Below are 144179 nucleotides of genomic sequence, written 5' to 3'. Positions count from 1 at the left end.
TGACATGCTGTGAGAACACGTGGACGACATTACATCTTTTGTGGTTAGGGTACAGTTAATTGAAAGTTCTACAAATAGTCAATTAAAGAAGTCGTAATTTCACCTGACTGGCTATAATGTGTTTAAAATTGTCTGAAAAAATGAACATTTATTTTTTTATGATAAATGTCACCGTGCCTCATGGGCTATGTCATGAATACTATTACCCAATCACATAACAAGCTGTGTACCTTGATTGGTATTTATTGACTCCGTCCCTTGTCATCACTTCTCTTCGCTCCATCTTGAATTGACAATTTTTTCAATTCATTTTTATGTCCATGTTCAGTAACAGTCGGACCTTTAATGATATTGGGGGTTGTTTTTAAGAAATGTGGGCTTAGTATTTCCCTTCATAATTTTGAAAGGGGACTTCTAACTCGATTTATGAATTTTTTGTCTATCATACTGTTTTAGAGCTGAATATTTCGCTAATGACATAGTGACCTTGATGATGCTGAAATGGTCCATAGTAACTGAAAAAACTATATATATGGTTAGCTACAAATGCTCAGAATTGCACAGCACATGCGATTAACTCGGTAACTGAAAACGATACAGTGACAGCGCGATACGGTAGCCAGTCGACTATATATTGTGAGCCGTGCTCTCGTTATGGGTGAGTGGTCAACACACTAGCGAAGCTTGCAACGCCGGCTCACTGCGCTGTCGCCGTAGGAGGTCAATGAGAACAATAGTCAGTGGTATTTCCACGAAAAAAATAACGCTTTCATCAAAAAATAACGTTTCCAACGATACTCGTAACGTGGTCACGTAAATAATCACATGTTCTGTTGATGCTAACAAAGTTTCACATAAAAATCACGTAACATTTTTTTGGCAATAACATGGGAAACAAAAATCATTAACAATCATTAGCTGACACTAACACGTGAAATGAAATGAATAACAATGCAAAATAAATAATAACATCAGCCACTAAATCTAATATCATTTAAAAAAGACAAACGCTATGCAAAGATAGAGGATAACGCAGCAGCAAAAATATAACGTGTGCTAGAAAATAATAACATGCTTTTAGTTAAAGATAACTAAAATTTTGATAATAACAGTAAAACAGATATAACCAACAAAAATATTTGAAAAATCACGAATATGGTTAAAATAAGAGACAGTTTAAGAACGAAAATTAACAGAAGGGCTACAGGGTGCTATCCGGCCTTAGAAACAAACCATTAGTCTGTTTCGTGGACAATGCAAAAATGATTTTAGAATTTTTACCTTCACAGTAATGTATAGGAGAGTTACAATTTATCTATCTTAACTAGTATTCAATTGGACAATGATTACTATAAATCCGGCAAATACAATAATTACAAATTTACACAATCAGTAACCTTCATTGAACACCGATTGTCGACATAGTATGAATGCCAATATTTACTAACAAGTTATAAACAACGAGACAATGTATAGTTTTAAGTATGCCTTTTGCTGTGGATCACAGATTCATTGCATAATGACGTCATATCAAATTGACATATGGGTCCATAGATTCAAAACCTTGATCTTCATTTCAATTTCAATACATGTACTTGACTTTTTTGGACTATGTTAATTTTGATGATCTATTAGGATCAAAATATGATACCTCTGCAAACTTTGCATTTTATAACTGCTTATCCCAAAATAACAGTCCATAAGACATGCATTAGATAAGGATGTTATTACAAGTATTACTATAAGTTATGCATATTTAAATATTAAAATTTAGTTTATATATTAACCAAGTTGAAATGTATGAATTATGGTTGATACCTTTACCTTAGAAAAACATAATTAGGTTGCAATTATTGAATGACCTACATATCATTCAGTAATAATACAAAGATTTATATTTTCTTCATACAATTTCGTTGAGTTCTGGTGATTTTTTAAGAAAGTATCAATCATTAAAATTCATGAATAAAAATATATCGCTGTCACTTGACATTTGCACACTTAACTATACTTATATTATACATAACGCCACCGTATTAAATAAAATTAACGATTTTCAAATTCAAATTTTTTCTATTGAATTTCAATTTCAATCAACATTCAGGCCAATTCACGTGGACCTTACGGTACCATTTGACATTAAGTTTACAAATGTAAAATAAAATTTTTTTATAACAAATAGATGGTAATGTGATTCATATTATAATAATAAATTCCAGTAATTGCTCTAAACTTTTTAAATTTCTGACCTTTTCTTAATGTGCAAAATGAATAAATTTACCAGTATTTTGTAATTCTTTAACGTTGTTAACGCTTAATCAATTTAACTAATTTAAAAAAACACTTAAGGGATTCTTGTAATTAATATTTCTTATATAATTTTGGCGTAAATCAACATAAAATGGACATTGTAATTTGATATTCAATCTTCAAGTTCATTTAAATCACAACATGTACACAATCTATTCTCTCGTGGGATATTTTGTGTTTTCTACCCTTTTCAATATTCAGATTGTGTGTGTGCCGAAATTCTTATTTTGGTTAAACATTTTTATATACAGTGTCAATAGGCTTTCTTAAATAAAATTGTAAACAAAAATTATCATATAAATGTTTATACAGTATACCTCGTGATGTATTGTATTACTTATATTGTTGATGTAAACCTCTTGTCTATATACCTCATTAATTCTATTTTCAATAATATTAAATGTATAACAGTCAACGTATCTATCATTCCAGAGGTATGCTAATCCCAATTTTTGCTAGTTCATTTTTAATGTTAATTGATTGACCATACATCATCATTAGTTTCAATTCTAGTATCTAAACATTCTTTTAAAATACAGTTGGAAGTACCTTTTAGTTTTATCCAATACTTCAAAATTTTAATTTTTCTGGTATATACAAAGGCAACCTTCCTAGTTCTAAAATAGAAAAATCATTACAAGTTGTGTTTTATTTACTCCAAGAACATTTTTGCAAAAGTTAGTGTGCACCTTTTCTACCTCAGGAGCTTTATGATGTCCCCAAATTTCACTTGCATATCCCAGTATACTATTAATATATGTATCAAAAATAGAACACTGAGTCGAAATATTAAATGCATGATTTTTCAACTTACTACATATGGAAAAATAAGCTTTTCTTCCTTGATTTGCAACATGAATTTGCGTTTTCTTAAATTTACCATTGTAATTAAATAACATACCAAGATAATTGAATTCGTCGACTACATCAATGTTAACATTATTGTAAGTCCAATATTCATTTTCCCTCTGTCTACCCCCGTTTCTGAAAATCATTATTTTTGTCTTATCAATATTAAGAGTCAACTTACAATCGTTATTATATTTATATAACGTATCAATCATTTCTTGCAGAGATTTGGGCGACTCCGCGAGTAGAACTGTATCATCTGCATACATAATCAAAAACAAGTTAATCAAACCAATTTCTACTGATGGACATTTCTCTCTTATAAAAACACATTTCACAATCATTGACATGACATATCAAAAATCGGTGACAATATTTCGCCTTGGAATAGACCGATCGTGTTTCTGTAATATTCAGACAGAAATCCATCGATTCCCTGATTTGGTAAAAGTGATTTTTAGTCCATCAAAATACTTTAGTCCTAAAATCAATTAGATCACAAATGCTTTCTTATTAATCTAATAAAGCACAATATAATCTTTTTTTACTTACTTTTAAGGTTTTGTTTATCAATGTTTTTGCAAAACAAACAATGCATCAATTAGTGTAGAACATCCAGGCTTAAAACCCAAATTGGGCATCTGTTTTATTACATTAATACTTCTGATCCCATTTCATCAGTCTTTTGTTAAGTATCGATGGTGAATAATTTTACCCATAACAACTAACTAATGTCAGCCCCCCTAAAATTATTTGGGTCATTTGATATCACCTTTTTTTTGTAAATATTAGGTACTACAACAACCCCTTTTGTCCATGACTCTGGAAAAAACCCAGACTTGATATATATTTAAATGAAAACATTAGTAATACACAGAAGTAAGTTTTTTCATTCGAACAGTCTTATAAAAACCTCATTCAAAATGTTATCTCGCTACAGCTTTTGCCTCCTTTTTTCAATTTTGTATGCAGCATAACACCTTCATCGGTGCTTAACTGCATGTCTAATTCTTCAAAAAATAGGCTTCTCCGTTACTCGAAATGCAGGCATTGTCAAACTCCTTATTATTCATGTTTTTTGAAGTGGGTATAAAAATCATCAATCTTTAAATCCCGACCTGCGATACTATTAGCTTTTTGTTTTTCGAGAAATATTTAAAGAATTGTTTACGATTATTTTTTTTCGAATCAATCTAACATATCCCCTTCATGTCCCCTCTTGTATTGTCTTTTCAATTTATTTTCAGTATCATTTTTGTATTCTGTTTTTTTGTCAATTAAGTATAGATGAATCCTATTAACTTTCTGACTTAACTATATTAAAAACTTTTGTCAATGCCTTTTTTTATATGTCAGCATACTTTTTCTTACATTCATTTGTAAACCATGGTTTATCATCACACCTTTTGAGCTCTAATTGGCTCAGACATATTACACTTGGAATACGCTTTAACGAACTTCACAAAGAGGGGTAAAACACAAGCATCAATAATTTGACAAAAACTCATCAATTACACCATTTACATCTATTTGGGAACTAACTATTTTCTGTTTACTTATATTCATCAAATTACTTGAATTGTCACTCAGTTTTTACGAATGGTGTTTAATAATTTTCATTTTTTCCATTTAACAGACTCACACTCAGCTCTTTCTTTACTTCTAGATCGTGTATTTGTAGGACAAAGCTTCATGTTTTTATAATTCAAACGTATTCTAAAAGTGATTGTGCATGATCTGAAATCGTTAAAAAAAATTTCCAGACTTAAAACATGCTAATATTCATCATAAAGTTTTCCAATAGATGTCAAACTAAATAATCAATAGTACTCTTTCTTCCCGATTTTTACTGTAGGAAAAGTGAAACTTCCATCTCTGTCACCTTCGTGACGGCCATCTGACAATACGTAAACCACTAGCTTTACACAACGATAAAAGTCTTCTACCCAAATGAGTTCACATATTCATAACCATATTACTTCTTATCTCTAAGTTTTACATCCCTTGTTGTAGTTAAAAACTTTCTAATTAAGTAGTTATCTAGTAGAACTCATTATTTTGGCTGTGTCAATTCTCAATAGAAATCATCTCTAAACACACCTGTTCTCCGAATTAAGATCTCCAAACACGTATACCAAACCTTCATTATTAAAAATTTGACAAGTGTTTCCTTCTAAACTCTGAAACAAGTCAGTATTATTAGATTGTATACGAATACACTATTTTCAGGGGGCAAGTAACAAAAAATGAAGTGAATTGTACAATTTTGTTTGGTGTAAATTATCAGAACTACTTATTGAATCGTTAAGTGTTACTGTACAACTCTAATGGTTATTATCAAAATTATGTTTTGTAAAAAATAACTATAGCCCCCATCCCCTTCCGCTTTTCCTAGGAAATGCGAAACTAGAGTAACCAGGACATTCTATTACATCTTCTTTTCTGAAATCCAACATTCACTAATTGCACACAATATCGTTATTTTTTAAATGGTTGCCTAAAAAGTCACTGTGTCCTTTCAACTTTTTGCAAAGACCTTTCCCGATATTCCACGAAACCGCGGATATAGGAATCCGTACAGTCACTCTCCGCGCCTCCCTATCTCAGGTTAAAAATGGAGCGTTCCCATGACTTGTTGTCTCCTTTAGGAATAATGTGGGGGTGATGTTTCGCTGGAATAGACTATTGGCTTCGAAAAAGACCCATTACCCAGCCTCGAAAGATGACTAATCGTGCTCTAAGTAGGTCGATCCACGGCACTGCCAGTTTGGAGTAGATGCCGTCCGTTCTCTCTTACCAAAGTTCATTTTATGTAGTGTGTGTTTTCAGGACTGTTTAGTATATACCTTTTTTCTGAAAAAGGTTTCTTCTTCGGGAGAACTAGTCATCTTGTCATACCTTTCGACGTGGGGTTTTCAGTGTTCCATGCAGAAATCCTGAAGGAGTTTGGCCGTCGATATAAAGGTCTATCTCTGACCAGTTTGACGTGGTTGGCCAGCCGATTTATGATGCTTCATAAATCGGATAGAGCCTTTTCCCGCTCCTCACCTCGACAGCTCGATCTGGGAACCTGTTCATTAATTCCGTATCTTTTTCCCTTCAAAAGGTAACCCCAAACTTACTTCTTGACCTCCTCCTTGTCCCTCAAAAAATGCAGTGAATCTTCACAACAATAGGGCGGAATTTGCCCGGTCTGTTGAATCTATGAACGATTTTGCAAACTCTAAATGGTTATTTATGCCCAAACTCTCGCCTAAAAAAGTCCCTGACCATAGTCCATCCCCACTCATTCCTCTTTTTGTTATCCAGTAGGCCTGTTAAGACCGAGTTTGTACTTCATTGCCCCTGCATTGTTGGTCCTCCATCGTCCTGTTGTAAATCAACAGTATCATTCCGTAGTTCTTCATTTCATCCTCCATAACTGAAGTGTAGTTGGTTTGCTCACTCAATGCAATCTCTGTATGTTTATTCAATTCTAATACTGGCTTTTAGTAATATTTTTTGCGTTTATGCATCTGTTTTTTTTCTTTCACTTTGTCATAGAATTCACTTATTGCCTCGGCACTTTTTTTCCAATTCTAAGTTCTTTTCTTTTATACAGCTTTTACGTCACATTCTAATTGTTTTCAACCTTCCCTGTCAACTTGCCGATGGCTGATTCTAATGCGTCCTATCTTGATAACTTTATTCTCTATTCTAACCAGTTTTTCCATCTATTTGTCCGACTTTCTTAATCAATTGTTGAAGCGAGCTTACAATAGATTCGCTACTTCCATCTAAAACCATACGCGTATTTTCTAGCACCTCCGATTTCCGACGTAGAGTTAGTACTGCCATTATATATCAGTGTATAGGAGTTCAGGTAACGTCAGTCGTCCGTGACGAATCGCCCGATCATATAAACTTCAGTAGACCGTGACGAATCGCCGATCGTAATAGTCTCCTTACAATATCGAATGAAATTCACCTATAAGTCTAAAGATATAGTAAACAGTTTTTGGATTGTAACATGCCAATATACACACATCTCAAAAAAACACTTTTTCAAGTTGACAAAATTCATCAAGGTCACTCCAAAATAATACCAAACAGATTCCGATAACCGAATTCACTGGAAATATTGATACTCATCTCGTTACTATCATCGATAATCTCCATCTCTGTCAGAGCAATCTCAAACGTGTCAGTTATCTGGGCGCCGCCATGACCGCATACCCCTCCCCCCGTCATGAAATAACTATCCAACCAGCGTGAACCATGACGACCTTTCTGTTCCTGTCAATTTTATCAGTACCTGGTCATCACGTGTGCAGCCACGCGTAAACTGTAATATAGTGTGTTTTATTTAAGTGACTGCGGACCAAATCGAGTTACCAATAGAATTTAACAACTTTTCATTTCAAAATACAAGTCAACGTATTATGAGATTTTTTTATATAAAGACTAAATGATAAATATTTCAAATGAAAAAAAAGTTTCACGTTCTAATATACGACTTTTCAGGACACGCACGTCTTTGTTTATCTCGCAAACATTGTGATGCTCAAAAATCATCAAAAAGCAGTGTTTTTGTCAACCCCGTTGTAGAAATCGGCGATTTCTCCTGAATGTGTTCCCTTGAGGGGTGTTCACTAGGTAAGACCTATCTCCTAGATTACACTGAACAGTTTCCTGTACTCGACCAAACATTGTCTTTGTCAGTTTTGATTCTCACAGAATCTCCAGGTTGAAGTTCTGTTAATGGTGAAGCTCCATGACCTTTGTCGTAATACATTCGGGCGTATTCCTTGTAGGTTGAATCTTTACGACGTATTTCATCGCTGTCAGGCCATTCTGGCATTAGAGATTTCGGTAATATTGGAACACAGGTACGGATTTTCCTTCCAAGGGTAAGAGTTCTGCAGGACTCACTCCTGTAGCTTCAATTGGTGTTGACCGATATGCCATTAGGGCCTTAAACACGTCATCCTGTTTGAGAATGCGTTTTGCGGTTTTCACTGCACTCTCAGCCGCGCCATTTGATTGCGGATAATGTGGACTAGAGAATGTCTGTTTGAATTGGTATTCCTCCGCAAATAATCGGAATTCTTCGGACGTAAATTGCGATCCGTTGTCAGACATTACCTCTTCCGGGATGCCCCAGCGCGAAAACATGTTCTTTAGCTTCCCAATTACCTGTGCACTTGTGGTTGTTTCAAGGTAGGCTAGCTCTATAAAGCGAGAATAATAGTCAGTAACAACCAAATACTGCTTCCCTTGCGACGTACACAAGTCAGCACCCACCCTTTGCCACGGCGCCGGAGAGGCAAAGGTGTACATTTCATTGGTTCTCGGTGCTGTGTTGGCTTATTGACTTGACAGAACTTACAAGTCACAATCTTGCTCTGAATATCCCTGGCTATCTTGGGCCACCATACTGTTGATTGGGCTTTAGCACGAGTTTTAGTCAGTCCCAAATGACCATCATGCAGACTATTGAGAATTTCCTCACGAATATTCTCTGGTATAACAATCCTATCTCTGTAGAGTAATAGACCACGTGACTCCGATAGTTCATTACGCGCCGCAAAGTAATCACGAATTTCACTACGTACATCATTGATGTGTGTTGGCCATCCATATCGAGTATGGTTGATTACTTCCTGTAGAGTTCCATCGTTGAAAGTTGCCTTGGTGATCTGTTGTATTCGTTTTGTCAGCAATTGGACGTGTCGTATCAACTGAATCTACATAAATCTCTATCTCGTCCTGAAAATCATCATGTACCTCGTCGATTGGGCATCTTGACAGGGTGTCTGGGACGACTAGATGCTTACCCGGCACGTGTTTCTGCCTTCAGATTATACCCTCTAAGGCGCATCAGCATACGTTGGCACCTAATAGGTACCTTGTCCAAGTCCTGGGTGTTTATTAATGGCACCAGTGGCTTGTGATCTGTCAGGAGACGAAATGAGTCCAGGCCTATTAAGTATCGCGAAAACTTTTCGCATGCCCACAATGCAGCAAGGCATTCTTTTTCAATCTGTGCGTATTTGATTTCTGTTTCACTTAACTTCCTAGAACAAAAAGCAATCGGTTTGAGGTTGTCGCCTTCTTGCTGATACAACGCTCCTCCTAAGCCGTAGCTACTGGCATCAGCACTTACCACAATGGGACAATTCTCGTTATAGAATGTTAGTACCGGTGTACGAGTCAGTAAAGATTTCACACGCTCGAAAGCCTCCTGTTGTGGTGATTCCCACATCCATGCCTTATCAGACTTGAGAAGATCTGTCATAGGGCTGATGACTGATGCGAGATCTGGCACAAACCTACCCAGGTAATTAATCATGCCAACTACTCGGCGCAACTCTGCTATGTTACAGGGTGCAGGCATTTCACTTATAGCACGGACTCTATCCTCTGTAGGACTGATACCTTCAGCACTAATTCTGTGGCCAAAGTATTCCACCTCTCCTTTCCGAAACTCACATTTGTCACGGTTCAGTTTCAACCCAGACTCATGGATTCTCCGAATAACTGCCTCGAGGCGCTTATCGTGTTCCTCGCGATTGGTTCCGTAGATCAACACGTCATCAATAATGGCTTCGGTGCCTTCTAGTCCGGTTATCAACTCAGTCATTTTGCGTTGGAAGATCTCGGGCGCACTCGTGATACCAAAGGGTACACGCTTGAAGCAGTAACGACCCATCGGAGTAATGAATGTTGTCAACTTACAACTATCTGGGTGTAGTGGAATTTGGTAAAATCCACTTGAAGCGTCCAACTTGGAAAATACTTTTGCTCCGGCTAACTTTGGTGCAACGTCATCAAGGTTAGGTAACATGTAGTGTTCACGCTTAACAGCCTCGTTAAGTCTTTTCAAATCAACACAGATGCGCACGTTTCCATTCTTCTTCAGTACTGGCACCATGGGTGCACACCAGTCTGTGGGTTGATGAATTTTCTCAATAATACCTTCATTTTCAAGACGGTCTAATTCCGTAGCTACCTTCGACATCAAAGGAAACGCGACACGTAGCGAAGTAGTAAGACAATACGGAGTAGCATTATCGCGAAGCGTGATCTTCACTGGTTCACACTTCAACAGACCAAAACTCCCAAATACACTTGTTTCCACACTGTCCACTTTCTGTATCAATCCTAGAGTATGTGCTGCACTACGACCTAACAAATTGCTCTTTCCCTCTATGACATGAACCGGAAATGCATATTGTTTGCCTTTGTGTGTGTGGTTTCTCCTACGAAATGTCCTAAGCAGGTAAGTTTACTATCAGTACCGGGTCCATAGAGTGTAGATTTAGGTGGTTCTAACTTAGGAGGGTTTTTCAATGAACAGTATACTTCATCACTCATGACTGAAGTGTCTGCTCCAGAATCAATCTTGAAATTGACTATCTTGCCACAAAGCTTCAGATTTATCCTCCATGCAGCTTCATTATCATTACAGGTGACTGATCCAAGGAATAATGAGCTATCGGAAGTAGCATCATAGACTTCCTGTACTGAACTGCTACGAGTACTGGTACAGCAGACTGCAAAATGGTTGTATCCATGGCAACGGTGACATTGTTTACCTTTCGCGTAACAGCGGTCTCTCTGGTGTCGTTGATTACATTTATTGCAATTATACGAATTGTCATTTCTACCTGGCTTCGAGTGTTTATAATTACTGTCACCACGATTGCCCCTGCCGCGACCTCTACCGCGACCTTGACCTTTACCGCGACCTTGACTTTGACCGGCATTATTCTGGCTGTGACGAACACTCTCGACATGTTTTACAGATGCACTCTGATCTTTCATTTGCTGTTTGACTTGTTCTGACTGCCTAGCTCTCTCAATAGCTTGTTCAAGCGTTAAATCTGATATTAACTGAAGTTTCTCTGACAGTTCTTTGTCTGTTATGCCAATAACAACACGATCTCTGATGTGTTCATTTTTATCAGTAAAATTACAATGTTCTGCTATTTCATATAACCCTCTGACGAAAGTTTCAACTGACTCACCCGGGTTCTGTATTCTCTGGTGAAACTTTGCACGTTCATGGATAATGTTTCTCTTGGGCACGAAATATTCATTAAATTTTTCATGTACCTTGTCATATTTCGCTCTATCACCCTCTACATCAAACTGCAATGACTTGAATATGTGCTCCGCTTCCTTTCCCATTGAGTAAATGAGGGCACTTATCTGAACTTCGTCGGTGTCTTTGTTTAGCTTCGACGCGATTCTGTAGCGCGCGAAACGCTCCTTCCAATCCTCCCATTCTGACGGATTGTTGAAATTCAACGGCTCTGGCGGCTTAAATCGTGACATCGTTGAAAGTTCATATAACGCGGTCTCCTCACCGTCGTTAATCAGTAGGTGCGAACACTTCTGACACCATGTTTCAAGTCACTGGAGTGTACAACTCGGAGAGCTCTTCTCAATACAGTATGTTTATTTGGCAGCCATTGCTACACCCGTAATCGTGACGTAATACACATCAGTACGCAATATAGAATTATACTACTGGCTAATATAAGGGAGCTAACTCCAACAACCTTGTGACTAATCACTATACGTAACAAGTTTACCTGTGGCTACAGTGGTTGTTTTATTAAAAACATTATAAAAGAGTTTAGAGTCCTTAAAACTTTGGAGTACAGGTACTATGTTTGGAGGTAAAAATGGACGAACAACTGATGGAGTATTAAGGGGCAATGGATTTGGCAAACATTTCCGAACTGCTGATATTAATCCTTGAACTTGGAGGAAGTTTGTACGGAGTGAATATAGTTGTGAAAGCTCTTCTAATGTATAGAAGGAAAATATATCAGAATTCTTTACAAGATCTGCGACAGAATGAATTCCTGATTTATACCAAGTTTTGTAAAAAATGGGCTTACCTGCTATAGTTATATCCTTATTATGCCAAATGCATTTAGTTAAAAATGAATTTTTCTGCAACTCTAGCATTTCCTTAGCATTATTAAATTTATACCAGGTATTCAAAACATCTTTCCAAAAACTGTTCTTGCATAAATTACTACACTGCAATATATATTCACACCACCAATATTTAGTAATATATCAATATCAATATTTTTTTTCAAAAATCAATTTCCATTTCCCTTCCTTCTTGTACAGTCTTCTAATCCATCCTAATTTTAAAGAATTTATGAAAGCATGTAAATTAATCATTTTTAACCCCCCGTTACAATAATCTTGGACAACAATATTTCTTTTTACTTTGTCAGTTTTACTATCCCATAGAAATTCAAATAGAAGTGTGTTTATTTCCTTTATCACGTGCACCTTTTCACTTGGATTTGGAAGAGATATAAACAAATGGTTAAATTGAGATAACATTAATGATTTGATAATGTGAACCTTACCAAAAGGTGTTAGTTTCCTTTTCTTCCATATATTAATTAAACTTTTTAATTTCACAATTTTCTTATCAAAATTCATCTTAGGCATGTTATCTAGATTTACATCAAAGTCAATCCCAAGTAATGTGAATTTAGTGTTTCCCCAATTGAGATGGAACTCTGGGAGCATAGTCTCGTTACTGTACTTCATACTTCCTATCCATATTATTTCAGTTTTATCTACATTAATTTTTAATAAGTTATGATGATTTAAAAAAACATGAAGAAATAATGTGCTAGGTGACCGAGCATTGGTAGGATGGGTTTTACTTAATACTATTTATGTAAGTCAACTCTTAAATCAGAGCTAGACAGGGGCTCCCAAAATGTAGATTAGTTGTGAAAGTAAAACCTTATCTTCTTTATCATTAGTCATATCTTGAAATTACAATTTAGAATTTTAGTCTAAAATTCAAAATTTGATGCTGATTTTTACAGATGATTTTACCATGAGTAGCCAGAGTAGTGGTGATCAACCTTCAGCAGACGACGCTGAAAATTTAGCCCGCCCCACCGCTGTCAGCTTGTCATCACAACCCAATGTCCAGCACCGCTCACTGGCCAGCCTTGCACAAGGATCAACAGCCTTCCAGCTACAGCCAGATCTCAAGGTTTGTAGTTTTGGAAAAGGTTTCAGATGCATGTCCTTAATAACCCTTCATTATTTCAACATGCTTAGCAAAAGTTGCCTAAGTGATTTTTTTCTCTTTAGCAAATAAGAAGCTCATTTAGCAAATTGTGCATTGACAGCATTCCATAATGAAAAACATTAAATTACTAAGAAGCATCAAATAATGTATTTCAATTGAAAAGTATGAAATAGACATATAATAGATACAAAATTGATCATCATTAAAATCTATACTTAAAATGTTTTGTGTGTTAGAACTGAAAAAACTTTGCATCTTAAATTAGGATATCATTTTGTTTTGCGAATTAGGAAATTTAGCAGATCGATAGGGGGAAAATGCGAATGGGTAGCGTGAGCCCAGAAATACTTGGTCAAAGAAGACCAAAATATTGCTCTTACAGCTCATTTTCAAACTTTTAAAATACCTGAAACTTTGATTTTGCTGTTTAAAAGTTCCACTTATTGTTTGATGTCACGGATCCTCATTATGTAAAAGATCAGTATCAGTAGAGATTGGAGTTGATATTGGTCTAAGATTGTACTGTTGAGACTCTTGAATGCTAGCTTTTCAGATACAATACTGACTTGTTAAGTCTCTTCAAGTTAAGTTATTTTAGTCCTAAAATGCTCAAAAGCCCCAAGGTTTAGATATGTCCCAGCATTTTTTATGGTAATTCTTGGTAAATAATAAACACTTGAATTTTGGCTTCCAAAATCACATAGTAATCTAAGAGCTGACAATAAAGTCTTATTCTTAGAGTTACCTCCCTTTAGTTACGTGAGATATCCAGTAATTTACTCTTTTAGGTAACTGACAACGGCTTATAATTGTGAAATTATCTGTAAAATGTAATTCACTTTCACTGAATTAGATATCCATTAATTATGTACATTGTATTGTAGTTATCTAAGTCGACCTTGCCACGACGAATGCTGACGGGAGGCCCCAGTGCCTCGCCTCCAGCTCACCCCTCACAGCTCCCTACCATCTTACCTACAGGTGAAAGTCATGGTCACAACTTATTTTCATGGGTCAAATGTCAAATTATGACATGGTTATGCGCAGTTTTAAAGTGAACATTTAATTATGCATTCAGTGTAGCATTGGTAAATTATAAATGGAAGTTTCCCATCTAAAAAAGCCAAAGGAATGAATTATTGGCAATATTTTCGCAGTGTAACTGTAATATTGTGGCGAAATCACATACATTTTAGCCAATAATTTTACATCAATACTTGTAGTTATATGCTGCTTGTATTGGCTGGAAGTAAATTACGTAACAACAAAATAGGTAAACTTACGTCCATATTAGCCATCTTATTAATTATTAATCTACTTTTCAGGTATACAAATTGGCATTTCCATGGATTCTAGTAAGTCCTTGACAACTACAGCCTCTGTTGTGGCAGTGCCACCCCCAGCCATCGTGAGTGTCGGCATGGCAACACCAAGCATTGTACAGATCAATGCCACTTCCTCCTCATCACTTCTAAGTCAGACCCTCCCACTTACTGGCAACATCAGGGGGGCTTCTCAACACCAAACTCCGACCTTTCAGACACATCTGCCTAGAGGTAAATATAGTCATTATCATATATGTCAGTCTGTATGTGTGGTAATGTTTAAATATAAAACAGGTTCTCTGATAGCTATAGTCCATCTCCTTAGAATCAGACAGAGTACAGGCAATGTTAGGATATCAACCTATTCTGTCTTTGCATATTATAGAGTTATCTGCCCTTGTGGGTAGGTGTTGAATATGACATCATTAATTTTAGCGAAACCCACGTTATTATCAATGATAACTGAAAGTTAATGTCTTGATTTCTTTGTTGAAACTTATAGGCTAGCTTTGGACTTAAGGTAATTTCAAATTGATGCTTTTCCATGCAGAATAAAATAAATGTATATTATGTGTTGAGAAAGAAAGTTTTGTGTATATGTATGTCATATAATTATGTGTAGAGTTCATTTGTTCTGTCAATAAATCTTTAAGAGAGAATCAAATAAGGCCTCAAGAAAGTTTAGATGAAGAGATTCATATAATAATTGTGATTTACAGGAGCGGCAACAGCAGCCTCTGTGTTAGCTTCTCCTAAATCTGTGATGACGGCCATGCCAGTACTGCGGCACAGCGCGGCCACAATCCACATCCCTGGTACCATGCCACATGGCGGCCATAACCTAACAGCGCCACGGAGTCAATTAATAACATCTAATATCCGACCAAATACACCCCCGCAAACTCACTCCCCGGCTCCGACGGTCAGTCTAGCTGGCATCACTTCATCAGAAGCACATAGGTTAGTATTCAATATACTGTGAAATCACCATATTTTATATGTTTTGTGTGGGATGGGGTTACTATTCATGGTTTTTATGTTTTGACCGAAATCAATTAATTATAGGGCTAGATCAATATATCGATATACCGTATCGTATCGGTTTTCAGCAGTGTATCCATTATCGATATGCACGCATGCTGTATATCACTGTATTGTTTATACAACTCAACCTACCGTTTCAATTAACACAGGCGATAAACTGAATCAAATGTTTGTTAGATTTTTAGCCCACCATCATCAGATGGTGGGCTATTCAAATCGCCTTTCATCCGTGGTCTGTCCGTCCTTCTCAAATTTCATATGTATTTTCCCCTAGGGTCCTAGTTATGCATATTGCATTTTGGGACCGATCAGTCAACAAGATGGCCAACAGGCCGCCATCGTGGATTTTGATGATTAAGGTTTGTTACCGCTATTTCTCAGAAAGTACTGAAGGGATCCTCCTCAAATTTCACATTTAGGTTTCCCTAGGCCCCTGGTTATGTATATTGCATTTTGGTACCGATCAATGAACAAGATGACTGACAGGACGCATACGCCATCTTGGATTTTAACAACTGAAGTATGTTACTGCTATTTCTCAGAAAGTACTTAAGGGATCTGTGTCAAATTGCATGTGCAGGTTCTCAAAATCACGAAAAATCAAATTGTTCAGAAGGTAATGATACATGTAGTATTACCGGTAAGTTAATAACTTTTGCAACTCTACAAATCCATCAATCTCCTTTTACTTTCCCATTTTAAAAATAAAAAGCTGTTTCGAAAAGGTAGTGCGCCTTTAATCATGATTTGTTATAAAGGTGTTCGTTATAAACATGTTTTAATACTGTATGTATGGTGATTTATGCATTGTTGTGTATACATATTTCTTAAACCAAGTGCCAACAGAATTGTAAAATTTAATATCTATGAAAAATAAGCCCATTAAAAGGAAATAATATCTTAGTAATGTTTGGGTCATTTTGGAGCATAGCATTAACATTAAAACTAAACTTCGCTTACATCTTGGTAATTTTGGTTTGAATTTGAAATCCTAAATTAGAGATGAGCTCAGAGAATGATTCACATAAGAATTCGCAGTTGAAAACATGATGCAAAGTTTAATGTATAAATATAACTATGATTTGTTAGGAAGCGTTGAGGGTGGAAATCTCAAAGTTAGAATTGACTTAAATAATCTGTTTATGACTTAGGCAGCCGAAGTTTGAATGTTGGATATCTAAATTAACTGGAATAAATTGTATTGGAAAAGTATATTTCTCTAATTAAAGAGTTTTCTGTTGAAAACATGAAACTGGAATCATGTTTTATATGGAAATTTCTAATCTTGAAAACAAAAATTAAAGATTACAATCATCTTATGTTAATTATCATTATTTTGTTTTCACTAGAACTTCTCTCTTGGTTTTACTCAGCTTGATGTTATTTCTTGATTTGATTTTGTAGAGTTGGCATATCTGTGCAATCGTCAGGGGCAACAAGCTCTGCATCCAGTATACACATAAAGCTTCAGTCACCGGGTACCACTACAGAGCCTATCACCAAACAGGTCTTGTCTCAATCAGCCAAGCAGATCCATGTTGCGCAGAACCTCAGCACCGTCCCTAAAGTTCTTGTGTCTCAGGCGGCTGTTACTCCCATCATTCAGCATTCTCTCAAGGCCGCGGCACCCAAACAAACTAAAGGTAGACAACTCTATTTGACACATACATTCTGTTTAACATTACTTGTCTTCTTGTGTGGAAACTTTTTCACAATTTTCTTGGTCTTGGTTGCTATGGGGTTAAAACAAGAAAAATATTTTGGTATACTGATGTAACCAATGGTCTGTCTGCTAACCACAAATATTTATTCACACAATAGAGCTTATGCATAAACTCCCTGAGACTTTATGATTCAAGCAGAAGTTTTAGAAGTTGTTCTTTTATTTAGCTCTTTTTCGAACAACAAAATCACTCAAGCATATTAAGAATAGAGTGTTTTGCTTATCATACCTGGTAATTGAATAACATGTTTATGAGTCTTAGGGAGATCATTACTTCAAGTGGTTTTAACATTTTCTCAGGAAAAATATGTGGTCAAACAGATAATGTCCATGTGTAGTTGTTTAGATAATCTTTAATAGTAGAAGTATAATTACAGGTCATGATAAAGGAAATGGGCTAGATAATGCAGTTTCCTGTCACTTCTGTGGATGAAATGTTTCCATGCAGAAATTTGTCAAACTTTGAATTTTCCAGCTGCAGTACCAGCGGTTGTGTCGCCTCTCTCCTCAACAGGAATCTCCCCATTATCCATCCCCTCGGTTACCCCGGTAACGGCACCAACAGCGGCCACATCAATCCCTATAGGTAAACATACACTCGATAAAAAATACCTTTAAAGCTCATTTACTTGAAATTGTCTTTACTCTGTTTAATTTGCAATGTATTTTAGGTAACACTTATCTTTATACTATGTAAACTGAATACTGTGATTTACCACAGTTTCACCGTCATCAAGTTTATCTCTGTTACATGTAAATTTTACATTTGAAAGTGTATCACATTTGTTGCAGTCTACTTATTCTATTTCTATAGAACTTCAATGAGTAGTAGTTTGGTGACAAAATATAAAGATATTTAAAGTTTAAGATACCTTATTTACCTAAGTTATCTTGAACTTGCATAAAGTTTGTATTTTGATGGACTGAAATGTTACTTTATATTCAAGTTTACTCACCTTAAATACTCGGTATCACCATGGTTCCGCCGACTTTGAGTCATCCAACTTCTGAGTTATAAAGTATGACTGTGTAAGAATAACCTTCCAATCTATCATATGTTTCTTGCACTAACAGCCAAAGTTCCCCCGGTACGACAGCCGACAGCTCCAGTAAGTCTGGCCGGAATCACGCGCATGTCAATACCACAGGAGACGAGCAGTTCCACGCCGAGTCAGCAGCATACCAAACAAACCCTCAACCTTACACAGGGACAGCCTCATACATCACAACCCCAGCCCCACCCCCAGGGACCGAGTCATCCGCCACAGACACAGCCTCCTGCCCAGGGGCAGACCACTAGTTTCGTCCCTCAGGCTCACCGGCCGGCCAGTATTGCATTAAGTCACCTGCCCAACCCTGTGGTATCACATACAGATATCAGACCAGAAAGGTAAAACCAGAGTTTATGTTTATTGATTAATTGATTACAGTATTAAACTGTATCAAAGATGCTTCACTGCTGACAACTTCACTGCTGACAAATGGTTTTTTTTTTCTCAATTAAAAAACAGGAGCAGACAAATAAGTATTTTTCTACAGTTCCAAAAATTTCTTACTTTACATTATTACCACCATTGAAAAGTTTGAGCTTTTAATTTCATTTCAAGCTAAAAATATTTATTGACTCCCAAAAAAATCTTGTGTCACTATGTCCTATATGGAATGAAGTACTGATTGTGCATGCAACAGAAGCAAACTAAATTATTTTATATATTTTTTTGTGTTAATTAGACATATATACACACGATTAAACACCAATTTTTGTTCAAATGATGAGTCTCGCTTATACTCTGTCGGCAGAGGAGCATCTATAACTTTAGCCTCACCGCTTTCAAGTACAGGCATTATTCAGCGAGCCAAAGTTTATCAAGAAGTATTTTATATGATATTTCTTTCTGGACTTACTTTTAGGAAAATGTACTTCTCTCTTATAATTTTGTTGCATTCAAATTTTCCTGCACCTACAGATTACAATATTGATTTTGTTTGCACCAGACATCGTGAAATATGCCGGGCCGGCGGACATGTCCGGCAAAATTTGACTTGGACCGCCTATTTTAAAATCTATTCCGAACCAACCGTCCCACAATTATTGAGTTCGGGAATTCGGTAGAAATGGCGTCTCTGAAGTATTATGCAAGTGCCAAATATAGTAAAAACGTAAACTGCATAAAATAATCATGAAAACAGCTTCCTGGATTTTAATAGCAGGAAGTTATGTTGACTTCAAAAATTCACATTAATGTTCGGTCCAGCAAAGTCTTGTTCAGTCGGCTTAATCACCGTCTATGTCAGTCCAATTCTCCGGCCATTTTTTTCAACTTTCACGATGTCTGTTGCACATCCACATGGACAATGCCAATAACAGCCAGGAGCAAAAAAACACAATAGGTTGATACTGAAACAAATTTAAATGATGTACAATTTACCGCCTGACAGTTATAAATATTAGTCTGAAAGACAAATAATTACAGAATGTACACTAATTTTATTTCAGGCCAGCGGGGATCACCCAGCTACCCCAGTATCCCATGACGTTACTGTCTGAGTATCATCAGATCATGTACCATCAGCTAGCCTCACAAATACGACCTAACGCGACGGGATTGTGTAAGTACATACTGAACAATGTTGCAAGAAAATTAATGGAAATCTTGGTATTTCTGTCAGGGTTTGAGTTAGATTTCACAAAAATGAAGTTTTAAAAAAGATATTTGGCCCACCACTTTGCTAGCATGGTCCCATGGTTAAGAAGAATTACGTTGCTGTTTGAATACAATTTTACTCCTGATTTATAACTTAAAGATGCTTTAATGAAATGATAATTTACTTAAAAACTTTGATAGCGTATTCATGTTAAGGAAATTTTAACTACTGTTAATACTTGATTTCGAGCATTGCTAGTTCAATTTAGAACATTCTAAAGACATACAATATGTCATTAGATCTATCCTATATAGGGTAATTTAATCTATCTCTATATATTTGGGTTAAAATTTCTGCTTAGTTTAAAGTACTGATATTTGATGTACTGATATTTGGTTTACGACTTTTCTTTAGTTTATAAGTACTGATATTTGATGTACTGATATTTGGTTTACGACTTTCCCGACTTCAGTTTATAAGTACTGATATTTGATGTACTGATATTTGGTTTACGACTTTCCCGACTTTAGTTTATAAGTACTGATATTTGATGTACTGATATTTGGTTTACGACTTTCCCGACTTTAGTTTATAAGTACTGATATTTGATGTACTGATATTTGGTTTACGACTTTCCCGACTTTAGTTTATAAGTACTGATATTTGATGTACTGATATTTGGTTTACGACTTTCCCGACTTCAGTTTATAAGTACTTATATTTGATGTTGTACAGTACCGACTGCTGCTCCACATGGATTGTCTGTGTCGTCAGCCCAAACGATGAAGTTTAGCCCGATGACGGTGATGGGTGACTCCCTCCGCCTACAGGCACTACCTGTACACACACCGTTCTCTAGTGCTGCCATGTCAACAGTATCCGACAGTATGTAGCATCTCAAAACATATACAGTAAAATATGCTTATAACGAACACGCTTACAACAAATTCATGATTATAATGTAGTAATTTTGTCCCATGTAAGATATCTGCAATATGTATGTTTACAACAAAGGGATCTTGTTGATCCCCAGAGGTTCCTTATAACAGTGTTTGACAGTATACTGTTCGTTTTATGGTTTTCATTTCTTTCCTATGCTATTTTCTTCATTGAATTTCAAAATTTCATGAAATTTATCTCCACAAGTATCTAGTTTTATACCTACAAAATGTTTTCTCCATGAATTTATTTTGAAACAAGAACTACAAAAGTTAGTAGCTACGAATGGGAGTTAGTTAACATTATGTATAAATTTTCAATTGGACAGCAGACATATTTTAAAATATTCCTTTAACTAAACCACCATCACCTTCTTGTGCCTGATGAGTTCTGGTAATCAGAAGTCAATAAATCAATAGCATTTATATACTGACTACATTTTTAAATTTCAGGTGTTGCTAGATCATCGACGCCTAGCGACTCCATAAGCGGGATATCTTCTGCCATATCTACAGCTTCCATTCCTGTCCCAGCGATTGCCATGGCAACGTCCTCGGCCATTTCTATAGCCCCGACCTTGTACTCTGTGACCCAAGGAGCCCCACATCCTGGTTCCTTGACCCCACAGCACTCTTCTGTTTCCTCCCAGGGAGCGACAACCCCTGTCAGTCAGCCCAACGCGTCACCACGTCCCAGCATTCTCAGAAAGCGCACTAATGAAGGGTATGTATATGTTTCCTTGCTTACATTGTTTATTTAAGGAATAGATTTTGATTTTGTTGAGGTTATGAGGGTATAATGATAATAGAGCACATGCCGGGTTAGATAACCGGGTTATTTACACGGGCTCCATTATCATTATACCCTCATAACCTCAACAAAATCAAAATCTATTCCTTATATTTACAGTTTTTCACGTAAATGAATATTATTTATTCTCGCAACAGTTGCATATTTTTTATTAAAATACCCATATTATTTTCTCTCCCGTCATCATCAACTAATTCGATTGAACAGCTGATTGGAATCGAGTCATTCATGTGTTCCCACCAAAAGTGGGGTCATGACCCCAAATTGCTTCGCCAGCGACTATTCCCGTAACAATAGAATCGCCGCACGTGTTGTACTATAATTATACACTGATAATGATAATACTAGAAAGCATGGTTATTGAGTCCATGTCAGTGCAAACTGTAAATATAACGTGATGTGATGCCTGTTGATGTACAATCAGGGTTTTTGCCAGCCCTTTGTAGGGTCAGGTAAAAGGACCCATTCCCAATTGAAAAATAGCACTGTATTTTCCCAAATTCAGTCAACATTTCCTAATTGTAGTAAAATTAAGTTAAAATCCTCAAATGATGTGAAAAGCTACTGACAATAATATTAATTTCTTGTAAAAGTTGACAGCATTTCGCAAAGATCGTATATTTTTTTTCCAGAAATTTTCAGTTGAAAAATTTATTTAAGTTATACTTTTAATGTTTTCCAAATTTAGAAAAACACCGATGATATTTTCCTAATTTTTACTAAGGATCTTTTTCCCAAAATAGCTGGCAAAAACTCTGTACAAAGAGAACTTTGAAAAATGAACTGTCTTACACCTCCCCGTGTAAGGATAGAGTTTTCTTTTACATACAGGATATCCCTGTGAAGTATGGGAATATATTTATTTAATTTGACCCCACAGAAATGCTCCGGTGAAGAAGCCTGTTTGTGGCCTCAACACAATGCCTGATACACATAGTCCGCGGCCTGATTCGAGGACAGACTCTGCTCCACAGTCTAACACAAGTTCTCCCAAGACTCCTGCCACGCCTGCTGGGTAAGTAAATGCATTAGAGTTAATCCAAATTAATTAACTTGGAGTTCCCATGAATGAATTAAAAGATTTGACTTCCATAAAACCACAAAATGTAATTTATTGAAACTATGCAGAACATTCAGTCTAAAAGTCAGGTTAGATTGTTGTTTCTTCCACTTGAGAAAAAGCTCAAATTGACTAAAAATTTCATTTAGAATAAAAAAAAGTCTGCAGTATTCTTTCAGAAAAAGCATGGAAGATATAGGACAGATTCCAATACTCTTTGTGCCGATATTTCCTGACTGTTTGGTTATGTATACATTGATTTGACAATTGACCATATTTTTTCCCGTCTTTGTGAACAGTGAGAGTCAGTCTTCGAACAGATCTACGGCGCTGTCCAGTGAAGCGACAACCCCTACACACAATTCTATGGGAGATCTCAAAATCAAACAAGAACCAGCCGATACAGTAGAAAATGGTAAATACCTATCAATGAAACAGTAAAAATTGAAACAGTCAAGTTTAATAGTTCTTTGCAATTTTACATCCATATAATTTATGTCTTTGGGATGGAAATGAACACACTACCTTAATTTTTATTTTGAAACTTTTTATAATAAAAAAATATTGCTCTTAACTTGCCTCAAAAAGTATATGAAATCAATGATATTATTGATTTATTTCATTGTAGATGTTATCTGCTAATTGTTGCAGCTACATAGATTGTTGTATTGAATACTATTGAAATAAGATTGTAAGTGTTGCTTTTGTCATACTAAAATGTAATTTATTGAAACTATGCAGAACATTCAGTCTAAAAGTCGAGGTTAGATTGTAGTTTCTTCCACTTGAGAAAAAGCTCAAATTGACTAAAATTTCATTTAGAATAAAATAAAGTCTGCAGTATTCTTTCAGAAAAAGCATGGAAGATATAGGACAGATTCCAATACTCTTTGTGCCGATATTTCCTGACTGTTTGGTTATGTATACATTGATTTGACAATTGACCATATTTTTTCTGTCTTTGTGAACAGTGAGAGTCAGTCTTCGACAGATACGGCGCTGTCCAGTGAAGCGACAACCCCTACACACAATTCTATGGGAGATCTCAAAATCAAACAAGAACCAGCCGATACAGTAGAAAATGGTAAATACCTATCAATGAAACAGTAAAAATTGAAACATTCGTCAAGTTTAATAGTTCTGTGCAATTTTACATCCATATAATTTATGTCTTTGGGATGGAAATGAACACACTACCTTAATTTTTATTTTGAAACTTTTTATAATAAAAAAATATTGCTCTTAACTTGCCTCAAAAAGTATATGAAATCAATGATATTATTGATTTATTTCATTGTAGATGTTATCTGCTAACTGTAGCAGCTACATAGATTTCTGTATTGAATACTATTGATATAAGATTTTAAGTGTTGTAAAAGTCAGTCATAGTGAGAAAAACTATGATTTTAAATGTTTTGGTTGAAGTGTTGAAATGCTGTTATATTAACTGACCAACTCTGTTTTCTGTTAAGGTTTCCCAGCAGCTGGTGTTTTAGCAGCATCCTTATCAGCCTCTCTACCTAACTCTGTGGAAGCTTCTCCTAGGAAGAAACCAAGGAAACAGTTACTGTATGTATATACACAATAGACTAACCTACTGTAAAGCAATTATCTTTCATGTACGATTTATTTTCGCAATCATAAGTATTTATGTGAATGTTAATCTCCCTGAATTAATATCTTCCACATTGCTTGTGCAATCAAATTCAAAAGTATTTCCGCTCAATTTCAAATCTGCAAAATTTAATTTGAATTGACATTATGCCATCTGTTTGTCAATAAAATATTTGGAAATTAAAATTGTTATTTGAGGACACATGCACAGTGGCCAAGTGGTTAAGATATCCCCACAAATTACCACAAGTCTTCCACCTCTGTGCTATGAGTCTGGATCCCATGTGGGGCAGTTGCCAGGTACTGACCGCTGGTTGGTGGTTCTTCTCCGGGTACTCTGGCTTTCCTCCACCATCTAAACTTGGCACGTCTTACATGACCCTTATTGTTAATAGGACGTTAATCATGATAAATCCAATCTTAACTGTTATTACCTATCATTTCAGGCATGCCAACGAAGAACTCCGTGATAACTCCTCGACAGATGAAGATGTAGAGAAAGTAGAAGAAATCAAAGAGGAAGTGTCAGACCCAGTGAAGAAAGAAATGAAAGATGGTGAGATTTATATTAAATAATTTAATTTTATAAGATATAAATATTTCAAAGTCATTCTTGTAGGATATTAGCAAGTGGGACTTATAAACCTATTGTCTTTTTCAGAATATGTCAATAGTTAACATTATTTTGTCTTACAAATCTATTATCTGTTTCAGAATATGTTTATATTGAATCTGATTTTGGCTCATAAACCTATTGTCTGTTTCAGAATATGTGGATATTGGCATATTGAACCTGATTTGGACTTACAAACCTATTGTCTGTTTTAGATTATGTTGATGATGAATATGATTTTGACTTATAAAGCTATTGTCTGTTTCAGAATATGTTGATGATGAATGTGATTTTGAATTATAAATCTATTGTCTGTTTCAGAATATGTTGATGATGAAGGTGTGCGGTGGACCATTGAGAAAACTAAGCCATCACTGTCTCTACTTAACTTTTATAACATTTCCTGGAAACCTAAAAATAATCATTTTAATAGATACACAGATGTTAAACCCAAAGGTGAGTACTATTTGATTATTTAAGTCTATTGTATAAAAAAAAGCAAATATTATAAAAAAAAGCAAATATTATATTCAAAATTTGATAAATTTCAAATATGTTTGCACATTGATTCATATCAATCATGTATAGAAAATGTAGTAAGCTCAATCATATTTAAACACAAAATCTCTCATGCAAATCGTACCTTAGTTATAATTACATTACAGTTCAGTACATTTACTTTCTGTAGATATCCAAACAATAAATTGTGAAAAATTTCAAATCTATGAAATTAACTATACAGAAATTATATAAAAAAAAAATTGCATAGAAGACAAGTAATATCATGGAAATCCTTCCATATTGATGTACTGTATTTCTTATAGGTCAGGTAGATAGTTTTAATAGCTTAGCTTTGCTAAAGTTACGATACAATGAAATTGAGTCTAATTTTGCTTACTGATGTTGTAAAGATGAGCGACGCCCCACAGTAAATGAACTGTCCAATCAGAGAGGAGTGATGCAGAAAGCCAGCGGCTGGAAACTGTTCCATGTAGCAGCACAGTTAGACGATCTGGTAAGCAGGACAGTCTTCTCATCACATGACCTATAGAGAATCATTTTCAGAATCAAGTTTTAGTTAAATTACAAATATAAAGAGAACAGGCTTAAAAAATACTGTGAAATTCAGTACAATGCGTACCATGGTAGAGGAAAATGTTCAAAGCAAATCTAAACAACATAGTGAGAAATTTCAATGTATCACATTCAACCCAGTAAGCACCCCTAATCCCTATAAGCGCCCCTCCTCCTTATTGAGGCCTCATTTTCACTGACTTCAAATTAAATGCAGACTGAAAATAGGAAAAAAAATGTTTTCTTTATTTTATTTCTTTTGCAAATTTGGTTTAATAAAGTGCCCCTTAATTTTTTTTTAAGCACCTGTTGTTTTAGATATTGTATAAATCCAGTACAATCCAGTCTCCATACAGTTGGCATGTATCAAAATGTTGCAGGAAACGAAGAAAAAAAAAATTTAAGATTTGTAATTAAATCTAAAATGGTATGATAAGATCTTAAAGGAGACAAGATCTTAAAGGAGAAAATTAAGACTATTTTGTAACTTGTTTTTCAGACGGAACTCGAGAGGACACTGAACAGTAAAGTGTTGACTCTACAGTCGTCTCTCGCCCCGCAGCCTACGTCTAGACACAGTCTAATGGAGGATGACCTCGGCCTTCTTCACGAACTTACACAGGTAATTCTGTCTGTCGGTCGTAATAACTATTCAAAAATTATTTTTATTGGGAAAACTTATTACTGGTTGCGTAAATACCGCTGTTTTCTTGATATTAAAGATGCATTAATTATCACTGAGGGTAGGATTTCTAAAACTGCTTCTTAACATTTTCACTTTGAAGAACATCCCTGAATTCTATTTTGATGAAATTCTAGTCATTATTGTAATCCTATACATTTAAAATGACTGAAGGTGTTGAAATTAAGACTTGAATTTCTTAATGGAACGTTAGCACTGAATATGGGAGATAAAGCAATATCTCCAAAATTTTATTTCTCTAAGAAAATATAGTTCAAATTTTTGTCTGATGCATCTTGGAGTAAATTTAAGAAGAGGCCCAAATGACCTGAATATACTCCCTTTAAAAAATGGTTTTGGTATGTTCATACTGAATATGGAAGATAGAGCAATATTTCAAATTATATTTCTCAAAGAAAATATTGTTCAATTTTTGCTCTGATGCATCTTGGAGTAAAGGGTTTGCATTTGATGCAGTTTGTGAGTCATTTCAAATTAACACGCTGAAAACATCAATATGGGGGTTTCTAGATCCCAAAATGATGTGGGTAAAGTACATTTTACCATTGATTAGTCCCACCTTCCGTTGATTATGTCACAAAACTCACGTCAAATGACGACGTCATAATCACCGAATGGTTGGACTTATCGGCGGTAAATTGTACTTCACCTATGTTACTTTGGGATCTCAAAACCCCCATATTTTCAAAGGGAGTCTATTCAAAAAAGGTCTTTTGGGCCTCTTCTTGATAAAATGAAAAAAGTTAAGAAATGGGAATTTCTTGCTCTATATGTTTTAATTCTATATTATCCTTCTTTTGTCATAGGGTAACATCCAGCGTTCTCGACTAATATCGGACCAGCTGGAGGAAGCAAAGTCTAACATGTTCAAAGTACTGGATCACAAAACCAAAATTACAGAGATTATTAACAAACATATGAGCAAGAGACCAATTAAGAAGAAAGAGAGAACGTAGCAGGATGATTCTGAAGTTTTAACGGTGATTTATTGTGTTCAATTAGAGGAAGCATAGGGCAATCACGATCAAATGGACTCTTGCAACAAGAGATCCTCGTTTGAGTGATTCGAAACTTAAAAGGACAATGTAGAAAGTCTACAGATATTAGAAGAAAATTCAAATTCAGGAAAGCATGACTGCATGGTAGGACAGGAAACATTGGGGCCTGTATGGAAAAGGAAAGCATTGCAGCATGGAAGGAAATGACATATCGGGGGCTGCATGGAAAAGGAAAGCATCACAGTATGGAAGGACAGGAATCATAGGGGGCCATGTGGGAAGGTGCTATGTTCAGATATATTCAAGACAGTCCAAACATTTAGTCTTAAATTTCAGAGATAATGGTGTAAAAGGAAACATTATGGGGCTGTCTGAAAGCTACTATATTGAGTCCAGGGTAATTTGAATTCATTGGTGTATCAGGAAACTTTGGGGGCTGTCTGGAAAGCTACTTTATCAAATCCCAAGCAATTTGAAATCTGAATTCTTAGAGCTAATGGTTAAACAGGTAACATAAGGGGATGTGTGGAAAGTGAAATAGATATTAGAAATGAATAGTGGTATATGAGCATAAAAGAGGAAAATTAAGTAAGTTTGATTGCATACTTTTCTACTTTTATTGCCATTCTGAAAAATTGAGGAGGGATGTCAGGAAATGTGTGAAACACACATGAGTATCAATGGATGGATCTTTGATGTAATTTAAAGATATATAAGATAGAAAAGAAAGTTTGAATGAATTAAATATAAAGAATTTAATTTGTAAATTTTCTTATTTTGGTGCCAAAAAATTTGGTCAGATAATTTTTTTGAAAAAGATAGCATATATAATTGATGATGAATTTGCGCATTTGGTGTATACAATTGTATATAGATTGTGAAACACAGTGGAAAATAAGTACAAGTTATATTATAATGCAAAATTCCTGGCTCAAAAGGATCTCTTATAAGATAACTGCTAAATATTTGCAGTATTTAAATTAAGGAAATAATTTTGATATTAACTTTATACAAATATAATGACTTTTTCTTTAAGTGTAAAGATTTTTAAGGTGCTCATAGAAACGACTGATGAAATCATGAAATGGATTGGTCGAGTGCTAAGTTAGATATGGGGACATGGAAAAGGTGGTTGTTTTTATGGCAATATTTTTTACAATTTCACAGTTATCGCTATGGTCGTGAAATTTTGATCCATGAATGAAATATTTAAAAGAATTGGTTAGATTATATAATTTAAAAGAAATATAAAATTCAATGGTTTGTTTATAAATTCTACAAAGTTACAGACTTTTTGTCTTCATCTTAACATCACACCTGTGCTACTAAATGCGTTGATTCTTTAACAAAGGTTGGAAGAGTCTAAGTTGAGATGAGAGGTGTGAAAGGTTGTGAGGAAGCTTTCCAAGAATTCAGTCTAGATTGTAAAATTAAAGAGAATGACTTATTCACTTTAGTGAAGGTTACAGCAATCAAGATGTTGGATAAAGGAAAGCTTTCTCGGATATAGAGTATGTGTTGATGAATTTATATGTATCAAATATATGAGAATGAGTCCTCATTAATAATAAATGTAGAAATACAAAAACATTTTTGTGTACAAGTGTTCTTTTTTAATGCTGCGAATCACTGTTGGAATTCCTTAATATCTGAAAATGATGATAATCAAAAAAGATGTTTGCATATATTTGTCATGTGAATGTCTATCAGATTTAAAAGTATTACAGATTCTGTTCAAGTAAAGTCATGGGCTGTTAAACAGTTGACACAGTTGATATTCTACACCATCAAATATAATCGCAAATATTTGTCGGTTAAATATCTATTTATTTACATGGACACAGCAAAGAGCCTTTGAACAAATAATTGCAAGAAATTGAAATACACATGTGTGACTTTCGTTGGTCTTGACCTCTGTCTGATTACTGACCATGACCTCTGTCTGATTACTGACCATGACCTCTGTCTGATTACTGACCATGACCTCTGTCTGATTACTGACCATGACCTCTGTCTGATTACTGACCATGACCTCTGTCTGATTACTGACCATGACCTCTGTCTGATTACTGACCATGACCTCTGTCTGATTACTGACCTTGACCTCTGTCTGATTACTGACCATGACCTCTGTCTGATTACTGACCTTGACCTCTGTCTGATTACTGACCATGACCTCTGTCTGATTACTGACCTTATGACCTCTGTCTGCTTACTGACCATGACCTCTGTCTGATAACTGACCATGACCTCTGTCTGATTACTGAACTTGACCTCTGATTACTGACCTTGACCTCTGTCTGATTACTGACCATAACTTCTGTCTGATTACTGACCTTGACCTCTGTCTGATTACTGACCTTGACCTCTGTCTGATTACTGACCATGACCTCTGTCTGATTACTGACCTTGACCTCTGTCTGATTACTGACCTTGACCTCTGATTACTGACCTTGACCTCTGTCTGATTACTGACCTTGACCTCTGCCTGATTATCCTAAATCAACCTTTTATCATTATGTATGTGTGGTTTCATGAAAATTATGTAGAAGAGGTGAGGATGCTTTACTCTTGACAGTACTTTATAAACAGCAACAGTGACCTTGACCTTGACCTGAAAGTATGGTAAAGTTTGGTCGTATATTATGAAGCACTTTTTCTTTTTAAAAATAGTAACATTGACCTTCATTGACATGACCTTTTCGAAAATATTATAATTCTCAGTCTGATAGTAGATTGTTAGACATACATACGAAGTCATGTGGGGTAAACTTTTATTCAAATTGCCACTCGTCCGTCCGTCTGTCCTTCCGTTCGTTAATAATTCTTGTAACCGTGGAGAGGGAAATTTTTCACGAACAGGGGCACAGGGACCTGGCACAAAAATTCTTAACCAACGGTATATATGTGTATAATGCTGGTTTAAAAATTCGTGCCAGGTTCCTGTGGACAGGGACTACAATTTTTTTCGATAATGTTTTTTAAAGAAAAAAATGATGTCCAAATTATTTCCACAAATGGCACTTAACCTCAAGCAAAAACCAGAGAACTGTGCATTATACAGTATTTTATGTTGTTGAAAAATCCGGAAATTTTATAGTAGGGTTCCAGTACGTATCCAAACGATTCCAGGTTTAGATCGAGAATCGGCGCAAAATATGATCTACATAATTTGACGGATATACAATTTCCAACATAGCACCAAACAAGAACAACATTACCAAAGGACACAAACTAAAATTATATATAAAAAAAGAACACGCTCGAGTATCCGGAAATATTCATTCCTTCACCGTACCGTGGATATATGGAACAGCCTGCCATCGGGGGTCACAACATCACAAACAGTCAGATCATTTGAACATAGACTTGACCGCCATTAGATGCACGAACCTCTTGTATATAACCACAAGGAATCCATCAAAGTCTCTGATACAGACCCGTAATTTGGATCGAACTCTTACAGAATTATCATGTTAATAATTTAAAACAAATACTGTATACAATGATCAGTGTTAACACATAATTAATTTATCACATCCAATGTATGGTTTCTGTCCAACAATGCAGCTATCTACAGAGAACTTGAGAAATAACCATGAACTCCTAACCAGAAAGTCGGGCCAAAAGAAAACAAGTCTAAATGCGTTCATTGGCCTTCCAATTATAAGCGAGGCTGCTTGAAATGGAAACCACCGATATAGTGTGTATGTACTATGTGTGTATGTACTATGGCTTGTACTATGGCTTGTAACTTTTACCATTGAGCTGACAGCAGAGGAAATCTTTTTAATTTCCTAAAGTCAGAATAAAATCCGTGTATCGGTGTATAATACGAGCATTATACTAGACACCTAAAACGTCTAAAATGTTGTCTGGTCAAAATATATATCAACTGTAACTAATTCTCGGATCCCTGTTGTGTTTAGCGTATCAGATAGTCTGAACTTTCACTGTCACTGCTCTTTGATTTTGAAATATTTTTACGTTCAACTTCCGATCAAAATACATATATACTTGTTTGTGGATTGTTGCACTAATAGATGTACAAAAACATGTGTTGTTTCCTTGTTCGGTAGGTGTCAGGCAAGGTGGGAATTTATCGCCATTCATGTGTTCTATTTTCCGTTATGATATCAAAGGCAATAATCCAATCATCAAAAATACGATGTATTCACCTGTAAGAATTAAAAGCTTGGTAAGCCAGCAATCCACGAAGAATTGATATATATAAAAGGTCAGGGAATCCTCCGTGATGCCAGATTGGCAATTCAATTAAAAGTATTTTTAAAAATCTTAACAATTAAGTCTTCTTTTTAAAACGGTAATTGTCTTAACATAACGTAAAGAAGTTTCCATATGATATGTACCAAAGGTAACGTCTTAAGTTATTTTTTACCACACTTTGAACTTAATCATCAATTTTGTACGAAATCGTTTCATGTTCATTGTCTACATATGTGTCTTTAAATTTCGTGAATGATTATATAAGTGTTAGGTATTATAACAGTTGCTATCAATTTCTAGTATTCAGTTTATGTTTTAGATTTAATACTTCACCATGCCCGTGCGAAAAAATATCCCGTTTATTTCTAATATGCGCGACTTTGAGTAGTAAACCCTTTCTATTTTGGGATAAATTAATTTCTTCTTCCATTTCAATTTTATGGTAAATTGTGAAGATAAAACTCATGGAGTTACTAAAGACCGATCTCGTTGCGCGCGATGGGCAGATAACCGCGCGTCATTCTTTGTGCAGGGAGATAACTCTGTGTAACAATAGAATGACGTAACGTCCATTGTCCTATGTTTCCTTCCCAACAGAAGCGGCAAGCTGAATCCGAAGCGACAAGCAGCAGAAAAAAATCACGACTAAAACGTACATATTATTTACAATACACATCAACAATGGAGAATGTTAACAACAATCAGGTGAGTCTGTTATTAAGTAGTTACAGTGAAAATAATGGTCTTTATAAACTTTAATTGATGGTTCATTAAGAGAGTGGAAAACACAGGTCTGAGAACGTTGTACTAATGAACAGTCATGATAATCTGCGTTCGTTGAAGTCATGTCCGCCTAAATCATTTGGATAGATCAATTCCAATTTCCTGGTTACGGCACTAATAATCTAATTGGGCCATGTTTCAGCAACATGAATTATTTTTAAGGATTCAACTTAAAATTCTTTATAGAAAAGTGTAACAGGGCGATTACTAGTAGTGTGCCGCCAGCCGGGCTCGAACTCGCGACCCCGGCCTTACTGGTCCACCGACTTTAGCTAAAGGCTAGCGAAAAGCAACATATGCATTACAAAAGTCAAATAATAACTCTAAAGAACTTGAACTTCCTGAATTTGTGTAATGCTTATCTTTGGAGAATCAAAATGAAGGAGTTCCTTAAAGTTAAAGATGCTCCACTGCTGACAAATGGTATTTTTCACTATCAAAAACAGGAGCAGACGATTTAGTATTTTTCTTCAGTTTCAAAAGTTACTTACTTTACACCATCACCACCATTGAAAAGTTTGAGCTTCTTATTTTACTTCATGGTAAAATATGAGAAATGATTAATTGCATCCCGAAAAAAAAATCCGTGGCACTATATGAAGTAATTATTGCGCATGCACCAAAGGCGAAATAAATAATTATATGTAATTTTTTGTCTTAATTAGGCATATATATACACGATTTAACACCAGTTATTGTTCAAATGATGAATATCATTTATGCTCTGTCGGCGGTGACGCATCTTTAAGGAATATTGATGAATTTCGGCTCATAGCCTGATTAGTGTGCCGTCAGTAGGGATCGAACCGCGACCCCAAGCTTAATGGTTCACAGTACTACTGACTGGGCTATAGCTGGGGAATGCTCCATAGTGCTAAGCTATTACAGTTTCCAGTACATGTAGTTTCTGGGTTTTCTTTGTTGAATTTAAACAATAAATTATCATCGTTTTTTAACACATATTAATGTTCGTTTTTCCAGACCTTTGATGGAACAGAAGATGAAGATGGATGGCCAAATGACGTTTTTGGTTTCCTAAGAGGCGAAAGGTCAAGTGGGTTGAACCTGTGGGTGACCTTTCTGGATGACAAGGTAAGATTGGTTGACTAAAATGTCAGCATCTATTGCTGGAAATCCTTATTCGTCCGTATGACATTGTCAATACACAGCTCTTAATGAGTTGTGTTGTAGTTTATATAATGGAGCAACATTTGATCGCAATGGTGAAAGTTAAAACAAAGAAAAGAAAGCCTTTGCGTACCAATGCTCTGAATGATAAGAGTAATTCTACTTTTTTTTTTAAAGAAGGATTCATTGTTTTAAGGTGAAGCTCAAAATTTTGATGCACCTTTGAATACGGTATTTGAATACGGTATTTTTTTTTAAACATTTCAAGAACTTATCGCAATGTTTCATGATCGCCACATCAGTAAGCTGTATCTAAAGTGTTCAACGACCAAAAGTATATGTATAAGTCAGTTAAAATATGTAACATGACTTGAAGCTAAGTATTTATGGTAATGTTTTAAGAATGGCAGTTATTATATTTATTTTCTTCGTTCAGGTCGGACTAAATGACGGTACAAAACCTGAGCACACCCCAGTGGTTGAAGAGGAAGTGGTATTTTATGACGAGGACTATAGCCCGTATGTTAGATTATTTACTGATGAAAACTGGGAAATCTATGATGGAATGCCAGAAGCCTGGAAAATCTAGATGAAGCAAGATATGTCCAGGTGTGTTTTTTATTCATATTTTAAAATTACACACTACTAATTCTAGCCGTTTTAATCAAATTATAGAATTTTAAACTGGTTAGTAAACTTGTAATTCCGCTCCTCAATGATGCTATATCGTAGAGCATCGTAGAGGAGAAGAACTAATTGGAATGTCCGACCATGGTAAAGTAATTTTAGAAAAAAAAAATCTCTTGTAATTCAAAGTTTAAACATTCGATATTTAACAAATGTGCGCAATTGGTTGGTCATGAAAGGTCTTTTTTGTTTCAGTTTCAGTACAGGAGACTCCCGAGAAGTCCGAAATGATCATAGCACCAGTGTAGACGAAAACAAGACATGGAGAACTCCGAGTTCGCTTCAGTGAAAATCGCCAAACTACGACTCAGCCTCGTTTTTTTTATTAGACATCTACAAAGACTTTATGAAAAGCAAAACAAAAAAAATATATTTCGGTTATAGATTCAGATGCAAAGAGTTTGGTAGCTACTTGAAAAGGTTGATCGGAATTGCGCTATTGATTATTCATAATACCAATATATTTATATAATGATTCTACGGTTTAGCATGCGAGTATTTGAAATTCTTTTCATTAAAAACCTCTGTTGAAATAAACATATTTTGATGGAATTTTGTTATATCTTATTGGTCCAAAATGGTGGGGCATAATTCTGCATCGAGTAGCCGACTTACACTTAAATGATGTCGAAGAATTAAAATGATGTCGACATAAACAGAAGAATATGTACCTGCCCCACATAATATCCAAGATAATTATATCAAAAGTCGGTAACTCGGCGATTAATCGTGTTTATGCTCTGGTTTGACACCGACCTTGTCAGTTAATGATGTCGACGAACAAGACTAAAAGATGTCGATCATCTGGTCTTGAAAGTGGAAATCAAAGGCCAGCCTTACATAAACACTGTGTATTATGCACCAAAGCACATACAGCCAGATCAACGTATGATTTTGGTTAATTCACAGGTTTTAATTTATTTGGATTTCGAAATTAAAAATTGTGATCCTGCACATCCCGGCCATGCAGGCTTTAGCCTGCGTGTACGTAGCTGATATGTCCAGAGCTGAGGAAGTTTAGAGTGCAAAAGGACTCTGCTTTGTACAAACGCATTTCCATCCTCTTTGGCCATAATCATTTATCAATATATATAAACCGTGGGTTGAAAATTCGTTTTGAAGCTGTGTGTGTGTTTTTGTGGATTGCATTCGTATCCAAGTCCATGTGGTATATTTACCGTACTATACTATATTTTAACAAGGATTTTTTCCATGTTTTATTTTCTTGCGAATCACGAAAAATACCAGTTTCAGAAGTTTTAAAAAGCCATAAACGGTCAACAGTACAGGCTACACAAGTAACTATTGGGAAACCAGCTTTACTTGTTAGCTTGCCCTGTCCATATATATACATAATAAATTTTACATCCCTCGATACACTTTATAAAAAGGCTCACAATCGAATTTTTGTTACGGTCTTAATGGCCAGATTCAACCTTTGGGCTAAAACTCCTCCCGGGACGCGGTTTTAGCTCAAACCTTAGGATATGTCTGCATCTATTTTTTTTGTAGTAAAAACGTAGTAAAAAAGTCACGTGCTTATACCTCATTCATTCCATTGGTCGGAATATAACAATTGTATTATGGGTAACTAGTGATCATGTGATTGTGTGTTTACTTTCCAAATATGGTGATAAGATTGCTTGCCATTTCATCGGAAAAATTGATCTATTTGAAAATATTTGAACTCCAAAAATGTTATTAATATTGCCATGCATATCATTTTTGACGTTATTAATATATGTACTGTTTTACTATAAATAATGAACCGAAATAAGTTAATAAAACTGCTATTTCCTTCGTTAATGTAAATAAATGATATAAATGATAAATAATTGACCAATTCAATAGGTTCTAACCGCCTATCTTCTTAGAGAACAGCGAAGAAATCGGCGTACTCCCGGACTAAATGTCGATAGAAGTTCTAAATTTAATATCTGTCTATATTAATATATTATGCTGCTTGAGGTTTCAGGAACAGATTACATATAAACAACAGAGAAAAATGAGGATTTTCGTCAAGAGGCCAAATTAGATATATAACAAAAATACCAGGTCATAAGATATCATCTCTATATTGGAAGTAAAACACCCCCTCATGTGATCACTAAGTTACCTCATAAGTAACAAAATTCCAATATTTATTTCGGCCAATGGCCATGAATGGAGGTATAAGCACGTGACTTGTTTTACTACGTATACGTTTGACTACAAAGAACGCGGCGTTGTTTGTACCATTATTGGGGAAAATTCCCCCGCCGATCGTGGTTTCATATCCACCATTTTGAAATTGAAATTTGCAAAAGAAAATATAACTGTCCTTAAACCCTCTTATAGGATTCAATAATTTGGGTTTTGAAGGTTGCATTTTACTGGTAAACACTAAAAAAAATCAATCAATCCGATCCGGAAACTTTGAATCAGAATACATATGAATGTTTTAAAGATGATTCCAAGCCGCCGATTAGAACATCAAATGATCCACACATCATTTGATTCAATAATTGCGATTTAATCTTGTGTATTATATTGTAACTATATATATGTAATATATATTGTATGTGACACCAGAGAAGTATCCGGAATTATTGTCCGTATCTGTTTGGAATATTCTACTTATAACATTTCCGGTTGATAAACTCGTGGATTCAAGCAAAGATGTCTTTTCGTTATTTCTCTCATGCCAAGCCTTATCCATTACCTATATGTTTAATTAACAACAAAAATAGCTAAAAAATTAATTTACTGTGGCAATTCAGTACTCATCATTCCATATAGGACATAGTGCAGGGATTTTTTTTCGGGATGTAATTAAAGATGCTCACCACCGCCGACAGAGAGCATAAAATGATATTCATCATTTGAACAATAAATTGGTGTTTAATCGTGTATATAAATATGTCTAATTAAAACAGAAACATAATATAAAATAATTTGTTTTGCCTTTGGTGCATGCGCAATCAGTATTTCTTCCATATAGGATATAGTGCCACGGATTTTTTTTTCGGGATGCAAATAATTATTTTTCCATATGTTTAACTTGATAGTAAAATTAGTAGATCGACCTTTTCAATGGTGATATGGTATAAAGAAAGTATTTTTTGTAACCGAAGAAAAATACAAAATCGTCTGCTCCTGTTTATTGATAGTGAAAAAACACCATTTAGTCAGCGGTGGAGCATACTTTTATTATTTTTAATATTTTTATCTTAAAGTAAAATTAGAAGCTCAAACTTTTCAATGGTGGTTAATGGTGTAAAGTGAGTAACTTTTTGTAAACTGAAGAAAATTCTAAATCGTTCTGCTTTTTGTTTTGGATAGTGAAAAAAATACCATTTGTCTGCGGTGGGAGGCATCTTTAAATGGGTAACACAAAAAAAATTACATCAAAAGCTTTTTGTGTGAAATCATGAAAGTTAACACATTCTCATAATCAAGTCAATTTTACTAATAAAAGGCTGATGTGACAGGACCAGAATCTAAAGGGTTTGGAAGAAGGGAGACAAACCTTGAGCGCCTGTCAAACGAGACATTCTTAGGAACGGGGGCATGGTGAGATCAGGGACGTCCTCCTCCAAGACAGTCTTAGAAGGGAAACCCACTTTCCAGTGTAAACAGTGTTGTGCTCCATTGTGTTATGAACCTTGTTTGAATTATATCACACTAACGCAGAGTTTGTGTTAGCTTACAGAAGGCTTATAGTAGACTTTGATTGTGAAACATTGATAAATTGAAGATTACATGTTGTGCCAGATGTCAAAGTTCATGTATATACTTGACAATTACTTGAAACATCATCTAATAAATTTGTTATGAAATTATAATTGATGTTGACCAGGAAATGATGCATGGAAAGTGAATTATAATCTTAACTTTTCCACTTTGTGGAAAATCCTTCAACACGGATTATCTCCCTTGATTGAAATGACAAACCATGTACATTTGCTACGATATGAAGGTTTTTTGTTTTGTTTTTGTTTTATTTTTTTTTTCAATTAAAAAAATAAATGCAAATTAAATATATTAATCAAATATGTGTATTAATTTAATTTGAAACATGTTTGTTTTGCTGAAAATTTGCAAAAAAATAATATCAATACAAAATATTCATGATTGTAATTTTATTGTTGCTGTTTTTGTACTTTCTGTAAAGTGAGAAAAACTCATGTTGTGGAGAAGAAGTTTGTTTGAATTAGAATTTGTTTACAAATGGTGAGAGTTGAGAAATGAAGCAGAAGGGCAATAAGGATTTAATATGTCTAACAGTTACCTGAATTCCGATGATGCATAGTTATAAATAATGTTTTGCTTTTAAACAAACAAATAGATATGTCTCAGCCCTGTGACTCATAGCACATAGGTCAAGAACTCATTGATTTTAAACAAACTTTGTATCCCTTCATAAGCGCAGCACAAAGATGGGCTGCGGATCAACGTTGATTTTGTTAATTCAGGTTTTTATTTATTTGATTTCGAAATTAAAAATTGTGATCCTGCACATCCCGGCCATGCAGCTGTAGCCTGCGTGTACGTAGCTGTTTGTCCGAGCTGAGGAAGTTAGAGTGCAAAAGGACACTGCTTTGTACAACGAATTTCCATCCTCTTGGCCATAATCATTTATCAATATATATAACCGTGGGTTGAAAATTCGTTTTGAAGCTGTGTGTGTGTTTTGTGGATTAGCATTCGTACCAAGTCCATGTGGTATATACCGTACTATACTATATTACAAGGATTTTTTCATTGTTTTATTTTCTTGCGAATCACGAAAAATACCAGTTACGGAAGTTTTAAAAGCCATAAAGGTCACAGTACAGGTACACAATACATATTGGGAAACCAGCTTTACTTGTTAGCTTGCCCTGTCCATATATATACATAAATATTTACATCCCTCGATACACTTATATAAAGGCTCAACGAATTTTTGTTACGGTCTTAATGGCCAGATTCAACCTTTGGGCTAAAACTCCTCCCGGGACGCGGTTTTAGCTCAAACCTTGGGATATGTCTGCATCTATTTTTTTGTAGTAAAAACGTAGTAAAAAAGTCACGTGCTTATACCTCATTCATTCCATTGGTCGGAATATACAATTGTATTATGGGTAACTAGTGATCACGTGATTGTGTGTTTACTTCCAAATATGGTGATAGTTTGCTTGCCATTTCATCGGAAAAATTGATCTATTTGAAAATATTTGAACTCCAAAATGTTATTAATATTGCATGCATATCATTTTGACTTGAATATATGTACTGTTTTACTATAAATAATGAACCGAAATAAGTTATAAAACTGCTATTTCCTCGTTTTGTAAATAAATGATAAATGATATAATTGACCAATTCAATAGGTCTAACCGTCTAATCTAGAATCAGCGAAGATCGGCTACTCCCGGCTAAATTCGTAGAATTCTAAATTTATATTGATATATATTATTATCTGCTTGAGGTTTCAGAACAGATACATATAACACAGAGAAAATGAGATTTTCGTCATGAGGCCAAATTAAATATACTAAATACCAGGTCAGAGATATCACTCTATTTGGAAGTAAACACATACTCATGTAATCACTAGTTACCCATAATACAATTCCATATTTATTTCGGCCAATGGCATGAATGAGGTATAAGCACGTGACTTGTTTTACTACGTATACGTTTGACTACAAAGAACGCGTGTTTTGTACCATTATTGGGAAAATCCCCCGCGGATCGTGGTTTCATTTCCACCATTTGAAATTGAAATTTGAAAAGAAAATATAACTGTCTTAACCCTTAAGGATTCAATAATTTGGGCTTTGAAGTTGCATTTTACTGTTAAATACTAAAAAAAATCAATCAAGAATCCGGAACTTTGATCAAATACATATGAATGTTTTAAAGATGTTCCACCGCCGATAGAACATAAATGATACACATCATTTGAACAATAATTGGTGTTTAATCTTGTGTATATATGTTTAATTAACACAAAAAAAATAAAATAATTAATTACTGTGCAATCAGTACTTCATTCCATATAGGACATAGTGCCACGGATTTTTTTTTCGGGATGTAATTAAAGATGCTCCACCGCCGACAGAGCATAAATGATATTCATCATTTGAACAATAATTGGTGTTTAATCGTGTATATATATGTCTAATTAAAACAGAAAATAATGTAAAATAATTTATTTTGCCTTTGGTGCATGCGCAATCAGTATTTCATTCCATAAAGGATATAGTGCCACGGATTTTTTTCGGGATGCAAATAATTATTTTTCATATGTTTAACTTGAAGTAAAATTAGAAGATCGACCTTTTCAATGGTGATATGGTGTAAAGAAAGTATTTTTTTGTAACCGAAGAAAAATACTAAATCGTCTGCTCCTGTTTTAGATAGTGAAAAAACACCATTTGTCAGCGGTGGAGCATCTTTTATTATTTTTTTAATATTTTTATCTTCAAGTAAAATTAGAAGCTCAAACTTTTAAATGGTGGTAATGGTGTAAAGTGAGTAACTTTTGTAACTGAAGAAAAATTCTAAATCGTCTGCTTTTGTTTTGGATAGTGAAAAAAATACCATTTGTCTGCGGTGGAGCATCTTTAAATGGGAACACAAAAAAAATTACATCAAAAGCTTTTTGTGTGAAATCATGAAAGTTAACATTCTCATAATCAAGTAATTTTACAATTAAAAGGCTGATGTGACAGGACCAGAATCTAAAGGTTTGGAAGAAGGGAGACAACCTTGAGCGCCTGTCAACGAGACATTTCTTAGGACACCTATCATTCAACGGGAGCATGGTGAGATCAGGGACGTCCTCCTCCAAGACGTCTTAGAAGGGAAACCACTTTCCAGTGTAAACAGTGGTGTGCTCCATTGTGTTATGAACCTTGTTTGAATTATATCACACTAACGCAGAGTTTGTGTTAGCTTACAGAAGGCTTATAGTAGACTTTGATTGTGAAACATTGATAAATTGAAGATTACATGTTGTGCCAGATGTCAAAGTTCATGTATATACTTGACAATTACTTGAAACATCATATAATAAATTTGTTATGAAATTATAATTGATGTTGACCAGGAAATGATGCATGGAAAGTGAATTATAATCTTAACTTTTCCACTTTGTGGAAAATCCTTCAACGCGGATTATCTCCCTTGATTGAAATGACAAACCATGTACATTTGCTACGATATGAAGGTTTTTTGTTTTGTTTTTGTTTTATTTTTTTCAATTCAAAAAATAAATGCAAATTAAATATATTAATCAAATATGTGTATTAATTTAATTTGAAACATGTTTGTTTTGCTGAAAATTTGCAAAAAATTCAATATCAATACAAAATATTCATGATTGTAATTTTATTGTTGCTGTTTTTGTACTTTCTGTAAAGTGAGAAAAACCCATGTTGTGGAGAAGAAGTTTGTTAGAATTAGAATTGTTTACAAATGGATGAGAGTTGAGAATGAGCAGAAGGCAATAAGGATATATATGTCTAACAGTCACCTGAATTCCGACATGCACAGTTATAAATAATGTTTTGCTTTTAAACAAACAAATAGATATGTCTCAGCCCTGTGACTTAGCACATAGGTCAAGATCATTGATTTAAACAAACTTTGTATCCCTTCATCCTAGCAATATCATGTCGATGTATGAGGTTCTTGGTTATTAAGAAGATTGTAAATTGTTGACACTGGATGATGCCAGCCAAAAGACAATTGCAATAGGTCACTTGAGACTTCACTCCCACACGAGGAGTTTAACTCATATATACTTTTAAGTTTTTCCCATAAATCATTACATATAATCCACATCCACATCTATAGACAGTGGCGACGCTAACAGGAAATTAATGAATTAGCAAAATGGCGTGCGAGTGTCGAAGGGTCGATATTTTGGTGTTTGGGGGTCCGGGGGTCTCCCCCGGAAAATTATTACGATTTAGAATGGCTGAGGTAATTTTTACGATGTATTTTGATGATTCTGCGAGCGCCGAATGCGCGAGATTAGGGTGTTTTAGGGGTCCGGAGGTCTCCCACGGGAAAAAATATTACGATTTAGAATGGCCAAGATGAGTTTTACGATGTATTTTGAGGATTTTAAAGCGACTTAAAGTTACCTGCATTTAGAAATTATAATTGTGAATGTCGTCATATCATTATGCAACCCTGATCGATCTGAACATACCGGCTTCACACCATCGGCACATTGTTGTTTAACTTAAAAATAATGAATTGATTTAATTGTCTTGCTTAGACATATAAAAAATCAATATTTTAAGAAACATTTTTGAAATAGTAGAATCCCTTGATGGACATTTTTAGTCTAGTTCATGTGTATTGAATTTTTATTATTAAAGGTTTGAACATTACGTGCTTGAACGTTTTAGGAAATGCGCTGCAAAGCGGCAAAAATTTCTAAAATGAAGTACGAAAAATGTGCAGGAGAACCCTTTTCTTCCTACGCCCCTGCTGTTGCACATTAAAGTTTAATGAACTTGTTACGCACTACTGACTGATGTCAATAAAAGATGGATCTTTTCTCTATTTCTGTAATTATTTACCTTTTTCTTTCCTCTTCGAAATGTTTTATAACATGGAAAAACTAAAAATGAAGTCTTTTTTCTTTAAATAGCAGTAATAAAAAAACACAGCCACGTGTCAGCTATGTTTTTTTCCTGATTGGTCATCTGAGTTCGGATACAGAGTGAAACAAAGACATACACTGTCTGTATATAAGCACCATATATTGGCCTATCAGGCCCATGAAATCAGTCAGTGATGATATCAATTTAACCTTATAATCTATGAAGAGTATTTGATTCCATTACATTTGTTACATTTCCTATGAAAATTGAGCAAATAACCCAGGGCCATGAAATTCGCAATATCGGTAGAGGGCCTTGAGACCTTTCAATCTATGAAGAGTATTTCTGACAAACAAAATGATACATTTTCGTACAGAACCTACCGAAGCATATAATGAGTTAGGTCCTAGGTCCCAATTTACCACGCGGGAACACAGATACCTGGCACGATTTTTTTTTATAATAACAGTATACATATATACATATTATAGATACTATAATATATATAAATGTATACTGTTGGTTCAAAAATTTCGTGCCAGGTCCCTGTGGGCGGGAAGCTGGAAGTGGCGTAGGAAGATGAAACGTAATGGGGGGGGGGGGGGGGGGTCCTCAATATTTTGTAACCGCCCCCCCCCCCCCCCGCACCTACAGGAGAAGATTAATTCAACACACAACCATACATACTTTTTTCATATATCATTAAATATTTTGGGGTATGGGGTCGACCCCGGGAAAAATATTACGATATAGAATGGCTGAATGAGTTTTACAATGTATTCTGATGATTTTTTTTGATGACATGTTTGCCCCCTCCCCCCCCCCCCCGCCGCTTCCTACGCCCCTGCATAAGCCCGTGCACGCACATCATTGTCCTTAGTATGTGAACACATGTATTAGATTCCCAAAAATCAAAGTGCGCTACGCGAAAGCTTAACCATTTGTTTGGAAAGATAGCATTGCCTAGCAATTTCAAATGGTGGAAATGAAACCACGATCCGCGGGGGATTTTCCCAACAATGATACAAAACACGCGTTCTTTGTAGCCAAACGTAGTAAAACAGGTCACGTGCTTATACCTCATTCATGTCATTGGCCGAAATAAATGGGTAACTAGTGATCACATGAGTGTGTGTTTACTTCCAAATAGAGTGATTTCTCTGACCTGGTATTTAGTATATACAATTTGGCCTTTTGACGAAGATCTTATTTTCTCTGTGTTATATGTATCTGTTCTGAAACCTAAAGCAGGTAATTATTGATATCAATGTAAATTTAGAATTCTACGAATTTAGCCGGGAGTAGCCGATCTTCGCTGATCCTAGATTAGTCGGTTAGACCTATTGAATTGGTCAATTATATCATTATATCATTTATTTACAAAACGAGGAAATGGCAGTTTTATAACTTATTTCAGTTCATTATTTATAGTAAAACATTTCATATGTTCAAGTCAAAATGATATGCATGCAATATTAATAACATTTTGGAGTTCAAATATTTTCAAATAGATCAATTTTTCCGAAGAAATGGCAAGCAAACTATCACCATATTTGGAAGTAAACACACAATCACGTGATCACTAGTTACCCATAATACAATTGTATACTCCGGCCAATGGCATGAATGAAGTATAAGCACGTGACTTTTTTTCACTACGTTTCACTACAAAGAACGCGTGTTTTTACTATAAAAAATAGATGCAGATATATTCCGAGTTTGGAGCTAAAACCGCGTCCCGGAAGGATTTTTAGCCCAAAGGTTGAATTTGGCCATTAAGACCGTAACAAAAATTCGTTGTGCCTTTATATAAGTGTATCGAGGGATGTAAATATTTATGTATATATATATGGACAGGGCAAGCTAACAAGTAAAGCTGGTTTCCCAATGTGTATTGTGTACCTGTACTGTGACCTTTATGGCTTTTAAATTACGTAACTGGTATTTTTCGTGATTTTTTTATTTATTAATTTTTCATTCATTCTTTTATATAGTATAGTACGGTATGTACTACATGGACTTGGTGCGAATGCCAACCAACAAAACACACACACAGTTTTTAAACGAATTTTCAACCCACGGTTATACCCCTATATAAATAAATGATTATGGCCAAGAGGATGGAAATTCGTTGTACAAAGCAGAGTCCTTTTGCACTCCTAACTTCTTCAGCTCGGACTAACAGCTGCGTACACGCAGGCTACAGCTGCATGGACGGGATGTGCAGGATCACAATTTTTAATTAATAGAAACCTGAATTAACAAAATCAACGTCGATCTCTGCTGTATGGTGCCTTGCTGCATATACACAGTGCTTTATGAAAGGGTGGCCTTTGATTTCCACTTCCAAGACAAGATGTCTACACCTTTTAGTTTAGATGTCGACATCAACACTCGAGCATAAACACGATTAATCGGCGAGTTACCGACTTTCTATATAATTATCTTGTGGGCATGTACATGTGTAAGTCGACATAATCTTCTGTTTATGTCGACATCTTCCTATATGATGTCGACATAATGCCTTACTTAAAAATAAGTACAGTATTGTAGTAATCATATATGTGAAATAGCTGTATACTTATTGTTTTGGACATGTATCAATTTATCACATGTTGTAATATTACATATGATTGAATAAAAATACACATGAGAAAAAAATCCGGAATGGATATATCATTTCACAGTCCGTCCTTTAACTCGGAAATTCTCTCAATCATTCATTCACTTTTTCTCTCGCTAATATCCCCTAAACCTCATTTTATTTCTTTACTCACTCACCCCTGAAATTCCAAACTTTAAATCAGAAGAATATAAATGCATTTACTAAGGTTAATGGGTTAAAACCATTTTTCCAGTGAAACAACTACATTGGACAGGGTGAATTGGAAGTCACCTTCAAAATACTGCAGATTCCTTCTCCTACAATAGCATTACTGTCACTGTAGGATTTTCCTAATATAAGGAAAATTTTACAAATATAGATGTAAGGTGTAGCATTAGTACACTAACAATCTATATTTGTATCAGGGCAAGGCTAAGGGAAGGCCACTCAGGGTTTGGGGGAGCTTTGATTTACACATCGGTACATTTCGCACCCGTGCCTGAATTAATCTATAGAACATAAGTTCAAACTTTTATTATATAATATATTATTAGATTTTGATATTAGTCTTTTAATTTCAATATTTATTTTTAGATTTATAAAATATTCCTAATATTGGACAACTTTCATACAACACTTTTGTGTTAGTTTAAATTGTGAGTATTTTTAAAATTGCAGATTACAAAACATGTTTTACTGGTACGTACATTGTGGGATTTTCATTTCACTACATTTTATTTCTTAGTTTATGTAAGTTAGGTAACTCTGACATCTCTATATTTAGACTTGTATATCCGTACACTCATGGTAATCTCCCGTTAATCCCCTTTACCTGATTACTACTAACCCCTTCTCTACAAAGAGCGCCTGCTTAATAAAACCACTTTTCGGGGTTCCAAATAGTAAACCTTAACATAATTTGACTTGAGTAACTTGGGTATAAAGACTTTTTTACTTTGTCATTCGGGTGGTCTTTTTAGACAGGTTTGAATGATTTTCAATAATCGTATCTGCTTGGTAGAATATCCATCTACTCATATCACTATTTCTAAGTTCTTTCATTTGTTTTTTTTACAAGTTATAAGATGTCAATGTCATACAGAAAATAATTGTCCTGTATCAAAAAAAAAAAACATTTTGATTCTCGAGCAAAATTATTTAAGGATTAACTTGAATAGATTTTTTATGTTATGGAGATATAACACAAAAATCTGAGTGAACTCTAAATAAACCGTGAAGCGGTTTATGATGAGAGTACACTCAGATTTTTGTGTTATATCTCCATAACATAAAAAATCTATTCAAATTAATCCTTATAATTCAATTTACTAAAGATAATCTCTTCAACATTTAAAATTCATTTTGGGACTCTTTTGTCTATGAAATTATTACGCCGTCATCTCAGCCAATCAGAAGCGACGTTACAAACGGCGACGCCATTTTTTACTTTATGGGCTGATAAAGTAAATTTTTAAGCCAATGAAAATGCTCGTAACAAGCAAAATTGAATTATAGTAATGTATTATTATCCATTTATTTACAGTACAGTAAAACCACCCAAGGGACAGAAGAAAAGAGTCTTGATGGTCAGGTAGTCTTTTTATATAAGTTGTATCGTGTTAAAATTGGTCACTCATAATCATAGAAATGTGGTCTAATTGATAAGCAGGTCAGGGGCGTAGCCAGGGTTAAAACGGCGTGGATGCAATGACATAGGTTTTTCCCTGTGTAATACTATGGGCCCAGACCATTACCAAAAGCACCACCAAAACTAAATAATGAATATAAATCCTCTCTACAGATATTTCCTTGTATGCTAAGATCGAAATTACTTCCTTTTGATTTGAAAATATACTTAATATAAAAATTCAATTGATCTCTGGATATATATACAGTATATTATACGTACCATGGTTATCACACATCTTTGTAGCAATTAGAAAATAATCCAGATATTCCAAATGGTTATTATAAATGTATTATAATATCAATGCAAAAAATGTGTGCCTTTGTCGAAGCCATGACCGAGGTCGTACATTCTTATTCTACCACGGCAGTAGATTCCTAATATTTAAATTGAATAAAAAGTTTCTTTGAACAAATGTCAATAGGATTATTTGAGATGCATGCTACTAACAAAAAAAGGATGGCCATAGAACACTACCCTGGTGAACACAACGTTTGCACAGAGGAGGTCAAATCAATGCGACTATGGCGCCACAAAACTGATATTAGTTGATGTTTCTAAAAAAAGGAAAACCGAAGTCCATATGCTATATCCGAATACGGCTGGACATCATAAATCTTTTTAAAGCTGTATGTGATGGTTTTTAGATGTATGATACTTAAATAAAATAATATTGTATTGTTGTTGTATTGCTATATCATACCGACCTCCACGTGACCACAAGATAAATGGAAAATTTTATCTTATATAGATGATTACTAACAATACATTTGGATTTCGACAATAGAATGTCACCATAGCATCGTTTAAATAATATTGATGTTACATTAATTAATCTGGTGGTGAGTATGGATACTCATGGGTCAGGGAGTTATTTAGAAATAGTATAGCTTGCGATACAAGTACGAGAAATCTTGCTCCTTGGAAATTTTGTTTATAAACGTTATCAGTATTAATTCTAAATGAACATGAAAATGATGTGGAAGCTACGCGTCTGCAGGTGGTCCGTATACAGAGGTTGTTGCTAAGACAGGGTGATTGTATGTAGTTAATTCGGTGATGCAGCACAGCCAATGGAGTAAATGTATGTAACGTTTTAATGACGATTACTTTCCTGGTATACATAGTTGCAATATGAACAGGAAATGTATACATGTATGTACGCCTACATGACTCTATCTATTACATGACTTTCTTGTTTTGTCAGTGTAGAGTGTAGGCTAACACTATTGTGACGCTGAGACGGTAAGGATTGCTAACAGCTTAGAAAGATTTGTGGTAACAATTTATAAGGGCGCAGGGTAACACACACATGAAAATATAAGAAAAAACATAATCTTTCAAATTCAATCCAATATACTGACAGCTTCAGTTCGGCTCCATTATTTCCATAAATTGGACTTTTTAACATTGCATGGTTAATGGTTTACTGAAACATCTGGCTGCGCCCTTTAAGGCCTTGCCTTCAGTCATATTACATTTCTATTTTTTCCACAGAAAGTCACTTCGGAACTCGGAACCAGTTGAAATATTGTAGAACAGTCAATTCGCCTACGCTTTGTTAAATCCCTATACCGGAATCCAGGTACAGAGTTGACTGTTGACCCCCTAATCCTGTTTAGAAATTGCCCACTGCATCTTATCCATAGCTTCATTCACCTGTTCGTCCTCTCCATGAATTGCTATTGCTTTACAATTCGGAAGGATCATACAAATGAGCACGGTAATGTAAGGCCACCAATTTACATTTTGTATCTCGAAATTTCTTATCATTATCTCGAACTTTTGGGTCATAACCTCGAAATTTTGAGTTAATATCTAAATAAATCGTGTTATTATATCAAAATGTCGGGTCATTAAATCAAAATTTCGTGTTTTTATATAATAATGAAATCATTTTTATTTCATCAAAATCTTGGATTGCTATGGTGGCTGATATGTGCCATTTCGTTATTTCGTTATTTCGCCTCACAAAAGCGGTAATCATCGTCAAAGAACGAAATAACGAAATTATTACCATAAGTTGCTATATAAAACAAATCGAATTATCGTCTCAATATTTAAAGTTATTAATTCAAAATACGATTAATTTTCTCAACATTTTAAGTTACTAAGTCGAAAATTTGAGTTATCGTAATTGTTTTCTTAAAATTTGGGAATATCTTCTCAAAATTTCGAGTTATTAAGTCAGAATTTAAATATATTTTATTCAGATTTCGCAAAGCCATCATTAAAATAAATTTGACGATTAAACTCCTTATCTTCACTGCGACAAATTCTACAAAACAGAAGAAAATGTTCTGGAGTTGACCGAGATTGCGAAACGCATGGCGGGATTACGAAGGGTAGATAACTCCACGTCATTCATAATACAGGGAGATAACTCTGCGTTACAATAGAATGACGTAGCATCCATTGTTCAATGTTACCTTCACAACTGAAGTGGCAAGCTCTAGCCGAAGCGGCAAGTAGCAGCAAACGATTCACGACAAAATCAAATACTACCGGTATCACAATACTTTAATTAATTAATTAACAACAATGGACAATACAAACAATAACCAGGTAAGTTTTTTAATTGATAATTAATTCCATTTAAAAAAAAACTAGAGTTGAATAACAGAAAGACCCAACAGGAGTTCGAACCCATTATCTCCAGACCATCGATGCTACAAGCACATAAAGCTTTACATTTATTCCCTTAAAGCTCTATTAATCAGTGCCGGATTCAGAGCGTTTTTAGGGTCCCAGGATCACAGCCCTCCTCAAAACTCTGTGATATTTCTTTAAAAATATTTTATGTTTTTCACCATTTTCCTCAATTTTTACACTCATTTAAATTAATGGAATTTTGCATACATCCACAAGATAGTTATCTGAATCCGCCATTGCTAAGTACTAGAGATAGATAAAGGAAATATATAGATCTATACTGTAAATCAACTTATTTTGATGTTGTAATTGACGTGATATCCACCCCTGGACTATCTCATATCCAGCCCTGGACTATCTCATAGTAAAACTGGAGGCAACAGAAAACACAGGCAATTTGATCCTTTGTGTATAACGGTACTCTGTGGTTGAATGTGTTACTTTGAAGTTGAGAATTGCTTTCTCTCTGTAATCATCCAAGTACATTTCTGCAGGCCTTTGATTGGTCAGTTTTTTTTCTTCTGAACTACATGTACCTCCAGTTTTACTGTGCGATAGTCCCTGGAGTACCGAGGTTGATTGAAATGTTAATCGCGAACTAATCGCAGTTGTTAGGAGTGAACACCTAATATTTGTAGTATCATTACTTGGAAATACCTGTTTATGTGTTTCTTACAAAAGAATATTTAATAATTACGCGTTCAGTTTTATCTCCTTCATGTATGCTCTTCTAGATATTTGATGGAGCAGAAGAGGAAGATGGATGGCCAAATGACGTTTTTGGTTTTTTGAGAGGTGAAAGGTCATGTGGGTTGAACCTGTGGGTGACCTTCTTGGAGGACAAGGTAAGCTTAATTTATCTAGATCATATATAGACTAATCGTCCGACATCCGTCAATATCCACGTCATTTCATGAAGTTTTTTCTTGTGTTTTACCTGGACAAGACAACCTAAAGAATAAGTTAGATAATAATAATATTATAATATTGGCGAATTTTTAATTAATATTTTTACCTTGATGCTTTCTTGTTTAAGGTCCGACTAAATGACGGAACGGAGAATCATGACAACTGTCCGGAGGAGACAAAACTTGTTAAACCGGAAGTGGAATTGTACCAAGAGGACTTCAGTCCGTATGTCAGGCTGTTTGCTGATGACGATAGCGAATGGGGGATCTACCATGGAATGCCAGAAGCCTGGAGGACTTAGATTGGGATAAAATGTGTTCAGGTGTGTTTTCATTCAAATGCATCCATTTTTAAATTTGTTTTTATTCACTCTTATAACTAAGCTAGATCGCGAAATTACTAAAACGCTAGAATTTAATTTCTTTGTTTTAGTTAAATTCATGACAATTTTGAACTGCGAAAGTTATATACCGGTAATTCCGTTTAAATTCGAAATTTATTAAAAACAATAAAAATATGTTTGTTTTTCTTTAAACATCAAAAAAAAACAAAACTGTGTATTGTTTATATATTCGATCTTTTAAAGATATGTTTGATTTGTATTTAAGATTTATCATTTTGTTTGTTTCTTTCTTTCTTTCAGTTCAGTATACACAACCCCAGAAAAGTGTAGAAAGTGTGTATAGCGCCAGCGACATTGGAAGCAAGATACCGCTTAAATGAATAACGCCGCAACAAGGCTAGAAAAATACCGTAGATTCAAGTTCATAAATCTGGAGAAAAACTATGACCAACCCAACCCTGACAATGACACCTCAGAAAATCACAACTCCTAGGCAACATGTTTCTTTATAAAGTAGAAGTCCTTTATGAAATGCGCTTCTTTCATGAAATATCTTATCTCGTCATTACAAAAAAGAGATACTCTCTTAAAATGGTTTAAATTTTGGTATGGATGAAATCAAACGCATTTATAAGTCACAATGCATTTATAATGAAAAATATTGATTAAGATTTCTGAATAAATTGTTGGATATTTAAACATGTGCGTCAGTCTGAGTTATTACTGAAAGTTGAAAGTTACATCATTGACAGTTCAATTTTACACGTATCTACGGACAAACACAATCATATACATATACAACACCATTAACGATTGAATATACTGGGGTCCAAGTTTCATTAGTTACAGTACATTGTCTGTACATTCCATTGCTTCGACTAGTATCCTAAAGATAGTTCTTAATTTCGTTTAATTTTTAGATATTTTTTGAAAGTAGGAGAGATGTGTCGTCAGCAAACATTTTTGACAAAGTAAACAACAATTTTGTATGACATATTGACGACAACGATTAAAAACAAATAAAAAATGAAAGTAAGCAATACTGTATAAAAATAAAGTAAAACGGACCAAGAAATGAACCTTGACGAACACCATAATGTAGCCGTTAAATAGCCATCCTAACGCTTAGGATAAAAAAAAAACTTTGTTAAATTGCAATATTACGATATGTTCTGATATTCCGGCATCGGTTGTTCAGGGCGGCGTCCTATGGTCATCCCTTTTCTTGTAAATAAAATAATGCACATCAGATAATACTGATGATATATTTGTCATAGAAACTACATATATAATAAAGAAATATGTAATGATACAATTCAGTCCTATGGGCTATTATACGTAAAAACATTTTTATTGTATGTTTCTAAATGAGCGAAATAAGGAGTACTAGTGTTACTAACCATTTACGTAAGCTTATGCAGAGCAAAACTACTTGTTTAATCAGCCAATTAAACAACTAGCTATTCAATGCTATTATCGAAATATCGACAAGACAAATAGCAATATTATATTTTATTACATTTCCATAACAAAGAAAACTAAACAGTTATTTTTTGCTAACATAAAAACCCAATTATGTTGGATAAACAGAATTGGCATCACATTACAACATAATTCGTTTTAATTGATAAGGCGACGGATTGATTTTTTATTCCTCGCTTTTTACTGAATCAATTCAAGCTTAAAATGTTAATGGAAAAGTAAATAGTCCTTTGATTAGCAGACATGTATTAAGGATAGTTTTTCTTATTCATTAGAAAGTATAGCAACTATGAATAGTAAACTGATTTTGCGAATTACATCGGTTCATATTCGGACATAAAATGTATCCTAGAGCCCCAAATTTGAAATATAATTAATGTCGAATAAAAATAAATTCTAATGAAAATCATATGTTCGGTTTCCTGAAAAATCTCGTCAACCTGCTAAAATCATATGTTGATCTCCACACGTTTCCGTAAGCTACTTTCTGTCACGGCGTGGATAAAGACAATCTCTCCCAGCGGTGATAGTGTTGGAACCACAATGCACCCTGGGACAGATTGGGATAAAGAAGTGAACTCTCTCCCAGAGTTCATTGCGGTCCCTGATACGTCTACTCCGAGAACATAATTTATTAATAATAATAATGTAATGATATTTTCTATTCTCGACTTTTCCACTGCATGAGTACAGTGTCCTGTAACTATGCCAATTATATATGTATGATATTCAAATATCTGTTCGTATGAGTTGAAACTCTTAATGCAATAAAATAATTTGAATTTGAAGTTAATTTCACGAGGGATCGCAATGAATCCTTGGAGAGAATGGTTTCAATTTACCTACTTTAAATTACCCTTGTAGACACATTTAGATTCTCCTAAATCAAGGTAAAGAGCAGTCCATTGGGAAATTTCAGGGATGGATGAGTTATTACTACCTTGAAGAACTTATAAGCGAATTATTTTGATTGGATTCCTTAGGAGCTGACAAACTAATAGATTCGGGCCAATACTCTCGAGGTATAATGTGCCTTGCTGTGTTTATTTCTTTCCAGTACCGTTACTAATTGCTCTTGTATAAGTTGCGTGACAGGGCATTACTGATGTTTATTGGATACGAAATATTTGAATCCATAAATTTTTTCTAGATGTGACAGGTAGCTATGACTACAATGCAAAGTATAATTGATTACATTCATTATCTGTCGAACAAAGAAATTACTACATTGTACATGTCCACATACAGCTAGCTTCCGAGAATGTATGGATTTCAGATTTTTTCTTTAAAGCGTTCCTAGACCTCAACAGTAAACATTTAATAACAAATTGACAATTATACAATCGATAATCATGTCGATCACCGCGTTGATTTAAATCATTAAATATATGAATAGTAATATTGATCTCCAATTAAGGAGTGTAACATTCACGATAAAAACATAAACGAATTGTGTTGACGTACAAGTAATTGATTGACTTATTTTAATTAAAAGCTTTAATAGAATGACATTCTTTTACCTGTATTATGTCAATCAAAATTCAAAACCATTTACCTGGGTTTACATTATTATGATTGTTCCGGAGAACTTCGACCATATACGTTTATTTTATTGGTTTATGCCGCCCGGGGAAAAGGAACGCACTTAATGTAAGGGGATGCGGGGATTCGTTAAATAGCTCAGTTGGGAAATCTAATGTTTATAGTTAAATGTAACTATGAGTTATGGATTCTCGTTGGGATGGTTCCCAGTAGTTTATTAAATACAATGCTAACGTTTATGCTGTAAATTACAAATACTGCTACAAAACTATAAAGCTTTGATTGATGGCGAGTTGATTGCTTACATACCTAACATTATCTAATATCCGGTGTTCATTGGCGTCGGGCGGCTTGTCCGGATTTGCAATCAAAGAAGACCTGTATTTACAGTGTTAATGTGTTCATGGAACCGTCGGCAAGGCGATACAGACGCTCTCGGGGAAGTCTTCTGTGCGAATTTGAAATACAATTCAAACTCGTTATCCATTATAGTCCTGTAAAAATGTGACTGATGGACTGTTTATGCAAAGTCGAAAGGAGGATGGGGCTTGGTGAATATGGAAAAAGGATACGGGTGGATCCGAAGATGAATTTTGAACTATGGACCGGAAGCTCAAACGAATTCTTGCTAGGCGATGGCCCACCTTCCTATAACTTTATGAAAGAGAACATTTAAAAGAAATCCTCTTTTTTCTACTTTTTCTTCATATCAATAATCATAAATACGCAAGCGTGATGATACGACCAAAATTATATGTTTGCAATAAAGAACACAAGACTGGGGAAAAAAAGAGAGGAGAAAAACGATAAAAAAAGGATCTTAGGCCTGGTTTTGTTCTTGTCAAACAACGCTTACAATAAGTCAAACACGATAAGACCAAAGTGGTAATTAGCTTTAATCTTCGAGATGTCCCATAATTCACATCCTATGACCAATGTCACGATTTTATTGCCTAGATTAAACCTCCATAACACCGTATACGACAAGTTACAATATGTAAAAGGCTAGTTATTGGCACTTGACTTCTAACTTGCATTAAACTTGCTGGAATCAGTGGGTCATATGTCATTTTAAATCGTCTTGTCTGTGGGAAACTAACCCTTTTCAGCTAACACAAGAAATATTTTTCCCAATTTCATCCTTAGCTATTCCGAAATATTTCTGATGTAAATCTCTGGATTTGTAAACAAATTAAGTAAAGAAAACGGATGAAATAGACCCAGTGACCTCCTAATTTATACTCCGGCCCTGGCCACAAAGTCATATATTGTAGACGCCTTACAGTGTAAACATGCCTTTTGACAGCGTATTGTGAAGTAATTGATAAACTAGAATCAAACATATGTCATGCCAATGTGAATTTTACGATTATTTTCATAACGAGGCTCTTGACGATATGCAAATATTAGAGTGTCAATATATATAGCCATGCTCGATAAAGGACATTTTCTAATTAGTTATCAAACAAGAGAGAGTATTCTTTGGTATCGATCATATCTTGTGTGAATAACTTGTCTATTTATATAAACACAGCGATGGTATCTATGAGTTCGTTTGAGGGTAATCTTTTTGTTTACATTGAACTTTTCAACGCGTATGTTAATTAATTGTAATGACCCGGATAGGTAATGACCCGGATGAGTAAATACCCGGATGAAAAAAAAACATGGATCCGAGAGATGAGAGGCTACTTCAGTTATATCAGTAGATAAAATATACTTATCTAGGCAAATCCATCACAGGGAAGTAATGTTAATCTATTTTTAATTATTTACTTGTTTTTGTTTTCGAATATGGTCAAGATGTGGTGATCTATAGTCATCAGATTCAATACACATTTGTAGGAAAGTCTCCATTATATTTCTTTGACACACGAAAACAGACAATAACTATTTTGGTTTTAGTTTTATTTTGATCAAAGTCCAATTAATAATTAATGCTATATATGGACGGTGTATCTTTGTGATAGCGATACTTTCGCTTGCTTTTAACTTAAATTCTCCATAGAAAAAACATTCAAATGTACCTACACAAGAAAATTCCTTTATTTCGGATCCCTCTTAATCTCATACAATACTTTCTTATGGAGAAGATAAGGAATGTTGATGAAACTGGACTCTATAAATGGGAGGAGCTTAACTGAAAATAATGAATGTATGTTTCAGCCAAGGGACCAAACACAAAGTCTTCACGACAGGTGTAGATCTCTACGACAGATCTCTACTCAAAAAGCCAATATGTGATTTATCGTTCTTCTATATGCTGAAATAAAAAAAAATCCAAATATATAGTGGATCCGTGCTTGGCATACACTTTATTTTTGCGGATCAAATTTTCGCGATTGTAGCAATGTCCCAAGAATCCGCGAAAATGTCACCTCGAAAATTGACAGTTATGAGGTAGTTTAAGATTAAAGAATAAGATGGATAAATCCGGTACCTAGTTAGGAACAGACGTATCGAGTAGACAACAAAGAGTTAAGCAGAGACGAACTTCACTTTGGCTTGTTTGCGTAACTTTAAGTTGATGAGCAAACGCTTTGTTAGAAACATGATGTTCTCTACACCATATTTGAATAACAAAATAAACATAGGCCTAGACTTCTCCAAATCGATACCCGATCAAACAAAGATTTTCGTCACGCAACATTTCCTAGACGTGTTTCTATTTTGTGTAGATATAGAGATACAGCGAGACGGTGTTTCATTATTCTATGTGCATTTATCATCAAATATGTACGTAAACCGTCTACTACATATCTTAATGTTTCCTGGAATAAAAATTGCAAATTAGATTTAAAGCCTAAAGCTATCAAATAAATCGATACATTAAAAAATGCAATTAATAGAATGTTAATATTTTATTAAAAAAATGTGCAGTAATTGCAAAAAGTTTCATTTAATAGGAGTTCAACCATTCTAGCATTCTAGATATCATATTCTCTCATACCTACGTGTGTTATACTGGTTTCCACTATATGCACTCGTGTCCTATGAGACTTTCACGTTGGTCTAGTGGAAGTAAAACAAGCAGATCTTTAAAAAAGTTGTATGAATATTTGTTCATGGACATGAACATTTGTTCTTAGGCAACGCGTGTAGTATACTTGACTAGGGCGACATCCCCGATACTCCCAGGGGTTACTATCACTGTCGTAATATCAACCTCTGGAATAATATGTCATAGCAAAACTGAATGCTGCTCAAAAGAAAAAAAAATAAATGACCACTCAGATTGACGCTCAAATACAAAGCCATACAATGTACCGCTTTTCGAATTGTTTGGTGTACATCAAAGGACCTAACCACAGGCGTTTGGCTCTATAGATATTTCTCTCTATACATGTATATAAGTAATTTTTTTCTCTCTATATATATGTAATGTATAATACATATGTAGAGAGAGAAAAATACCTTTAGTGCCAAACGCCTAAGACCTAACTACCCGCTACTCCGTAATCGTACACAAAGCCTTCAGTTTTGCTATGATATTTCCAGGGTGGATATTATAAGACTCTTTCATATGTGGATATGAAGGATAGGGATATTCTACCCGAGGGTCACAAAATATTGAAAACCCAAGGCTTGCCGAGGGTTTTGCAACATTTTGTGATCCTGAGGGTAGAATATCCCTATCCTTCATATCCACTTATGAAAGAGTATTTTTCTTTCATACGTCGACGTTTTATTGCAATTTTACAACTAGAATTCCCCGCCATTTTGAAATAAATTCGGAGAAATCCACGACAGGAAGTCAATTTTCCATACATGAAAAATTACGTGATATTTTCAACACAAATTCCGTTGTTTGCATCTTTTATAGTAAAACCAGTCATATTTGTGAAAAAAATGTTAAAACTTTACCGAGGAAATATAAATTTTGTTGACGCCATGACGTCACGAGGCTTTATTGCATGGGTAGCCATGCAATACAGTCTAAGGCGGTATGAGTGTATTGCCCTAGACCAGCCAGTATTACACGTGTAGGTATGATAGACAAACCAGTATTACACCCATATGTATGTATGGGAAAAAATATCCGTACTGATGTGTAACAGACAAAAAAGTTGGATATACAGGTATCGACCATTATCTGAAGTATCTAACATTGTTAATTAATAGCGTGACACTATCTAGATATATTTTTTCTTCGGTCCTTTTCATCTATGTGGATAGAAATGATTTGTCTGTGTTAGCGATCTATTCCCAGAAATTACATGGGTCTATTCAAATTTGTATGAGCACTCGAGTACTCGGAGTGCATGCTTACATTTATCACAGGCTAGATCTTATCTTTACCAAATGTTCCGACAACTGTCAATGATGTGAGGGTGGGGATATATAGCATGAGTGGTTCACCGGCGTTTGGTTCTATAGATATTTCTCTCTATATATGTAATTCTGACACAGTATTACATGTTTAGAGAAATTTCTCTCTATATGTAAAGCCAAACGCCTGTGAGTGGTTATGTAGTAAACCAGCGTAGTTCTGTCCTGGAATAGCTGAGAACGATCACAGAATGGAGAAGGGAATTAAAACATATTATATTCCGACATGATCAAATATTAATGAAGTGACATCTGCAGATCAAAACATATTTAGTTAAGTCACCAGAATACCTATACTGGTTTAGATATCGCTACATATGTTATTCGATCAGGACTGACTGCGTTACAATTTCATAACAGAGAGTAACACATTTTACTTCGTATTATGAGTTTTGAAAATAATCAATAACTTAACTTTCAAATATTAAAGATATTTGCTAAACACAATTCATCTGAAACTCATGGATACACATCACACTCATATCTCTTCAAGTATTTCTGGGCGTCCATGGTAAGCAGTTTAACATTTAAGAAAGAAAGAATTTGCGTCTCAACATGTCCACATGACCAAAAGAAATAGACTGATATATAGTTATAAAAATGAAAACTCTTCGGCCGAAATGTGCAGTTCATTCACATAAAATGTAAAAAATCTTTGACAGTTTCACATGGTTTGGTCTGTATTTTGTATTCTCTTATACCTATGGGTATGTTAATATTACTGACTGGTCCAATGCAATACGGCCTTGTGCCGTCACGGCGTCAACAAAATTACTTCGGTAAGGTTTTTAACATTTTTTTTAGAAACTTGGCTACTTTTACTATTATATATATATATATACATTTAGCATCCTCGATACTCCAGGGCTTCCGATCATGATCGGATCTCGTAAGTGATCGGAAGCCCTGGAGTATCGAGGATGTACATTTAGATGCAAACAACGGAATTTGCATTGAAAATATACGTAACGCAATACTCATGAGTCGCGTTTTTTCCGAACTTATTTCAAAATGGTTGCATATGATAGTTGTGCAATTGCAATAAAACGTCAAGGTACGAGAGAAAAAAACCAACTCGTTCGTATATAACGATAGTACTATTCTACTCTCGTTATAACAAAATGCTGTAAGCCCTCAGCAAGCTTCGGTATAGGTACACATTGTGACCCTCAGGTAGAATATTCCTATCCTTCATATCCACAAATGATGGAGTCTTATAATATTACCTGGTGCTAAATAGATATTTGTGCAAATATATTTGATAAATAACAATAAATATAAACATTACCATGATACACAATTCATTCATAAAGCATTGTTTTCTTTATATGAACGTATGCATTGTCATGTAAATTTAAAAGTGTGTTATTGTCCATTATATATATGTGTCATGAACAGTACCATATTGTAAACTACATTAATAAAAGAGTTTGTATTTATCTCTGCCTCATCAAAGACCATGGATTTGTTCTGTTTGTATAATGAGAAAACACAGCAAAAACTCCATATTCTTGGAGTAAATGATGTCATTTATTATTATGATAAATGACGGAAATATAATCAATAATCTTTACTTATCATAAAGACTTGTTTGTTATCAGATATAAAATGGAGAAATGAAAATGCTTATCCAAAGATCAATTAACGCCGATAAAAAACCCTGGTCACAACGATATATGTTTTTTTAAAAATTCATTATCAACTCATTATAAGGAGTTATACGCGATTGTTTTATATACAATCTTCATATTCCCGAATTATACATAATGTATATCTAATAAGACCCGACCCGAGATTTCAAACAGATATCTTCCTTTCCAATCTACCATCTATGTTCTTTCAATGGCCCCCTCGACAGTGATAGGCTCCGCGTTGTTGATTTGCGCACCAACAGCTGTGGGAATACACAATATTGCTTCTGCTAGCTGAACTCGAAATATACCAACACCATTCAGGCTGGACTTGACATTCAGCATATGAACAAACCAGGGAGAGGGTTATCCCAGGACAAGTCTACGTCGATCGAGGATGATGAGTTTAGGCGTATTCCGGTTTTTTTGTGCAGTATGACTGGAGAAATCTAAAGTATCGTTGATCTGCATTGTGATTCTCCATGGTGACCTCGTCCAATCTCTTAACATGTTGTTGTAGAGGACATATTTTAGTATTTATTGCGAATGTCTTTAACGAAACTGGGAAAACCTTCCTCGATTGCTTTAATATTCGTCATCAAACAAATGCATTGTTCACCTGTAAGGCAACTGATGTTTGGAGAACGTAATCTTACGATGGTGTGATTTTGCATTTTCATCAATGAAAATCTGCTGTTACTTGTTACGAACGTTCGGAAATGTTTAACCCTATTGTTCCTGTCATCTGTCGCTTAATTTCCCATATTTTGCAAGGAAAGAGGCGTTGATTTATACAGATTTTCATGGAAGGTGTTGCAGAAATTCCCATATATTTATGACGTGAAATGTAGATTTAAACAAAAGTCCATGATAAGAATTTTCTTTTAATGAGAGCCGTCGAAAATTAACACAGATTTTACATGTCAGGTGTCGCTGAATTTTTTTTATAGTTTTCAAGGCGAGAGGCGTGGACCACATATCTTAAAATATAAATCAGAAGGCGGTTGCTATTCAGGAATATACAGTTCACTACTTTACTTGGTATAGATTCAACTTGTCAAGGTTATGCCCCTGGTTGCAGCTACATTTCGTCCAGCTTCAATGCTCCAGTTACTAGTGTAACTAAAACTTAGAGTCACTTCAGCGGAACATATGACGTATGTACTAATTGCGGTTATATCAATTCTACTAATTGCAGTCATTCATGGTTCATTAGCTTCAGTAAACATAGAACAGAGGACATTTCCGCTTGGTGCTGGATAAACTACCAGAACACGAATCAACAGTGTGTAATTTTGATTTAATATGCTCCACGAAGTAGATGAATTGATAACTGAACACTCTTGAATAAAAGTTGATCAATGGTCGCCCGAGATATCGAGGGCGTCATGGGTTCACTTCACGTGGAAAAAACATTACTATCGACAGATGCGTGATCCAAACGTAACGCTACTACAGACATCGGCTTAAGCACACGACACAGATCTATCGAAGTTAAATCGAGCACGCCTGTTACTTACACTGTAGCCAGCAGAGGCTGACGACTATATCGGGTACTGTTTATACAGAAAACACAATATAGTGTTAAGTGATTTAAGCACAATACACGTTATGAATGTTCAGATCATATGGACAGCGTTATTGGCGCTTACTGTAGGATTCTAGAAAAAAAATTGTACGGTTGTCAAATTGATTGACAGGGTTTAGATGATTTCAATTCATGAAGTCAGAGCTGCTGTTGATTATGTTAGGCTGCTCAGTAAAGCTCTAAGTGCACGTAAGCTTACATACGACGAACATCGTGCCTGAAGAAGGTCTAAAACAACATTCTGTCACTGTCGATTGAGGAGAAAGTATTGTGGAATAGAGTAAGAACTTATTCCAGAGAAAAACACACGAAAAAGGTGTAAACACTTTTCATAGTGAGTGACAACCTTTTTATAATTAAGTAAGCTGACAATATGCATTAATTTGGAAATACGAGATTATATGTCCCTGCAGTGTTTTGATGGAGTTATTCTGACGCTCTTTTCCGGAACTGATCCGACTCCAATTTTAAAAGAGGACGTTTTAGTTGAGATGGACGTGATTGATATAAGAACTACTTTTGGCAAGACAGGAGAAAAGAGGACGTATTAACAATATCCATGGAGAGATGTTTCCGGAATGTAAAATGTGGATCTCTATTTTGTTAATTCACTTCTGCTGTTGCCTGTGTCATGACTGTTCCGCAGTTCTCTACGATAATGCCACAATTGGTAAGCACAATTTATTTATCAATTAAAAAACAGGGATAATAGCTTATTATACTGGAGTAACTGTCAGTGTTATCACAGGGATATGAGAATTAGTTACAGTTTATATAATAATGAACCCACCAGAGTGGTGTCCATAGACCAATTTTAGACGTTTTAGAGGTACAATGTAGAGTATGGTTTTACCCTAAAATGTCTAATATAAAAACAGTCTATGGGCACTCTGGTGAGTCCATAATCATATAAACTGTAACTAAATCTCAGATCACTGTGGTGTTACCGTGAATTAGAGTCATTGTCAGATTCAAGCCATCTAATATGTGTTTTTTTGATAGGACACAAGGCAACAAAATAATACTATTGATGTTTTAACATACCCTATTTAAGGAAATTTCTATGAGAAATCATGCTAATTGTTTTCCTTACCCGTGTTTTCAGAAATGTCTTCTTATTGGTTTCTAAGGAACGCATTCTAAACTTTCGTATCATTAAATTACACAAATGCCAGTCAAAAACCGCGCATGCTCACAGATGACCTAAATTATGTATTTTTGGAACCTATTTTTCATAGTTTATGTCGCGGAATAGATACAGGTTGTTAGTATTTGCATATCCGTCATCAAATATGTAGCTTCCCAATTGCCAAGTGGTTACAGAAAAGCTATCAACAGGATGATATAAGCCATTGGCAGTCTTCAGTCAGCAAAAGCTATCTTTTTATGATGACACGAATAGCTATATCTATGTTCAAGAAGCTTTGTGTCGATCACGGTGTAAGACTTGTTGTGATTTTACATTTGTTTACTTTCCAGCTTTACTGAGTTATCTAATGCTACTTCATCCTGCCAATTCTATTAAACAAATTCCCGTGTATATTGATATTTAGTGGAACCAAAGCCAGAACTCTAGTACAAGTGTTACAGTGATTATACTTTATGTACGTTGCCTTGAATACTGAAAGGGTGTCCTACTTCGTTCATTGTTTAAAACCGCCATTTTGGTATAATTTCCTGATATTTGCTTTACTTTACATTGTCTTTCTTATTTTCCCATAATTTTGCAATGTTTTTCATTGCATATCATATAATTTTACTTTGTTATTTTTTCTATTTTTATTATTGCCTCTCATTGGTTCCCCTTCGTTTTATATTGCTGAGTTTTATTGGCTCCTTGTTAGTTTCATATCGTCGCATGTCCTTGGTTGATCTTCGTTTCACATTACTGTCTTATTTTATTTGTTCTTGTCTTGTTGTATTTCGGCTTGTTCACATTTCTGTCTTTCCTTATTTGTTTCATATTGTCGCATTCTTGGTTGATGTTCGTTTAATCTCGCTGGCTATCGTTTGTTCACCTCTACATCCTTAGTTTATTTGGTTCCATTCTATATTAGATCTTTGTGTTGATAGTTTGTGTTTATTCTTTATTATATCAAGTTATGCTTCATTTTCCCTTTGATGTAAAACATTGTTATTTCATGTTACTGGATTTTCGTGTCATCAATGGATATTGACCTTGAACTGGTGTTCAGAACCCAAAATGTTTTGTCTCTTATCTGAATGTTTATAACTTATCACATTGTCATGTGAATCTCGTCTTTGCTTTTTCACAGGTTTGATGTTTTTATCTCATCGAAAATACCTCTTGATTCTTATTATTGTTTTCCCTTTATCTTTTGATCCCTGCAATTATCTTTCTTTGTATACCAATTTGTACCTTTTACGAATACGATGTATAATATAATGGTATGCCCTTTCAATTTTCTTTTTTCTCCTTCCATGACCTTCTGACAGAAAAAATACTACATGGAGTTTAGAGAGATGAAGTTTATTGAAGACAACGGGGGAGTTTTAAGGTCTAAATCATCGAAAAACAACCTTTCCCATTGTTTAACGGAATATGAGCTTTTTCTTTTAATAGGCCTTTGTTCGTTTCTAATTTGAGAATTAACATATACTAACTTAGTATTTGACCTAGATTTGTATGGTCAGTCTCATTCACTGAATAAAGAAACCGAATAAACGCGAAATCTGAAACGTCGTAGTCTCAGTATAGATACGTTTTTTTTTAATTTTTCTTACTAAATAAATGTCTAAATGCATGCAGATTCTTCTATATAGTGATACTATGAGTTCACCTTTAAATTTTCGTTTTTTTTTTTTTTTTTTTTAAATAACTCACAACTAATGCTTTTTCTTCAATGCTTTAACGAGAAATGGTAAACAGTCAGTCGACAAGAACCTCGTTGTGCATAAAAATGGTCGCCGCATGTATTGATGACGTCACTATCGTCGAGCGCGTGTGAGCTGTCTTTCCCCTACCCGGGTAAAATATAGAGTTATCTTTTCCTTAGCAACCGCAGGATAACCCTGTCAAGCATGGGAGAAATTATTTATAATTTATAAATGTCACTATGTTCATTTTATTTTTATGAATAAAAATTTCATTGAAATGTAAATAATATCGTATTTGGTTATTAAAAACAGTGTTATCTAATATTTTATTACTGTTAATTTCCCTGATTCCATGATATGATAAGCATGTTTTACACAAAGAATTATATGCAATATAATCATAATTTAATTTTTAAAAAGTTAATATTGTAATGTATACAGATGTAACGAAAAAAGTTTTTTGTTATGAAACCATTGAATATTTCATATATACAATTTTTTTTATCTGATTCCAGAGAGTGTTAATATCCCTTTATGTATTACTTTTTACTTTTAAATATTTTAAATGCATAAAATGTTATCAAGATAGTGTGTTTTGTTATCAAAAAATAGCATTTTGATTTTGTTAATTTATCTGATTCCTGAAATGAAATCACACACCTCTATGTATAATTTTCACTTTAAAACATTTTAAATGCACAAAATGTAATCAAGATAGCGTTTTGTTATTTAAAAATAATATTTTGTTTTTGTTAATTAATCTGAAATCCACAAATTGAATCCCACCCTTTATGTAAAATTTTCACTTTTAAACAATTTAATTTCATAAAATGTAATCAAAACCGTGCTTTGTTATTAAACGCTTTGATGTGCTTTGATCCTACACAATAAACAAACCAACACGTGATATTATTCCGTATATTTAATTTCAGAAAAAAAGAAGAAAAAAAATTCTATATATTTGTATCCCGATACTCGTACATCTGTGTCGTAGGATAAACGATATGATGAATCATTAAGCGGCATATTCCCCTGGTGCATTACAACAAAACTGTGAAATTAGATTGTTTCTCTGCTATTGAATGACACTGCAATAGATCGTTTATCATCGATCGATCCGCCACGAGTTCAAAGCTTGTCCTCGTTGTGATAGCAATACCTGGGTAGGCGCCAACATCAGCACGTATACCCCTTAAGGTAGATTGTATGGAAGTCACTACATTAACATGATATTTAATTGATAAACTCTAAACCTGTATTTTTATCTACATTTGTATCGAAGCTGCACTAAGGTAGTTTGTTAACATAATATTTAATTGATAAACTGTAAACTTTTATTTATGATTGTAGCACTGTCGTCAAAGTGAATGAACGATGTCTTCCATCCATTCCATTGCATGATAATATAATCAGTGGTAACTGAAGATGTGATGATTTTCCAAAACATTTTTTCAAAAGCTCCTTTTATGTCTCTATGACACTGTCAACACTATTGCTAAGTATGTTAGGGCTAGTATTTTTAAGGAGTTTGTTTTCTGGTCAACCATAACAGCGTTTTTGCGTGCATTTTAATGTTTAGGCCGATTAATTGTGACATCTCATGTTTCAGATAATTTTCGGTCACTTTAAAGTATCAAGTAGAAGTCCGCATTTCATTTTTATCCTTTCACGTGACATTCGCAATCATAAAACATGCAAATTAGATAGATATTTAAAGATATTTACTTTTGATAGAACGTTCAACATGAGATAGCATCTTCATGTGATATTGGCTATTTATATGACATTTGAAACTACACAGCGTTCTTCATTTACTCCATATAGTTGGTGATAAGAGGCTATAGGACGCGTCTTCATTAGATATATACATATGGCATTTTACACGACAGAGCATCCTTCATTTACCCCATATAGTTGGTGATAAGACGCTATATGACGCGTCTTCATTAGATATATATATATATGGCATTATGAAATGATTGGCTGCAAAGCTCTGGCATCTACATATACCAAAGATTCCATAGGAAGACAGTTTAAAAGCATTATATTTACATTATCAACTCATTCTGGGGATCTCTGCATTAAAATTGTTTATGTTAGACCAGGAAAACCGTTCATCAACGGCGATACACATGTACTCCACTAGATTAAACAACCATTTTGACGGTGATCAGTTGACATTACCACATCAACATATGACGTCATGATAACGTTTGACGTCATGATAGTCACGTTTTGGGTGTCATTTATACCCTCATAGAGTACACTATGGCTTGGTAAGTTTATATAGTAGAAGTGGAAAGTGAATGTAAATATAACAGGACAGATCGTCCCTTTCTGGAACGTCCTTTGTTACATGACCAATGAATGTTTCTTGTGTGACGTTTCCGTGACAGGATGAATGTGACGGTGTACATGCCATACTAACCATCGAATCGTCGCATAAAAACATAATTACATGACACATAATTTACACAAACATACTTTTATACCCAGAAAATGTTAAGCAAGATATCGCCCTTAATTGAATTAATTTAGTTGTGACACTGAAGAAACCGTCCTAAATAATGTAAACTGTTGATGGAACGTTAGATAGGAGAAAAAGTCCTAAATAGTATGAGACATAAACAGTTGTACAGGACAAGTTGTACTTAAATGACAGATGTTGACACGAATTGGTCACACATCATTTAATTGAATATTCATCTCATTAAATACATAGTCCAGAAATATGCACGGATGAACAAAGTGTAATTATATGGCTCAGTGATTAATATTTCATGGATATTCAGAAAGTGCTCACATCAATCTCCGACGTATTTTCTTTGCTTTATGACAGTTAAGGGACGTTCTGGTCCTATCTACTGATCACGCATTGATGATTTTATCATTAAGAGTTTGCGGTTGTTATTGTTGACTGTTCTATAAACTCACCGAAGTTGTTAACATGTTGTAAGGCGTTGACAGGTTGATATACCTGGAATGTCGGTTCTGAGGTTTTGAAACGGTTTTGACACCGAAATAAACATTTTCGTTTCATTGGCAAAGTATGGGAGTCCTTTTCATTTCGTTTACTTTTTCTCTCTACATTTAAATGTATTTATTATTTTTCCTGAATACTTGATACTTTAATTTGAAGGAAAATGAAGAAAATGAAGAAGAAACCGACGAAAAGAATGCTAAACATATCGTTGGTTGGGTCAATGATAATTCAAATATAATAAATTAGAAGGTACGATTTACTGTGAGCAAACTTTCTCTCAGAAATGTTTAGCATTTGCTAGTTACAATGAAAGGAACTTTAAGTATATTTATAACCGAGTTTAAAATATATGTCGATAGTACTAAACCATTTTTTCCTGCATAAAAAACAAATCTGTTCGAATTCCTTTGAAACAAAAATCTCAAAATTTAGTAGCCCGGAATGAAAGCCAGTTTTTATTACGCCTATATGTCCCAGATCAATTAGTACAAATTAAACAGTCATCTATGATGTTGTTTTAACACCTACACGCTTCCGATTATTGATTGACCTCAAATCCTTTATAGTAAATCATGGGATAGGTCAATTGTATTCAAAAAAATGATAACTATATCATTCCAACGTTTATGACGTTATTGTCACTAACAAATGATTGATATTTTAGAGTTAGTTCAACATCATTATCCTTAAACTGATGTACAATGAACATTTATGTTTCATCTGTTATTTTGTTGGATTGTAAATAAATGAAACGAAGTGAGAAGGTTCAGTGCTTTACATTGCAATCCAAAATGAAATATTAATAATAAAAAAGTGAAAAAAATATACTATATGTGAAAATGTGCATCGTCCAAATAGACGTTAGATAGTTCCGTTCTTGAATGAAATAACAGGATAACATATCAATTTCCGTTACTACAAACATTGCATAACTTCTGATACCCTTTATACCGCGGTCTATGTATAATCTTGATATCTATTGAGACCAGACGTTCCACGAGTGTAAGCGCTTAACATTGGCTTAGCATAAATATACACTCATTGATTATAGTTTTTATAGTATGCATCGCCTTTGTCTTTGAAGAAAATATCTTTTGAACGTTTTTCCATTTTACGCGATCAACTTTCTACACATGAATTATAACACAAGAAAACAATACGCACACACAAATTCATAAAAATACAATGCCGAAAAATGTATTTAAACAAGTTGTTTAAAATTGCCACTGTTTTGTTGGGTATAACATCAGCTTGGCGTAAGGTTATATATGTATAGGTTGAAAGGAGGAAATACCCTCAAGTACAAGCAGAACTTTGTATAACCATGCATGCAATAAAATGAGTGCATTATCGATTTTTCAGTGTGGAACTATATTTAGAAAATTCTTGTGACTCGACTCAATAAGCATGACTTTATGTATTTTCTTCTAAAATGTAGCAAGTGCAAGAGAACCAATTAAAGTAAATAATACATGTGAAACAAAAGAGATACATTGTAAATTATTCTGAACTCTCCAGTGAGTCATGAGAAACATCAAAGATACGAGGATAATCGTAAAAATTGGTCCATGGGAAATCAGTCCAGATGCAGAATTCTTGGAGTATATATATATAAAAATGCTGGTATTTTCAGAACAAATATGATTTATTCATAATTTCAAACTGCAAAATTTTCAGCGAAATGTAATTGAATTAAGTAAACAATATTCAAATGCTTGACGCATCCTTCAATAGTTCAAACGCCTGTTAAAAGTCATCAAGAGTTGTCACCCTTACCATGAAATTACCACATTAAAGTATGAATTATATAATCAGCTCTGTGCTTCATGTCAAAAAACGTTGAAATAAGACTATCACTAAGGTTTCTATATTTACAGTAACGCTATAATTATGTATCGTGATCTACGGTGATCTGGATGTGGTTATAATCGATACCACAGCTGGTTTAGATAGAATTACTGGAGTAGACTTAGTTTAGAAATAAACAATGTGAAGGTATTGACAAATTCGTCATCAATCACAGTAGCTTTACAAATAGCAATGTACCTGCAAATGAAGATAAAATCTAATTGATGATAGATAACATTACTGTAGTTTTTGCGTCCTATTTTGGGCATACAATAATGATAATATCATAATCAATGAATTGATACACATGACATAGACAGAAATGATTTATCTCGTTCATGTTGGTTTTGGTATGAATAGTTGTATTATAAGGAGATTACAGCTAGTAACATACGTAGTAATATCCTCACTAAATCCAGGCCAGGTACTAATGAAGTTATACAAAGAGTGAATTAGGGAGCCGATGTATTGGCTGTTCATAAGAGTGAAATACAAAGGCTTTGAATTTGTGTACCAATATGTGTGATGTTCACAAGTAGTAGTGAAAGCACAAGGACTTCGTATTAGAGTACCAATATAGTACCAATATATTTAATGTTCTTATTAACGAACTGAATATACGTTTTATTTCAAGAGCAGCAGCACGAAAAAAAAGTTATCACTGTTTAAAGATCGTATATAGAACAATTATTGATGGTACACAGATATATGTACCAATAAGATATTTGATGTTGATGCATCATTAAAACAGAATGGTAGCTGTATACATTATAATGGTATGATGGAGTTACTTAGTACTTACAGTATATTTTATGTTCATATGGAGTTAAGGTGGGTCAACACCGGAAGTGTTCTTAATTACATCCAGAAAAGTATTAACAAGTAGTATAGGGACATTATCCACTGAAAAGATATTTCAAATAGAATCCTTTGCAAATATCATGAAGTTTATTTCTATTTTTCATTACGAAGAAAGTGCTTACGCTATCCAACCAGCATCATCGATATTCCAGGGGTTTCAATCACTTACGATCTCTACACCCTTGGACTATCTCATAGTGAAATTGAAGGCAGCTCAGCGGAAAACATTTGACCAATCACAGGCTAGCAAAGATTTTCTTTGAAGACTATAGAGAGAGCGACGCATAACATCAAAGCCACACAGTCAACCACAGTGTTTCGTTTTACGGCTCTTTTGATGTACATTAAATGACTAAATTACCTGTTCTATTCTGTTGCCTCCAGTTTTACTAAGAAATAGTCCAGGGGTGTAGAGATCGTAAGTGATCGGAACCCATGGAATATCGAGGATGTCCAACAAGATACCTGATTAAAAGAAACATTATTGCAAACTCTCCCCAACATTTGTGTTCACTTCAAACCATTAATCTCAATTTTTGTTTCGAATTTTCGAAAACAAAATCTTTCTCGAGATCTAATGCGTTTTGTTGCAAGATTATGAAATGAGATGTGACGTTCATCTTCACCTTATCTGAATAACAATACTTAATCATTCCTGAACATAATTAGCCTAATCCACTACAGCTGTTCGTGGAGTTTATAATAGGACTTACTAGCAGTACGTACTGATAATGAATTTTCTGTATGGTTAACAATTCTATCCATAGTTTCAGAGTTACTGAGACTGTGTTTACTGGGAATTAAAATCTCAGTAAACATCAACCCAATATGATCTGTGAATACATGATGAAAATCCTTGTACACATTTTTAATTGAATGCTTGACAAATACAGACATAGATGCAATAATATTCGACTTTTCTGGTCAGTATATCAAACGAGTTAAGCCACTATCAATATAGCATATGAGCCTTTTCTACTTCGAAAAATACACGTTATACGATTTTTATTCCCCTTTAATCATACCCAAAAGCTGAAATTAAATATTGAATTCAATATCAAAATAAAATTTAGCGTTTTTATTTAGCTTTGCTCTGTAAATATAAACCTAATATAATTAAATGCAAGTTCAAATAGAAAAAAATCTTTTTTTTAAATTATGACTATTTTATGTAGGAAACTCACTAATTATTAATTGTATTTAATCTATAATGCCACATTATTAAAAAACAAATTAACTAAGTCGCGATTGATTTCTGTCACGGTGATAAATCATTGTATTATTAAAACATTTTTCATATTCATAGAGAAGCACTTGAGCAATGTCCTATTTAGTGCTCCGAACTCTGTCTAATTAAATACAGACATACCGATATGATATTGAAGGGTTATATATATTGACAACATCTGTTAATCCTATTTACTTATGGAATCCAATATTAACACATCTTTTATCATTTCATTTGACTTCTCAAAACAACCCGAAGAAATATTTGGATTAAGCCAATTAGTCCACAGTTTCGTATTTTATTCATTGATTTCCGCATCGTTTGGTGTTGATGTCATGTCCTAATTATCGGAACATTCGTATTTTATCTTTTAATTAAAATTACGGACAATCCCTCGATATTTGTTCATTAGGAAAATCTCTAATGGAATATTTCAACTGAAATATGGAGAGATACATCTAATAGGCTTTTCGCATTATCTGTATTAAATTTGTCAGATAATTATAACGGACACACGATTGGCGCAGTAAACAATGATGACCCTATAGCAAACCTTCTATGGATTCAAAGATTCATATTTGATTACATTGTGACAAAAACTGTTCGTTGGTGTAATAATTAATATACGTATACCTCATTGACATATCGTCGAAGAAAGCATTTTGATATTTCATTATAAACATTCTCGCCCTGGCACTTTGACTGCTACTTTGTTAATATATTATATTATGTACAGTATAATGCCAATAGTATGGAAATATCTTATTAAACTTATTAATCTTTCTTTTTATAAAGTATTGTTTAATGTAAGTTAATAAAGGACTTTTTTCTCATTTTTAGCACTCAGAGCTGAGACATCAGACATATCAGACGTTTTCAGTGTCAGCATCGTTTTTGTCCAAATCCTAAGCACCAATACATTCACTCTCGTCCGACATTCGCAACCTTTTTGCATATGGTTTACTTTCTTCTCTCGTCACTTTCAGATCTAATAAACTATTATACTCAAACTTTTTATTGGTATCAGCAATTACATAAATCAAATATTCTTCCTTTCACTACCATTTTTTTCTCTCTCGCTTTTCACTTCAACCCTTTCATCAGCAATTACGTCATACAAATATTCTTCTTTTCAATATTCTTCCTTTCACTACCATTTTTTTCTCTCTCGCGTTTATAGCCAAAGTTCATGCAACGTACGTATAATTGGTAACACATATATACTTGTATTCCTCCATACCTACTCATACAAAAACACATTCTTCCATGCTTAAAACCAACTAAGTTTCGCTATACGTAAATATGTACCTTACATACAATATTTCCTCTATTTATTTTCATACCTCAACATTTTATTTTCTCATTTTTCCCTTTTGTATTGTTAAATATTTTGATATGTTGAAATTGAAAATTTGCTTTTCTGTCTTTAATCTCTTTTCATCATAGTGCTTTTCGTCGTTCTTTTATTTATACAATGTGACCAATGATAGATCTTGCCATATTTGGCTAATAAGGTACAGTGTTTAAAAGATATGATTATTTCGGTATTAAGAAAATAATCCAGTAAAAATGATGGGCGCAGTGCAAAAGTGATTGGACGATCCCCTACCGACAGTTTGCACTACCCCCAACATTCTACTCATGGCATATTAATTTGTGTTACATATAACATTACATTGTATGTACATACACTGTATGTATCAAGGCCTGATGCAGCTAGAAGTTGGAGGCTCACAAATCCCTCATCATATGTACATGTATATATATAGTTACAATGTTCTCTAGTAAATCAATATAACAAATCCCTACTCTTAATCTCAAGATAACATATTTAAGCAGTCCGTTCCGTGCGACTTTTGTAATATGACTTAAGACCCTTAGTTCGTTTTCAAATATTGTTTTTACATAAACATTTTTACGTTTTTGATCACTGGTATGAAATGCCTTATACATTGAGGATCCTATTACGGTTAACAATATATTGTTTTCGTAGTGTGCTGAGTGGTTAATTTTATATCCAGTTATGAAGTATTTCAATTTCTTCAAATTTACTGTGTATCCAAATTAATTAATTAATTCTTCTATATTACTCCAAAATTCATCAAAGTATTTGCATTCAATGAAATAGTGAAGATAGTTTTCCGCTACGTGACATACATTACAAAGATTACTTTCCTCAATTTTCCATTGTTTATGTGTGTTTTAGATGGTATTATATTATGATATAGTTTCCATCTAAACATATATTTTGATTTTCTTTTAATTGACTGAAAATAAATTTCATAAGATCTATTCATGGTTGTGTATATTCAATATTTAAGTCCCTTTTCCATAATTCATTAGTTTTTGGGAGAATGAATTTGTTTGAAATGCCTATTTCATATATATATGTTTAAAAATTTTTTTTTAGATATGAAATTTCGATGAGGCATGTGTATTTTTTTTGAAACAGGGAATATTTTACTTCATGATTTACAGCTGTTTTTACAGAGTTTTCACTAATTACTTTTCTTTACCATTCCATTGGAATTGCTGTTTTTATTTGTGTTATTTCACTAATCTAGTTTCGTTTATCCAATAATTTAGTGTAAATAATAACGTCATCTATCCTCATTTCTTCATTAATGACGTCGTCAACTGTTATAAGTCCACTATCTGCCTAATTTTTGTTAATTAATAATTCATTATTTAATTTGATATTTTTGTCCACCCAGTTAATCTCTCTTCGAAAATCTAGTTCGAAAAAATAGTTTAAGCACTGTTTTTTACTACCTCCTCCTTATTTTAACCACGAATTCAAAATTGATTGATGGAAGTCAGGAATATTATTCGTATGTTTAGGAATATTATCTATGTTTCCCATATTCATCTTAAATATGAGTAAGTTTTGTCCGAATGTGTTATAAATTGCTTTGGGAATAAGTTTCCAGTACCAATGGCTTTAATAAGCCTATGCTTGAACGTTTGCAAGGACTTACTTGTGTACAACCATGACGAATTGTTCAATATTTCAAATATGAATTCGTGGATATACTGTTTCAATACATAAATGTGATTTTTTGTTATCGATTTTATGATGATTTGCGGATAATTAATTGGAGTGATTGTAAATATTGACTTACAGGCGTAATCAAATAGCTAAGAGGGTCTATGTAAATATGTTTAATTTAATGAATATGTTTTAATTAAGTTTGCGTCACGCTATTAAGAAATAACTAAAAAAGGAAACCCTGTCACGAAGGCAAACACAAATATTAATTTATGATATCATTATTTATTAACGTGTCAACTGAAAGGTCATAATGTAGAACTTTAACGGATTTAAATGACAGAAGGGTGAAAAATTGATGATCCAACAAATTTAGCATTATACAGATAACATATCGGTTGTGAAACAATGCTGTTCATTGTAAACATAGTTAAATAAGTAGGATAAATACGGATAAATATTACAACAAAATCATTTTTAGATCAATAATGCAAAATAATACATTTCTTCTGTGAGTGAAAAAAACACCTTCAATTATTATACGTACAGAAAAGACATTCCGTTAGTAATACTAGCTATATCGAGAGAAACAAAATAAAGTAAAACGTAATAACAAAATAAAAAAACAAATGAATTTTTGTGGTATTTTGAACTTTTAATATGTTTTCCTCAGTTAATCTTTTCCCTTTTCATGTAAATGTTGATCTGTTGCAAACTGCCAATCTGCCGACAGTCAATTATGATTTAAAATCCATTACAATTATTTCTTGAAATAAAATTTTTACATAGCAAGCATATTGATTTGCGGTTTTTCTTCCGTCTCAATAGCGATCGCGAAATTATATATTCACGAATAAATCTAAAAATGCTTGTGAAATAGAAAACTCGCAAATTTAATGTCATTCCTAGTTATAATATCCCCGCCATCCAGTAGAAAATATTCTAGTTATAAATATAACTTAATACAATGATTATTCGGATTGTTTCCTTAATAAATCATTTATATCTAATATGACATTGTTTACCTCTGTTCGATCTGGGTCATTTGGCCTCGCTCTCTATCGTGTGATTGTGTTATCTCCTGTATTCTGCAGCCATTTTGACGGCTGATCTAAATTAAAAAAGGCTCTTGGGAATAGTTATAAAACAGTGACTTGAGTCAGCTACAGCCAAACAATGGCGCGAACCAGTGGGTGTCTCTCATTAATCGCGGTACGCCTAGAAATATCATCGATAATTTCTACTATACACCTCACACAACCTATTAGGAAATCTATACGTATTATTTCCCAAACAGTTTTGTATTGCTTTTTAAATTATGCATGTATTAATACGTTTTTTAAACATGAAAAGACTTGTTCACATTCAGAGAGGTAATATTTGTAATTAGACAGATATCTGACCTAGTACAGTGCGTTTGCACTCAGCTTGTGCTTACTGCTTAGTCTAGTATTAACAGCTAAGGTGAATTAAGGACGCCGTTCCCGGCATGCCTGGTGTAACGTTTGGTTAGTACGTGTGTGTTTTGGGAGACTGCGGTATATTTGTGCAGCGTCTTCTTGTGATATTGAACTCCCTTATTATAGTGCTAGCATACCGAAGCATGCTACCAAATATACCGATCAACACACCCCATCCTGTCTAAACTTAATATTGTCTTAAGGACAAATTTCTGAGGTTTCATCTTAGGATCAATCTCTCAATTTAGGTCAAAAGCGGGGTGTCTAGGGAGACTTTTAACAAAAGATATTTCAAAATGGGACGACGGGTACAATTTTAACACTAACCATTTGATTAAGTTAAAAATACGTTTAAGAAACTACTTATACTTAAAAGTAAGAATACATAACTGGCATATTGACTTTGACTAAAACGAACTTGGGGATATGATTAAAATAAGATATATTATGTATGCGCTTTTTATCAAATTGTTTTCTTGTTATTGTTATCTTATTGTAATGTTACATATTTCTGATGTTGTCGGTTTTATGTATTTTTATGGCTATTGTTTTACTTTTGCGATGGCTACAATAATCATGTAAAATGTGCTGGCATCAACCTAATATCCTTTACTTCTGTTACCTCTCTTTGTAATTCAACCTTAAGCACTAGGGATATATACATACGTTTTTTTTGCTTTTAACTGGATATTTGCTGAAATTTGATTTTATTGAAAATGATATGTTCAGAAATATTCAGAAATATTAGATTGTTCTTGATTGGCACACATGTACAATACCCGATCTGCATTAACATGCTATTAAGCATTGTAGGACAAAATTGATGTAACAATTTATTTAGATCACCTTTGAAAAATAAAAAAGGCAACAGATGTAGCGAATTGAAGGTAGCAATTATATATATATAAAAAAACAATTTCTGTACATTTGATCTATCATGTAAACAGCAGAATATAATGTTACGCAACATGTTTATTTTATGTATCGACGGTTTGTAATTGTAATTGCTAGTGATTAGTAATTCTGTATCGACTGGATTATACCTGCACAATGATTAATGATTGACATAGTGACGCGATGATGCACATATTCAGCATTTGGAATACACACCTAATGTTTAACGTATGTGATCAGCTAGGAAAACGGTTAATTCGGTGGCAGCGGTGGGATGCGATCAGCGTAGCCATACTACACACTTGAATTTGATAGCATACCGTCAGATCACGTACGCCTCAATATTATATGAAAGCATTAGTGTTTCGTGTGGTGAACCACCCGGTCAATATTCCAATGGCGTATGACAGTTGTCTATGTTATGAGACGAAGAAAGAGAGTTACGAATCTGACTGACCATAGTTCAGCTATGTTCAAACATTTACACGTCATTGCTAATCTATACGATTAAGAATATGAATTTGACAGTTTCATAATGGTGTTTGTAATAAACTCTCGGTGACGATGTTCTTTGAAAAGCCTGGCGTTTGTGAATGGAGTTTCTTTATTTTCACAGTCACAAGCTGCCTTCTTGGAAATTTCGGCCGGTCGGAGTTTCTGCGACTGGGTAAGTACAATGGGCACCTATTGCTTCACATTGGTCATGGTAATTTATCATTTACAACTGGCTGAGTTGACAAAGAGTCATAACATGGACTAGTACTGGAACATTAAATAGCTTTTAACGTTATATTTCAGAAACAGAAATCGAACTCAGCAGGGTTATTTCGTCGTTCTGTTAATTGAAAATGCCAGTTCTTTTTAAAGTCATATGCATATTACTGTCACTTTTGCAATATTTATAGTAAAATCTTACGATTATGGCTATTATATTTCAATGATGGTTTAAAATGACACATACTTTTTCTTATTAACTAGCAGCTCTCCTGGTATCGATGTAGTTCAAAGCCCGTACATACATTTCTACATTGATAATTATACCATTGTTGCACAGTAACCGAGTGGGATTCACAGCTCATGACGTTTGTTATGTTGGTATAAAGTGGAAACGCATTTCATATTGGATGACAGTTATTATTTTAAGTTTACAATACTGTAATCATGATTGCTTTGACGCAAAAGCAATCTTGAGCTCGTTAACGCAATGACGAACAGTCATTATCATGGCTCTGTGAACGTTAAAAAGAAATTAAAATGTACACTTTTGGACGCGATACGCAATCATAAAGCACCAAAAGTAAAGTACTGGTATATACAGGATATTTACATTTAGAGAAATTGCTGATTTTTAAAAAATTATTGTTTATATGATGCTGTCATGATTGATAATAATAAAACTTTTCCATTTTTCCAAGTTTATTATTATCAAAAGTGATGTAATTGTGTAGTAAAGTTTAAGCTAATGTATACGAAATTCATGAAATCAGTAGTTGAACTTGCATGCTTTCGTTTTGTGTATATGTTTTGTATTGTTGGAATATACTATTTGTTTGCATCATTTAAAAACACATGAAGTATGACATTCATTGGGTATAGTGGTGGTGGGGTGTAAAATGTCGTGTGTTCGGGATGGGTTCATATATGATATGAACACTATGCAATTTTGCTTTACTGAGGTGCTGATTTAAGATAAATTGCAGTAAAACTTGCTTTAGTTACCTCCTCAACATGAAAACCTCCTGTATACTGATATCACTTTCATGTCCAAGACACAAATGACTTATTTCAACCTGTGTATAAGACCACTTAGCTATACTGTTCTTTTTCTTGTGGTCATTTTAGACATGTTTCTACACCACTTAAAGATAACTCAACGGGTTGGTACTAGCAGTTGGTATGATTTGAAATTTGTAAAACTCTCCCGAATCATACGGATGTTGGGGATAATCAAATATTAATGAAAGTGGAGTTATTGTTCTGCGATGGCTATACCGGGTGGAGCCTGTTATCAAATGTATACATAGGTTTTAATTAAGGCTTGATGAAGTGGTACGACATCCCTGAAGGAACAATATATTTCGGAAGAAAAGGAGATTGTATAAGAAAATAAATCAACCTTGCTTGTAACGAGCATTTGGCTCGAAAGTTTACGTTATAAAAGAAAAAATTGACACTGTCGTTTGTAATGTCGCTTCTGATTGGCTGAAACTACTGCGTAATGATTTCATAGAAAAAAATGAATTCTTAAGTGTATTCGGAATTTCAAAGAATTATCTAAACAAAATTAATGGTAAGGTTTGTAATCATTTAATAATTTCGAGGCGTAGATATTTTGCTGTTGTTTATGCTATAAATATACGCTTGTGTTGTATTTTGCCTACATTTCGAAAACAGCAAAAGTATTCATTTTTCATATGATGCCAAATTAAGCATTTAGAAACAATGATGAATTCGGTATAGCATATTCTATAGTTCTTGAATATATTAACCTTGAAATACTGTATATATGCAGTGGGAAGCTTCATGGTTATTAGGGGTTTAAAAACAAATAAAGGGCGAAACAATATAACATAACAATTAAAACTTTTCCTTTGCATATTGATTTCTTAGAACGTGATTTCCCAGTTTGGTTCTGTAAAATGTAATTTGTGCATACAATTCAAAAATGTCCGATGTCTAATGAAAAATGGTATTATTAGTTAGATTGAAGGTGAAGTGCTTCTTTATGCGTTTGGGAGGGGGTGGACTGAACTAATGTTGATTAAAACAACCTTTACAATGTCGGGGATTTTACGGTCAAACTGTAAATTACGAATAAAGAATAAGGAATACAGTACGACCGTCCGAGTTCATCAATGGTAGTGATTGTCGGGATTGTTTAAAGCTTTGCGGCGCGGAATGTTATAAAAGCATTAAACCGGTTTTATTTGCCATGTTGCGGAAATGTAGTCCAAATCAATGTCAGTAATTTTCCGTCCTGGTGATGTTGATTGAGTATTCGATTTCGACACAGTGTTGTGTTGTAATCAAAGAGAACAGGGTGTATGAAAAAATAATGTTTGGTATGAAAAGGCATAGCCATTATCGTATCATTTCTATAATCAAAGCGATAAAGTCTTGATCGATATGTGGCTCATTGAAAAGCAATCAACCCTTTAGCATCATCACATCTTAACAGATCATGCAGAAATATGAGTATACAAATATTTGTTATTTTAATAACAACCGAGCTTGATAAAATGGATTTATGTCAGAGGAAATGATGTAATCATGCGCTGCGATCGTTCACAATGTAGCTCAGGATATCTCAGAATAGTTCGTAGAAAGGGTTGGGAGTTTTTTTAATTGTAAGCAGCGGCAAGCTTCGTGCTGACTAGCCAAAACATCATGTCCATGTAGAAATATCACTAAAATGCATTTCATACTATATGTTTTTGTTTTATATCAGATAAATGAACAGAAAACATGTGACATACACAGGCAACATTTCTTCACGTGAATTTCACGTGAAAAATATCACGTGAAATTCACTTTTTGTGCCACGGTTGACGTGTTTAGATGTTTAGCTTTTCTCATAAACACCTACAGCTATTAACTCTAAACACTAAAAGCAACAGCCTTCTGACCAATATTTTTCGCAATATTGGACACTAAAAATTTTTTATAACCAGATATAAAAAGAACATAAGCTACATCATAAAATTAGTCAACGCTACATAAGAAAATTGATTTTTCAAGAAATACGCAACCTTGTCTGCCAGGAATAACATAAATTTGTCACATTTCAGCTGTTATTTTCTGAACCACAATGCAAAATAGAATAGGTTGATGTATCATGTATAGATGAAAAACGCAACATAAAACAAAGTCGGAATGCAAAGGTGATGAAACAAATAAAATGGTATAGAAAATATTTTCATATCGAGACTCAGTCCTTAAAATTTGAATAATACAACTAGATTAAAAATGTTTCGGGAGAATAATTGTTCTGTGCTTGTGATTGTGATCAACTGCGTAAATAGGTCACCGTGAACATATTTTAAATATAAAGAAAAAAAATCGCGAAAATAGGTCGTAAAAAGTATGCGAAAAAATAGTTGGTTTACAGTATTCAGTTAAAGTAGAAAAACACACTCAGAAACTATGATACAAATAACAATATTGTTCAATATCAACGCCACGCAAACTATACAGATACCTAAGTATATTGATGTTTTGTCGATAGGCTACCCCAAAAATCTATACCACCTGATTCTAACTTATGCAAACATCTTGTCGTGAAACATCGATATTTAAGGGTCATTGGGGAAATATTTCACGCGCACAGTTCATTACACTAATAGGGTATCAGACAAAAGAAAGAACGACTGCCCTGATCAAATGTTTCCAAGCTTTAAAGGTCTGAACAGGTCATCCTCTATAACACAAAACTAAAAGCTATCATATTAACTCTTTGTCCAAGAAAGATAGGATTTCAGCGATGATAGTTACCTATCAGATGCATGGGAATTATCGTGATTTTTTCATATATTTAGTATGGAAAAGACTTTTTTTCAATTAAAAAGCCGTCATATTTACTCTCAGTCAAAGAACGATAGAATTTTCAGCGATAATGATTATCCACCAGTTGCATTGGGATTATCATGATGTTTTGAGACTCAAGTATTTTGTCTAAAAAATCGAATGTTTTCATATTAACTTTTTGTTCAAGAAAAAAAAAAGGTTTTGTCTGGTCAATGAGATCTCTCTATTTTATAATTCCTTTAATTTACCGAGAGATACAAGTCAAAACTGCGGTCATGGTCAGTACATAGCCCGTTTCATGAAAGAAATTTCTGCTCGCAATTACGATTGGGAAGCTTTATGCACTCTCCGTAAAGGAGGAAATATTTTCCGGTTAACGGAAAGTACCGACATTTCCCGATTGATCGCGATAAATATCTATTTCAATATCTCAAACATATGGTGATATTCACACTGTACTTATCCGACGAAGTTGATTTAAATATCCCTTGTTTGTTTATATCATATCATCATCGTATTGATTGTTTCATGTTGTTCACTCATAGCAATATTTTATCACATATAGTAAAATAATTAGCGCACAAATACGAAACAAATATGGATGAGATAGTTAAAGCTTTATGCATGATACAACGATTTGGTATTAACAGATTGAATTTCAGTTTAACTTTTGAGGTGTCAACTTGTTTGAAGAGCTAACATAAAGACTGAACATTATGCAATGATAATGATTTTATCGGTATGGTTTTCACACAAACTGGGACACACCAAGTGCTCTGTAAACAGAACTTTAATTACAATTGTTATATTACAACCGTGTAAATATCACTGAGACTAAATGGAAAATATCGTTTAAACAATTATGTAAGAATTATTGAATTGAATTTCATTAGAAATGATCTACTGTTAAAAGCTATCGACAAATGGTCTGAAAAATCAATAGTTTTCTAAAGCGTCAAGGAGTAAAAGGAGACCGAATATAAAGTAATTTTCAGTTATTTTGTTAGTGAATTGTCATGATATTTGTGAGAATTCATCAATGACAAATATGTTTCAATAAAGTTCATAGTTTAGAAATACCAATATCATAGATAAACATACTGTAGATGAGCTATGAAAGAAAGCAAGGATATCCTTAAAGATGCTCCACCGCCGACAGAGCATAGACGATGTTCATCATTTGAATAATAAATTGTGTTTATATATGTCTAATTAACACAAAAATTGTAATATGTGATAATATAATTTGCTTTTAGTTCATGTTCAATCAGTAGTTACTTTCATATAGGACATAGTGCCACGGCATTTTTTTCGGGATGAAATTAATTATTTCTATCTTGAAGTACAATTAGAAGCTCAAACTTTTCAATGGTGGTAATGGTGTAAATACACTAAATTGTCTGCTCATGTTTTTGATAGGGAGAAAATACCATTTGTTAGCGATGGAATATCTTCAAAAAATGTAAATCTATCGTTTCTTGAAATATTCCATGATAATATTTTGGCGATTTTATAAGACATTGCTATGATCGCAAAAATTTCATCCGCTAAGTTTTCAGATTTTTTAATTGATACATACCCCGAAAATTTAAAGCCGCTAAAACCTATGTGATTTTTTTTTTTCAGACAAAGTCGTGAGAAAATGACCCGCGAAATAACCGCTATATGTTATATTAAAATTTATTTTCTGTTTTTCCTCTATTTAGCTGCACGAAGTTTGTTTAAAACACCAGATATATTGTTTAAAGGCCCACTACCTTTCCGGAGCAAAATTTAAAGGTTTCTAAAAATCATAGATAACATAAGAAAATATATATCGATGGCCTAAGATGAGGTTATAACATGAAGCTTATGCAAGTTTTCCTGCGTAATATATGATGACAGTTGAGTTTCATTTCACTGTTTTGCCTTCTGGTGCAGTGATAGTCAACTACTGCGCGGCATTTAGGACGACGGCGGGAAACATAAGACGTTAAGCGTTATGAAAATTAACATTTTATTTATTTAAATTAAATTGTTCAGAAGGTGATGGTAAGTGTAGCATTACCGGTAAGTTGATAACTTTTGCGACTGTACAAAATTATCAATCTCGTTTTACATTTCTATTTTAAAAATTAAAAGCCGTTTCGGAAAGGTAGTGGGCCTTTAAATGACAACAAAAACTGAAAAAGTTACAGAAATATGTTTATATTGATTTTTTTGTCACAGACCTAGATTTTGTAGTTGTGTCATGTGTTCACAGATACATATCTGTGGGATATATTATGAACTAATTATATATTCAATACCAGTCTGTAACACAAACGCCACGAATCCAGACATATTTACACGGCACATTCATTGTATCATTTGAATTATTGATTTTGAGCTTTGATGTAAAAAGTCTGTCTGTGTATACATTTACAGAATTTATAGATGTGTAAATTGATTTACAGTTGTATAATTTTAAATATCAAGTAGCTGTATTGGCAACATAGTGTGCTGGGTGGCCGGATGGTTTAGTGGTTACGTCATTCGCCTCGCCGGCCTGGGCTCGATTCCAGCACAGGCGGGTAAGTGTCGAGGAAATCCTTCCCCTGTCACGTAAATCTGTCTTCACTGGAATTTCCTGCCACATCGAAAGTGATTGGCACAATTTGTATGTCTCTCGTCCATTACGAGTGTATCCAGTCAAACTACATACATAGGTCACTGCTCAATAAATTGTTAATCAACAGCTAAAATCTTTATTTTGATACCGTGGGAGTTGAATACCATCCAATATTTCTGATAGTTTCAACTTCGGTAACTCGAAGTCGGTAGGAATAAACTTCGAAGTATTGGAGTGTTCAAGTAAAGTGGACTTAAACATTACTGTCCGTTACTATCTGTTTGGTTGGAGTCAACGAATGGTTCGAAATAAACATGGTTTTGAGCTTAACTCATATGAGAATGAAACAATGAAATAACAGACAAACGTCAACCACTTTCATGAGAATTTAAATTTTGTTTAAAGATATAAATGTATATTATATTTTCATGACCCAATTATCTATCCTACTCTTGATCATAAACTTCACTGCCTCGCATAATATATATGCTGATATCTAAGTAAAGCTTTTAGTAAGATATTTATGGTAATTTTTTGGTGAATTTGGATAATATCATAATACACGAACCATGCACAACCATTTGCAATTGGTTTCCAACTGAGTCGGTGAAGGTTTTCAACTATCTATGAATACAAGTATTTTTATTCTCATTTAAAAGCACAAACACTCCAATGGCTAATTTTATGTCATTTATTAAAATAGTAAGCAAACAATAGATAGTAATAATACTCACTTAGCTAATACTTTTCATGATCTTAAGTAATATATAACGCAATTTGATATAAACGAGACGATACTATCTCATTTGAATGCATGGTCTTATACGCAATATATCTATATTTTGCTAATGATTGCCGGTATACAAAATTGGTCGTAATTTCGCTGGATAACTCGATTGCAAAAATACAATGTTTCGCAAATTGTTGTATAAAACCTATGTATACATAAATGCATGACTGTCAGTAATAATCATTGACCGCGAATTACTTACTTCGCGAATATTTTGAAATTAAAGAAACTACGAAAAAATATTTATGCATCCTCCATTTTGTCAGATACACAACAAAAATAGATTTGTGAAATGGCCACCACAGGATGGTGACATTTAATAATACATGAAAGGCATCATAGAAGAAAAAAAAATGTCATACTGAGTAAGGCATAGCATGGTACATATCAAACAAAGGAGACAATTCGTGAAATAAAGAAAAGCATGAGTAGGGTTTGCCAAAACTCTGTCAAACATGGACTTAAAAAATACAGAACAAAAAGCATAAGATAATAATTAGTCAACTTGAATAAAATATCTATACGAGGATGTATAGTAGGCAATGTATTATTGAACCCAATGAAAACTGTACTTTTATCAACCCCGATGAAGGATGTATTTTTTATGAGGGAGCTTCCATTTTAAAAGGGAAGCAATCCTTTCGTTAAATACGTTTTTGCACGAATATTACTCATAATAAAGTCGTGACAGTAAAGAAAACAATGTCATTGTTAATCTTTACATAATTAAGATAGTTAAACAAAATACCATTACGAGCGTTCGCCATTGATTCAATATTTTCCTTAAATTACTAATGGCCATTCCATAGAATTAGATTCAATAGAAATAGGATAAATCCTGGAGCGTTATGCTTCTTCAAAACTAGACTGACACAAAATCGAAATTGTCTGCTTCAACATACCATTGACGCCATGTAATGGACAATAAACACTCTTTGTTATACGACTTGGTTTTTAGTAATTCATGTCGGTAAACAGTACTAAAACTATTGACCAAAACATTACTCGCTGTTCCATAGCATACCTTTAGTTTTATGCAAAATCAATCGTACAGTTTGAGTAAGTGAACCGGGTTCGGAATTCCGTTGTGTATTACATGATAATTAACAAGTAATTACTAATTTACAATGTGTGTTTAATCTGCAATAGCTGTGGTGGATTTTTATGATTTTGACCGAATATGTATTGTACTCAATTGCACTTAATGAACCTAAATGCATCAGATGAACTATTGACTGTGTGATTCAGATTCAAGATTTTATTTTATTGTTATCAGCAACTAATCAATTATTTGGTAAATCCAAGCATTTGTACTCTGAATGAATATGCATTTTTGTTAACAAATAGAAAAAATGCACGTCTACGTAAAACAACGTGATCATCAAAAAATTAGTCAAATATGTTTTTACAATATTTAGCAAACGCCATTTAGAAGACATTACAGTTCGTTTGTGATATTTAAGTGCTACAATTCCTCAGTACATAATGTATGGTCGCGCTTCTGTTGTCTCAATAGCCGTAACATTATCTATGTTTGTGAAAAAAAATGAAAATAAAGTATATTCAGAATATGTTTCTCTTTACGATTCAAATTTATAATTGTATGCTAACTTAGAATTTCTCGGATTAGCCTGGCGGTAGTCAGTGTAACCTACATTTGCATTGTGGCTGCCACCTAAATTAAGCTGGCGGTTCTCGCATTGACCTATTTTTGGAAGGTGGCTGTCGCTGATTGATGGATTTGTTTGGGAATTGTTATTGTGACGTAGATTTGTACAGTGATTGTTTCTGTGACCTAAATTTGTATGAGGATTGTTTCTGTGACCTAGATGTGTATGGGGTTTGTTTCTGTGACCTAGATTTATGTGATGATTGTTTCTTTGACCTAGATTTGTATGGAGATTGTTTCTGTGACCTAGATTTGTATGAGGATTGTTTCTTTGACCTAGATTTGTATGGGGATTGTTTCTATGACCTAGATTTATGTGATGATTATTTCTTTGTCCTAGATTTGTATGGGGATTGTTTCTGTGACCTAGTTTTTTGTGATGATTGTTTCTTTGACCTAGATTTGTATGGGGATTATTTCTGTGACCTAGATTTGTACGACGGTTTCGCTAGTGATGAAGGAGACGTTTCCTCTTCCGATGCTTTTGTTATATCGGTTGTGTTTGTGAACTATAATTTTGTTATTATGTCTGAACAACGTAGCTGCAGTAAGAGGTACACTCCAATCGCTGGGAAAATAAATCAATTTATCTAAATTAATGAGAAACCAAATGTATATGACTTTTTGGTTTGTCACTTATTAACAGCTTGGAAGTTGGATGTTTTAATTGCAGTTCTGAATTAATATTATATGTTAGAGTGGGAATACTTAAATTAAAAATAATCAATTAATTTTATATTTACACCGTCGTTGTAAAGTTCAAGGACATAATGCGTTTTTCTTCATTAACTTGATAGGTCATCAGCAACAATAACCAAATCAGGAAAGTTTGTAGGGGATTTTGATTTTATGAAGATGTATCTAATTTGTATAATGTGAAGTTTTTTCATTTTGAACACAAATATCTGATATATTAATTCTGTCATAGCAATACTAACATTTAACTGTTTTTAAACAGTTGCACGGATAAGCATTACTGCTCCAATTTATAATAAATCATTTGTTTTATTTATTCTCATGTATACATAAACGTAACAAACTGAATTTAATGTCTTAAAGAAACGCCTTGCAAAGCTACAGAGAGAACAGCCCTATACAAGAAACACAATAACAGTCACACGAGACGACATGTGTACCAATATTCTAATTGCGCCCTGTACCAAGTGCTATTAAACAGTTCATGTTCTGTTCCTAGTTTCCAGTGACATTATATACGCCAACACGATGCCTATAAAATACATTTGATGAATGTGATATCACAGCCAGAACATTCCCATGTGGGCAGCAGGATATAAAGAAATAACATTCACCTCTGTCGCTTCAAAATCAATAAGGTATTAAGTTTTTATAAATACCAGGTAGCTTCGTAAACAATTACTTGATAATGCTTACATTTAATTACATCTTAGTGACAATGTCAAAGAAACACAAATCACAAATTCCACTTTATAATGGATATGAAGAAATAAAAAGCTGTATTGCTTCAAAATCAATAAAAAAGAAAAAAATGTCTTGTTTATATATGTCAGGAAGCTGTGTAAATTACTATCTAATACTGTTCCTTTTTAATTACATCTCAGTGAAAATGTCTAGATTTCAACGGAACAAACCACAAATACCAGGCTGCATGAAAAATTAAAGAATAAGTTTAGATATGGAGAGTGTATGATAACTTCGTAAATGTAATAATGTTATGTCGATTTCTGGACTTGAACCTGCAGTTTTCACTACAGAGATATTTGTTGCTGATTTAATTATAGACAACCAGGTGTGAAGGTCATAATCAGAGGTCATATGTTTCCTAATTATCCTACTTATAAAGGAACTAAGTCAACGTTTAAAATAAAGTGTGAAGGCCGTCTCCTGAGAATGCAATCTTGAAATATATTTCCTTATTAACCTACATCTAAATGAACCAAGTCAACGTTATAGCACTTGAAACCTGAAATTGATTAGTAGATCATTTATTTCAAATAAAAAAGAGAGATAGGTTGATAACTTTTGTAATGATGTTTGATTGGGTATTGAATGCACATGGGTACATAGTATAGATCGAAATTTCTCATTATTATTATCTATGTTCAATAACATTAGGAATGCTTTTGATTTTTTCTATCAAAACGAATTTTCATCTTCTATTAAAACGAATTTTCATCTCAGTGATATTAATATTAATATTTACATATTGTGCATCATGTACAAGTTAATAGTTTTGTACTATTGTGTAAATAAATAAATAAAACTAAAATAACAAATTCGAATATTCATCTTTGTCAATAAATGTACTTTATGCTGTAAAAACACCGTGATGGTTAGTGCATGGTGGTATAGGGGCTTGGAGGGGGCGTGTCAGCGGGGCAATGATATAAAACGAAATTAAACAATAAATAAAAAAACATTACATGAATAGATGATAATGGCACATACAACAACAACCCCACATTCAAGAATTTCGAAAAGCAAAGCTGTTACATTGTTCACTTTTATGCTGATTCTTTCTGTTTTGATAATGCAATGTAATTTTAATCGTATATCATAAAATGAATATATTTAATACACGTGATAAATTAAATGCTTAAATTAATCCATCTTCAATGATAGACCTAGAAACAGGTTTCTTGTGTACCTATTCCTTCCTATATATTTTTAATGAAATATGATTGATTAATGCATAATAGTAATTAACATAGGAACGGCGTCGCTAAGGAGATTGACACGGTATGTCAACAATGTTACACAATAATGGAGAGATGAATGGTAACACTTGAGTGGGGATATTTAGATTTATGAATGACTGATCAGCTTTCCTTTCAGTTACTGTTTGATAATGATTATGCAGTAATACAATTTAAATATTGAGAGATTGTCAATAAATCATACTGTATTTGCATTCAAATATATTTTGTTCCGAATCGATAACCATTCCTTATTACTTTAACTAAGTACATAACATCGCAATTAATTGACGAGAGTTTTACATTACGAAATGGATTTTGATATTTCCTAAATCAATAAAAAAAGATTTGAGAGCATGTACATGTATAAAGACAATTATGTATCCCCAATTTATTTTTCTTCTTCTAATTCTTTTCTGTCTCTCTCCCTCTCCGCATATGAAAATAAAATATACTGATTAATGAAAGAATAAAAAGTTTCCATGGAAGGCAACTTAATATATTTCATGTACAAAATTCATTTTATACAACATTTATTTGTCATTTTGGAAAGTTTTGACTATTTTCGGTTTAGATGATTATACACCATAAAATGTTACTGAAACAATGTATACCTAAACATCAAAGTGGTTTCCCACTAATATACCACCATTGGAAACCCACTGTCTAAACTTCGTTACGCTCCGTTTAAACCGTAGGCAGATTAACGTGGTTAACCGACGATACCATTTCACCTAGGGTACAGAGACATAACTATTCGGCACTGTTATTTTTGTTACATTTTCTACGTAGTTTTCGTTTTTTCTTTGAACTATCCTGATCTCATTTATAGATGAATTTTATCCAAATATGGCATACGTTGGCAAAATTGTCTACACATTTAGCTTATAATAATTAAATAATTTTCCGTTATGTACATTGTACCTTTTGAGAAAAAATAGCAAGCAAAACTTTTATGTTGCTATTTTGTTATTGACGTCATAAAGTTTAAGTAGTTCACATAAATAATGATTATTAAAAATTAAACATGTCCCACTGTTTTATCTGCAGCATTTTGGACCCTCACACGCCTTCATCTGGACCTAAACCTAGAAACACTTATCCAAGAAATGATTGATAAATCGAATAATTAAAACTCTTGCCAGAGTATCTAGGAGATACCAACATATGTTAAGTGTTTCTATAACTATTGCAGTTACAAACAAAGGAGAAACACAAAAGGAATTGATTTATTTTCATAGCTCTTAAAAAGCCATTTTAATACCTCTGAACTTGACAAGTGAAGTACATAGAACTTATTCAAACAACTGAGTTATTATTAGAGTTAGAGATAGATTCTCTTTCATCATTCATTCACGTTTTAACTATCTTAATGATTAAAACTGTCTCTGCATTTATTCTATATAATGCATTACATCGGACGCCATATTTGTTTTGTTGCCTAACCACGTGAGATGGTACTCAAGTATTTTCCCGACAATAAGACCCCTTAAAAGCTTCCATTAGGACTATTCGAGTGATCGATACAAGTCGATACAAATTAAATTGCACAAACCTTGTTCAAAACCAATAGACGCACAGAGCGGTTAAAATGAAGAAAGAAGGAATGCTTAAAAGGACCATATTTGGGTGAACATTTCACAAAATTATTACAAGCCATTAATCAATTTACAAAAGAAATTAAATAGCGAAGTATACACATATGAATTATTCAATTTTCAATTAGATCAATTTCTTGTCAAATTCAGGTTTGTTACTAAATTGAGCTATGTTAGATTAAATTGATATGGGAATTACATGTGTAAATTACCTGAAATGTACTACAATTCATATTTCTGCAGTCGCTTTCTTTGTTGTATAATATTGAATCAATGATGTATAAAAATGTAATTTTTTCTAGTCACTGACTATGAAACAAGTTAATATATAGAAACCTTTGATTACTTCGACGCCGATCACTAACTCTTACACTTTTTCCTCTGTGATCTGTCACCTATTGTAATAGGCTTACATTATTTCATTCAGACATATCTTTATGAATCTGATCAATTAAATCAGACACATTTTCTCTCTTTTGTAGGTGTCATTGCCAATTTGTGTCCGAATGTATCTACGTGCGTGAATGAAACAAAGTTAAGGTCTATATTCCTGAATGATACCAACATAACTACAATACTACATTGGGAGTATATTGACAGTCGTGAGTTGTTCCAGGTAGCTAGAACAGGTACGTCCTAATAAAAATGTAATATCTCATATTAAGATTATGTCATATACTCTGGAATTCTATCAAGCGTTTTCCGCATTAATCAGTAAAGATCCATAGTTTGCATATGGTTATATTTGAGCTTCAAACCTAAATATTATAATATTTGATCACAATGATCCCTTATGAAACCTGTTAAAAATGTTTAAAATGTGTAATCTTTTAAAGTTGCTTTCGGTCTATCACCATTCACAGGTTAACAATTCCTTGTATAAACCTACAAATAGTCAAATATTATAGAGGTGTAAAATCCCAATAGTGTTGGTATGCTTGTATGTTTTTATAATGTCACATCAAATTCGTCGCAGTTTTACGCAAATACAGTATATGATTAGTTGTTATTATTGAGCAATTTCAATTTCAACAAAATTTATTGCAAAAAGCAAATGGATTGAATATCCGGCATAGCCTGTATTAACCATCTCCAAACAATTTTCCAACAAAATAATTTAACAGTAAACATAATCATTATATAATTAGTGTGTCTCCCCAAGCAAAATCCGAGTATGGCGCGAAAACCCCGACGTTATCATGACGTCACAATAGAGACATTGACGTTGTGTATTGATTCGGAAAAGGAATCCTTTGAAAATTCACTAGAATGATACATTTAAACATGCTTTATTTGATCAAGTAAATTATGAAACTTATTATAAACATCAATGTCACTATTTTTTTTCGGGTATGAAAAAGAAAATGTTTGCAAACTTTAATGATAATCCGCTACGCGAATTCACACAGTTGGCAAACATTTTTTTTTTCATACCCCGATAAAATTAAATCTCAAAATAGTTTCATCGATACCTAACTATTTCAATCATGACAACCATGTGATATATTTTTAAGGATTAGTGTCATTATTTAACAAGCTATGATTACTTTGTTATTTTGTTTTCTATTTCAAGTGACGGAGTTCAAGCGTATCGGGATAAGTTCCTGTTTGATAGCTACCGACCTGGATTTCCAGTATGTCAAGCCGATATTTTCACGTGTCAATATGACCTTTGTCCACGTGGGGACTGTCAGTCCGAGTATATCAGTGACCACTAGAAAGGCCACTCTAGGCTGTAACTATCAGCATCATCTTGACAACACGTTACAAGGAATATGTCAGCCTCCTTCTGGGTATCAAGGTCACGTGGTTCCCCAGATAGTGGGACAGAACGCGGGTCACGTGGCAGTCATAATTACGTCATTAATTATTCATATGCAATGGCATGATGTTCTACTTCTTTACGAGAGTGGGTTTGGTAAGTATTTGACACGCTTCAATGAATTTAAATACAAGATCCACACGCGGTGAAAGCTACATTGTATAACTCAGTTTATAAATAAATAAAGAATATTTCAGTAGATTACTGTTCATTGTTATCAGAATATTTCATGACAAAATTGAAAAATCACTAAGCTTAGTCAAACATATACCTAAACTGTTATTTGCAAATTCATTCATCGTTTTCCAAAAAGGTTGGTTCTTTAATTCTGAATTAATGGAAGCTTTAACAATAAAATTCTTTGGGTGATTTTGACCATTGAAACTACCGAGTCTGGAAAAAAAAAATCAAATAGAAAAATTGATAAATTTCTTACACTTTCGTATACTTCCCTATACTTTACATGGATTTGAAGTATAACAACTTAGTCTGTCAAGTAGTTTAAAGGTACATGGACGTTCATTTATAAAATCAAACCACTTACAAATAATGTGTGATGTGGTATGATAAAAAAGAGTGATATGCTATGCATTGTATGATGAAATTGCCCAATCATGTGTCATATCCGGCATTTGTTTATCTATAAAAAATAACACAAAAACAAACAATACATGACCGTAACCCGCCATAATAAATTGATTTATTTTTATAAGATATAATATATGTCTATTCTAATGCTTTTTCATTTTAAAATGTTTTATTGCCAAAAATAAGAACATATTCATTAATATAGAATAAGGAAGTTAAAATGGATCAGACAATAGCCTAGGTCAATACTAAACCTTTTCATTTCCTGTAATGTCTTTTTACCCCTCTACATTAATTTTCCTGTTGTTTCCCTTCTTTACAGAAATAGAAGTTGAGGAGACACGCCGAGTACTATTAGAATACAGTATTTTATATAATTCAACAATGGTTGATGATTTTATTGAGAGTGACTACCACACTCTAATTAACAAAGCGGCTAACTGGGAACAGAGTCGGAGAATCCGGATAGCAACTCTTTGTATAAATAAATGCGAGGACTTTTTGTCGGCGGTAAGTATAGATCTCTGAAACTGATGAAGTTCTTCATTTCCTCCTTTGTCGTCTCATTTAGTTTTTTGCTATGTCATTTAATTCATAAACTTGCCTTTTTGCTTGCTGTTAATCAGACTAGTTTTTAATTTTTAAAGTTTTAAAGGTCTTCGGGTTCTTTTAGACATTTTATCACAATATATAAAACCAGCTACTTTCAACCAAAAATATCTCAAAGTGTATCGAAATGGACACGGTAACTGTATATATTTTAGCGCGGATAATATTGCAGCACTTCTCGTTCTAAAAATGTTTACACTGAATACGATACAAACAAATTTGTATGTTAACAACTTTATTACATGATGATGGCGTTGAAAAGTAAATTACAGTTCGCACATGAATATTTAAGCTGATCGCCAATATTTCTTTAATGACTTAGATCAGGATGACATAGCGGTTGAATGACCTGATTATAACACAGTGTGTTTTCAACTGTTAACAGCACGCATGTTGTTTTATAGAAACATCATTATTCCAGTTTAGGCAACGAGTACCAATACTGTAATTTAGCTTGGCCTCAATAAAGGAAATCATTGACATGAATACCTGCATTTTCTTTCCTATTGGCTCTGGGATATTTTATACATGTTTATGCCATAATTCAGTCGCTGATGCGATCAAATTGATTCATGGAACCATATGGGAATATAATCTGAACTTAGATTTGTTTTTTTCCATCTAATGATAAGGTAAGTAAAATTATTACAACACATTATACTATTACTGCACATGTATTACTACCACCGCTATGCTCACTAAGCCTCGTTTTGGTTCAAAGATGAATATTCATGAGCTAATATTAAGAAAGGTCTATTAAATAATTTATTTGCTCAATACACGTAACAGACGCACGTCAAGTTCAATGCCGATGCATAACAATGGACTAGCTATTTGACAATTTTTTTTTAACTTTATTGTTTCTTTTAAGAGCGTTGTCAACTCTTTATGTAATGAACAGCTAGAATATTGAAGATCAATAACCAGCCGTCATAGACATCCAATACTCTGACAAAACCAATTCTACATGGAATTATGTTAATTATGATTAAATACAATTCACGTACATGTACGTATGTCTGTTTTAAATCTTTCAATGGAAGATTCATCTGTTCATGTTTAAATGGACGCAAACGATATTTTGTAAAAATAATATTCAACAAATGATAATTGTTTCGTTATAGGTGGATTCCTATGATCGGGTACATCTTAGGACCAGCGCTCTACGCCATTTCTCTGATATGATGGTTGTCTCCCTTTCCGGAAATGATTTACCTTTTAAGAACCACCTTAACTCAACAATTGATAACATGATATTTATAGCTTTTCCGCAGCAATTATCAACGATGGAAACTAGCACAAACGTACGTATCCATGGATAAAAGAAGCTTTTAAATTTTTTTTCATTTTCATATGAATATTTCATTGAATCAATATGATTCCATAGAAAAGGAATTCAATCTTTATATGATCGATTTCTTTTATTAGGTCAATAAAATGAATTAATAAAAGATGTTTTTCTTTATTTTGTCGTTATGATTAATAATTCATCCCTGCTTGTAACGGGCATTTTCATTGGCTATCTAGTGCTCATATGAAAACGTAAAAAAATGACGTCGTTTGTAACACCGTCTCTGATTGGCTGGAAAGTCTTTTGATCTACAATATTGCAGCTAATAACAGGTTAACATTTTTAAAGTTGATCCTTAATCATATCAATTTAATGTCAGATCAAAGATGTAGAACTTTGTTTTGTCTTATCCAATAGCATTTTGTCGGATTGAAAAACAGTTCCATTTGTCTTTGTTACAGGATTTTGAGCAGTTGTTAGAAAATGTATTGAAGGATATCACCCACATCGGTCATAAAGACACCATGACGGCTGAGGTCCTGACAAATGTTCAACAGGTAAAGTCTGAGAACCATAAAAATGGACACGCCACACATGGTATGCACAAAAAGCCGTCTATTAAAGGCTTTGAATAGACCACACAGTGAATTACCGTGCCATTCTTCCATGTTGTTTCAGAGACGCGCTCTATCTGTTATCTTCATAACAATAGCTATATTAAACAATCGATTTTCAATTTTTCATAATTAAAGGCTTTGAATAGACACACACTTATATAATTTGATATTTTCAAGTTGGAGACTGAACTTTATGTTGCATTCAAAAGTGGAAAAAACTATCTTCTCTTGAGGTCATAATTGAAAAATTTAGCTCTAATATATAATGGAATCAAATAAGTTAACAGATCATTTCTTTAGACGTAGGTGCAGTGATTTACAAACACCTGCATTCAATGGTCTGATATCTTCCTTTGACATCTCTATTCTATTTTAAGCTATGATTCATTAGAGTAAGACTGGAAGTTCACTCTCTTTGATATTGTCTGAGTTAATTCGAATTTTTTCTTCTACATATATTACGCAGCAGATACCAAACCATCTTCATATTTACCAGGATTGTTTGTTTCTGGATTTAAGGATGTGTATCAATTTTATCCTTGACCGTTACAAAATAAACGCATGAATTTTGTTAAAAGAATGACATTGCACAGGAAATGTTACCAGGAACCCGTCCAATATCGGGGAGCTTTGACCTTTATATTCCTTGAACATTTCATAAAGTAAATGTAGATAGCGTGTTATTTGTACTTTCATTAGACAATAAAAATAAACATCACGTGTCGATTAACATTACGACAGGAGATAATACAACATTAATACGTGTCATTACTGCATTAGATATCAGATCCATTAACAAAGCTTCCGAAAACGTAAAATCTGCATTATCTCATAAAGAAATATTTTCTGAGACTTAAAACGTTTTAAACCCACTTATATCAAATGTTATATAAAAGTAGTGTCAAGGCACACAGACACATTATATAGTTAATCATCTTCAGCATCCCCGACACGCCAGTGGTTATTATCACCATCGTCATATTCATCCCTGGAATATATCATAGCAAAACTGAAAGATCTTTGTGCAGTAACGGATGAGTTAGATGATCTGGAGTATCAAGGATTGGATCTTGAGTTATATTTATTAATATCAATCCTAAACTACTTGCTAGACTGACTTTCCTTATCAATTTAAATTGATACGGAATCATACGGATCGTGGTTTTATTCCTGCTTTGCTTAAACCGTTCTCGATAGTTAATACCTTTAGGTTTTATGGTTAAGTATTTGATGATGCGAGAACGATACTCATCATTTCTACTTAACTATCAGCATTTTGGACAAACAGGTTGCCCAGTTATTAGTATATAACGTGATTAGTTGGAGTATACTGCTTGACATAATTTGCTATTTGATGATTATAAGACATTCAATACACATTTCCAAACATAAAGTTGATATATCTTTAAATACTCCAATTATCGTAATGTTTGCTTCACAATAGTACTGATAGATCCAAAAAGAATAAGTAAGTAAGTAGCTGAATGCATTTGATGTTGAAAAGACGGTACTTGATACTTTGTTTAGAGTAAAACACGGTTATAACGAACCTGTAGGTACCAACGATATCACTTCATTATAAGTATAATTCATTATACACATATTACAAATACATTGACGATAAATGAATGTCACTATGTTATAAACACGAAATCGCTTTAAGCAAGTGAATTATAAACATATTTCTGTATTAATTCTTTATTCTTTTTTGCTTTTTGTGTCCCCCCTAATCTTAATGTAGTATACTCTATACATCAGATACAAGGGACCAGGGCCTGCCGATGGATCCCCATCACGACCCTTATGTGGAAAAAGCCAGGACCGAGGGGACTGGACGTCGTCGGATTTGTCGATGACAACGGCAGAGTATTTGAAGTAACAACTTTCTTCCCAAATGTAAACTATGGTTGGAACGGGAGAAATATGCTGGTGGCTACACTACAGGTGAAATGTCGACCATTGTATTTTGTTAATAAAAGCAAGGAATCGATATCAAAATGTTTCTCTAATTAAGACACTGTATAATACCATAGATTTGGACATTTTAGATGTTATCTTGTTTTTGCACTATAATTCTATTCTCTATCTCTTTTTTTATTTGATCATAGCACTCATAAAGATAATATTATACCAATTGTGTTAGAATCACTAATTAGTGTTACTCAATTAATGTAATTTGTAAAAACGCTGCTAAACAAGTTATAAGTTATTTACTCTTTACATCTGATAGTCATTGATATCATATCGTTTTCTGACAGTGGGACCCTTTTGTTATGAAGAACGGGAATAATTCATATGAAGGATTATGCTTCGATATTTTCAATGAAATAGCGACGAGATTTAATTTTACGTGAGTATATGAAAATAAAATATTATTGACTTTATTTAGAGTATCTCAAATGACAGATTGTTCATATTATCATAGATCAAGTGTTATGTGAAAAACAACCGTTGTACAATATATTATCATTAACGGCAATGATAACTTTAAAGTATATTTCATCCAATTGGGAGAATGTTCATATAAGCAGTTCACAAAGAATGATAAATACTATATGCATGTCGTCACTGCATTAAATCATCCATTATCAAGCTAAATATATCTTGTGGTCATTTGTTTTATAGATATTAGTTATTTTGGTTGTCATTTGCAAAATTAATGTTTTAAATAAAATCAACTCCAGGAAACAATCGGCTACAGAAATATTAATCGTTATACGACTCGTTTTAATGTAAACAAAAATATCGAATATCATGTAAACACGCACTCAACATAGTAAAGTTCATATTTGTATAAACCTAATTATCGACTTCGGTAGGTATGATGTCATTGAGCCACCGGATGGTGACTGGGGACTTGAGCTTGACAATGGAAGCTGGAGCGGTGTTGTTGGGATGTTGCAGCGAAAGGTATGTTTGTTTATTCATTACTGAATACCATTTCGATTGATCGTCAAGTGGTGTTTGTGGCTGTCAAGTGCCTAACATATCAGATGTCCTTCATTCTATACTTCCGCTCAAGGGTACTTGAGGATGGTGCTGTTTCTGTCGTGGGTCGATGATTTTAATCAAGAAACAAATAATTGTGAAATTCACAAAAACAATAAACTGAGGTTAGGTAGTCAGTATGAATGTGAGAAAATATATATTATGGTACGAACAGCATATAAAGTTCAATGAAGTTTTACTACTGTATAACAAACATGAACTTTTTATTAAATGTTGACAATAATTAAGATGTTTCGTAAAGAATAATCCGTGTTACCGCCTTTATACTCTTTGTTCGTCTGATTTTTTGATATTGGTCTCTTATTGATTTAGACATTAAATTTGTGTTTTGTGTATCTTGCATTTTGTATCACGCAAGCAAGTAAGTTGCAATTCCTAATGACAGACTGAAACGTAATTAATTCTAAGTTGAACTTATCTCAAATATGACTGAATTCATTGATGCATACCTGATACACAAATTAAAACCCAAAACTTGAAAGGCATAAGTCTTTAGCGGTGTCCGAAGTGGGAATCCAGATGTTTACTACAAGTTTTCAAGGAAATACCTTGGCATTTTGCACCTGTGTATGTTCGCAAGGAAATCCATCTTAGCAAGATCAGTATTTTCAGACAGGTTTGAATACAAACTTCAATTAAATATCAGATATAGCCTACACATAACTAATAAAAACACCATTAATTTTTATTTTTGAACTACGTTCATGTAGAATCTTGCTGAACGGTTGATTAACTAATTGAAGTTAACAAGGAATGTCTTGTTTACAGGAAATCGATCTCGTGGTCGCCTCCCTGAACGTACACAGTCGGCGGGAGGAGGTGATCGACTTTACCTACCCTTATTTCTACGACAGCACCATCATACTCATCACCAAAGAGGATCCAATGAAAACAAAATGGCGGACACTGATTGACCCTTTTGACGACACCGTGCTGCTGTTGATAGGGTGTGCACTGGCTGCTATATCATTCCTACTGTGTGTGTTCGAGAGACTAAGTCCCTATTACTGTGATGAGGTAAACTATTTGGAGGATAAAAGCCTTAAAAGTTTCCAGGATTCCTTTTGGTACCTTTACGGAGCATTGCTGACACAAGGTAGGGTTAATACACTACAGCGTCATAAGGTACTGTATCCTCGATACTACAAGGGTTTAACTTCAAAGTCACTGCCTTTTGATGCAAAGGACTAATTATCTGTTCTGTTCCGTTGCATCCAGCTATGAGATAATCCAGGGGTGGATATAACAACAGTTATAGTAACCCCTGGAGTATGGAGAATACGGGTACTGGTAACCAACTCATTTTTGCGGAGACTTATATTTCGCGTTTTCTACTCAACGACATTTTCATGGTGACATAATTTCGCGTCTTTAAGCCAAACGACATTTCACGGTGACATAATTTCGCGTTTTCATCCCCGAAGACATTTTCACGGCGATTTGAATTCACGATTCACATGTTGTAGTTGATATCTTTGGTGGCGATTTATTTTCACGATTCTGATCGCATGCGAAAATATGTTGGTTTACAGCATGGGACGGGTATATCTTAGTTTTAAATGTACTGAGACGTGAAGTATCTTTGTAATACTTTAAATATGAATACATTACAATCGTTTGATTCTATTTGAAGTTTGAAGCACCATTTGACGACAATTTATTTTCGCAATTTGATTAGCACACAAAACAAATAAACTTTTGTTTTACATTGAAACATAAACATTATTCGATTTATCTTTCTCCTTATGTAACCATTTTCAGCTTGAACAATGATGTCATATTTCCTTGTTTGTTTACTTTTACATCAATACGGTTTATTCTAATAATGGATTACTGCAAAAATATTGCTGACATTTTTTGTTATTTCTATTTAAGCATTGGTGTCACTACTTTCGGAGTGTATGAACAAATATTGTTTGCAAACTGTGAGAATTCGCTACGCGGATTCTCATAAAAGTTTTCATCATTGTTTCATAACCCGATGTAATCGAAAAATAGTGACACCAATGGTTATAATTAATTGTTCAGACTACTTGATAAAATAGAATAGTTTAATCGTTCAATTTCATTGATTTGCACGCCTCCATTCAATGGATAATTTTCCAAATCAATACGCAACGCCAATGTCGCTATTATGACGTTTGGACGAGGGCGCTATTCTCGGACGTTTTTTTCCATAGAGCTATGAAAAAAGCTTAGGCCAATCAGAATATATATTGATTGCTAATTACACGGAGTTTGTATCCAATTTCGATTTCAGGTGGCGATCGTTTACCTCACTCCCAGACCGGAAGGACTCTGCTGAGTTGCTGGTGGCTGTTTTGCCTAGTAATGATGGCGTCGTACAGTGGAAATCTGATCGCTTATTTGACCGTCTCAAAAGACAAATTGCCTTTTAACACGGTCAACGAAATGATACATAAAGACGATTATAAATGGGGCCTCATAGGGGGGAGTTACTGGGTAACAATATTTAAGGTAAGTACCCACCGATGATGTTACTATTTGGTTGATGTCAGTTTTAACGTCTGTGGAGACATAATGTTGTCTTAAAGCAAAAGTGATTTTTGTTTCCTATATTACCACGAAAAATTTGAAAGTGAGTGCTATTTTTCACAACAATTGGGTATATATTTTGAAATCATTGCATCTACATCATCACTCTCATAAAAATGCATTTATCTCGCGATGAAAGATGAAAAATGACTAATAACTTTTGAAAATTTCGTAATGTGTGAAAATGTTTTAAATAAAAACTGTGAAAATGAAAGAAAAATCACTCTATAATGTTTGTATAATGAATCTATATCCTTTTCAGCATTCCGTCCTGCCAGAATTTAAATCTGTGTGGCAGGGTATCGAGCGCTTTAACGAGTCTGACCCAAGTGTCCTAAGTACGAACCCAGATGTCCATATACAAAAGGTCCTTGAGGGTAACTACGCCTATCTGGGGGACAAGACACAGATAGAGATTAAAATGGCGAACGAATGTACACTTCGGACAGGGAAAGAGGAGGTGCTTCCCTTCCAATACGCCTTTGGTCTTCCAAATTTGTCGCCATTTACGGAAATGATATCTAGAGAGTGAGTAATTAAGCAAAATTAAAGAAATATGAAGCTAAATAGCGGACTTGTAAGAAATATCAAATTCCATTTTTCCTCCCAAAATTTACATGTATTTTTCCTTAATTGAGACTTGTAAACAGATCACGATATGTGTAGTTTTATGTCGCCTCCAAAAAGTTTTCACAACGAAACAATCCATTTGAACTACACGTAGTTTTGCATTTTAATGTTTGTTTCTGTCTGGCCTTCTAATCATACCTGTTCGTAAAAACAATTTGAAAATAACAAATTAGATTTACATTTTGCCTCAGCGTCTCCCATTACTCTAATGATAATCGTGATCTGCATTATGAGCGAATAAATGCAGCCTAGACTTGGTGTAGTAATATCTATATAAATGGATGTAAGTCTTGTTTACTGACACCATGTTAGTCGGCGTGGGAAAATTGACATTGTAGTTGAATGAACCAGTTTGAGTATGAAACTATAAAAAATCTATTAAATGTCTGGATATTTGAAAGTAAACTAAAAAGCTATTGAAAAAACATTGAAATTTTGTTGTCTTTTCATTTTTTTATAGGGACTATTTTTATATCATTGAACTTGGCTGTTGAGGTTAAATGGCTGAAGCGGGAAATTCAATTGTTCATTCGCATCTAAATTATGTTTAACTTTGAACTATAAAGTAAAATGTAAATATAAGAATTATAATATTGTTTATTGCATTTGTTAAATAGAATAGCGCCCGTAATTATTTATCTGCCGCCCAGATTACATTTATTTCTCCAATAAATGCAATCTAACAATCGTTTAATTGTTAAATAATTTTAAGCTCTTCATAAATCTAATTGTATGCGTATATCTTCTGGAAATAATCCCGATATGAATAACAGTTCTAAGGTTAACCGCTACCTAGAACTAGAAACAGATGCAGTGAGAGAATAAAGACATCGTCTTTTGTAAAAAAGATATTTATATATTGGGCATCAATGATAATTCAAACGTTCAAATCACCAATCCCTCAGAGAATACTCTCTATGCAATAATATTTAAAGATGCTCCACCGCTGACAAAAGGCATTTTTTTCGCTATCAAAAACAGGAGCAGACGATTTGGTATTTTTCTTCAGTTACAAAAGTTACTTACTTTACACCCTTTCCACAATTGAAAAGTTGGAGCTTCTTATTTTACTTCAAGACAAAAATATTGAAAATAATTATTTGCATCCCGAAAAAAGTCTGTTGCACTATGTTCTATATGGAATGAAGTATTGATTGCGCATGCACCAAAAGCAAAATAAATAATTTCAAATAACTTTTTGTGTTAATTAGACATATATAAACACGATTAATCACTAATTATTGTTAAATTGATGAATATCGTTTATGCCCTTTCGGCGGTGGAGCATCTTTAAATTGAAAAAGAGCAACAACAACAAAAAAATAATAATATATATATATATTTGAAAGCAAAAAAAAAAAAAAAAAAAAAAAGCAAAATATACGATTTTTCTCTCGATCTCTAACTGCTTGGAGTAACGATTAATCAACACGGAAGTATCGATATGTTGGTATAACTAGTGGGAATGCGTTTTATTGATACAGTCCCCCGCCCTGATGCTACAATCAATAGCTGTTCTCCATGAAACAGTCAAATAAACTAATTTCCGGCTGAGCTTGATATCATCTATTTACTTTTAATCATTTCCTATTAATTTAGATGCGGGATATGATTGTTGCGAGTTTACCATCATGCTTGGTTTACCTTGTTTAACACTTGTGCCTACATTATAATTATACGGCGTTTCTTTGAACTTTATTCCAATGTTCCCATAAGCTATGCGAATACATGTGAAAGTTAAATACAACCTAAATAAGGACTTTACTCATTAGCCTATGTCATAAAAGATAAAAGGTGCCGTCATACGTATCAATTAGTGTAAATCTATATATAGAAAAAACACAGATCAACATAGTACTAAAGTCACGATCTAAACTCTAAATCGATTCAACAAGAGAGTGATATAGATCAGTGAGGAGACAAAAAGGATCACTGAAAAGAACCAGGCGTTCTAGAAAGCTAACGTCATCTACTTCATAATGACTTTTAGAATACTTTTTTAATTGCTATCTATAATGTGATTCAAGGAGGAAGATGTTAACTGTAAATAGCTTATTTGATAGTGCTTAATAATATGAAATCAACACCCATCTAGTCTAAATTTGACATGCAATGCCTGCATATAAATATGGCAGCCATTGTACTATGAAAAGGCATGTCTTCTTCTAAGAAAAGAAATGTTATCTTTGTTATTTACTGTTATTTACCTTAAAATAAAGTACAGATATGTTCAAATGTAGTTAAATTGTATGGAAATGAAAACATTAATGATATTCAAAATCGATTTTTTTTCTTGTAGAATCATCGAAATTCACGAAAGTGGGCTCATAAATATCTGGAAAAGTCGGCGTTGGCCAAGAACTAATATATGTGGTAGTGAATCCTTAACATCAGCCAAAGCCATAACACTGGTAGACGTTCAGAGTGCTTTCTATTTAATTGGTATAGGCTTGACATTAGCATCGATAGTGATGGGCATGGAAAATCTTCGGGCGTTATACAATAGAAAAAGATCTGCGGCGAGGGAGAAGAAAGAAAAGGAAAAAGAAATGGAGCGAATGGAGCAAAATGGAAATTGTACTTTAAAAGCCCACAAAGAGATGTCTTGATAAATTAAATGTTTGCTTAAGATAAAAATAGAGCTGATTTATTCAAGAAAAAAGAACCAATGGAATCCGGGACAACGCAAACGGAAGGATACGGAATAAAACGGTGTGATACAAACTGCTTTTTCAACAACTTTGACTGATCATGGTAACAACTGTTTATGGAATGAGAACAATGCCTTTTAATGCACATTTGTTAACAATGCATTAACTGGGTAGCTAATTGGGATGTTAGTGTAAAACATTATTGGTTTATTGTATCTATAAACAGAGAAAACGTAATCGATTTCATCTCATTCTTATTTTCTTACTGTATATTGACATAATGGTTACAAAATCCGGTAGGAGGGAAAAAGTATTGTCTGTTTTCGCGAAGATTGTATTTTCACATTTGTAATCTGCGAAATTATAACTAACGAATTAAAGTTTCGCGGTCGTCACGCTTTAAGAGTATAATTATCCTTAATGCATGGTCACAAAACTTTAACTCGAAAAAAATCTCCATTGTTTTTTTGCCAGCGAATTATTCAGGTATATGATATCGAGTAAACTGTAAATGTATATGTGTATGAATGAACAATAAATAATATTTGAATGAGGTCGAGTAATAAATATAATATAAAATTTTGGTATTAATGTTTGATCACCAAATAGTAACAATTCAAAAGATGCGGTTACATTTGTTGATAAAATTATCTAGAAAGCAAGAATATGAAAGAGGTTGACTTCCTTGTTATTGAATCAGAGTCAACAAAAACTTTGATGAATGTTGTTTATTTTTTTGTATGTCATTTTTACAACTTATAGATAAAATGATTGCCAAAGAACTAGAACAAAAGTAGATTTATCTAGATTAACGGGCACGTGTGTGACACAGATCTATATATAGATACACTAAATCTTCTCAGGACCAAATTTTGATCTAATCATCTTAACCGGTGACTTAGGATAATAAATGTTGAGTGTCTTTTTTGCATCATTACCAATTAATTTCAAAATTTCTTTGAAGTCGAGCTTTAAAAGTCGATATTCACTGCAATATCACTCTCTGACATATCAAGCTTATTTTTGGACTTTGAAAATATATCAGTATCAACATGACACCATAAAATGCTAAATTAATCTGAGAAAAATTAATGTTCAAATTTTTCAAATTATCTCATCTTTTCAAGCCGCCTGGTATAAAACACACCTTTTCAATCATTGTTGAACATATTACATAGACTTTCAAACTCCGTGTGCATCCAATGTGGTAGTATTATGGTTTGTCCATCTGGTTTATTTCAAATAACATGTTATCTTAAAACTATCTATAAAACTTAATACTTTGCATTCTGACAATCATTTGAAAAATCTAACTTATAATGTTTCGACTGAATCATTCTTTTTGCAAACATTCACCTGTCTTGTCTACAACTTTATATATATTTTGCCGATATATTTCATGTTCAATAAATATTTGATCATTTATTAATAAATAATTAATTAATTCAATGATCATTCCACATATGATATTTTCAAGTTATTTCGTCTTTTGAGATAAAGTCGTGGCATCATATGAAACCATTTTAATTATGCTGGTAAAAACTGGTATGTAAATCTATTAATGCATATGATAACATTTTTTAGGATAACGTTTGAATATTAAATCTTATTTTCAGTGACTGAGGCAAATGATTCGCAATACAAAACGTATTACTGATGATTTTACATATTTAGAGACATAACATGATTGCTAAGCAGATATGGGATTTATACTTTTGATGTATAATTTTGCTTTAATTTGTAGATTAATAAGGTATGCAATAACTTTAGAAATGATATAGATAAGTTTTGTAACTGGTTTACTTAATGTAGAAGGACACGGTTGCTGTTTGATTTATTTGTTCCGTTTTTGCATATTACAGATTTACCTCCCTTGCGGGTAGGTATCTGTTGGTGACGTCGTTAATTTTTGAGTGGAGTTCACGTCGTTTTCTTTGAAATGTATGTCGTTACGCTCGCAAACAGATGACGTCACAATCAATACCTACCTACAAGGGCAGAATACTCTATAATATGCAAATACGGAATGGGTAGCAAATTAAAACTGTCACCGTCGCCTGTAAGGGTATAAGTCTATAATGTTAATTCACACACAGTGAAACCAGAACTTTAAAAGTGGAATTATTCGCGATATGTAATTTTTGGCTTATTTCACTTTCTTTAAACATCCGCGAATATGTATATGCTCTCGTCAATATATAAAAAATATGCAAATCGTGACACGTAATAATTTAGACTGTAAATGCATTGCGCGAAAATAATCAAACCGCGAACAGTTCGGAAACAACTTAAGAAAAATACCAACTCTCGAAAATATCCACTTTTACAGTATATATATTATGAATCGAACTTGGATTGTTATATTTCGGAAATAGTAATATGTATGATTATAAGTATGTTGAAAATGATATATAGTTTTTACAATGCAATAAAATAAATGAAACTGGACATGCAGTTTATGTCTTTATTTATTTCCAAAATAATGTGCAAAGATGGAAATTATACCAGTTGAAGAAGACTGTTTTGCTGAAAAGCTGTTTTCTGTAAGAACATGTTGACTGTGACAATGATATTTGTAAGGATCCTATCAATTTGGTAAAAATTCCGCTATCAAAGTTTTTAAATAAAAATGACCACTGTAACGACGGCTTGGCTAAGATGTGCTTTAGTGGGGGGGATTTCGTCAAGTTGACCTAGATTTCCATGAGGAGTGTCGTAAATATGACCTAGATTTGCATGACAAGCATCGACGATGAAGCAGGGGGGCGTTCACTCCAGAATACTGGTTTTAAATCGCCATGTTCTGCTTCAGTATAATCATGACGCATATATTGGCTCGATGAATATTGTACAAAATCAAATCGTTTAAATAGTTTGACCTGTCTTTTGGATATATAACAATGAAAGAAAAAATATAGATAAAAAACGTTATACAAAAAAAAAGATTTTAAAGATTTGTCGCTTTTTAGAAATTAAACGCATTTCGTTTCTATTTGACACTTTGGATATCGGTTGCTATCCTAAGTCTTTTCACTTTTCAAATACAAAAACATTTATGATAGCAAGACAATCTAAGATGTAGAAGAGATAATATTTTGTTTTATTTTCTTGATGAATATTGTAGAAAGTCAAACCGTTTTAACAATTGGAATTTTACGACAACATATTAAGATATTGTGTTTCTTATCTGATTGTAAAAATATAATAAAATGAGAAAACCACAAAGATAACTTTTAAATGTTAAAAACATATTGTTTTAATATCACGGGAACTCATTTTAAACATACACGTACACAGATACACTGTTACATGTAACCTACCTTCATATAAGGACCCTTCATATCAGGACGGAATCGTTATCAGAGACATGCATTATGGTAGCAAGTCTTTCATCTTAACTCGATTTTATTTTTTTGTGAAAAAATGAGTCCTCAAAATTGATACTATTTCCAAAGTTCAGATATGACAAAATAGAAAGCGATAGCATACTGTAACTTGTGTATTTTTGCCAAATGCAAATTTTCGAGTAAATATTTTTGATATTTCAAACGCGAATTCAAAAAATTTTGTTTTAATTTTGGAAAAAAACATATTACATGTTTAAGCATAACAGTCTTTGATCGCGTATAAATGTATTCACGAATGTATTGTTATTGAAGAAAATAGAGTGAGTTACAGTATAAGGTTAAGAAAAGGACGATCAGGAACCATATGTTTTTAATAGAATGTTTAATAGGAGGACAACTCTTACATTCATTGGAAAACGTATCTCTGTTTTACTCAGAAACAAGTCTTAGAACAATAACCATTATCTTGAATTCACAAAGACCATACAAACATACAAATATTGAACCAATAGAAGAAAAGATCGGTAATCAAATGCATTATGTAACATTTACGTAAATTCAACTTTATGTAATATCTTACATTCTATTATTACGTAACATTAACATAAATACGACTTTTTACAATATTTTATATTCTATCTTTGTTCTTAAAGACAAACTAAATGTTGTATACTGTATAGTTGATTCATTTTGCGGGAAAACAATTTCGCGATTTTCTTTTTGATACTAATTCGCGAGGAGAATGTTCGCGCACTCGCACTACCAATTTTACATTGTTATAAGCTATATATGTTGCCTTTGATTTCAACAAATTTTAATGCAAATAAGATGAAAGCCTTTATCAGCCATCTCCAAATAAATCTGATATAGTACAATTATCAACAAAATATTTTAACATTTGATATTACATCTTGAATGAATATTATTATCTCCTCAACCTATCACCGTAGACGAAATCTAAAAAAAATCTTTTGTGTTCAGATATGTAGCCTGATATACATTGCAATAAATATGCATTCTTTTCTTTATCACATTAGTCACAGCCATTGCTGATCTTGGTTCATTAAATGATGGACATATAAAAAGATAGTGTTTCATAACCAAGGCCAGAAGAACACATTGGAGAATCTCTCAATGTTGCCTCTCTCATCATTATATAATTTTCTTTTATTCACGAGTATTCAAGTTCACTAAAATGGCATTTATCGCGACAATAGCGAAATTGTACATCTCGATAATAAAATCAACTGTCCATTATATTGATCATATATTTATGTCAACTAGTATACAAGAGAACCCTCCATTCAGATCATTACCAATCTTTAAAATGAATACGTATTCATATTTGAAATACCTTAACCTAACTGGAAGCTTATGGTTTACATAACTAGTGTTACCTATCTTAATCTTATTATTCTCATTCTAGGGAATTCGTTAGTTAATTCATGATCAAGCACATTTTCAATTCTCGTTATTGTGGCATTAAAATGAAAACGAATGTGCAAATATACAGTTAACAAAGTCAATGGAATCAACAAAGACAATGGAATCACTGTAACAATATGACGAGTATTTATTGGCTGCTATGCCACTGATGAATATTTGCCATTATTTTGATGAATACACGATATGAAATAATTTTGATTTGAACAAATGACAACATTAAATATTCATACATAATTTCCTTTGTCATTCACGTCTATGGAACTACTTTTCTTTGTTTTTTCTGTCTTATTCCCTCCTTCTCCTAACCTAAATATGGAACTCTTTCGTCGACGCGTCAAATCCGGTTCCGGTTTTTCCCTCCCGTCGATAAAAACTGCTCTACAGTTACGGAATTTTTTACTTGCTACATGACGATCTTTGGTCTTTTGTGGAATCACACAACTGAATAGTTTATATCTGTACCTCACTATAAACTCCGCTAGTAGCACTAGCGATCCAAACGCGATTCCAATTCCAATCAGAATGAAAGCACTGTGGACGTCTATAAGAGATATCTGCTTCGCTGTCGCCTGTACTGTTTCTTTGCAGTAATTCACCTTAGGCCAATGTCGGTGTGTATAAATGGAAAATATTCCGCTCTCAAGTAATTCCAATATTCTGATAAAAAGAAACAGATATAACATAAGGCGATGAGTATGAATGGGAAATACTCTATTCCCAGGTAATTCCGATATTTAGAAAGACAATGTAGATTAAAAAAAGATATTCGTGTTTAAGGTAACATGGAATGGTTCACCAACATATTAACATATAAATCGAGACCTTTTTTTTAAATTTATATGATCATGGAACAACTTCGAAGGTAAGGGTTGAGAAAACAAGGGAAGAATAAATCACAATATTGATTGTGATAAAACTATATACTGTAACACAATTTGTCGGCGATAGGAAATCGTGAAAATAAATTGGCGCGATATTGTTTCAAACACAAGTAAAAGATAATCATAGAAATCTAGATAGTCAATACAATTAAGTTGATTTACGGTAGGTTAGGAAGATGATAAACTTAATCCTAGTCTAGCAATAATAAAGATAGAACAAAACAAAAATAGGGTGCTTCCTTAATAAGAAGTATATCTACCATGTTTAATGACAATCTATTCTTTGGCCATCCTTGATATTTCAGAGGTTACTACCATTGTCATAATATCCATCCCTGGAATATTTTATAGGAAAACTGAAGACTCTGTGTGAGACCACGTATGAGACAGACTGTTTGGTCATTTTTATGTTCATCAAGAAAAAATATGAAGATCAACTTCAGTGACTGTATGGCTTTTGGCGTCACTCTCTGTAATCTTCAGTTGGTATCTGCAGGTCTGTGATTGGTCAGTTTTTATATCCTGAACTGACTTCAGTTTTGTTATGACTTATTCCAGGGTTGATATAACGGTAGTGAGAGTAACTCATAGAGTATCGAGGGAGGACATATCTGGTTTTTACCGATACTTTGAACAATTTCATCAAGTTGTAAAAATAGTAATATTCTGAACATCAACGATAATTACTTACTTATTTGAGAATATTTTTGTATAAGGTGAATGATTAGGTAAACCAACGCCATATGACATATTTGGAATCTCTTCATCCACTGTTGTCAACCGGCAATCATTCACTCTGCGCATGTCCATGACGACTTTGTCCCCGAAGTAAACGTAGTCTTCCTTTAGGATCTTTTGGATGTGAATGGCAGGGTCGGGGGAGAGTGCCCGGGGGTCGGAGGCGTTGGCTTTTACGACGCCATCCCACACTTTCAAATATACCGGAAGGGTGGAATCCTGGAAGTAAAATATGAAAGTTTATCGCATTTTCTAAAAGCAATTTAGTATTAGCGTATAACTTTTAAAGAGTCTCTTATCAATGAAATTGCATTAATTACGTTCTTTATAAAGTGAGGATGCTTCTTTCTCGTTATGGCTTATTGGTGAATGCATGTTTATATTTCATCAAGTTTAGATTTTTTCGGAGAAATATATGTCTTAGTAACTTTCCATTGAGTTGGCCCCCTGTGGCAGAGTAGTGATGTGATTAAACAAACGCGTTAATTTGTAATTGCTCTGATCCTCATATAACGTAATACGTACATTATACTTTTTATATACATAACAATTTTTCATACAACATAATACACATGATGATTATATTATTTATTTCATTACTGGAGGAAAGTATTACCTGATGCAATTGAATGCAAGGTGATATTTTTTTTGATAGTTTTCTCCTGCATTATTCATTTTACACATATACAATATTTAAACTTATGGAACTTCCTTTGATGAGTGGTCATCTAGATTAAATCATGTCTGAGTTAAGCCGCAAGAGCGTACGTTGGCCAGACGCTTTACTAATTACTTGTCATTTACCCTTTGGCAATAACATATCGTGAACATGTCCTCGAGGTCGGAATTAGTACATATTAGCTTATACATAAGTTTTATAGGTTTTTTTCCCCTAAAGCATTCCAATCCAATCATATGCAAGGTTAAGCTAATCGAATCAATAAAGTAACATTGATTATATATATTTACTTACACATTTTTATGAAATTTTGCAGGTATAGGTATATTTTTCTCATACACAACAAAACATATACATTTTATCTAACACAATTCACATAGATACTTACTTAAAAAAAAAAAAAAGAAAAAAAAAGAAAAAAGCCACAGTGTTAAAAAAAAAGAAATGTAAGGAAAGTAACTCATAAACTATACATGTATGCCATGTATGCTATACTTTTGTTATGTTTTCATATAGTTTGCACATATTCAATATCTGTGCTTTTGCAACATAAAGAAATAAATATTGATTAATAAGTAATAATTATCCAATAAGTGTTGCATATATGAAATTGTTATAAGTATCAAATGTTTTACCCGTAGATAATACCCGTAGATAAAGAGACATCTCTATTGTTACATTTTACATACGGTTATATTAATTTTAACGCTTGAAAGCGCAGTTTACATGTTTATTTTTATTACTATTCACAACAGCAGTTAATATAGGCCTATAGAAACACTACAAGTTCACTGATGGTTTGTTTTGAATTAATTGTTTTCTTTAACACATTACAATATATATACTTTTGGATATTTTTTTTCTACCAGATGAAATACAAACTAATTTTGTAGTTAAAATGTTACATGACAGGTCCCATTGTCTCTATGACAAATAAACAATCATAATACAACTCTTTATTGATACGTGTAAAGTTATTTAGTGATTAATTTATTATCTTTTATTCTTCAAAATAGTTTTTTCTATATTTCTGGTGATGTCATGGTATTATTAGTAATATACTTGTGATTGGTACAATTATTTGCAAAGAAAAGAGTGAAAAAGGCAAATCTATCAAAACTTGTCGTTCTTGATTCAAAAGTGAAAAATCTTCATCCAAGCCACAGAAAATCATCTTTAGTACAGCCTCCAGTGATAGAAGAGGATATGCAGTAATCCAGTATACTTTGGACTTTAAATTGTCTTCGTTGTGTATTGACTTGTTTGTGTATGCCGTATCATTTAGTCACCAGAGTTCCATTTCTACACATCTTCATCGAAGAAACTTTTACAACATTTTTACTACATTTTCAACATTCATGAAGAAACTTCTACATCAATTACCAACACATTAAACATATTTTACATCTTCTGGATAGTCCCCCTGAAGTGATTCCTCACCAGGTTTTTTATCGTAACTAGGACTATGCCAGGCTATGTCAGAGTACAGAGATTGTGACGTGTTATTTCACGCACGATTTTATATTATATATCTCTGTACTCGAAGACATGAACATCAACACATCAATATTCATCACCTACAGACTCAAAACGGATTTGGAAATACCTGATGCAGTCTAATGCCAGGGGGAACATGTATTATATTTTCATCTCCGAAGAGGATCCACTACTACACTCAATTTATATTTAAACATTTTAATGGAACTCATTCATTTTAATTTTTTCTCAGCCTTGTTGTGCGAGATTTCATCGTTGATTTCAAGATGGTTGTACATCGTTGTCAACACCCATTAAATTTCATCACGTGACGGCATATGATAAACATTAATATATCTGCGTTTGTCATTTTAAAGTTGTTTTTATTATTTCAATACTGTTGTTTTCACATTTCATATGTTTTACTCACGTTTTACATACTAAAAATGTATGTTGTTCAAATGAAGTTTTCCCTTTTCACTATGTTATTATATATCAATTTATGGTTTTTTTATGATGTATATATTTTTCATTTTCAAAAATATTGGAAATGATGTGCCATTATATGGAAATGTTAAATACTCATCAGAGAAAATTTATAATATTACGTTATACCAATTTATAGCTACATTGTTATACCATTTTTAAAATCATGGAGACGAATGTAGCCATTATAATGGAAATGATTTAAATATTTAAGAAAATTAACTTTATGTATAAAATTCAATGAATACACTTAATCTACTATAGTGGTACACCATATAGCCTCAGACCAGCAGGTCGCAGTAGACCAGACCGGTTATAGACGGTAATATGTATCATGCCTTGTAGCTATCATGACCAAGTTCAACGAGATTCCGATACAACTATTACATTAAGTGCGTATTCCGTGACAAAAGTGGTCAGATTACTTAATGAAGGATATGTACTCTGACATTTTATTATAAAACTGATTGATGGTTGAAATGGTCCAATGTACCATCTATAATAACACCAAGATTTCCACAAGTTTAACAGTGTCAACATTCCCCCAGTACTCTGACCATGATACATGGGCCCCATACTTTGCCATCGCGAATAAAGGTACTGGAAACCACAACTCAGCATTTGACTTATACTCAAACTTTACTCTAACAACATCTACACCTCAATCGACACAGAGACACAAAGAAAAAGAATACTTCAGTTTATTGGTGAAATCATGTTTATATTTCATCAAGCTTAGATTTTTTAATTTTGATTTTCTATGTGCCGGAAGTATTTGTAGCCGTGTATATGAAAGTAAAAACTATTTTGCATGCATTCATTCAAGATTATTTTCTTTGAATTTGGAAAAAATCTGTTTTATCATTTGTTTTTCTTCTCTTTCTCACACACAGACTTCAAAATAAACTTTCACGGTCCAATTATGTTTACATGGACGCCCCCTTAAGGTACCCAAATTACCTTAAACATGGTGATGAAGTAAGTTCCCCCTAAAGTGCCCCAACTGTATTCTGACTGTGCCACAAGCTCAGCTACTGAGTTGAATGGAAGCCTATCTTTGGCTACAGTAAGGAAGGCGATGAGATTACCGCTGTATGTAGCCACCATTATGATAGAAAATAGCCACCAGAAACTGATTAGGGTCCTTCCGGTCTGGGATTCAGGTAAACGATCTCCACCTACAAAAATGATTTAAGGGACATGGATGATGACGTACTACTACAACTAGTTTTTTTCCCTGCATTGTGATTGCAATTTAGTAGTTGTGCTAATAATAACTAAATTTGTGATGAAAAGATTTGAAAATTCATCAAATCAAATATCCCGTAAAATATTTAAGTCTTTCACCAACCCAACCATAATATTCGTGTTTTGCATGATCTATTTAGATTTGGTAGACATTTAGCCTCATTGATATGTTCATGAGAGACGGGCATGTTTGTCGGGCCTACACGTACAATTTCCAAAACATGAAAGTGCAAGCGTAATATCTACCGTAAAAAAACCAGAAGTAGTATCTATACTACTCGCAATCAAATTCTCTAGATTTGAGGAGTTGAGCGCGATTCGCTTTATTAGTTAATATATTACGATCACGGAAAATTGTATTAGTACTATTATTTTTAAATGGAGACGTTTTGACACAAAAGGTGCTAAGATATTGTTATCGCCAGAATATGTGCAGTATTATTGATATTTAATATTGTTCATATTGAATTATTATTAAATATATCTATATTTTTATATATAATATTTAAGACATTTGTGAAGCTTAATTTAGTATTGGTCAAATCCGGCGAGATTTTGAAAAATGATGTTTCAAAAGCGAAAGTAGAGAAGTAATTTTATAAGTTGGAAAAATGTGGTTATTTAATGGTTTTTTTTTTATATAATTCAAAAGACCAATCAATTATAAAAAATAAAAATTAAAAAAAAAATATTTGCGTTTTTTTCTAGCCATAACTGATTACCTTGGGTGAGCAGTGCTCCAAACATGTACCAGAATGCGTTTTGATAGGTCTGATGGTCCTCTTCCTGTACCTCCTGGTGTCGATAGAAAGGATTGATCTTCTCCAGAACCGCCAGCACCAGAGCCGCCAGTGATAACGTTATCCAGATACACATATGCACAATGTCCGCGAAAGGTTCTATCAAAGTCCGCCATTTTGTTTTATTTGGGTCTGGGCGTTTCATCAAAATGGTGGAGGTATCGAAGTAGTAAGGATGGGTGAAGTCCATCACCATTTCTCTGCCGGCTTGGATGGAGGCTGGTGCTATCATCATATCCACTTCCTGAAATGAAACAAACTTTCATTATCTCGAAAGCAAAGTTCAATTACTGGAATATCGTGGTTTGTAAGATAATCATGTTCGAAAGAGAAATGCTAGAACTCGTTTCATGAAAAAACTGTCTGTAAAAACCACGAAAAATGACAGAGGGACAATTGTCTTTATAGTCACGTGTTCTGGTCATTTGGTACCCATGGAATCTGGGGATACTAACACCGGAGTCTTAGAAAACGACTGATAATATCATTTTAAAGTCTTATTTATTGGAACCTGAAACTTAAAGACTACGTTTATAAAATGTTTTATGGTGGAAATAATCACACGATAATGCAGAACATTATAAAACAAACAATGGATATTTGATACTATTGTTTCGTTACACTACTTACCATCCTTATAATAAAGTTACAAACAAATTCTATTTGAAAATGGAGAACAAGTAAAAGAGTCTATTATATTGCAGACATTAAATGTATTTGCACAAAGATTAAATAGGAAAATGCACCAAATCTTCACATATATTGGAAACGGATTCTGTTCATCGAACAGAATTGTAGGATATGTGATTTGAGGGAAGCAACTCTTCTAAATCAACTGGTCGTACTAATCCTAAATTGTGGATTGATTTTGTGTAATGTTTAAGATTCCATTATACTGTATTTTCGTCGATAACAAGTAGAAAGTGTTACATATATTAGAAATTTGAGACTAAATGATAGTCCCCAATATGTTTCATATTGTTATTGACGTTCAAATCAGAGCTTTTGAATTCAATCGACTGGACCGAACTTATGTAACGTGGAGGGGTGTGATGGTTATTTAGGATATTATTTATGAGTATTTAGTGATATTATCCTTTTAGACTTTAATGAACAGCAGTTCTACAAAATATCCAGGAGAGATGCACTCATATGGTGTTGCTGAAGGGGGAATCTTGACATGAATTCCTTGATAAGAAGAATGTCAATCAACGGTAACTGAACAAAAGGAATAAGTAAACCAATACAGAAACCCACCTCTCTTTGAAGCTCGCCAATCATCCCCGTCCAGCTTCCGTTATCTAGCATGAATCCCCATTCCTTGTCAGCAGGTTCTGTCATCACATAACTGGTCAGAAGGAATATACTTATCAAACAATCAAAGGTTGGGAATTTGAGAGATGTATTATGTTAGATAATGACATGGAGTAGAAATAAAATATGTCATTTAACTTCTTCAATTATTGAAATATATGTATATTGAATTTACAAATGCAGTATAACCCTTCAAACTCGAACTCGCATTCCTCGAATACCCTCCATTCGTCGAACTGATCCCGACCGTACCCATATAATTCTATATGATAACAAACCTGATAGCTCGAACACCTATTCGTCGAATACCCCTCATTTGTCCAACAGCAATATATCCCCTTCCTGTCAAAGACATAGTAAAGAAACTATCTATCGGTCGAACAGGTGTATGTATGAATGCTACAAATTAAATTCCTCCCAATACCATCAATCAATGGAATATTAAAGCCCAAAGAACAATGACAAAGCCTCTTGTGTGACCCTGCTGACCCCTTACGTGAAGTTAAGTTGACTGGCCAGTTCATCCAACATGTCCTGACAAAAACCAAAGTACACTCTTGTTCCATTGACCTCATACCGATCCATAAATGGCGGCCACTGAAGTTGAAAGGTCAGGGTCATATCAATTATTCAACCTCGAAATAATTATTGAAACCTAAGAAAAGACTAAAAATTGGCTTTCGCCAAGAGTTTTGTGAAAAGTGTAAATATATACAAGTTTAAAAAGAAAATGTTTGACTCAATACCGAATATTAAGCGGATACACAGTTGGTTTTTTTAACTAAATCAACATCATATTAACAAACAAGGTCTTTTATGGACGGCCTTTCATGTACGTTGTGTGTTGATCATCATGAGTGTGTGAAGTTCGTGGTGCGTGTTTTGGAAGACTGCGGTACAATGTATATCTATGTATAATGTAACTAAATAACTCATATCATACCCAGTTTGTAGTTGTCAAGAATTCGCGTCCATTGAAGTGGAAGTTTACATTTGGGAAGACATCGGCGTATAAAGTTCGAACTCCTGAAATATTCACGTGACCAACGGGTTGAAAACTGCGTCTGTCTCTGGAATCCTTCATGGTTCGGATTTTTCCGCCCTTCTTGACCCAAATAAGGGTGTATATTGAACAGGTTGTACACAACGGAACACCATTCACTTCTTCAACGAACTCCTACGAATCAAATTAACATAACCTATACAGACGTTTGCAAATATTGAATTGAATTATCAACAAAATAACGATGATCTCTGAATTAAACTATCCGTACTAGAATTGAATAGCTGAAATCAGTAAAATAACACTAAAAATAAGACTATGTGTTCCAGTATATTACAAATCAGCAATATATAGGTAAACGTGAAAGATGTGAGATTGGGTAGGACGGTAGTAAATGCGATACAACTGTTAGACTGATGCAAGGACTAGGTGGTAATGATTGTAATTAGTGAAGCAAAACAATAAAAATTAGGGGAAATGTGTGAAGCTTCACTATAATAGATAAAACTCCTTAACATGTAAAAATTGGCTTCACACAGGCAAAATAATTTATTTTTATTTCCATTAAGAAAACATTTAAAAAGATCATTTAATTTTTGGAGTATCTTAACTGTCGATTACTTGATTAGTATTTCCTATATATGTTGAAACTCTGGTTTATTTATAATTATTTGTCAACAAAACTTTGGTTTTATTTACTATCATTTGTCGAAACTTTCTTTTTTATTTACTAATATATGTCGAAACTTTGGTTTTATTTACTATTATATGTCGAACCTTTGGTTTTATTTACTATTATATGTTGAAACTCTGGTTTTATTTATAATTATATGTCAAAACTTTGGTTTTATTTACTATTATATGTTGAAACTCTGGTTTTATTTATAATTATATGTCGAAACTTTGGTTTTATTTACTATTATATGTCGAAACTTTGGTTTTATTTATAATTATATGTCAAAACTTTGGTTTTATTTACTATCATATGTCGAAACTTTCTTTTTTATTTACTAATATATGTCGAAACTTTGGTTTTATTTTCTATTATATGTCGAACCTTTGGTTTTATTTACTAATATATGTCGAAACTTTGGTTTTATTTAAACTACTATCGAAACTTTTTCTAGTGATATAAACAGTTTGATATCGTAAAACCCTATCATCTTTAACAAAAACTCACAAAAACAATATTGTATTTAACTATTGTTGATAGAATATATAGTATATTAGACTTAGTCTAAGAGAACCATGCGTTCCAGGATAGTAATACAAATGCAACAAGATCAACCAGGTATGTGTATGTTGAGGGTGTTATATCGTTGGGAAATCCGGTAACCTTTTATTACCAGTAGGTATCATTATTATATGTATAATCACTAACTATATATCTTGTTGTTGGTGTGTAAATTGTTTATATGCTTGCAATACATACGTAAAAATACATTTCGCGATGTCACGTTTTATACAAAATATACTTTTATTCGTATTTTTTTTTTAAATCGAAACCTTTATATAACTGCAATGTTATTTATACATGTTATGAATCCTAAAAAAGGACTGTAACATTTGTTTCGTGATAATACAAATTTGTAACAGATGTATTCATTCAAAATGTATATCACTGGGGCATGGAACATGATACGATGTTCATTTCAAACATACATATTTATCTCTGGCGACATTTCCATATGCAAGCATCGAATTTGTATCACAGTGACAATAGATAATAGTAGAAATAGTTATAGTGTTATACATTATGTGAATACAATAGGCTATCAACAAACCATGCAATCAGACACTTTTATCAATAATTCAGTAAACAACACCGCGTCTACTATCCCAGTTTAGCAAAATAACATGGTTTATTGAATCCCTGATACTCCAGGGGTTCCAATCACTTACGATCTCACAATGGACTATCTCATAGTAAAATTGGAACCAAAAGAATAGAACAGGTAATTTAGTCGTTTGATGTACATCAAAAGAGCCGTATAACGGTACTGTGGCTGGCTGTGTGGCTTTGATGCTGGGTGTCGTTCTCTTTATAGTCTTCAAAGAAAATCTTTGCAGGCCTGTGATTGGTTAAGATGTTTTCCGCTGCCTCCAAATATTACTATGAGATAGTCCAGAGGTGTAGAGATAGTAAGTGATCGGAACCCCTGAAATATCGAGGATGTGTTTATTGTAACAGTAGAGAACGACCCCAATCCTATAATTTTCCATTTATGAATTATATAAAGTTGTTTGTTGCAGAAATTCATCCACAAAACATCAATAACCTCATGATAATTTGTAATTTCGTATATTCTTTCGGGATGACATAGCGTCGGAAGCAATTTGTATAAAAACGTTGTTTTTGTATTAGTTTCATAAAGGCGTATGTGATGTTGATGATGCAATCGGTATGATTTTTAAAGTCGCTGTTCAACTGCAATTTCATGCTATGATACATCGTCAATTCTCTTGGGGTTTGGGTTAGTTTTAATGTCGTTATATAAACTCCTAGATGATGTTAACAAAGCTGATGACTCATGGATAATGTAGATAATATAGTGGAGAGGTTCAACTTCTATTCAATATATGTTACAATATTATTTGACAAACCGAATCCTTTTGATGTACATTTAAGTTCATAATTTCTTCTCGTACACATACAAATTACAATGTTACATAGACTTTCACAAATTCACATTTCGAATGCTGTAATTTTTGGACACAATCTATAATGATTTCTTCTTACAAAAGACACATTTTTTTCCAAAGCCTTATTTTAGTTTTTAATGAGTGCCTCAAACAAGTATTATCGTAACTTCCATTATTTCATCTCTTATCCCTTTCTATTACTAACATCACCTCCATTATTTTGCCAAATGTCGTCCCTCTTTCTAATGCAAAGTAACACTACTTCCATTATTTTGCCTAAACTCTTCTTCCTTTCAAACACTTGCATAACCCATATGTTCCCTAATATTTTCCCTTTAAATACATGCATTAGCAAGAGGAAGACATTACATGTCTTAGTGGCACTATTTGTAAACCCCGCATTGACCCCTTTTTCGATATGAATATTTTTGAAGTTTGTACCATGTAGGTTTTTTTTTATTAAATATAAATATTGATAATTTTTTAGCCAGTTTCTCGTTGTGTTATTCTTGCGCTAGAATGTAGATGTTTAAAAATACCTCCATTATTCTGCTGAATGTATGATGTGGCAGAGTGATGTTGACCCCTCCCGTGGAGAAGGTTTTAGACGCTGATGGCATGTGTTGAATACTATCTATGTCTAGGAGGGATGGCATCTTCACCTGTTGAAGAATGTATTTCATATTATCATAAGGGTATCACTCAACATAATTTCTGCCACATATATACTGTAACACCAAATCGTTTTTCGCGGTCCCTTAGTTTCGCTTTTAAGTGTCCAATTAGCTTCGCAAGGCGATTTAATTTCGCAATTTTAGCAGCGATTGATTTTCACGATTTCTAATGATCCCCTAACAGAAATTTAATTGCATACGATAAGATGTTGATTTACAAAACAGTAAATGAACGCATCATATAAGAAAGTATAAATTTTCTCATGTGAACACTTTTATTTTAGATTCTGAAGTGTCCTGGAGACATATCTAGTTTATTTCACGCCGAAACAAATCCAGGTAATGACAAAACATATAAGACATATCAGATATATCTAGGTATATTCGTCTGTGATAAACGTTGAGCTGGGAAATAAAAAGTTAGATCCAGCTCCACCATAGAAATGGAAAAAGGCAAAGAGCAATGATAATCTCATCAGATTGTGGGATCTTATTAGCTAATGTTCACGAGTTGTTACTAGGCAAACACTTTGAGCTCTTAGTGACAATAGCAACACACGAAACTTCCGTACGTTTTGTCACGATGTAAAGATGACGTAAGAAAATGTTGAAGTTAAACTTTAAATTTAATAACAATTCGTTTGACTTGACGAAGGGCTTTTCTGGAATGTCCAGAATGTAGCCGTCGTGTTCCGTATAAAGTCGGAGACCTAACTGACATCAAATAAAACATAGCATGGTTAAATACATATACAGACAATAAAATCATGGAATTGTGATTGACAGATGTCGCTTATCTATAGGTGTCAACTGAGACTGAGGCAATTAGAAGATGACCAGTGGACTGATATGATAATCCTTTTTACGTAATATAATGGACAGGTTAGCTGAGTTGTTATACCTAAACGATAAAGAATTGATCAATTTTGACATGTACAGAAAAAAACTGGACTAACGGACTCTAATTATATACATTGATAATATTAACAATATGATTACTAGCTATTGTAATATATATTTACACTTGCTAGGTTTGTTCACTATATACAAATACTAGCAGATTTTGTTTACCATAACTGCATGGTAACATTGAACTTTGAGCTTGCGTATGAAAATGTTCTATGCAACTTAAAGGGGCTACTTTTTTGAAGAAACACATGGCTTTGTTTACATTTTGACGTAACATTACGTGAATATTGTTGTTTTTAAAAGAATTTTGGAAAAATGCAAATAATACGTATATGTTTTATATTTATATATGATACCAACATTTTTTGAATTAACAATATTATAAAGAAACGGGAAAATATCCCGACCGGGGCGACGTGCAGTGCTGTCAAATGTAAACATTACCTCTGTGTCTGTGTTCCTCTCACAGAGGTCAGTTATAAACATATCCTCTTGTCTTTGTTCTTTGAGAATTTAATCATGCGTATTATAAAACATGCACCGCTAGTAATCCACGTGTTGACAGTTACGCGTCACCACAAATACATTGTACCCATCGAACACAAGTGAAATTGTTCCGTATGTAGATGGCTATGGATCTAAGCATAGATTATACGATCACATGGCTGCAAATGATGTAATATCGTCAAGTCAGACAACAATCTCAAACACGTTGAACTACTTGAACATCGGTGTATTGACAACTTCGGCAAACTCCAGTGTGTAATTATAAGCGTGCGTCAGCTTTGCCTCGCTGCACAAAACGGTCACCGAGTACCCGAGTACAAATTCTTTATGTTCTTACGCTATATATTAACTTTTAGCTAAATTGACTATATATTTAAAATTCTGATCTGATGAAATAAGATTTTCTCTGAAATTTACTTTGTTTGTCATGTTTATTTTACAATTAGATATTGAACTTTTTTTTCGTCGCGGATGAATAATTCTACCTTACGTGAAGAGTCTTTATTCGCTGTTCAATTGAGTAAGCTCCTCCCACTTTTGACCGACTTTTATTGAATAATTACGTCACATTCAAATGACGATTTTATTGCATAAAATATAAATAAAAACTCATTTGAGTGTAAATATAGGGATTGGATTTCGCTTTTATGTTAACCATGCTTGTATGGAGCAATTCCTCTAAGAATATATTCAACATGGAGAGCTAATATATTCTTAGAGGAATTGCTCCATACAAGCATACAATGTACCAACTCATTACAAACTGCGTTTTCGCAGCAATTTAATTAATCACGATTTCTACTTGCTTGCAAAAATGCACAATTGCTTTCTAAAATAAGTTGATTAACAATATGAATACAGTAAACTAATAATGAATACAGTATACTTACATTTGTACTGAGGCTCTCACCACACTGGTATAAGTTGAACACAGCAACATTGTCAAGGTCATAACAGTAAGCTCCAACATCTCGGTCAAGGTCAGGCGCGCTCGTGATGATGAACCACTTTGACCTTTGTCTCATGGCCGTTTGATGTTTGTGTATCGACATGTGATCGAATGAATTCGCCTAGCAAAATAACAAAATCATAATACTTACATTTAAAAATACTTAAAAAACGACAAAATTTCATACAAACTAATATAATATTACAAAAACGTTAATGTTTACTCAAAATATATGCATATTAAATACATTCATCTGATGCTTTTCGGTAGAGAGAATTGTAAATTGTAAATTGCAAATTGTAAACTTACATGAATAATCCTTCATGAATATGACATTTAAATTTTTTTTATGATTCCTTAACTTAATCTGACGACTATAAGAGGAAATAGACTTTTAAACCAATATAACAAGACGACAATATAAAGAAAACAGAGGAAATAAGAATAATAATAAAAAAAACCCATTAAACACCCTGGAATTGTCACTGTACGACAGGATAAAAACAAACCTGATTTAGGACACGTTGGACACAATGGACGTTACATATGACGGTAATGTTGATGCCTTTCTCGTCAAAGCTGTCATAGATATCGTCCAGCAATGTCCAGTGGTTGCCCCTAGCTACGTTGACGTCACGTTCCAAGTATGACATCACAAAGATACCGTCCTTGTTCAAATTCTTGGTTAGTTCTTCTACCATAGACGCTAGACAAAGGATGACAGGACAGTCATATTATTTGGATTTTTTTTCTTCTTTTTTTCCTTCTTTTATCTTAATTCTTAAATCTGATAGCTCGATTGGTTTCATAAATACTAAAATAATTTATGTAAAAAAAGTATGTAAATGGCATGAAAAAGGGTAAGTGCAAATCTAATATGTGTCTACTTCTTCTTATCAAATATTGCATTCAGTTGGCATTATGGGAGTATGGATACCACCTGGACTGCGACAAATTAAAAAAAATGCCTCTGCCCATTCATACATGTACTCCCGTAATTGCCAACAGAATGCAGTTCAATGTTTAGATAAACGTTTTAAAAGTATGGAATGTATCTCACCAGCGTCTTCGTCATAGATAATAGCTACAGACCGCCATTGTAATGTGTTTGTAATGTTCCTCGTTGTTTCAAGGACAGAAGACGTGTACATAGACGATGAGATTTTGGAACGATAGGTGTCGATCCCGAGCTTGTTATCCTCAAACACAAGGGTGGAGGACGTGAAGTGCGCTGCGTCATTTCCGGTAAACATGAAGACCGTTTCTGGTGTAAAGATATCTATTGCTCTCGATGATTTATTGGGCATCATCGCGTCCCAAATACCGATTCCTGATTGACAGACCAGTATAATATCCACACTCGCGTTTCGGAAACCTAAAACTGTAAAGAGGATTTATAATAAACAAACCGTTATGCAATACTGTAAAATAAATTCTTTATAGTGCGATTTACTTTCGCGAATATCGCGATCCATGTAATTTCACGAAAGTTTATCTCCACAAATTACCATCTACATTATATTTATTGATAGTAATTTCCACTCAATTTTTCGCGAATTTTTTGTCTCTCTTACTTATTTTGTTGCGAAAATCGTGAAATTTAATAGCAGCGAAAGAACGTTGATTTACAGTACTATGCAAAATATCAAATAGAAAATAAATAAGTTATATACAATTATCAACTAATACTATTCTCAAAGTTGTTATTGTCAAAAAAGATTTATGATTTTGGAGACTATCAAAGCTGTGCAAAAAATTACCAATAACATTCAAAATCTATTTAAATATATTATATGATAACTGCATTATATCGATGTGTGTAGTTAACTCTGTTCCTCATTTACAATATTGTCCAAAATAACCATAGACAATAAAGTTAAAAAAAAAATATATCAACAAGAGAAAATTAGTCAGACGCACTATTTATGGTTTTGATTACAAATATCCCGCCTATCTTAAAGGACAACAAACAAGTCCCGATGATTACGATGCTCCGGTATTTTTTTTTATCAATTATGCATTAGGAATAACGCATTCAAACATAAAACCTTATATACTAATAAACATACATGATAAAATAACCTTTATGTAGAATGCATGTGTAACTTATTCCGTCGGGCGAAAGAAATATAACCGGATTGGAACATGACAGCTGTCGTCATTTTAGATGAAAGTTGTTATTTGGAGTTTATGTCTTTATGTTTCTTGATACTGTTAATCGCCTTATTTTCGTATTTTTCGTGGCCGATAGGAATTCGAGAAATTGATTAATCTGTAAATAATAAAAGTACCTCTCTGTGAAAATATCTTTGGGCAAGAAAACGCGAAATTAAGAAGAGATGAAAATGTCGTTGGACATGAAAACGCCGAATGAAATCGAGGTGAAAATGTCGGAGGGCATGAAAACGCCAAATGACGTCATCGCGAAAATCAGCTGGTTTACAGAATTTAGTCCTCAGAAAGCTACGTGAATTTAACAACTTCTAATTTAATTATATATATTTTTTTTATTTTAGCTTTATGCAAATTGTCTCTTTATGTTATGATAAGGTTTTCTTCGTGAAGGTAAATAGAACGCACCTTTCTGCTGAATCTGGAAATATTCGTCCATATCCACATTGTTCCATGTTATCAGTAATTCTGGCACTTCCGGTTGCGTACTTGACAGCCGCAATAAATACTGGGATTGATAGTCGGACAGGACATCCACAACTCCTACAATGGATAGAACATAGTTACTGTGAACTCATGATATTTTATGGAGTTTAATATTCTTCAATTTCGTTTTATGACCTGAAGCAACAAATATACGTCCCACGATATGATTGAATGTGCACTACAATTATCCTTAAAAATGAGAAAGAAGTTCATCAAAAGTAAAATATAGCTCTACTCACATTCTTCCTATCATAAACGATATTTTAAAAACTTTTTTTGTATTTTTCAATTTCGTTAAAGTATTTTTCATTCTACAACTGAAGTCTCCTCGCATGTAAATAATCTGTTTACTTCAACCCTCCTTTTTAAAAAAATCTACTTCAAATACACGTTTTCAAAAAGGCGAAACCTGATCGAAGAAATTATTTAATAATTGTGTGATAGCATCGATTTTGGTAGCATTTTTGTCGAAGAATTTTAATTTCTGTCATTTCATGTATTCCAAATAAAAAGGGAAAAACGAAAAAACATAAACCTACACATAAACCTACACATCTATCGGGGAAAATCAAACGAAATACACCAAATGTTACTTTGGGTACAAAGTCATGTCCTTAAAAGTCAAACAGAAATTGAAACAAACCGAACAAAATAAGAGTGAGAATAGTCAAAAAACCAAATATTCAAAACTAGAGAAGGAAAATTGAAAATGATATTTTTCAATAGTGACTTTTGATAATATCCACGTTTAAAACGACAAAAGATTAAATACATGATATAGCAAGTCCGATTTAAAAACAAAATTCATATCAGTATACTTTTGGTACCGGTATATTCGTACTGACGACTTCTGACCTGTGAAATATTTATTCTGCAGTGAAAGCTACTAACACTTTAATCCTATCACTTACTAGCCGATTTTGTAAGCTGATAGAAACGATAAAAAGTATTCTCAATGGAAAACTGATATTGCAAGTTGTTTTTTAAGCGGAATATTGATGACAAAATAGGTGAGGCCAATTAAGTGCCGATTGTAGATATTAAGAATCAAAGCCGACGGCTAACGATTTGTAAATTATTTAAAAACATTCTCCCTACAGACTGAAAACTCCCATGATGCATATACGTTAGTAGATGTTATCACAATTTTCTCTATGCATAATTAACGTACCCGCGGAGAGTTATCTTGCCAAGAGATGAATTGCACCAAGTTCAATTTAAAAGATATTCACGCATTAATTAATCACGTTACATATACACTATTTACCAATACGCTATAAGTATTAAAAATAAAAATGTGTTTCAAAAGTCATTAAAATAAACAATATATACGACTTCCGACTTCACCCATGATACGTGGTCTCCATACTAAACAAGAATTAAGGAATGATGATATTCGAATTTGTCTGGATGAGTATGTGATTGTTGATGTCATTTCTAAATATCATGCATGTTTCGAAAATATTTGAAAAAACATAAAAACATAAAAAAATTCCTTCTAACCTATATCAACAGCAGAAAGTTCCTAAACTATACATCAAAGATATTATTTCACTTAGTTGGCAGCCATTCATGTTCAGCGGAATGTTCACGTTGGTAATTTCAATAACCGACAGACAATTGACTATGGCATTGTAAATATAACGGTTACTATTCCAATATCGTTATTACTGTAATTGACGGCGTCAAGTTTGTCTACTGGGAGAATGGTACCTGTCTAGATTATTAGATTTTGTATTGTAATGATATTGGTTTTTGTTATAATGAATAAATGATGAACAATCTTTTGTTTATCTGCAGTATACTGTGTAGTGTATAGTCACTTGTAATTAAGTGATGTTTTTTTCGATTTTGGATGAGCTAGGTGGCCCGGCGAATGATAATCAAGTTTTGTTGATCATTGTGACCTTGACGAGGGTCAATAATGTGTGTGTGTGTGTGTGTGTGTACCAGCACGCCAGACAGATATGACATAGAAACAAAAAATACCTTAAAATTATAATGTTTCGAGCAGACTACTAGTTCTAATGTATGCATCAGCTGCTAATATAGTATTCAGGACTGTAGTTTAACAGGGGAGGAGAACATGTAGAGGCCAGACTGGGATTTGAACCGATGCACCTCCGAAAATAAGCCAGATATTCTTCCGATTGAGCTACCTGGTCACCGATGATCGATCCAGTCAAATCCCTTTATATTTATCCCTTCTTTCTCAAACTCTTTAAAATAGAACACATGTGACCCAGTTCAATCCTGGTGCATCCCCCTCCTTTCTCAAACTCTTCGCCCTAGAAGACATATGACCGAGTCAAATTCCCATATACTGGTTTCATTTTCAGATTGACAATCATCTCGTTGACATGATCGTTGACTTTTTGAACGCTTTTTTCTGCACATGTGCACAAATTTTAAAGACTTTTTATCAGTAAACCAAACATTTTGACATTTAGATTTTTTTTATACGAGAAAGCATGTGTTTAAAAGCGGTTTTTAGGACTAAATTACAATGAGATAAAAATGATTTAAAATTCTTTTAACGAGTAATATGATTTACATTACAACATCGTTACAGCTTTGTTGTTTACCTCATTCAAAATGGCGCCGTTCTGAAGCAACTGTATTAAAAATCGATAAAAACATTCAAAACAATGACGCAATTGAAATGTCATAGCCTGTGAATATTGCGGAATTGATGTACCACGAAAAGAAACTCCTTGAATATATTCCGTTTACGAAACCGCGAAATATGGACCCCGCGAATTTAAAGCGTTATACAGTAAGATTAAGCAGTACAATTTAGCACGCGTGGTGATGATGAAAACAATAATGATGCTCATGATGATGGTGATGATGATGATGATGACGATGATGATGATGATGAAAATGGTAATGATGATGATGATGATGATGATGAAAATGGTAATGATGATGATGATGATGACGATGATGAATAGGATGATGATATTATAATGATAACAACGACAAAAAAAGCTGCTGCTGCTGCTGTTGCTGCTGCTGCTGCTGATATATTATGATGGTGGTAGTGGTGATGGTGATGGTGATGATGATGAGTATGATGGATATGATGAATGATGGTAGGGTGGTGATGGTGATGGTGGTGATTATGTGTATGATGGATATGACGATGGCGATTATTATGAGGATAAATGACGATAAAATGGTGATGATGATGGTGGTGGTGGTGGTGGTGGTGGTGATGATGATGATGATGATGATGATGATGATGTGGTGGTGGTGTGATGATGATGATGATGATGATGATGGTGGTGGCGGTGGTGGTGATGATGATGATGATGATGATGATGGTGGTGGTGATGATGATGATGATGATGATGATGATGATGATGATGATGATGATGATGATGATGGTGGTGGTGGTGGTGGTGATGATGATGATGATGATGATGATGATGGTGATGGTGGTGGTGGTGGTGATGATGATTGTGATGGTGATGACGACGATGATAATAATGATGATGATGATGATGATGATGATGATGATGATGATGATGATGATGATGATGATGATGATGATGATAATAATGATGATGATGATGATGATGATGATGATGATGATGAAAATGTTGATTTAAACAATTATCAGGCATTGAACTGAGGGGAAAACATCACACCTCCAAGTTTTAAATAAAAGATGAGTGTAAATATCAACCATTCAAAACACTCATCATTGTAGCATTGGATAGCAAAGATCAATGTCAATTTAATACAATTCTACATAACCAGTGTAATCGACCTGACGTAACAGCTTTATAAGTAACAACTATTCCATTATATTGCACAGTGCCCGATTGAAGCGGAAATAGATTCCTCTTTGACAGGAACTATCAGATTCCTGCTTTTACAACAGTAATGGAATTATCATCATTGCATCACCTATTCGTTAATCAATGAAATGAATTGGTGGCATTGAAATTTTAAATGATTTGAACACAAAATAACCTGCTGCACACGCGAAGCTGAATCGATGCACATTGAGGTAGAGATGGCAGTAACTAGATAAATTAGGTCACAGGAAATAAAGGTAGTTTACACAAGTCGGGACTGAAGTCTTGAACGATGAACTTGGATAAAGGATATGGATCCAGTTTCACAAATATTGTTAAGGTAGCTTCCTTAACTTAAAGTAATTCCTTAATTCAAAGATTGCCCATAACAAAACAATACAAAAGTTAAAGTGTTTTCCAGTTAGTTTCATTAAGGAAAGGAATATTAAACTGGACACTGAAAGACGAGAAAATCGGAACAATAAATCAATGTTGATGACACTCTGGTCGTCGGAATATAATGACCATCATTGGCAGATCAGAATTACAGGTCAAAAGAAAACCATAAAGATATATTTTACTATTTCTGGCGATCTGAAGGTGAGAGTCAATGTAAAAACAGATTATATTGAAAAATCAGTGTATGATAGTGAGATAAATACACAGAGTTCTATATCGCTGTAAAGATTGATGATAAAGACAAACATGCACATATAGAAAGGACCATACATATTATGTAAATGTGTGTTAATTTCATTCATGTCTGAGAATTTTGCAAGTTTTGAATCATGTTTCTTAAAATCTCAAATGAAATGAACTCAAAAGCTAAGATATATTTTTATCACATACAAAATTCAACTAACAATCTATTTTCGAAGACTTTTAACGACAAAATGCGTTGCAAAAATCCAGCGGAAGCGGCCATTTTGTTACCGTGGCCTTGAAACCTAAACGTCACATCATTTTGTGCTCTCGTGGATTAAAAAACGATCCAGGTTATATTACAAAGTGATATATTCAAAAATATTACACAAGCTAAGTCACCGGATAGCGGATCGATTAAGTGTTAAAAGGTGTTTTGTGATAGACATTATAGACAGATCAAATGTCTTTAGCAAAATGGATCAAATTCGTATACCAAGATCTAACAGATCTACGAGTAACAAAAATCATTTCAAGGAAAAGATTTTCACCAGAATTAGATTTGAACTTTCATATAAAAAATCCACGTCCTTTACAAAATTTTTATTTGAAAATGTCTTCATGATGTTTTATTAAGTTTAAAAAGGATGCCGACTGAAAAACTGAACATTTTAAATTGATGACGTCGTCCTTCTGCCGGCGTTACCTTCAGTACACAGACGCGGTATGGAATATCTTGTTATTTAAAAAGTACTGATAAATACTGCTTGTACTTCACAATGTTGATAATTTTATATTTAAGTTTCAATATATACAAACCTTTTTTCTCATATGCAAAGTATTTCAGATGAACTTCAAGTCAAGCTCTTATCAGGTAAGCTTTTCAGTCAAGCAATCAAGCTGTTCGAAAACAGCATATGCAAAACATATCTCAATTTCCAAATTTTCTTCCCCAACCTAATTGTTCATATCCCAAGCAACGCTTCTAATCTTATATTCATGTAGAAATAAATGGTATTAAAATAAAAGCGCCATCTTATCCCACAAACCCTAACCAAACACATTTGTACGTGTACGTCTGGCTCAATCCTAATGCAAAACAACAATTATATAACCCTTTGTTAATTGTTAAAAAAAACAAACAAACAAAAAAAACAACAACAACAGATGGTGTTGTTCAGAATGAGGTGTGTGAGAATAGATTAAAATAGAAGAGGGGATGAGAGTTTATGTAGGAACATTATGGGAATAGGATTCAAGTAAGCCGAGACTTCTCTTGCAATCCTCGCAAAAAGTGAAAGTGGTTTGTAAAGAACATGAGTAAGAATGACTGGTGGAAGAAAGAATGTGAGGTTGTGTAGGACCACATAGCTGGGAGTAAGAGAAACTGATTTGGAGAAAAAAATAGGGTGAATGGGAGACATGGTAAGCAAGATTGTGGCAGTAGAATTATTCGTTAAAGCGAGGTGGGAAATTAAAGAGAGATGGTGATTGAAAGACGGTTATTTACGCTTATCTACTTTAAAAGTAAAGGTTTTGTTGGTAATTAGTAAGATTTAATTATCAGTTAGGGTTCAATTTAAGGATTTAAGTCACCTGTTCCACCATTTTTACCACTATTACAACAATAACAACAACAATGTTCAACAACAAAAACACCAACAAGTAAATCAACAACAACAACAACAACAACAACGATGTCGATGTCCTCAGCAACGGTTACAATAAAAACAACAATTTCCACTTACAACATCACAAACTACACCAACTGCAACGCTATTGTAAAATAACAAATTCAGTTTACTTACCAATCCGTGTAAGGGACCGTCCGAATACAACTAATCCCAAAGGCATTAGAGTTGTCCAAAGCCATGGATACACCCCGAGAGACATTACTGTAAATATTTTACATAATTTATAAATAGTCTTATAAAGTTATTAACTATAAATGGTGGTTCAAATTAATAACTCATTTCCATGGTATGAATCCTAAAATGGTTTGAAATATTCACTCCATATTCCCCGTATCGCCAGCCAGTTGGGAAGTGAAAACCCCTCGCTAATGATTTGTCTGTCTACAAATACACGATATACCGAATACCAATGGTTTATAAATATACCTCGATGAATTCATGCAAGAAATCCTACGGTAGGTACACTTTGTTTGCCTCACAGCATCATCAATATATAAATACATAACAAGCCGAGCATGAGCAGGGCAATCCCTGACTGTTTTACAACGGATCAATATTTACATTACTAATTACGGTTATAGTGAGACGTTAATTACTATGCTATGTAATCTGTACTTAGATCATGGGACGATTATGATCGTATGTGTATTTTGGGACAAGGGAACCAATCCCATTGGTGCAAATTGCATGATTTGGTGGTTTAGCCACCGGGTAATGTTACTGATAAGTGGGGTCAATAAATTTAACAATCATCCCACCGTTAAACTTTATGGTTACAACACGCAATAGAACGAAACAAGTCCGTAAAATGACAAAATCATCAACTTCTATGATAAAACTCAATCTGTAAAGACATTAAGTACAGTATTTTCACGTCTTTTTATACAGAACCTGAGCAGACACCACAATATTGGCCAGGGCCTAGTTTCACAAGCATCCCTTAAATTTAAGGAATTCCTTAACTTAAAATTCTCCGTAGGAAAGCAATACAGAAGTTAAAGAAAAATCCTTAAGTTAAGGGGTCTTCCTTAAAATCCGTAATGCTAGTTAAGGGATTCCTTCAATTTAAGGGATGTTCATGAAACTGGGCCCTGATTTCAGATTGAAGCAAACCTTTTTAAGTGGTAATCTCTAAACAAAAAGCCTATGTTATTTAAGCTTTATCCGTACGCAACTTATGGAAGAAGTTGACTTAAGCTTGTTTCCAGAAATCAGGCCGAAGGTATGCAACTATAAGGTCCTGATTTTCATGTAAATTTAATATGTTTGAACTAGTTTCTACCTAGACAACGATGATCCCATAAATTTGTAGATAAGTTGATATTTCAGTTACACGGTTAATGAATTTATATGATGTTACGTTTGGCTGACGGATGTAACAGAGTGCACGCTGGTTCTAAAACGGGACTCTAGATTAAATCATTCATGTTAAGCTTTAACCTGAAAAACATATCTATATATGACCTATAGGAAGCAGGATGATCCCAAATACTTGAAGGTGATACCATGAGTTGAATGTTACTTGATGAACTAACAAAACGTCTGTTTAAAGTCTTAATGATTCCAACAGTAAATGTTTTGATGATACTGCTGTTATTACCACCTTAGGTGTGGTATAGCTAGTTATTTTCGCGATTTGGCGTGACATTGTTATCACGAAAATCTAATACATGTCAATAGATATTAAAAAGTTGACGGTATCAATTTAAGTCAGATCGCGGAATTTGATTCTCAAAAATTATATTTTTTCGTTTAAAAGTAAATAGGAAAGTTTTTATTCACAAAAATAACTAATTTTACAGTATTTGAGATCAAAACAGATACTTTGTATCATTTATATATGAAAATGTGTAATGTTTTCTACCATAATCAAGATCTTGATATTAACAATTAGAAAAATATTGCATGGTATACAAAGAAATTCCTGATTGATAGCTAGGTATGCAGATCCATGTGCCCCGGAAGAGCAAGCGGCCTATGTTCCATCGTTCATACATGTACATATCATTCAACCCTAGGTGAAGTTTTGTAAACAAACTTATTTTCGTGTCAAATAAACTTCACGATTTACAGTTGAATTCTATTTTACTTGTAGTTGAAGCATTTTTGCGGAGATTCATTTTCGCAAATTATTTTGGTCCGTGAAAGACGCGTCATTGAAACGCACGAGAAAATAAATTGATTTGCAGTAAGTAAGGCTGAGGATCGTAGGACAAACGAATAGCGAGCGTTACGTATCAAACAGGAAGAAAATTAGTTTCTTATGAGATCATAGATTTTGTCATAAAATATTTCACCAATCTTTATCAATCAATTTCACTTATGCAATTTCAAAGACTATTCAATAATGAAGGTATATTCAAAATCATCGAGTTTTTGAAATTGGCTATTAGACTTCTGCGTTTAATCATAAATTGTTTCCATAATAGAGATTTAACTTGGCTTTTAAAGACGAAAATGTACAGCAGATCTTTGACATCTATTAAAGACGTTAATGTAATTGTGTTTGTGGAAAAGTTTTGTCGCATGACTATGGCTTGGTGAATGTTTCATCTCGTAGTCCGTATTCTTCCTGTTCTTCTTAAAAACTAAATTAATTATTTACTTATTTTTGAAAATCGTGAAAGATATTGAGATTTAATTGTTTTTTTAACCTAAAATCTACGTATCATATGGATAAGTAGACTTTAAGGAAAACTAATTAAACCTCAATGAAGAATACTTTCAATATTATCCATGCTAATAAATAAATGATTTTTTTTCCAATCAAAACAAGATTCTATTGATATTATATACATCAATGGATCGGATATCAAGCTGCACTTGTTTCTATTCCAAGAATTGATTGTTCATTTAAACATAATCTACAATGTCATTGTAACCAAAGTAATACCGAATTCTTATATTGTCTATAATACCACATTTTTTGCATAACGGTATTTCTTTTATTTGTATTCACGCTGTGCATACAAACGTATCCATTATTTAGAAATGAGGTATCATTTATCCATGAAAATTAAAACGTTTTCTGAAAAAGGGTATCAATTTGGTTACAATGTCAATTTGGATAAACGATTTGTACCTGAAGTTTTTATGTTAGCACCATATGTTTGATGCATTGCTAAATAAATCCACATTTCTGACTCCATGAATATTTCCCAGGCCTATCGTATAATCTAACCTCGAATTAACCTTTATCCTCCTAAAGAAATACCATGTGAGTGTAACGCAAATAAAAACAACCATATTGCCATTATGTCACAACAAAGCCTATTGTTCTCCTGGGAGGTCCCGGCACAGAAATTGTAATCATTATCAGCGTTAGAAATGTCCAAGGTGTCTTTTTCCATATTATTGATGCAAAATTGTCCGAGACACCAGAACACCTTCGGAACAGAATACTTTTAATTTGGTATCGATGACCGCCTGTGTCATTAGTTAATGATTTTCTAATGGCCATTGAAAGATATTACTTCCAAGTGTAAGAGGTGTGTTAGGTTAGGCTCGGTCTGGCACAGAACTTCACTGGGAAAAGAAAACATCAAAGGGCTATATTTATGAATAAATCACTTATCTTGTAAATCGGTACTACTAGCAATAGTGGTCTGGGATCTGTAGTTTTATACTTGTTTATGACTATCCTCAGGAGTGAGACATGTTTTACGATGCGACATGATATAACACAGTCGAGTAGTACATACGTCTCCCACCCAGGCGTGTGGGGTTAAAATTATCAAATTAACGTCTATTAAGTCCTAAGATAGTTTGAGAACGGCCTACTATGTGTGCAAAGTGTGAATGTTTTTAATATTTTGGAGGCTGTGGTAGATTCGTGTTGTGTCTCCTTATAATAGTGGAACTCTTGGCATTTTTAAAGTGTTATCTGACTGAAGCATCCACCAAAGACGCCGAACAAACACAAATTGAGCGTAAAAGAATAATAAAAAAACCAACAAATAACTTTAAAATCTTCGCCAAGACAAATATAAGGTTTTCACATGTAATGTCAATAAAAATCCTAAAATGCATTAAAATATATAAAGGTAATGGAAGGTCTGCTTGTATGGCACTACATACTACTATGATATCGTTCAGGGAAGGTTGATATACAATGTTCAACATGAACATCGTAAAGCTCTCAAAACAACAAGGAATACTAGTACTTAGGTCTAAAATAGAAAATAGTTTATTCATATGTCCATTGATCATGGCTTCGTTTCAGAAGTGTTACGCATGAACATCTAAAGTACTCAGTTTGCATTGATACATTATAAAAGCGTCTGACATGCTTGATGAAACTGTTATGTTTAGATACGGATGTGTGAAATATCTAACAACATTGAGTAATGTTCAACCGCCAATACGAATGTATCATATAACGATACATGGAAATGAGTATTTCAACCACTACAATGTTCAATCAAAGGCGCTTGCAGATCAACATAACACAATTCTAGTTTTCAAGTCCGGGGTTTCTCAGAGTTTATCTTCTTTCTCAACGGCCCACTTAACATTCGGAAAAATCAAAAATAATTTTTTACGTAAAATTGAATAAATGTTTTTAAAGGGAATATAATTCACTCATATACGATTACGCATGTTACAATATGGACGCTGTACCCATTACACCGAGCCAAAGTCACACACGTTAAACAAATTAAACCACTGAGGAGGTGAATTCAATGATTTTTAGGCAAGACAATTCACTTAATAAGTTACAACACACTACTCTCAGAGCGATATTGAGCAGTTCTAGGCAAAGAGTTGCTATTACTCTACCAGCAAGGCACAGGGTTCGTTGATGACTGTGTATAGATTAGAAACATGTACTTTGTATCGACAAACGAATATGTCTTCGCTACAAATCTAATAGTCTGGCGTTAAATGTTAAGTAATTGTTTTTTATGAAATCCGATTTTAAGTAAAAACGATTTACGGAATTTTTAAAAATTACGAGGTTAATCTATTTTATTATTGTAGCAGAAACAAAATTAAAAAATGTGTTATAAAATTTTCTGTTAGGACACATTGCGGAATTACGAGATTATATATTGATATTCAATATTTCCTAATATGCTGTTGAATGTCACTTAAAATCGACTTTATTTTCAAAAAAGTAAATAGTAAAATCACTGGGTGGACATGAGGTAGCACCGAGGCACCAACGAGACGCCAATAGTCAAGGTCATATGAGGACGGGTGTCAAGGAGGCAGCAAAGGTCGAGGTCATATGAGGACGGGTGCTTTGGAAACACCGACAGTCTGGGTCATATAAGGACCAGTTGTTCACATGAGGACGAGTGTCAAGGATACACCAGCAGCCGGGGTCATATAAGGACGGATGCCATGGCAACACCAACAGTCGGAGTCATATAAGGACCAGTTGGTCACATGAGGACGAGTGTCAAGGAGACACCAACAGTCGGGGTCATATGAGGATGGGTGGGTCACATGAGGATTAGTGTCAAGGAGACACCAACAGTCGGGGTCAGATGAGGACGGGTGACAAAGAAAAAAACAAACAGTCGACGGGGTCATATAAGGAGGAATGCTTTGGAAACAACAACATTCGGGGTCATATAAGGACCAGTTGGTCACATGAGGACGAGTGTCAAGGAGACACCAACCGTCGGGGTCATATGAGGACGGGTGGGGTCACATGAGGACGAGTGTCAAAAAGACACCAGCAGCCGGGGTCATATGAGGAAGGATGCCATGGCAACACCAAAAATCAGGGTCATATGAGGATGGGTGGGTCACATGAGGATTAGTGTCAAGGAGACACCAGCAGTCGGGGTCATATGAGGACGAGTGGGTCACATGAGGTTGGGTGCCATGGAAACACCAACAGTCGGGGTCTTATGAGGATGGGTGCCATGGAAACACCAACAGTCGGGGTCATATGAGGACCAGTGGGTCACATGAGGATAAGTGTCAAGGAGACACCAGCAGCCGGGGTCATATGAGGACGGGTGCCATAGAAACATTAACAGTCGGGGTCACATGAGGACAGGTTGTCAAGGCCACAGCAACAGTCAGGATCATATAAGGACGGATGTCAAGAAAACACCAACAATCAAGGTCAAGTTATTGATTTATTTGCGTGTATATACTTCCGGTTGAACTCTCCAGTGTGTGAATGTACGAAAGCTAATGAAAGGCATGCTTGTATATATACATATGTTGATATGAAAAATGTAAAAACTCTATTTCATGATGAACTCCTGAGACAAAGAAATCAAGCAATGAAGAAGATAATGAAAAAGACTTTAACATTAGACGTCAACAACGGACGTTTCTGATATGGTGTTGTTAAGAAATAATGGATTCCTTATGCTAAAGATGATGCCAACATTGCATGTGTTATTATTTAAGATGCAAATTCCGTGCTTATCGCCTATCTTTCAGAAATAATTAATTTCCTTTCATGCCATAGACAGACTGATCTAGGTGTGGAAGAAATAAGCGATATACCGGACAGAGGTGATTAATCCGATAACATTTGTGCGTGACAGTGACTATCACACGATTAAGGAAAATCGGTCGGGCTTAAATTAGCTTTGTAAGTTGAACTTGTCAACTTAACTGGGGTTTTCCTTTTCGTTTCATTCGGTATCAAAGTCTTCCGAAAAAACCCAGTTGAACAATATGACGTGAAATTATGTATCCAAGGTATTGTGAAAAAGAAAGGAAAAATAATGCTCAAGAAAAAAAATTGAGTTATGAAATGAATAGAAAAAAATTGCCAGGTTTTAATTAGCTTTTAAGTTGAACTTGTCAACTTTGCTGTCTGTTCTTTATTGTTCCGTTCTGTTTAACACGTTGTAACAAATAACTTAAAAACGTTATTTTCATCCAATGAAAAATGAGAGTTTATGAAATGATCAGTTTTAATCAATCAGGCTTAAGTTATAATTAGCGTCTAGGCTGAACGTGGCGACTATGCTATTTTCCCTATCATCCTTTGTTGATTTAGAACAATATGACGTGGAATTTTGTATCTAAGGTATTATAAAATAAATGAAAAAAATGATGTCAGTCACTGAATAGTTCATGAAAGGATAAGACTGAGTTGTTTTCCACATTCTCCTATGCTATTTCAGAACAATGTGACATGGCATTTTGTTCCAGAGATATTGTAAAAATGACCTCAAAATATGTCCAATAACACATGAGTGTTTATGAAACCGTAAAAATTGGCCAGGCTTAAATTAGTTTCTAAGTTTTGCTATCATCCTACATGCTATTTTAGAACAATATGACATGAAATTCTGTAATCAATGTATTGTAAAAAATGAAAGAAAATGATAATGAAGGAAATGATTAATAAAATTTGGCCAGGCTTGGTTAAAGTGTAGCTTCTACATTTGTGAGTTAAACTTGACGACGGTGTTGTTTTCACCATTATTCTATGTTATTTTTGAACAATATGACATGGAATGTTGTTCCCAAGGTATTGTAAAAAAGACATTAAAAATGATGTCATCTTATGAAAAAATAATTAAATTTTGCTTGTTACGAGCATTTCCATTGGCTTAAAAATTTACTGTATCAGTCCTTAAAGGAAAAAATGGCGTCGCCGTTTGTGACGTTGCTTCTGATTGGCTGAGATGACGGCGTAATGATTTCATAGACAAAAGAGTCCTAAAATGAATGTCGAGTTTTGAAGAGATTATCTTTAGTAAATTGAATTATAAGGATTTATTTGAATAATTTTATGTTATGGAGATATAACACAAAAACACAAGTGTACTCTCATCATAAAACCGTTATATAGAATATTATTCAGTTAATAATATTATTCAGAGCCAACATTTATAGAAGTTCTGTTCCCCTTCCCCCATGGATATTTGTGGCCAAATGTGGACACAATCCATGCAGAACTCTAGGATAAGTAGCGATTTATAGGTTTTAGCTCTATTTCCCCTTTTGGGTCCCCGCCCCTCCTAACCCCAGGGGGTCAGAGCCAAACTTTATACAAGTTCTGTTCCCTTCCCTAATGGATGCTATATATATGTTTGTGGCCAAATTTGGCCACAATCCATGCAGAACTCTAGGACAAGTAGCAATTTATAGGATTTACCTCTATTTCCCCTATTGGGCCCCACCCCTCCTGCCCCCGGGGGTTCAGAGCCAAACAGTTCTGTTCCCCTTCCCCCAAGGATGTTTGTGGCTAAATTTGGTTACAATCCATGCAGAACTTTTTACCTCTTTTTCCCCTATTGGGCCCCGCCCCTCCTGCCCCCGGGGGGTCAGAGCCATATTTTATACAAGTTCTGTTCCCCTTCCCCCAAGGATGTTTGTGGCCAAATTTGATTACAATCCATGCAGAACTCTAGGACAAGTAGCGATTTATAGGATTTACCTCTATTTCCCCTATAGGGTTCCGCCCCTCATGCCCCCGAGGGGTCAAAGCAAAACTTTATACAAGTTCTGTTCCCCTTCCTCAAGGATGTTTGTGGCCAAATTTGGTTACAATCCATGCAGAACTCTAGGACAAGTAGCGATTTATAGGATTTACCTCTATTTCCCCTATTGGGCCCCGCCCCTCCTGCCCCCTGGGGGTCAGAGCCAAAATTTATACAAGTTCTGTTCCCCTTCCCCCAAGGATGTTTGTGGCCAAATTTGGTTACAATCCATGCAGAACTCTAGGACAAGTAGCGATTTATAGGATTTACCTCTATTTCCCCTATTGGGCCCCGCCCCTCCTGCCCCCGGGGGGTCAGAGCCAAAATTTATACAAATTCTGTTCCCCTTCCCCAAGGATTTTTGTTGCCAACTTTGGTTACAATCCATGCAGAAACTCTGTGAAAAGTAGCGATTTAAAGGAAATGTTGACGGACGGACGGACGGACGGACGGACGGACGGACGGACGACGGACGCCGCGCCATGACATAAGCTAACCGGTCCTTCTGGCCAGGTGAGCTAAAAATCTATTCAAGTTAATCCTTAATGAGAGTTTATGAAACAGTAAAAATAGGCCAGGCTTCAATTAGCTTCTACATTGGTAGGTTGAACTTGGTGACTTCATCCTATGTTATTTTATAACAATTTGACGTGGAAGTTTGTATCTAAGGTATTGTAAAGTATAGAAGAACAATTATGTCGTCCAATGAAAAGTTTATGGGTCGATAAACAAAAATCGACCAGGCTTAAAATAGGTTCTTAATTGCACTTGACTACCTGTGATCTATGCTATTATTCTGAAGCAAAAGTTAAAATTAGTATATAGTTGTCCAATAAAAGGTTAGAGACGAATCTTTACAGATATAACTACACAAGATGATAGTTTAACAAATAAACAAAACACATTTGGACTCGTTATACTAGGTGAATTATTGTACATAAAGTATAAACAAATAGTCGAATCCTTGTATCTACATATATGTAATACCTTGTTCAACAGTTCTGGACTGTCGACCAGTCTCTAGAATATTGAAAACATGACTAAATCGGCTTGATTATGTTTGTCTTTGCTATAGGGGCAGATAATCTAATCAAGAGCTCTGCCGTTGAAGTCAACAACAACTTAGGGTCTGGTCGCCAGTCTACAACTGTTCAAACTGTTGTGTTGGTGTAAATTCTGCTAGACACTACACATTCACAGTATGCATGTGTGTCCTGCAAAGTGTGGAAGAAAGTGCATTCCAGTGAGATGAAACTATAATTTCATTATTCCAACTGTGCCATCACAACAGGGATAGTCAAGAATTAAGATTCGTGAATAGTTATCTTGTTTATATTACATGTATTGATGAAAAAAAATCAATAAAATGTAAATTATAAAATAAAATATTCGTCAATAGTATGCAACACAAACAAACAATTCACATACATAATATAATTAAACATACTTGGGAAGCAGTCCTGAAATCGCATCCAACTGTTTTCGGGGAACTAATTTGAATACGAAATGAGAGCTTGCTGCAATCAATGAGCAAAGGGTAAAATGGAAAGTACTCTAGCAGATTCGATATTACATAGTACACAATAATGGAAAGTACTCCAGCAGATTCGCTACTACATGGTACACAATCATGGAAAGTACTCTAGCAGATTCGCTATTACACGGTACACAATAATGGAAAGTACTCTAGCAGATTTGCTATTACATGGTACACAATAATGGAATGTACTCTAGCAGATTCGCTATTACATGGTACACAATAATGGAAAGTACTCTAGCAGATTCGCTATTACATAGAACACAATAATGGAAAGTACTCAGCAGATTCTCTGTTACATGATACACAATAATGGAAAGTACTCTAGCAGATTCGCTATTACATAGTACACAATAATGGAAAGTACTCTAGCAGATTCGCTATTACATAGTACACAATAATGGAAAGTACTCTAGCAGATTCGCTATTACATGGTACACAATAATGGAAAGTACTCTAGCAGATTCGCTATTACATGGTACACAATAATGGAAAGTACTCTAGCAGATTCGCTATTACATGGTACACAATAATGGAAAGTACTCTAGCAGATTCGCTATTACATGGTACACAATAATGGAAAGTACTCTAGCAGATTCGCTATTACATGGTACACAATAATGGAAAGTACTCTAGCAGATTCGCTATTACATGGTACACAATAATGGAAAGTACTCTAGCAGATTCGCTGATACATGGTTCACAATAATGGAAAGTACTCTAGCAGATTCACTATTACATGTTACACAATAATGGAAAGTACTCCAGCAGATTCTTTGTTACATGGTACACAATAATGGAAAGTACTCTAGCAGATTCGCTATTACATGTTACACAATAATGGAAAGTACTCTAGCAGATTCGCTATTACATAGTACACAATAATGGAAAGTACTCTAGCAGATTCGCTATTACATGGTACACAATAATGGAAAGTACTCTAGCAGATTCGCTATTACATGGTACACAATAATGGAAAGTACTCTAGCAGATTCGCTATTACATGGTACACAATAATGGAAAGTACTCCAGCAGATTCGCTATTACATAGTACACAATAATGGAATGTACTCTAGCAGATTCGCTATTACATGGTTCACAATAATGGAAAGGACTCTAGTAGATTCGCTTTTATATGGTACACAATAATGGAAAGGACTTTAGCAGATTTGCTATTACATGGTACACAATAATACAAGGACTCTAGCAGATTTGCTATATATATAGTACACAATACTGGAAAGTACTCTAGCAGATTCGCTATTATAAGTACACAATACTGGAAAGTCTCTAGCAGATTCGCTATTACATGGTACACAATAATGGAAAGTACTCTAGCAGATTCGCTTTATATGGTACACAATAATGGAAAGTACTCTAGCAGATTTGCTATTACATGGTACACAATAATGGGAAAGTACTCTAGCAGATTCGCTATTGCATGGTACACAATAATGGAAAGTACTCTAGCAGATTCTTTGTTACACGGTACACAATAATGGAAAGTACTCTAGCAGATTCTCTATTACACGGTACACAATGATGGAATGTACTCTAGCAGATTCTCTATTACACTACGTACACAATAATGGAATGTACTCTAGCAGATTCTCTATTACACGGTACACAATGATGGAATGTACTCTAGCAGATTCTCTA

General features: G+C 33.8%; 4 protein-coding genes across 5 annotated transcripts; 3 read left to right on the top strand and 1 right to left on the bottom strand.

Moving 5' to 3' along the window:
• Nucleotides 1-13015: 13015 nt before the first annotated feature.
• On the top strand, nucleotides 13016-29364 carry LOC138306932 (histone deacetylase complex subunit SAP130-A-like). Its single transcript, XM_069247511.1, has 18 exons — nucleotides 13016-13186; nucleotides 14110-14206; nucleotides 14551-14781; nucleotides 15270-15510; nucleotides 16999-17237; nucleotides 17793-17903; nucleotides 18392-18707; nucleotides 19815-19927; nucleotides 20699-20848; nucleotides 21355-21625; nucleotides 22593-22727; nucleotides 23744-23856; nucleotides 24245-24341; nucleotides 24833-24942; nucleotides 25321-25455; nucleotides 25911-26014; nucleotides 26573-26695; nucleotides 27583-29364. The coding sequence occupies exons 1-18, from the start codon at nucleotides 13025-13027 to the stop codon at nucleotides 27730-27732; spliced, it is 2898 nt and encodes a 965-aa protein (XP_069103612.1). The 5' UTR covers nucleotides 13016-13024; the 3' UTR covers nucleotides 27733-29364.
• A 20425-nt stretch (nucleotides 29365-49789) lies between these two features.
• On the top strand, nucleotides 49790-52016 carry LOC138308321 (uncharacterized). The gene is made up of 4 exons (XM_069249316.1): nucleotides 49790-50044; nucleotides 50866-50976; nucleotides 51168-51362; nucleotides 51684-52016. Exons 1-3 carry the CDS (start codon nucleotides 50021-50023, stop codon nucleotides 51339-51341), a joined length of 309 nt encoding a protein of 102 aa, XP_069105417.1. The 5' UTR covers nucleotides 49790-50020; the 3' UTR covers nucleotides 51342-51362; nucleotides 51684-52016.
• A 9580-nt stretch (nucleotides 52017-61596) lies between these two features.
• LOC138307305 (glutamate receptor ionotropic, delta-1-like) lies at nucleotides 61597-107117 on the top strand. 2 transcript variants are annotated; one of them, XM_069247961.1, is made up of 14 exons: nucleotides 61597-62625; nucleotides 77673-77723; nucleotides 91385-91531; nucleotides 92476-92820; nucleotides 93635-93822; nucleotides 95046-95225; nucleotides 95674-95769; nucleotides 97588-97773; nucleotides 98088-98179; nucleotides 98649-98739; nucleotides 99607-99934; nucleotides 101099-101316; nucleotides 101657-101922; nucleotides 104324-107117. In XM_069247961.1, exons 1-14 carry the CDS (start codon nucleotides 62523-62525, stop codon nucleotides 104631-104633), a joined length of 2601 nt encoding a protein of 866 aa, XP_069104062.1. In that variant the 5' UTR covers nucleotides 61597-62522; the 3' UTR covers nucleotides 104634-107117. The 2 variants fall into 2 exon arrangements, with proteins under 2 accessions (XP_069104062.1, XP_069104063.1); XM_069247962.1 differs by lacking the exon at nucleotides 77673-77723.
• Nucleotides 107118-109620: 2503 nt separating this feature from the next.
• On the bottom strand, nucleotides 109621-133018 carry LOC138307304 (uncharacterized). Its single transcript, XM_069247959.1, has 13 exons — nucleotides 132690-133018; nucleotides 126356-126490; nucleotides 124836-125156; nucleotides 124285-124481; nucleotides 123717-123896; nucleotides 121276-121398; nucleotides 118034-118267; nucleotides 117587-117687; nucleotides 117034-117124; nucleotides 115699-116020; nucleotides 114689-114906; nucleotides 111041-111306; nucleotides 109621-110125 (listed from the first exon to the last, which is right to left on the bottom strand). The coding sequence occupies exons 1-13, from the start codon at nucleotides 132772-132774 to the stop codon at nucleotides 109693-109695; spliced, it is 2706 nt and encodes a 901-aa protein (XP_069104060.1). The 5' UTR covers nucleotides 132775-133018; the 3' UTR covers nucleotides 109621-109692.
• Nucleotides 133019-144179: the final 11161 nt, after the last annotated feature.

Source organism: Argopecten irradians, chromosome 14 (genome assembly GCF_041381155.1).
Source record: "Argopecten irradians isolate NY chromosome 14, Ai_NY, whole genome shotgun sequence".
Classification (NCBI taxonomy): domain Eukaryota; kingdom Metazoa; phylum Mollusca; class Bivalvia; order Pectinida; family Pectinidae; genus Argopecten; species Argopecten irradians.
This window is presented reverse-complemented; position numbering and strand designations above follow the sequence as displayed.

Bases quoted from the DNA above. Each gene is read 5' to 3' on its own strand.
- LOC138307304 (XM_069247959.1), bottom strand. From the start codon at position 132,774: ATGTCTCTCGGGGTGTATCCATGGCTTTGGACAACTCTAATGCCTTTG. The intron at 126,491-132,689 runs GTAAGTAAACTG...TATCCATTGTAG, and splicing joins ACGGTCCCTTACACGGATTG to GAGTTGTGGATGTCCTGTCC. The intron at 111,307-114,688 runs GTAATTTGGGTA...TTTTACTTCCAG, and splicing joins ACTTCATCACCATGTTTAAG to GATTCCACCCTTCCGGTATA.
- LOC138306932 (XM_069247511.1), top strand. From the start codon at position 13,025: ATGAGTAGCCAGAGTAGTGGTGATCAACCTTCAGCAGACGACGCTGAA. The intron at 14,207-14,550 runs GTGAAAGTCATG...TCTACTTTTCAG, and splicing joins CCCTACCATCTTACCTACAG to GTATACAAATTGGCATTTCC. The intron at 18,708-19,814 runs GTAAAACCAGAG...ATTTTATTTCAG, and splicing joins ACAGATATCAGACCAGAAAG to GCCAGCGGGGATCACCCAGC.
- LOC138308321 (XM_069249316.1), top strand. From the start codon at position 50,021: ATGGACAATACAAACAATAACCAG. The intron at 50,045-50,865 runs GTAAGTTTTTTA...ATGCTCTTCTAG, and splicing joins ACAATACAAACAATAACCAG to ATATTTGATGGAGCAGAAGA. The intron at 50,977-51,167 runs GTAAGCTTAATT...TTCTTGTTTAAG, and splicing joins TGACCTTCTTGGAGGACAAG to GTCCGACTAAATGACGGAAC.
- LOC138307305 (XM_069247961.1), top strand. From the start codon at position 62,523: ATGTTTCCGGAATGTAAAATGTGGATCTCTATTTTGTTAATTCACTTC. The intron at 77,724-91,384 runs GTAAGTACAATG...TCTCTTTTGTAG, and splicing joins GTCGGAGTTTCTGCGACTGG to GTGTCATTGCCAATTTGTGT. The intron at 91,532-92,475 runs GTACGTCCTAAT...TTCTATTTCAAG, and splicing joins GTTCCAGGTAGCTAGAACAG to TGACGGAGTTCAAGCGTATC.